The sequence below is a fragment of the Ursus arctos genome, unplaced genomic scaffold (genome assembly GCF_023065955.2).
Source record: "Ursus arctos isolate Adak ecotype North America unplaced genomic scaffold, UrsArc2.0 scaffold_10, whole genome shotgun sequence".
In the NCBI taxonomy this organism is placed as follows: domain Eukaryota; kingdom Metazoa; phylum Chordata; class Mammalia; order Carnivora; family Ursidae; genus Ursus; species Ursus arctos.
This window is the reverse complement of record NW_026622764.1, coordinates 7,349,614-7,493,792: the sequence shown is the minus strand read 5'-3', so window position 1 is coordinate 7,493,792 and position 144,179 is coordinate 7,349,614. Positions and strand designations below refer to the sequence as shown.

The 144,179-nt window shown below is 37.4% G+C and overlaps 2 pseudogenes; both read right to left on the bottom strand.

Annotated features, from left to right (window-relative positions):
• Window positions 1-19,448: 19,448 nt before the first annotated feature.
• On the bottom strand, window positions 19,449-20,040 carry LOC123000738 (gamma-aminobutyric acid receptor-associated protein-like; annotated as a pseudogene).
• A 10,528-nt stretch (window positions 20,041-30,568) lies between these two features.
• LOC113251140 (glycoprotein-N-acetylgalactosamine 3-beta-galactosyltransferase 1-like) lies at window positions 30,569-116,601 on the bottom strand (annotated as a pseudogene).
• Between the last annotated feature and the right edge of the window lie 27,578 nt (window positions 116,602-144,179).

Here is a 144,179-nt window from a genome sequence, read left to right as displayed (position 1 = left end):
GGCAGACAATTAACCAACTGAGCCATCCAGGTGCCCCTAGAATTTACTGCTTATATTTCAAACAAATTAAAATATATTGAAAAACTCCCCCCCCTTTTTTTTAAGAAGGAGAGCACAAGTTGGGGGGTAGGGGCAGACAGAGAGGGAGAGAGAATCTTAAGCAGGTTCCATGCCCAGTGCGGAGGCTGACACAGGGCTGGATCTCACAACCCCGAGATTATGACCTGAGCCAAAATCAGGAGTCAGATGCTTAATTGACTGAGTCACCCAGATGTTCCTGAACAACTTTTTAATTAATAGAAAGTTTCCCCTAAAAAATCTGACGTTACTAGAACTAAAAAAAAAATATTAAAATAAACCGTTTACAGAATCTACCCATAAAAGATACTGCTCTTTTCTTAGAAATTTAAAGTAAAAATTACTTTCTTTTGAGCTTACTTGTATAATAATTAAATTAAGTCAATTCACATGAAAATTATATTTCATTTGCCATTGCCATTAAGTGGGGAGGCATTATTATGTTATCAACATAAATTCTATTTTTAAGGTCAGTGATTTAATGGAAAACATTAGATGCCCATTCCTTTATTCAAGAAAGTAAATTAGCCTTTACTAAGTATTCGTTAGTACAAATTACATAGGACTGAAAACAATGTAGTTAACCATATAAGAGAATAAAAGAATATATTGATTAGATATTTGCTTCTGAGAAAAGGGAAATCATGCCAATTTGAAATGAACAATCTTAATTCAAAAAATATCAGGAAACAAAGGGGCCTCAGAATCAATTTTATTTATCATATGATCCTATGTGAACTACATAAGGACTAAATATTCAATGGGTAAAAATATTCATCCCATCTATTTTTCTTTGCATTATGAAATCATTATATACAAATCAAGATTTATGTTCATGTTTGCAAAACATGCTTTTTCCATTTTCAAGTGAGGTAATCCTTTTGGACAGAATTTGAATTTAAGCTTTTTGAACTTTTTGGATTTTCTACCAAGGATTGATTTTTCTAAGTGGGTACTAACTCTATTTCTGTCAATATGACAAGACAATTGAGATAAGGGAAAATAAGTGGAGGATTAAATTTTAAAATTAATATTTTGGTATTCACATGTGGATTTTAAAATAACTTTAGCCTAATTATTTTCATAAGAATCATAAATGTTCCTGTGTAACCTCTGTACTGAAAATACAGTATTAATGCACACATGTAATAGTTTAGCATATTATTTCAGCTTTCAACCTTACGTGTTTATTACAAGTAGATTGTATCTGGAATATGTAATTTAATATTTTTATCCACTTATGAATAATAAGGGGTAGCATTAATAAAGGTACAAAGAGTTACATTGATGCATAGGCTTTCACAAAATTAAATAAAATTCCTGATTTTTTTTTATTCTGATATTTAGTAATCCATCCATACCTTCTTCCAGTAAGATAATTAGGTAATTATCTTGCTTTAATTAAGCTAAATTTTGGTGGTGGTAGGAATAGAGTATAAACAAGGAATGTGTTTATGGACAAAGTTTAGTCATTTCCTTGTTCTGTGAGTGGGTACATATGATCTGTACATCTCTAGCTTTGTTACCTGGCCTTTACTTGGCACTGTTTCCATAATTAATTATACTATCTATATTCTCTTTGTGTTGATTATCACAATGGTCTTCCTTTTTTTCACAAATATATTTAGTTTTTTTAATGTTTAGATACTGGGCAACCTGTTACGGTCATCTTTTCGGTATTGCTTATTTATTCAAGCAGAATGAAATAATAATTAGATATCTTGGCTACTGTATAAGACAAGCTGCTTCTCAGTTGCTTTTCAGGAAAACATGGAATCATAGCAATTTCTAAACAGCTGTTTTGCCATAAAATATATGCAATATACAGGTGATACCTGATTATTTTTCAGTTTTGTAAAAAGAAAAAAGTCTCTAAAATGTATAGCTAAATTTGAAGTTATAATGGAAAAAGAAGTGGAAATATATACAACTTCTGTGCTTTTTCTCTTAAATCGTGATAAAAAAATCAAGTTTTCATAAAGAGAAATTCCTTAAAAACTAAGATATTCCAAAGCAAGGCATATTAATGTAGTTAATTCGATATCACCTCTCAGGAATGGACAAACTCTTTTGAAAAAGTGACCGGTAATAAATAATTCAGGATTTGAGAGCCATAAGTCTCCATCAAAACAGTCAACAGTGTCACAGAGTGAAAGGAGCCACAGACGAAATGTCAACAAATGGGGGTGGCTGTGTACCAATAAAATCTAATTTACAGACACAGGGATTTGAATTTTGTATGATTTTCAGGTGACAGAAAATATTACTCTTCTCTCAATTTTTCGACTACTTAAGAATGTAAAACACATTTTGAGCTCACCAGTCATATACACAGATGGGGTGAGCCATAGATTGCAGACTACTGAGGTAGACCTGTTGGTACGCCCGGCACTTCTGTACTAAAGTATAACAACACACAGTCTCCTGGTGCTCTGCTTTGCCTTACCTTTCAGCTTTATGACCAAGGGATGGATTTTTCCCCTGGGAGAGAGAAGGCATGGTCCTGAGGTCGCTCTGGGGTGACATGTGGGCATTCAGCACCTTAACTATGAAATAAAGATGTCTATAACATCCATTCCTTGGTACTAATTAACCCAAACAGAACATTTATTTTTATTGGGTTTCAAGGCACCTGCTCCTCAAAGGTGCATTGTCAAAATGGTCTTGTTAAATTGTGGTACGTCCATACACATAAACTCGCTTATTAAGCCACTATGTGGAGGAGTTGAAATGCTATTAAATATACAAATGTAATTCCACTAGGGCTTTAATAGTAGGGCTACAGTTCTCCCAGATAATTCACCAGATACTGACATATTTGTAAATAGTCCACTATGCTGGATGGGCTGCAGTGGTTTGCAAACTGGGGTCTGGGAAACCTTACTGTAGGAGTTGCTGAGAACAGTGAGGGTGACTCTGATCTTCTTTCACATAACAGTTCCACTTTTGTTAGTGGTCCATTTGGTCTTCCACACAAGATTCATTTAAAGAATCGGTCTGCTTTGCTGATATATATTTTTGAGAATCAGTAAACTAGGGCCTTAGTAGCTTTGCTAGAGCGTGTTTCAGTGTTTACTCATCAGCTGAACAGTTCTCTCACCTATATGACGAGATAGTCCAAAATCTCCTATCGTTTTGCGTTCAAGAACTTCCCGATATCCCCCTACACTGTGCTGAACTCCTCGTATTAATCCGAAAACCTGAAATTTATATGACGGTCTCTGTAAATGCCTATGGTAATTCCTGCCTATTTAAAACCCTGTTCTTATTCCTACCGATCTCAAAAGCAAGCTTTTGTTTCTGGCTTAATTTGGTTACATTGCCTAATTGCTACTTGTGTAATTATTTTATTTTCCACAAATAAAATAGAATTTTATTTTTGCGTATAATTTATGCTTCATGTATTATTTTCTAAAATGTATTCTAGAGAGTTTAGAATAAAAGTCTGTATTCGATGGATATTTTCCTTATTGATTAGTAGGTGTTTCTTGAAACATATATGATTATGTATTTATTGTCTTTAGAAAATATTCAATATTATTAAATATAAGTAAAATAATCTTCTAGAAAATTTCACCATCCTTAGTGATGTTTATATATGCTGTTATATAACATCTCATAATTTAGGAACACCTTATTACTATTAATATTTGTTTATATCTAGTCTTTTAAAACTATCAAAAACAAACTAATCAAAATATTTATTTTTTCTTTGAGTTGCACAACTCTCTGAAGTGTATTATTGAAATGAGCTATTAAAATTGTTAGACTACCAAACACAATTCTTGATTTCTTCTTCTTTTCTTTCTTTCTTTTTTTTTTTTAAGACAAATAGGGGGGCAGAGAGACAGAATCTTAAGCAAAGTCCCCGCTGATCACTGAGCCTGATGCAGGGCTCCATCTCACGACCCTGAGATCATGACCTGAGCCAAAATCAAGAGTCAGACACTTAACTGAGTGAGCCACCCAGGCGCCCCTCTTGATTTCTTTATTAAGTACTTTTTAGGGTATTGAGTTCTCAATTTCTGAGTAAAAAGCATGACGTCTCTGTCTTGCTTTCTTATACTTGATATCGAGTAGTGAAAGCTTCAAGGAAGAAATAATGCCAAGCACCTTTTCAGTGACAGCAATAAAATTAAAATCTTGAGAACAGTGACTTTCTGAGTATCAGCTAGTGATACCAGTTACCCTTGAGTCCTTTCAAAGGGCACAATTAATTCTTGAATTATGCTTACTGTTTACATTACTTATTGAATAACATCAGGCCTGAGACTTAGGCAATTAGTTTACATCTGTTTCATCAATACAAGTTGCTCAGTATGCGGCAAAGGGTCTGCTGTCTGAAGCAGAGGGTCACTTTGCCAGAGCAGATCTGGAGGGGCAGAATCGGAGGAAGAGAGAGGCCCCTCCTTGTAACATAAGATGAAGCTGATGGCAATCCTGTATCACATTTCTCCCGAACAAAAAACAAACAAAAAACAAAAAACAAAAAAACATTTCTCCTGAACTACATGTGCTGAACAAGCTCCCTGCACTCTTTTGGGTAGAACACTGGACTTTTTGCTTCTACCACAATCCCTGTAACTGCACGTAGCCACTCCATGTCTGGGATCAGGCAGTTGGCTGATGTTTTCTCGACTCCGAGCTGAAAAAGAGTAATTCCCTCCTTCAAAGAGCCCTGAACCAACTCCTGTGTCCACTCCCACTGAAACTCAAAGCCCCAATAAAGCTGGGCACAGTTAATTGCAAAAATCCAATGGAAAAATTAACCTTACCTTAATTACTGTGTTAGTAGGTTCGTTCACCTTTACCATATTCTACTGGCTAAAAGCAAGTCACAGGGTCCTCACATACTGAAGAGGAGATTGTAGCGTGTGAATAGCAAAGCAGTGAAACTCCTGGGGCCACTCTTGATAAATATCACATGTTAATATCAGCATATTTACAATATCTGCATTTTGTACTAATATTAGTGTATTAATATTTCTCTATTTGTGGCAATCAATGCCAAATGTTATTAACAAGTCAATACATATTTGTATGATATTTTATTCTATGTTGCTCCTTTGTTTTTGTCTTTTAAATAAAATATCATATACAAAATAAGATCATAGTAATTTTAACAATTTCATTATTGGCTCAGTTTTAACTGCTTCTCTACTGTGAAGAATAAATTCCTTTAACACAGTATAGCAGGATAAAGATTTTAGAAAAACTAATGACACAGCAGAAGTGAGAAGCATTCATGAATTTCAAGCACTATGAGAATTAAAAAAAATATCAGAAAGAGAACAGCAGTGTTTTTTTAAAATCATAAACTAATGTCATCAATTGTGCATTAACTAATTTTTACTCAGGGCAGCATCCATTGATAACACATTTGAAAAATATAAGTCAAAATGGAGAAATGATCACTGTAAGAAATTACTTCTACATTGTAAATGTCTGCAACAAACTGTCTATAAAGGATGGAAAACATCCAAATCATTGTCCTCATTGTACATTAACTATATTTATGTGTATGTGATTATGATTACCATTGACCTCATTGTGTATTTTACTCTGTGTGTGCGTGTGTGTGTGCGTGACAGACAGAATGATCACCAAAGACAGATGAGAGTCCAGTGGAGGGGATGGACCTTTTGAAGACAGATGAGTGTGGAACCAGCTGACTTTCACAAGGTCATTATTCAACTTACATCTCTGACTTCTAATCAGAAGCAGTGATATGTTTGTTTAGAGTATTTATTGGTCTGACATTATGCAAAGCAACTCATCTACATTCTGGTTTATTGACCACCAAAATCTCATGAAGTCACTACTGAGGTAACAGCCATTTTTCCGACAAGGAATCTTAGACTTGTTAATGTCATACTACTAGTAAGTAGAGAATCCAGAATTAGAATAAGCTACCTAACTCCAGAATCATCACCTGGGTTAGTAATTCAGATTTTTTAATCTCAAAGTTATAATTGAGGCTAAGAAGCAGCAAATAAGAGACTCTTGGAAACAAATTAACTGCATTTATTCATTCCCACCACGGCATACTTACTGCCCAAATAGCCAGTAGCCTGTCTTTTTCTCCCTCCCTCCCTCCCTCCCTCCCTCCCTCCCTCCCTCCCTCCTTTCTTTCTTTCTTTCTTTCTTTCTTTCTTTCTTTCTTTCTTTCTTTCTTTCTTTCTTTCTTTAGAGAAGCTACATTGTTTATCTATGACAGTTTCTAATAAACGGTCACAATATTGATTTGGATACAAATGAGCCCTACTTAAATATACCTTACCTCTAAATAAGTTTATTTTCACTATTTGATAACTTCTATCTTATTCCCCTGTTTTTTTTTTCCCCTTGTGTCTATGCATACTCAAACCTTTTATTTATCTATATTCATTCTGACAACATGAGACTAAACTGTTATGGGAAACAACATTAAAACAAAATTTATCCATGTATGAGAGGCAGATACCAACAATCTCCTGAAGTTTTGAAGTGTGGAGTTGTTCCTGACTTTGCATGTGGAGCTCCTTAGAGAACCAACTAGTAAGGCTAGTCCACAATGTGTGAGCTGCAGGACAAAGCACCCTCCCAACTGATCCAGCTCCTGACAAGCTGATATGATGTGTCCTAACACTAACACTAAGTTAGGCTGCAAGCTGTGTGCTTGTACCTACCTTCTCTCTTTTCTGATCTTTTTTTTTCTTTCTATATTCATAGCCCTGGAATTGATCATCTTTGAGGTTTTGATAATCAGGGAATAGATTTGAAGGAATCCAGCAACAGTCAATAATCCTTTGAAGGACATGTGCTTCGTAGATGGTTCTCTTGGAGACCAATTTATTTACCTAAGTAAAACTACCCATAAAAGCTAATTTACTTAACAGAAACCTGCATGTTTGGGCTGATTCCATGAGATAAGTGGGCTGCATTCCCACCCTGGGGCAAACACCTTGGCTGTTTTTTTTATTGTATTATATTGTATTGTTTGTATTTATTTATGCATGCATGCATTCATTCATTTATTCATTTTAATTTTACTATTTATCTTGCGAAATGTTCTAGTCTGGTTATGACCTGAGCAGAGCTACCCTCGGTCTGTCAACCCAAATGATGCATGCTGACAGGGCTGGGAAGGTAAGTTACTGAGTTAGCTGGAAGGTAAATGGGTGATGGTTATTTTTTCCTGGTTGCTGAAACCACCTCTGGTGACTTAACAAGAAGGTTTTTATTTTTTTTTCCCAATATACCCATTACCAACATATGGTAGTTAAGTAAACCCATGGCTAACTGCATTGTGTCAATCAAACACTAGACTCACTAACCTTTTAATAACTGGTTGGCAAGGACTACTTGGAAAGAAAACAAAACAAAACAAAATAAACACAGACCTCTTGAGTCTTCTTACCACATCTCCATTTTCCTTTGCTGTTGAAAGCCAACATCAAACATCAAGCTAGGAATGAGCCTTAGGCAGGTGGGAACCAGGAGCCAGACTTGCGGAGGGTTTGTTGGGGGCTAGTCTCGGAAGTAAAGTGATGAATAAGAAATAAACTCCATTTTGGCAACTCAGAGTCTAGGAGGGTTGACAGAAATAAAAAAGGAAGTTAATTACAATGAAATGAAGCAAGAAAATAACAAAAGCGAGTGCCAGCTATGATGGTGGTGGGAACCAGAGCGTGCTTGACTAGCTGGTGGGCTCTATGAGGAGCCTTGAAAGAAAAGGAGGCGCTTGACATGAATCCTTTAATAAAGTTGGGAGTTCGAAGCTATCACTGATGAGGTCTTCCTGCCTTTATGAATAATGGAGGACAAGAACTAAGAAGAACTACATCTTTGAGTCTATGTTTCTCTTCTGGAGTCACATGAGTTTAATATCCAAATTACAAAACGTTTCCAGGGATAGAGGCAGGCTTGGCTAACGGTCCCTGCCTCAGTAGACACAAGAGCTGCTCAGCCTCATGACTGCGGCAGCAAAATGCAGACAGACATCAACTACGCAGATCTCATTTAGACTGAAGGGGAGAACGCGGCAAAACTCTGACATTGTGCACAACTAAATGAACACTCGATGGGTTCTGTTGTTTTTAAATGAGCTTCTTGTGCTTGTCCATGAGACCATAAAATGTGGAACAGTGCTGGAGGCCTCTGCTATTTTTATCTGAGGTGCACAGAAAGTATGACTTTTTTTTAAAGGAAATGTCATTCCGGTGATGGGTTGCTAGCTCCTACCGCATGCACCAAGGTGACTTTGAGAGCAGTGTTCTGCAGTGCCCAAAGTCAGAAGCTCCGAAATTTTAGCATCCTGCAAAAGGCTTACTGATTGGGACAATATTTCTTCTGATGATAGACCCCACAGCACTGTGCTTCTCTTGCAGTTTTCAGTTCTCTTAAGTGATACCTGCCCAGCAAAGCTAGCTGAGTTCTCTCTGGATGTGTATCAATGAGACCCTGTGTGTAAATTCTGAATAAGGCATTAAACAGCTAACCGGAACCTAAACACAGGAGCATAGCTGGTACCAGTGTTGGCATGAGATTAATTGCTTCAGGGTAGTACAGATTCAGCTCTGTCTGTGCTAGAAAATCATACTCAGATTATTACGAGGTTTGGAAATAAATGGCATACTTCAGCATGAGAATTATATGTGTAGGTGTTGAAATATTGGTGAACAGGCCTTTACCAAATGGTAAATGTTTTTGTTTTTGTTTGTTTTATTCTAAATTCAGTCTTACCTACAATGTTTGAAGGTCAGAAACCTTCAAATGCAGGCATTCAGGTGGGGTTTTGCAATGAAAAGATTAGAATGTATCTGTTCAGATAAAGTGTTATGTATGGATTTTGAAATCATCGTTCGTGTAAGTAAGGAGCCTTCTTGCAAAACAGAGGTATCCAAACTGTGACTCATATACTGAACTTGAAGAAAAAGCAATAACAGCAAAACCCCCCGAAAACACATGATTCCTCAGATAAACATAAGTCAAGCATTTCTAGGTGAATTTAAAGAAAAATAACACAGGTATTTAACACCCTATTATACAGAAGTGTACATTACTTTGCAATCTCCTGCTTATTATCTGTGACTTTAAGAATGCCACCTAAGGGGTGTCTGGGTGACTCAGTCAGTTAAGCGTCTGCCTTTGGCTCAGGTCGTGATCTCAGGGTCCTGGAATCGAGCCCCAGGTTGGGCTCCCTGCTCAGCACGGTGTCTGCTTCTCCCCATCTCTGCCGACCTGTCAGTTCTTCCCTAGTTACCTGAAATTCCAACAATGGTAATTCTTTTTCTTTTTTTTTAAGTTTTTATTTATCTATTTGACAGAGAGAGTGACAGCCAGCGAGAGAGGGAACACAAGCAGGGGGAGTAGGAGAGGAAGAAGTAGGCTTCCAGCAGAGGAGCCTGATGTGGGGCTCAATCCCAGGACTCTGGGATCACGCCCTGAGCCAAAGGCAGACGCTTAACAACTGAGCCACCCAGGCGCCCCCAACAATGGTAATTCTTAATCTCCTTGTCAGAGGTCACATAAATAACACCAGTGCTTGTCTATGCTGGAAGTGCCCTCTGGGGTCAAAGAAGAAATTTTTGTGTGTGAAAACTTGAATTTTCTCTTGAATAAGGGCTTGTTATTTTCATAATTCACCCACAATTATGTCATCAGAGCATTCTTTCCAGGACTGCCAGGCATAGAGTAATTGATAACAGAACAGCTATACTGTAGAGTGACTTACCTTTATGAAAATAAACCACAGTTATCATTTGAAACTTACATGAAAGAGAGATTAATGGGTCAGAGGAAGAAGACATTCTATAAATCACCACAATTCACTTGTCCATGTCCAGTTGCAGTGATTGGTGAATGATGCTAGACATTTTACACTTTCAGTGATCAATAAGGGACAGTAGATTAGACATACTGGACAAGTTCGTTAGTTGTCCTGGTCAGTTTATTTAAGGTTCGGTATGTCTTATTTCATACTAGGAGGCAAAATGAAGAGTGCCCCAGCATCCCTGCTCCTGTTGACTTGCTTTCTGTGCCCAAATCTCTTTATCTTTCAGTTCAACCATTTCAGTAAAACGTGGGAATTACGTCCTCGGGGGACGATGTAAGATTACTTGAAAGGTGCATTGTGCTGTTCAGATGCACGCTGCTCCGTCAGTAGAAAATATTTTAATTAATAACATGTAAATCACTCCAAATTTCTTGACAAAAAATATTTTGAAGATGAGTTTGAGAATTAAGCACTTAATGAGGAGTCACCTTATGAATATAAATGGGTTCATGGGATATGTTCGTCAGTTTGAAGCTTAACACAACTGAAAAGCTGTAACAGGAGTTTATTGTTAAGAAGTAACTTGAACAACTCTTTTAATTCAATGTGTCGTTTGAGTTGTTGTTAAATAGCCATAGCTTATTTTGAAATACAAATTAATTATCTATTACAAGCATGCTATTGCTTATCTCCTTCAAAGTCTCATCAGTATGCAAATGACTCTAATTAGGTCACTGTCAGACAATATTAGCGCAGAGTCACTTTCCACGGTTTAGAATGAAAGGTTTTGGTTCCTAAATATTTATAGAACTGTTTCTGAAATCAGCTTTACTTAATTGGGTTTATTCTGGAAGTCTTATTGGTTCAGAGGAAATAATCTCTGACAACAAAGAAAAAAATTATTCTTTATAAAGCACTGATGTTTAATTGACACACAATTGGAATATTAGAGAAGGCTATTCCTATTTGTCATATAAATTTTACTTTATGTTCTTAAATCACTAAAATATCTTTCTGTATATTTTAATCATCTGGTTTTTTAATTTATCACCATGAGAACAAAGGCTTAACATGATTGCAAAAGAACTTTAAAGAAAGTTTAGTTCATTAAGAATAATATTCTTCTATACAATAATAGAATTACTATCAATAGATATTAATTAATAAAGCAGGGCATCCCATGGCTGCGTTTCTATGTCCCATACAGTAGATTTGGATTAAAAGGATGTCTTTTCATATGCCTGATCTTTTGATCTGCTTAGATCACAGACATTTTCTTTTGAACAGCTTTCTTGTATCATTCAAACTCTCTGATAGTCTCTTTACTGTTGAATATAGTAAAAGTCCAAAGCAAGTCTCTTTACTATTGAATATGGTATAAGTCTAAGGCAATCATTGGAATGAATTGCAATATACACGCTGATGTAGTTTGATGCCTACCCTCTGGGTGATTGTGAATAAATAGAAAAGTTCTTTGAACGAGTCGATGGGCAAGGGGACAACAGCATAATCAGAGACCAAAATGCAGGGGACAAAGAAGTTGAGAAGTATGAGAAGATAATGGTTTAGAAAATTAAAGATGTGAGGAAGAACAGGAGAGATTTAATAGAAAGGACAAGTAGAGGTGAGCAAATACAAAACGGGGAAACTGGGAGAAGGCTGAGAAGCAGAAGCATGTAGACATTCGAAGAAAACGAGGGATACAGAAATGAGGCTCGCTGAGATGTTTCCACGACAGGAGGCAAATGGACTTGTATGCCAGACACTGAGCGGCATGGCCAGAACTGTTAGCTCTCCAGCATCCTTCCGACCAGATACCGTGTCTCCTTCCCAAATGAGGAGACCAGAAAGGAAAGATTACAGCAGTTTCCTCTGGTCGGTGCAGAGCTCGAAGCCAGTTTTTTCTCTTTAGAAACACATGTCCTTGTTTTTATAGACCTCTCTGGGAGGCATTACAGCATCAGGATGAAGAGCTTATGCCCTGGAGCTAAACATGAGGCAGCTAGCCCTCGGTCAGAAGTGGGATAATGAGTATGTCACATTATTTCTTTAAGACTCAGTTTCCTCTTCTGGGGTTTGTGCCGATTTAAGGAATTAAACATGTATAGGGGTAGCCATAATTCCTGGACATAGGACACACTAAAAAAAAATGGTATCTATTTTTGTTATTATGTGTCTAAACAACATGGTCCAATTATGTTTATATTATATATAACTTGCAAACATAGTTCATTCCTGAGTTTCTCTGACTTGCTTATGAAGCAAAGCTGCATCAGCTACCAGGAAGGGCTCTCCAACCTCTTACAATATAATATTCCTCCAACTAAATGTTGAACTAATTTTTAAAGGATTCTATTTGAAGGCTGTTTTCCAGAATTCCAAATTGTTTCCATTTGACATTTTACTAATATCCTGCTGATAGTGGAGGAATTTGGTACTCTGGGTGGGTGGATAGGTGATGGTTAAGGGTACTTTTACAAATTATTTTTAACATTACCAACATATAGTAAAACACAATATTATATACAAACTCTTTCCATTTGGAAATCATATGAAATATACGTTAAATATAACTTAGTTATTTTTTTAAAGATTTTATTTATTTATTAATTTGAGAGAGAGCGAGGACAAGTAGGGTGGAGAGGTAGAAGGAGAGGGAGAAGCAGACCCCCGCTGAGTAGGGAGCCCGATGCAGGGCTCGATCCCAGGACCCTGGGATCACAACCTGACCTGAAGGCAGACGCTTAACCGACTGAGCCACCCAGGCACCCCAAAATACAATTTTTAGTAAAGTTATAAACTCAGTAAGGTTCATAAAACAAAAGCAAGTTAATGTGGTGATTTTTTTTTCTTTACTAACTTGGCACTCATGATGTGAAATGTGCTCTTGGCTGTCAAGGTGCAACGTTGCTGGGATTGAGTGTGTTCACCCTACCGCAGGCCATGTCATGTCTCAATTTGCCTACCATCTTTCTTGATTTGACTTACTGCGTTGCACATGTCACTTAATCTTCCCTTGATGTGAATAAATCATTCGTACAGTCAACATTATTTATGTTATTAGCCCATAACGTTAAAAAGACCATTATGTATTACAATGTTGGACAATGAAATTTTGAGATAGTATTTGATAAGAATGATCATTCACATTATCAGAATATGCTTATATGCTGTTTTTCATAGTTTATCCTCATGGGGCACCTGGGTGGCTCAGTCGGTTAAGTGTCCAACTCTTGATTTTGGCTTAGGTATTGATCTCAGGGTTCTGAGATCAGCCCTGCGTCAGACTCTGCACTGAGTGTGGAGCCTGTTTAAGATTTTCTCTCTCCTTCTCCCTCTGCCCCTCCCTGCTCATGCTCTCTCTCTACAAAAGAAAGAAAGAAAGAAGTACAAAGCACATATTTAAATATTATATTTCTACACTGTGGCCTACTAGATATCCTAACAACCGTATGCTGAAAATCTCTAGAACGTCCTGTAAATTCTTTTTGAGCTTCTGAGAGAATAAGGGAGGTCAGAGAGCCTAAAATACCACGGGGGACCGGAAACCAGCATCCAAACAGCAGTGACGCCACCTGCTCTGAGTGTGTGTGCCACTGTGCCGACCTCAAGGCTTGCATGTTAATATTAGTGTGGGAGGCAGGAAATGACACTTTAGGCTCCCGTGATTGAATCCCCCGCAAAAATCTCAGACCCTCACAGAACCATAGCTTTGCTGAAAAGAATCAGGAGAACAAAATAGGTTTTCTTTTAAAAGGGAAATTTTTATCTGTATCAGCCTATGGTCTCAGAAGGGAAAAGATCTTTTCACAGATAATTTATAGTGATTAATTTTCTCACACATAGATTTAGGATTTGGATTTGGAATAGTTATGTTATTGTCATGGTTCAGGAAATGCTGGAGTTGAGAAATTAAGATAACATGATTCCAAATTGATAGCTCCCAGGGGGGCCTGGCAGGAGCAAAAGTAAGTCTCTTCTGGAGAGGTATGGCCTCTGCCAGACAGCTCAGCGGTGTCATTCCATATCCTGTGTCTTTTGATCACTCTTTCATCTTGTTTTATTTCACCATCTATTTTACTATGTTATGTGGAATTTCCAGGTCACTACTTTTCTCAAGCTGTGCCTAACCTGCTGTTTAATCCATCTGTTGACTTTTAAAGTTACAATAATTTTATTTTTTTTTATTCTTAAAAGTTCTTTCGTGTTCTCCCTGAAAAATTTTTGCTAATCTTCCCACTCTACCCTTATCTGGGACTCAGAATGAGTGGAAGAGAGGGTATGGGAAAAAACCAACAATAATTTGTCAACATTGGGTAGATAATTGTTTTGTATTTTATCGGATTGCTACAATCTGAGTTTCTTGCCCATCCTAATTAGTTGTGTTTTATTGTCACTACTTCTCACTCATGGTGAATTGTTTCCTTGTGTGAGTACTGAAGTATTAATTTATGAGTGCTGTGTTCTTAGAAGGATTTGTATTTGCCTTTCTAAGGTGCCAGTGCAAAGTAGTAGCCTCGAAAATGCATTTAATCCCTTGCCTTGGGTTTCCATAACCAGCAAGTATTAATTTCAACTCAAGAAAAGTGAGAATAATCTTATTATAAATTCTCAGGTGTTCAGTGTTTCTTCAAAGAAATTTGCCAGGTGAACAACTTCCTAGCACATTCAAATTTATTCACTTGCATGAGGAAAAGTAGACACATTGCAGAGCCGGGTTTTGCCACATTTCCTCCCAGTCCTGCACACATGTCTGTTCATGCATTTTGACTGAGGAAAATGTTGTTCTTCATTGACTTTGAGCTTCAGAAGAAATGGGCTTCAGTTGTTCAATTTTAACATCCTGCTACATATATTTGATAAAATTCAATTCCTGGTTTTGAAACAAGAATGGCAGAAAGCAAAAAACAGTGAAAAAACAATTTTTTTTACTTTACATAGTGAATGTAGAGGAGTTCCTCTGTCCACATTGTTCGGTGATCTGTTCCAGGAGTCCGAAACAGTATCTGGAACAAAGTAGATTCATTTGTTGATGTTGAATCTATGATCTCATTTCTTTCTTTTTTTTTTTTTTTAAGATTTTTTATTTATTTATTTGACAGAGAGAGACAGCCAGCGAGAGAGGGAACACAAGCAGGGGGAGTGCGAGAGGAAGAAGCGGGCTCATAGCAGAAGAGCCTGATGTGGGGCTCGATCCCAGAACGCTGGGATCATGCCCTGAGCCGAAGGCAGACGCTTAACCACTGTGCCACCCAGGCGCTCCCAAATCTATTATCTCATTTCTATGTGGATTCTAAAACAAAACAAAACAAACGAACAAAAATTCATAGAAAAATGATCAGATTTGTGGTTACCAGAGGGAGGTGTGTGGCGGGGGGGGGGGGAGTGGAGGAAGGTGGTCAAAGGTGTAAATTCCCAGTTATAAGGTGAGTAAGTACTAGGGATGCTATGCACAACGTGGTGACTACCGGTAACTGCTGTGTGATATCTAGAACTGTTAAGAGAGTACATCCTAAAAGTTCTCATCTGAGGAGAAATGTTTTTCTTTTTTTCCCCATTTTTTAAGTTCTGTATCTACGAGATGATGGATGTTAAGTAAATAAGTCAAAAGTCGATCAGAGAAGGATAAATACCATATGATTTCTCTTATATGTGGAATCTAAAAAAAAAGAAGTGAATAAACAAACGAAAAGCAGAATCTGACCTATAAATGCTGAGAACAAACTGATGGTTACCAGGGGGTAGGGGGTGGGGGATGGGTAAAATGGATGAAGGGGAGTGGGAGGTACAGGCTTCCAGGTATGGAATGAATAAGTCACGGAAATAAAAAGTACATCCCAGATATAAGACACACATTTTGAAAACCAGTTGTGCTCCTCTATGCTCGTCACAAATTAGCCTTTTACAGTAATTAAAAGAAGGATACTACTTATAGTAACAACAGCAAAAAATAATCAGGAATAATATAACAAAAGATAAAGTCTTGTGTGTGGAAAAACATCGAACTTTATGAAGAGAGATTAAGGATATGATACCACATTCATAATGATATGATACCAATCAGTAACATAAATATATAATGTCAAAATTATTCTGTGAATTTAAGGCAATTAATAATTTCCCACAGAATTTATTAGAAAAGTCCGCAATCTTAAATTGTATTTGAAAGAGATAGTTGCCAAGAATAACTAAGAATATATTAAAAAAGATTAATGTGGAGAAACGTTTCCTGCCTGATCTAAGGCCCATAAGCTATCATTACTGGTACGGAGATAATTAAATATATTTATTTATGCAATAGAAAACAGAGCCCTGAAAAAGAACTTAATAAATGGGTAAGCATAAAATATGATAAAATTGGTATTGTTTTTTTGGGAGCCTGTGGTATAAATATCAATTATTAGTAGTATATTAAGAAAAAGTAAAGTTGAACCTCTACACCAAGACAGAAATTAATTCTGGGAAATTTTAAAGATCTACCTAATGGGATAAAAAACAAATCCTTTAAAAATTAAGATTATATTGAAGTGTACTGGCTATTTGTTGAATTTTTCCGCACTCTATTCCAACCTGTCGTGTTTTTTCTATATATGGCAGAGAGCTGAAAGTCTGAAAACTACTTTTCCTAGATTTCATTACCAGCTAGTTTCCATTTTCTCTTTATCACCTTTCTTTCTTCCATGGTTGTAGCTGGGCCTTGGTGGCCTTACAGCGGCAGGTGTCTCTGGCCTCTGTGTGGAGGAGGGAAGCCCCTGCCTCAGGGACTTCGGTCTCCTGAGCTTCTCCAGGACACAGGCAGGGATACAGGCTCCTGGCTTTGCACCTTTTGTTGGTAGAATCATCCTGGTGGCAGCAGCTTCAGGGTTAAAGTATCCAAGCTCTTGCGGACTCTGGGTTGTCTTCTTATCTGTTTTTACTTCCTCATCTTTCCAACATTTTGTAAACAATTCACTGCATTACCTTCACTCTGTTTGAAACACTTGAAGGATTTCTCTTTCCCCGACACACTATTAATGGATGAAAAGGAAATACACTTACAATCATAGATGTCCTTTAAAAAAATGTGAAGTATGAATCATAGCATCATAACCATTACATTCATGGTAGCGATTATCTCTGGGATGAGGAAGAAGAAGGCGTCATCTCGAGGCAGGGCAATCTTCACAGGCTGTGGGTGGTTATTTTTGATTGCTTAACCTAAGTGGTACGTACATGTGTAACTTTTATATAATATCTTACATATATTAATGTCTGAAATCTTAAAAATGATATATATTACTGTTATATGTGATATATAAGAATATATAATGTAGACTTATTAAGGATACATCTTCAAGCCACAGAAGTCAATATTTTCTTGTTTAAGAAATAGGTGGAAAACAATTTGACTATGTCCCTTTCTGGCCTTGCTCCCTATAACGTCTTTTTACCAGGACAGTCGGAGAGATCATGTTAATATTTCAGATGAATGATGTCAGTCCTCTACTCAAAACTTTCCAATGACTCCCATCTCATTCATAGCTAAGCCAAATCCCTATGACGCCTTCTAAGACTCTCCATAGCTGGCTTCTCATTACTGTTCTGACAACTCTGTTCATCTCTTTGTTCTCTCAGCTCTGGCCACAAAGGTCTCTGGTTTCTTTCTCTCTTTCTCCCTTTCTTTCTTTCTTTCTTTCTTTCTTTCTTTCTTTCTTTCTTTCTTTCTTTCTTCTTTCAAGATTTTATTTATTTATTTGTCAGAGAGAGACAGAGGAGCAGCAGGCAGAGGGAGAAGCAAGTTCCTTGCCCAGCAAGGAGCCTGATGTGGGACTCAATCCCAGGACCCTGGGATCATGACCTGAGCTGAAGACAGACGCCCAACCAACTGAGCCATCCAGGTGTCCCATCTGACCTGTTTCTTGAACATATCAGGCAAGCCCTTACCCCAGCAGAAGGATATTCCTCCATCTAATATCTGCATGGCTAATTTGTTAGCTTTTCAAACCCATTTTTACTCAAAGCCCATCTTCTCTGAGAAGCTTTCCATGGATACTCTTCCCTCAGGCATTTCTAATCTCACTAAGCATCATTTTTTTTCCCTTTTCGTAATTATTTTTTTAACATGCTATCTATTTCACTTACTTTCGTTATTAATTGCTTCTCCACTAGATCACAAGGGAAGAATTTTTTTCAGGGAACATGACTCGGCAAGAGTAGGCATTTAATAAGCGTTTGTTGAGTGAATAAATGAATGAATGAGTATCACATATTCCAAGGCAGTCAGGATATATTGCAGTTGAATTTTTGCTACATCCTTTGTCAATAGCCTTTAAAATTATGGAGTATTTAAAAGAAGATTGGAGGAGGACTCGAAAAAACATCTTTAGAAAAAAAGTCTATGAAACATGAAACTATTTCATTAAAGGTTGGAAATTGAATCCCAATTTCCTTTGTACTTAGCACTGATTTGAATGATTCTTTTTATTTTTAAAACCATTTTCAACTGGTAGTGTTAGCTTTGTTGTGCATTCATAGTCTTAATTTCCATTAAACTAATTTTTTGGTGAGATTTTTATTCTTGTAGCTCAATAGCATATACAAAAATTAGGACAAAATCTACCTCTTGTAACTAGCATGACTGTTTTATAGCTATTGAAATAGATTTTCATGTAAATGAATATTTCTAGGATGCTTTATTTAAAAAAATTCAGGAAAATTGCATTTCTGAGATAGTATTTTTAACTGAAGGTTTGATGGAAAAATTTACACATATTTCAAAAAAAATAACATCTCATCACCAAATGCTTCCAGTGAAGATCATTTGCAGCCAAGCAGCTTCCTGATGACAAAAATATTAAAATATCATTATGTCATCTATTAATAAAGTGCTACTTTTGCAATTTTTTGACACATTGAAGTAGGCTATCCATGTGCATTATGCTGGTAATCACTCATGTGTTCAGTATTTATAATCTGAACATTCATCCTAAATGGGTTTCTTTACAGTCTCTTACTATTTATTTTTATTTAGCTTTTTCATAAGAAATATTATAAACTGAAACTACCATAACTGGAAAATGTTACAGCAATAAATACAAAGATGTTATCCTGTTTCTCTCAGCTGAATACACAGGCATTTTAACACTACCTTTCTGACCAGAGAGGAATTTTCCTCACACTTCTATCATGGAGGTATTTATTTAGTTGTTACTGGTGATGATAGAGGTAATGACTGTTGGTATTGCATATTTGGAATCCCCCACTAAAGTTTTATACTCTATGGAAGGCATGTTCTGGGTTATAAACAAATATTATTAAGGAAACTATGTACAGTAATTTTGCCTTTTTTTACCTTTCAATCATTATCACGGGTCATGGCTCTCCCTGGATGTGACAGAGACTGACAATCAAGAAGTCTAAGCAGAGTCAGAAATGTGGTAAGAGAAAGGGAGGAAAGGAGAGGTATGAGAAGCCACCCCCCCCCCATTAACCCTGCTGCTAAGAGGGGCTGGAGGAAAGCCTCAAACATTTGGAAGTACAGGTCCTGAAGAAAGGACGTGCTGGGTGAACCTGAAGGAGGAGTAGGTCAAGGATGGGTGGCCACCTCTCTCTCTGTAGATTGGGACCCACCATCTCAGGGGCAGCAGCTTCTTAGACCAGAGACACTTTCGTCATTGTAGGCGATGTATAGAAAGAAGTCTTCATGGTGTCCCTGGTATAGTTGACCCATTGTGGCACTGGTGGGTGGAATGGCATTGTTGACAAAGAAAAACAAGACATCCTCAGCTCAGAGATGAATTTGCTTCCAGATCAAGAAGTAGACCTGACCAACCGTAGGGGGGCTTGGGTGGCTCATGAAACTCATGATTTCAGCTCAGGTTATGATCTCAGGGTCATGAGATTGAACCCCACATTTGGCTCTGTGTTCGGCAGGGAGCCTGCTGGAGATTCTCTCTCCCTCTGTCTCTGTGCCTCCCCGCCCCCGCTCGCATGAACTCTCTCTCTCTCATATAAATAAATAAAGCAAGCTTAGGAAAAAAACAAAAAGTGGAACTGACCAACTGTGAGATGAAAAGGCACCAGTTAGTTCTCTTTGTCCAGGTCTTCTATCCGAGCTTTGGGAGCCTTTTCTACTATTGCCAGAATCCAGTCCAGGTATTTCAGATCTTCTCACCCTCAGGGCAGCACTTCTTGAACAGATGCTCCTCTTTATACACAAACTTCATCCTCCCAGGACCTGGGCTGGACCAGCCTGAGCTGAGGGAACCGGGGGGATGGGGTGTGGGTGGGAGTGGAGGAGCCCAAGACAATATGTTTCTAAGTTCACTGCAAATTACTCCTCATAACGCCCCAAAGGAAAATTCTTCCATGTTAAAAAAAAAAAAATGTGTAGCAAGGTATGATTGAGAGACACCCTTTTGAGTACCATCCCAAAAGACAGAGTTATTGATGGAAAAGCTCTGTGTAGACACAAGAAGACAGAGCTAGTAAAATAACAATAATAACTCATTTTTTTCATTTATGAGACACTTAACAGTAAATTGCTTACTTTTAAAGTATCTTGAAAATATATAAAAGGGAAAGTAGCTGAAAAAGTATCATCATTTCTACCATACTGGAAAAAAAATCCAACTGAATTTAAAATGTTTAGCGGACACTTATGTGTGAGTGCTACGGGAGAGGCTTACAAAGAGTAGAAAATATGATGTTCATTTTTCTGTTGTTTATAGTGTAGCCATCAATGAAATAAGGAATAAAAGTGAATCAGAAGAAAGAACATGCTGTTTCATTCATTCATTCATTCATTCATTCATTCATTCATATTTATTGGTGTTGCTTAATGTAACTTGTATCAATTTGGAAGTTTTATTGCTTTGATTTGATTTTGTTTTGTCTTAGTACTTCAGAGAAAAGTGTTTTGAGATTTCGTCTTCCTTCTTTTCTTTCTCCTTCCTTCCTTCCTTCCTTCCATCCTTGCTCTTTTAGTCCTTTCTCTTCTTTCTGGAAATGTCTTCTTGTTGATATCTTCCTTATACTAATATATTTTTTAACTAAAAGCAAAGAACAAGGAGACAAGAATATGAAATGGGAAAAAAGACAGTCTTGTCAACAAATGGAGTTGGGAAAAGGGACAGCCACATGCAAAGAATGAAACTGGACCAAAAATAAACTCAAAATGGATTAAAGACCTAAATCTGAGACTTGAACCATAAAATTCCTAGAAGAAAACATAAGCAGTAATTTCTTTGACATCATCCATGGGAATATTTTTCTAAGTATGTCTCCTCCAGCAAAGGAAACAAAAGCAAAAATAAACTATTGGGACTGCATCAAAATAAAAAGCTTTTGTCCAACAAAGGAAGACATCAACAAAACCATAAGGCAACCTACCAAAAAAGAGAAGATATTTGCAAATGATATATCCCATAAGAAGTGAATATCCAAAATACATAAAGAATTTATACAACTCAACACTCAAAAAATAGTCCAATTAAAAATGGGCAGAAAACATGCATAGACATTTTTCAAAGAAGACATACATATGGCCAACAGACACATGAAAAGATGCTCAACATCACTCATCATCAGGAAAACGCAAATTAAAACTACAAGAAATATCACTTTATACCTGTCAGAATGGCTAAAATCAAAAGCACAAGAAATAAGAAATTTTGGCAAGGATGTGGAGAAAAAGGAACCCTCTGGCACTATTAGTAGGAATGCAAATTGGTGCAGCCATTGTGGAAAACAGTATAGAGGTTCCTCAAAAAATTAAAATTAGTATTGCCATAAGATCCAGTATTCCATTACTAGGTATTTACCCAAAGACTATGAAAAATACTAATTTGAAAAGATACATGCCTCTCTATGTTTATTGCAACATTATTTACAATAGGCAATATATAGAAGCAACCCAAGCATCCATCCATAGATGAATGGATAAAGAAGATCTGGGATATATATAATGGAATATATAGATATGCATATATGTAATGGAATATTGCTCAGCCATCAAAACGAAAGGAATCTTGCCATTTGCAACAACACAGATGGATCTAGAAGGTATAATGCTAAGTGAAATAAGTCAGTCTGAGAAAGACAAATACCATATGACATCACACCTATGTGAAATTTATGAAAACAAAGCAAACAAACAAACAAAGGGGGAAAAAAAGAGACAAACAAAAAAGCCAGTTTCTAAATACAGAAAACAAACCAGTGGTTGCCAGAGGGGAGGTGGAGGGGGGTGAGTGAAATAGATAGAGGATCAAGATTAAAAAAAAAAAAAGTAAGTAACATTAAAAACAATATCTTCGGCATTTTATTTTTATTTGGAAAATCATTTCCATTGCACTGCTCACTGTGATACTTTCTTAAACACGTAAAAAAATAATTTATATTTTTGTTTATTTTTATCCCTTCTCCATTTATAAGAAGTAATGCTTCTTGTCTATCTTAATGCGTGGCATACGTATGCATGTGTATTTGCATGCGTGTGTGTGTGTGTGTGTGTGTGTGTAGGTGTCTGTGGGTGTGCAATTGCTTTGGAAGCAGAGGTCACAGAACCAACTGGATTTTGGTTTCTTAAATTCAATATCTATTAAAATTCTCCAAAAAAATTTAATTCTCAATGATATCAATTAGATCATTGGACACTACATTTTAAGTCATTCTTACATGCTTAAAAACACTATTTATGATAATCATGAGATTTTGTAGTTCTTATACAAAACGAATAAAATAATTTTTATTATTTTTACTACCACAAATTAAAACCTGTCAACATGTATGGGTTTTTTTTTTTTTTTTTGCATTTTCGCACCCAAGTCTACATACAATTTTATATTCTGAATTTTGTTTTAATATTTCAATAGGTTTTTTTTTAAGAGCAGTTTTAGTTTCACAGCAAAATTGAGCAGAAGGTATAGAGATTTCCTATATTTCCCCAATCCAACTCATAGCATAGCCTCTTCCATTATCAATATTCCTCAGAATTTTAAAATTTAAGTGGTGCCTGCATGGCTCAGTTGGTTAAGCATCTGACTCTTGATTTCATCTCAGGTCATGATCTCAGGGACATGAGATTGAACCCCAAAGCAGCCTCGGCACTGGGCATGGAGCCTGCTTAAGATTCTCTCTCTCCCTTTGGCCCTTCCCCTCTCTAAAAAAATGAAAATAAAAAATAAGTAAAATTTAATGTTCTATCATAAATATTCAAGTACCTTTCTGTTATATTTTAATTATTTTAATAGAGGTGTGCTCTTATACTAACTTTTGTGTCATAAACTATTAAATCAATCCCTTATTTTTACATAAGGATTCTGCTATCATAAATAACAGTAAATAAACATTTTGACATTTAATAACCTATTATTAAATTCCTTCCTAAGAATAAACTCTTACGAGTTTATGTAAGATTCAGTCTGTGGTGAGCATCTATTTGGCCCAACATGTATGCAATTTTCACAGAAGGATTCTATGACTATACACACATGTAGCATTTTGTATATAGCCATAAATTAATTTTAATTTTGGCTAATTCAGTAGATAATGTGGTCTTTTTAAGTGCATTTCAATTTTTGTATCTCTAATAACTCATTCAGAGAAACTATTTTCCAAATATTACCTTATTTAATTAAAAAAAAAACAACAAAACAAGCAGACCAACTTACACCTTCAGAGGTTTTAAAAGTTATTAAATTCTGTGTATATATAAATGAATCTGTTATACTCTTAAATAATACGTATTATTTGTACAAGATGTGGGTTTAAATATCAGATAAAAGCCAATGTGGAAATTGGAGGGAAGATAAAAGAACCAAAAATGCAGTACACGGTTAGCCATGGTCTATTGAAGAGAGAAAGCAACTGTGATCTCAGTAAAAGATTCGTATTTACTAAGAGATTCAATGACGTTTCTAAAATATTCATAATTAATTCAATTTAGCATACCATTTCCTTGACTTTTCCTTCATATTTGCCTGCTCTCCCAAGAACCTCTGGGTCACTGTATGTTTATTCTATCGCTGTGAATGTCCTGCTTTACCCACGTGGCTTTTCATTGGATGACCCCGGAATTAACACAAAACTAGTGCCATCAAGATTAAGAACAAAGAATGGGATGCCTTATCTTGAACTATGTAAGAAATGCTTCAGACTGTCAATGACACAGAAAAAACAGCTGCAGGACAATCCAGTTTCTGAAAGCAATATTTATAAATTATGCAGTGATAATTATAGTGGTAATTGAAGGGGGAAAAAAAAGAGTATAGCACCAGTCATAAAAGTGACAAGGGTAACATCAGAAGAATGTAATTGATAATTCTTTATAATTTAAGGAAAGAAAACTATTGAATTTATTTATTCGCACATGTTATAAGCGGAAGGAGATTTTAAAGTATTTCAGGGAAAGTTGGTTTTCTGCTTAAAAGAATATTGATTCTAGAAGTTTGATTTTCCAGAATTTACATGATAAGAAATAACCAACTTACATTTAAATTGTCAAAGTATATGTTTTCTTGACTTTTAACAATAAAAAATACTGATTGATTTTAATTGCCAGGGTGCTACAAAAGTATCAAAAGAAATCTAAAACAAATGGCTAGTTTTACAGACCTTCTGACAACAGGACTCAACACCAATTAGGACAAAGCCAAACTAAACATGATTCTCTTGAACCTGCTCCGAGGTTCATTAAATTATTTTGGTGGAGTCGGGGAAGGAGAGAATCATGAGGCCCAGGGATCTGGGGGGTTAATGTATTCTTTTTACTATCCCGGGCTTTATACTTAGCCTCATTATCCAAAGTGATTCAGTTAATGTCAAGAGTTATGAAGGAGCAAGAAAGAACATTCATGGATGGGCGGTTTAATATGGGGCTATGTGCCTATGTTATTTGTCAAACTCTTACATGGGTAAATAGAAAGCATATGCATGAATAATGTCTAATACTTGCTGTTATCGCTTTATTCTAAAATATAGGATATGTTTGTTTATTCTTATAATTATATGTTCAAGCTTGATAAATTATAACGTAACTCTGTTTTGGATGTTTAAAGAGACACCCAGGCTAACTGTTTCAAGTTTAGACCTAATTGGTGCGTCAAATTTTACCTTTTTCAGAGAGCCCTGTCACCCACCTTGGGCATTACACAATGACAGAGAGGCTAGTTTAAGACAAGACAAAGCACATCAAGGGAAGAGATAGGGAAGAGAAGCAGATGACCAAGGACCATTTCTTGGGGAACGCACGTAGTTAAGAGGCAGAAAGCATAAAGATAATGTAAGATATAAGAGTTAGGAGGCGCTATAGATAAGGGAAAGGAATAGGATTCCTTCTTCCAGTGAAGATAGGGTAAAAGGGCAGCAAAATAAGTGTATGATGGTCTTTAAGAATGGGAAGGCTTATCTAACAGAGAATGATGACAATAAGCAGGAATACAAGGGCTTTTAGCATCAAGGCACTACTGACAGACCGATGAGGTCAGGGCCATAGAGTAAGTAAGAGTGGTGTGTCGCAAGGTGAAGATCAGAAAGATGCAAGGAAATAAGCAAGTACAGATGGCTGATCTACAGTCTCTATGGCTAAAGGCCACCAGGAACAAGATTGAATGCAAAAATTTGGAGAAAATTCAAGTGGGCGTAAATGAAGATGACCTGCTCAGTTTATTATTCTTGGTCCTCTGCCCTGTTATAAATACTCATTGCAAACCCATCTTTCCAGAAGATAAATTAATTACATGACTGTTTCATATTTGAACATATCGGGGAAAATAAAGATTATCTCTAAAAAGCTTTCCTAACATACTGAGAGAGTATGAAATAAAAATCAAAAGAAAGTCGGGGCACCTGGGTGGCACAGCGGTTAAGCGTCTGCCTTCGGCTCAGGGCGTGATCCCGGCGTTCTGGGATCGAGCCCCACATCAGGCTCCTCTGCTATGAGCCTGCTTCTTCCTCTCCCACTCCCCCTGCTTGTGTTCCCTCTCTCGCTGGCTGTCTCTATCTCTGTCAAATAAATAAATAAAATCTTAAAAAAAAAAAATCAAAAGAAAGTCAACATTTTTTTTCTATTCCTTTGATGGAGAGACGGGGAAAAAAACAGAAGGCTTTGACAAAGAAATGCTTTTACTGTTCCAAGGGGACTTGTTTAGGAAACTGAACACACTAGCATCTGATGCTTGAGCTTTCCTTTTAAAGTGAAATTAAGCTGAGTAATAATCATCTCCTCCCCTCTGACTTCTTTAAATAAATACATTGGAACACAGAACCTTGCATTGTGGCATGAGGCTTACAGCTGCTTTTACCTTTAATGAGAGCAGTGCAAACCAAGGGGTAAGAATGATATGTTAATGAGAGGAGGAAGCCCTGGCAGTCCCAGGATGTAGAGAACTTTTATTCTAGAGAGTTTCCGTCACTTGTTAACCTCCCTGCATTTCTGTAGCACATAAAAGAGCATATGGACTTCCAATTGTAAAGGCACTTTGACTTGGGTATTTATACCGCTTTGCCAGGAATTTACTTTTCCTTGCAGTGGAGTCAGGCCTCTGGGACTGCCTCCTCTGTCTCTCAGAATGCAAGGCCAAGACATTCTTTGATCAGCCTCTCACCCTCCGAAACCTACGTTCCCTGTACCCCCCTCATTCCTGATGCCTCCAGACTTGTTTACTCCCCTCCTTTCATTGAGAAATTTACCACCTAGACTTGAGTCTCCCTCTCCAACCCACTTCTGCTTGCTTTATTCCAACCACTCGAACTAGACAGCTAGTGAACAACTAATGTTCACTTATATTTACCCATGTAGTTAAATAAATAATAAAAAAAAATCACCGGTGTCTTTTGTGTCAAATCTACATTCTGAAACCATTCCCCCCGTTTCTGAAATATGTCTTTTCACAAATTTCCTTTAGCAAAAAGTGTGTTGGTGATAGACATTTTTGGGTTTCAGATATCAAAACTTTAAATTTCGTTCCTGATTGGAATTTCGAAGTTTCGGTTGATGACTATTTTCTCTTAGAACGTTAAAACGATTATTTTACTGTTTCTCTGCTTTTGTTGATGGTGTCAGTGGGTCAGCTGTCAGCCTTATTGTTCTTTGTAGGTGATCTGTCTTCTCTCCATAAGTATTTTTAATTTATTTTCTTTTTCCTTGAGGTTCTTTCATTTCAACGTGAAATGTCTAAGTGTGGATTTCATTTTACTTGCATGTCCCATGCTTCCTGAATGTGAAGTTTGTGGTCTTCCTCTCAGTAAAACTCTCAGACGCTCTTTCTTTGAGTAGTGCCTCTTTTTGAATTTGTTTCCCTTCTTTCCTTGTGGAAGGTTAATGAAGTATGTATTAGAATGTTTCTATTTTCCATATAATTTTTAGCCTTTCTCTCACAGTCCCGTATCCTTTTCTGTAATCTGATGGCTTCTCTTATGTCTGACCTTGGGTTTCAATTTTTCAATTACAGTTCTCATTTAGAAGTATTCTTTTCATTATTGTCACAACCTGTTGATTTATGTCTTAAATGTTGCTCCAATTTTCATGCCTGTCTTCTCAAAAACATATCAAACATGCTTCTTTTGTGTTCTGTGACTGGCAACTCCCAGACCAGAAGTCCGTGTGGGTGCACGCCTCGCTCCGGGGTGGGTACCGGCTCTCACTTGTGACACCCACTCACTGCCCCGGGTGTGGGGGTGTTTGCTAATCTTCGTGTGTGAGCCCAGATCTTCCCACCATATCTGTGAAATTTCTTGGAGGCCTAGATTGAAGTTGTTTGTTCATTTGTTTTTGAAAAAGGAGTGCCTTTCCTCCTGAAAATGCCGGAGGAAGCTAACAACCCCAGGCAACTATAAATGAAGTGGTTTTCTTAGAATTTTTGGAATATACAGGTGAGGTGAATGTACACATCTCAAAACCACATGAGGGATGAATTTTCGGGGGGATATTTTTCCCTCTTCTAGCTAAAACTAATGCTTAAAATAATCACGGTGAATTTTACCTTCTTTCTTGATGGTGTATTTGTCCCCTTTTCACCTGTAAATGTAATCTTTATGACCCATAATCTTTATGACCTCAGTTTCATGCAACCAAATCCATCATCTTCCCCCCATCCTATGTATAGACCCCTCTACCACTCCCCTGAGCTAGAAAACTCGTCCATCCTTGACCTCTGTAACTCCCCCACTTTCCCACATCCAATGACCTTGATATGGTTTGCATCGTAGACACAGGGTTGAATCTCAGTTTACCAAATGCCAACAAGTCCACAACACAGGGCTAATTTGCTTCTGTATATATATTTCTTCTACAAATCATATTATGAGCAAAAGGTTTTGAAATGAATAGTGAAGTCCAATAAACCAGAAGTTTTCAACGTCTACCACAGATCTCAGTGGTTTGCTCATGATGAAATGCAGTATTGTACCCTCAGCCAAAGATATAATAGAAATATCTACTTATATGGTTCATTGAAGGCATAAGTGCCCCATCATTTCTGAAACTTTTATTATTGCTATGGTACACTTGTCATTAGGATAAAAGTTATGTTGCAATCATGCAACCGTGATGCTATTAATTTATTTCCTGTCCCTCATAGCGTTTGCCATCTCCAGCCGTAAAACCAGTTGGGAATCTATTCTGGCACAAAACATACATTTATGAAACTGGTGGTATTTTGTTTTTCGCTCATAAGCCATATATTTTCTATTCAGAGCATCTCCTGCATATCTCCATAGTTATATTTTAACCTGAAAAAGAAAATCTGAAATATTAAAAATAATTTCATTATTGTTCTTATACAATGAAGTAGTAACTGAACGTTTCCTTTACAATGAAAGTCACTACAATATCCCTGTTTTTCGGGTCAGGTTCAGATACACTGCAAAATAATTTGTCCATATTAGTAATGAGCATTTGGTTATTGTTAAGCCGTGGAGCCCACCAGCCTTACTGCTCTCAAGGTGGAGCGCCTCTGTCTCTGTTTTTTGAATCTTAAGTCATCCTAAGAGCACCTACCTCTAGGAACATGGGCTTTAGGATCACATTGCCTGGAACTACCACCCATTAATTTTGCCCAGTTATTATCCATCACTTGTAAAACGGACAGTACAAGAACTATAGAGTAGTCATAAATTTTAACTGAGTCCATAAATATAAGGTGCTTAGAAGTTGTCAAGCACTGAAAAAAAAATTTTCAATAAATGACCAGCAGCAGGAATAGCAATATCTTAATTCCCATGGACTCCAATAGAGCAAGGCACTTAACATTTCAGGTCTAAATAATTCGACAAGTTTCTAAGTGTATGATTTTCCTCAGCATCCTTTTAGTGTTCTCTAATATGCCTACTTGTGCAATATTGTCCTCTGGTGAACCCTGTACTATCATCTCTTGCCTCTCAGCTCACATCAATGTCACCCTTTTTTAGTTATCTGTTGCTGCGGAACAAATGACCACAAAATTTGTGGCCTAACTTTATTATCTCACAATTTCAATAGGTCAGAGATTCATCTGCAGCTTAGCTGGGTCCTCTGCCCCAGGATCTTTCACAAGATTGCAAACAAGGTGTTGCCCAAGACTGGAGTCTTATTTGAAAGCTTGCCTGGGGAAGGAGCCTCTTCTCGATGTCCAGCGACATAAAACATTTGTTGCAATCAGACATCTCATAGCCCACTCAAAAATGCATTCTCGTTTTAACATTTCTTCATGAAGTAATGGAGTCCCAAATATCTACTGTGTTCTTGTGTGAGCTGTTATGAAGTTATGATGTCAGCCTGGCGTGGAAGGCTTCTTCCCAGTTCTGGCCCCAGCTTCCACCCTCCAGGTTGTACCCATTTCCTGTAAGTTTGAGTCAATTTTCATCTCCATGGAAATTCTTTTCTCCATTCTCCAGACAATCATTATTATAACTTTGTCTCATATCTCCTTTTACTTTCGGAACTACACACTCTGCCAGGTTGATGTTCTCTGATTTGTTCATATTTGCTCATGGAGAAAAAGATATTAAACAAATAATACGTAACTTGAGTGTACCCAAAAAATAAGCCATGCCTTATTTGTATTTTCCACAACCCCTAACACAGCATTTAGAAATTTGATGCAAATAACAACAACAATAATAACTATTACTATTATTACATTAAACGATTTTCTAACTGATTTTCATCAGGGAGATCTTGTAATTTAGTGTTAGAAAAATAAGGCTATGTTCTGGAAGATGCTTGGAAAGCACTGATGGGGCTTTTTCTTTTTAATATCAAATTGTGTTTTCATTAATGCACATTTAGAACAAGGGCCATTTTTATTCTTTTTCTGAAGGAAACAGTGCCAATGATGAGTAATCATGGCAAGTACAAATTCGTGGGTTGAGTTTACAAATAACACCGGAAAAAATTTCTTCTAAAAATTTTTTAAGGAAGATTTATTTAGCACTGTGTAAGTATTACAAAGTGGTGTGATATAGTTCTAGCAAAGTTGTTTGGGTTTCTTAGTGACAGTAATGAGTGTGGTCAAGAACAGCCAACAAAATCTCTACACCATCTCTATTCCTCTACCTGGACAACGATTTTAAAAACATTCATATACACATATTATGTGTGTGTGTGTGTGTGTGCGTGTATTTATATATTTCATGCTTACATATGTGTATGTTTCTGTATCGAAACACATTTTAACAGACTGCACAGCTTATTGAAAGCTTCAACTGACAGTCATACATATGCAAGATTTCTAATATGGGATGTTTGTTCACTTAGAAGTCCTCACTGGGATTCTAGTTTTCTATAATAGAATCGTAGAAGCCTTTCTTCAGTGCGAGGTTAGATATTTTATCTGTTTGCTCATCTTTTTCCACTAAGGCTTTCCTAATTTTTACCTTTAGCTCTTCATTTTTGTATGCTTCACTTGTGTCCATTAGGCTAGTCTCAGGTAGGGCAGGTTGATATCTATATGCGTACCCACATGGCTGAAGATGATAAATGCGATAAAGGGTCAACATAGTAGAAAGAAACCACAAGTTCAGAACAATAACTAGGACCTTCTATTGGTGGATACTAGTTATAATGCTAGCCCCAAAAAGTTTTGGTTTGATTACCTTTGTTTAAGTTGTGTTGCTGCCCAGAGGGATGGAAAATTTCTTTTCCCGTGGGATCTCTGGAATCTCCTGCATCTATGTTTATGATTTCCATGCATCGCCCCAGCACTATTTCAGTGGAAGAACTGCTTGTGCATTTGTCCATCTTGGGTGCATCAACAAATCCCCAAAGCTTCTTTGCTCTGCATATATCCTGCTCCTCCACTCGTGTGGCTGTGCTGTAGGTAGGGCTTGCATCTTCTCCGGAAGGATATGGGTTTGTATATTGCCAGAAGCCACCTTAGATTCTCTGGTAAGATGTCGGTATTGTCATGGCTTTCTTCTTCTAGATGATGGTCATGAACACACTGAAAAACTTGAATTGTTTTCCAGGAACATTGGTTTCTGCCTTCTTTGGTGTTTAATCCCGTAGCCGGGAAGTCTTTCTTTCCTTCTGAACTCATAAATCACATTTTATTATAATGCCGAGCCCAAGTAGCTTTGCTTCCTTAGGTTTCCAACTGAGATTACATGAGATAAAGGTAACGCATGCATGGTGCATTTCCATGGTTCCTCCACTTTCCTAGCAGATTTTAGGAAGCCCACTCTAGGGAAATGGCCTTTAAGGTTTGGCTGTGTTTTATCCTTCCTCTGCTGTCAGCAATCGGATTTTTATGTTCTCAGCTATTTCATATTCTGCAGAGAGAGCAGCATGACATGCGGCCTAATACTCTTCATAGTGAGCTTCAGGCCAGGCATTCGGGTCATAAGGCCCAGGCTCAGCTAGAAGGACAGAAGGACTTTAACACAGACGCCAGACATCATAAAGATGAGAACACAGGAAAGTGGATATACTTGGAAAATACACTGTGGTTATCCTTTGTCTGGTGTCTGATGTCTTGGGTCTTCTCCTCAAGAGTGATTCCAGCTGGAAAAGGACAGCCTTCATCAGTTCCTCCCACCCAGAGTTCCCCACTGTATGCCCTGTCCAGGCCCTGCCAACCCAAAGCACAGCCACCCCAGGTAGGGACTTGTTAATAAGACATTTAGATACTGATTCTGATAACATGGTGCATTTGGAACAAAAGTTGAATGTGCACATCTCCTTATGCTCCCTTTTGAAACTGTTCTAATGCTACAGTGAAGAGATATTTAAAATAAATAAACTGAAATTATTAGGAAATACTATTTTGAGTAGAGATATGGCATAATATGCCATTTTAACTTGATCAATCTGCTTTCCGTGTTGGGAACAGACAGAAAAGAAGGTAAAGGCAGAGCAGGTCTATCAGTTGATAGCATCTGTGATCGTATAGATGAGGGAGGATCAGGCCTTGCCTAGGGTGGGAGTAGTAAAGATGGAGAGGGTGGGATCCTAAATCCGAATACAATTTGGAGGCAGAACTGATAGGATTTGCTGCTGGATTGGGTGAACAGCAACAGTCTATGACAAAGCCAAACAAGATCTTTACTAGTGGTAGAAGCAGATTCTTCCTCAGTCCTCCCTCCCTTCCTCCCTCCCTCTCTTCCTCCCTCCCTCCCTCCCTCCCTCCCTCCCTCCCTCCCTTCCTTTCTCCCTTCTTTCATCTTTCTTTCTTTCTTTCTTTCTTTCTTTCTTTCTTTCTTTCTTTCTTTCTTTCAGCGGGAGGGGGATGTGATTTTGTACATGGTAAGCTGGAAACATCCACTAGACATCTGAGTAGAAATGTTGACTAAGCAGTTGAATGCAACACTCTGGAATTCAGAGGAAGGGCTCAGGCTAGAGATGGAAATCTGAAGCCATGAGATTAGGTAATGTCATGAGGGGTTTGAGTGTGAATAGAAGACAGTCCTGGGGCTTACCAGCATTTGGAGGTCAGAGCATGAGAGGTGAGATCAGAAAAGCAGACTAAGAAACAAAGGCTAGAACACCAGGTGTTTCCTGGAATCCAAAGGAAAAAACTGTTTCAGAGCTAGATTACACCAAATGTTGATGTTCGAGTCACATGGCAACTGGGAATTAGTCTTCCTATTAATGCCTTTGCAAGCATGGTGAGAATGAAGTCATGATTGAGGAGGATTCAAGAGAAAATGTGAAGAGTTCAGTTGAAGAGAGCAAGTCTGTCCAGACAACATTTTATAGAGATTTGCCTTAATGGGAGTTGGGGGTAGGAGGAAGAGAAGCAGAGAAATATGGGAACTGACTTTAAATGTATTGAGAGGGTTTCCTCTTTCTAAAAATGGAAGAAAAGTGTTTGATAATCATAATGATCCAGTAGAAGTGTAGAAAATTCAGAAAATGGAGAAGTGCTATAGCAGTGCCTCGTGTGGCCAAAGGGAGTGGGTCTGTTGGGCAGGAGGAGAGGCAAACATACGGGTGCAGGGGATTCACCTGTCCTTACAGGAGGCAGGGCAGAGTGTGGAGGATGCGGGGTCAATGTGTCCTATCTGAAAGTTTCTGGAAGACGTCTCTGCTACCTACATTTGTTTTCTCAGGAAAATAGGAAGCAAGGTCTGCTGTGAGTGATGACTAGAAGGAAGATGTTAGAGGTTTGAAGAGAGAGAAGTGAAATGGTAGTTTTAGGGATGTGGAAAGTGAATGGGCCAAGTAAATGGAAGATGAGGTCTGGATAGGATGTAGAATAACATAAACTCTAACACTGAACACTGATCAGAACCAAGGTGGGATATGAGCTTATCAAGAAAAAAGGTAGATGAAGGTATATATGTGTAAGAGAAGGCAAGGGAAGAAAGAGCCATAGCAGAAGGGCAATAGATACCAACAGATGTAATTTGTATAAAAACAAGTGAATACTTAATCAGATACAAGAGCCAAAGGGTTGCCTCATATAGGGACACTGGATTTTAAAATCTGGTAGAACAGTTGATTCTTTATACGCATGAATAGACTCGATAAAAACAAACTTTGAAACTATTTAATATTTGAAATAGTAAAAAATAGGATGGGAGAGAAGAAAGTATGCTCATTTATGGTAGATAGATAGATAGATAGATAGATAGATAGAGTTATATGTTTAGCTGTTTGAATAAATATTGTACAAATTTATTTGTTTATACTTCATGGTCTTCTTAACACCAAAAAGGATCTGAGATATAAGCAGAATTGTCAACTTTGTAATGAAACATCATCACAATAATGTGTAGTCATACATTTCAGGGAACAGAAGTATCAGCTAGACTAACCCACCTAATTATTAAAACATGGTAATAAAAAATAAGATCTTTTCTTTGTAAAAGACATCCACATTCCATGAACCCAAAAGTTAGAACTGAAAAATAACAGCAGTAAATGCAGATACAAATAGTTTCGTCATCTATCACTTATGAAAACCAGCATTTTGTCAGCCAAATCCTCCTAATTAACATATCAAGACCATTGTTACTATCATCTTTTAACAAGAACGTTATACACACGAAGTTCTGTGGATTACCCCACCATCAAACCATAGCCAATTTCCAAGAAATTAAAATTTAAAAATCAGTAAATTTGTTGGGAAATGCTCATGGAGGGTGCTGTGATTTTTGAAAGAACAGAGGTCTTCTGCTCTTAGGAGTCTCGCTTTGGCGCTGACTTCTGGTGCCCTGGTGGGCTCCAGTCTTGGATGGTAGATTCACCACGTTCCTACAGACCTAGGATCCGGTGCCTGTCATGCTTAGACCTGGAGGGAATATTCAGGAATTCTCCTCAGACCTTTCTCATAGACCATGATGAAGAGTAGGTTGCTGAACAGTGACGTGGACCACAATTGTTTTTACTCTGCAGGCGTTCTGAAAAAAGAGCTGATTTAATCTCCGCAACATTCACTATGGTTTATTGTATACCCGGAGCCTTAGTTATAATTTCAAACCAAGAACAAGGTCCTCCTGCGTGTGACATCCAATGAGCCATGAAAGGAACTAAGTACATTCACTGCCCTGGAGAGATTCCAGCAGCTTCTCTGCATGAGATCAGTATATAACAGATGGGACCAGGGTGACTGATTTAATTAGAATATTTTAATAGCAGAATGGAGAACATTGTACAGCTCTATCAGTTAGGAGGAAGGCCATTAAATGCACCAAAGTAATTGTTTCATTGGGAGGATATGTCAAATGAAATATATCTACATGCAATATATATATTTAATTTGAAGGGAATTTCAGATGATGATTATGAAAATGAAGTCATTATATAACGTATGATGGTTATCTAAATCTTTATGAGAAATGAACCTTTAAAGCTCCTCAAATATTTATCTTGTCTTATTAAGTATCCTGCTGCTTTAAGCTCCCTTTGACCTAGTCACTGTTGTCCTCTAGACTTTAGCATGATACATTAGAAGAGGAAGTGGTTTTTTCAGTCTGTTCAGAAAAATAGACATTTTCAAAATATAAAAGGCAGTTTATAAAATATACAGCATTTATCTAGACTTAGTGAACTCTCTAGAGGAAATAATAATACAAAAATGCAGTTCTTAAGGGAAGATAGCATCCTGCATATGCTCTTGAATGAATTTTACAAAAGCAGAAAGCAAATTAATCTCTTTTAATAATTATTATTTAACCGTAAAATACTTGAAGGTTTTTATTGAAAAATTTGCTATTAGCCTCAAATTTATACTAAGGATTAGTGTCTCAAAAAAATGTTATTTGCTAATCCCGAGGGATATTGTATTATATTATCTCCCAAATAGTATCCATAATTTTATTTTGAACAAATCCTATATCTAGTATAATAGAGCAAGTCTCCCTATGATAATGAATGATTGCCATAACACAAGGCTTAGCAATAAGGCGCTTAATGGAAATTGAATTAATTCAATAGTAGAATTTATGTCAATTAGCCTTAGAATCTGTTGTTCAGTTTCTCATCAAGTAACAATAATAGAAAAAAAAAAATGTCTTTTTTTTTTACTGAAACAGGCTCAGTCTTATTCATGTATAGCTGATAGATTTTTTTAAATTTCCTTCACAGATCAACATAATCAAGTAGGTTTAAGGGGAAGATAAAATGAGATTATCTATCTATCTATCTATCTATCTATCATCTATCATCTATCTATCATCTATCATCTATCATCTATCTATACGTATCTAAAAGCCATTTTCTTTTGAAATAAAAAAGGAATGGTACATATTTTACATAGTAAAAAATTTCATGCATTATCTTCTGAAATAATAAATTTAATTAATACATTTCTTTTTTAAGTAACTAGTATACACATTCATCACCTATCACTGAAGGTATAATGGTAAATGCTTAGTATTAAATTCTAGAGAGAAGTGAGAATAACAGAGGTAAGGAGAAAACTGTAGACTCTGACTGTAGTAGCTTGGAGAGATCTTTGCTACGAGAATCCAGAAAGTATCATAGAGTCAAAGATGCTATGGGGAGCTTGATCAGAAAGTTACTAAGCTGGCAATAGTTTTTCTTCAGACCCAAAACTCAAATGAACTACAAAACCTCTCTTACTGCCCCAGCACAAATTAAATTCCAAATGAGACGAAACTCAGTAAGCTATGCCAGTGGCACACTTCTCAGTTAAAGAAACTGGCAGCTGGTCCATTGTTCCACAGAGAGCTTGTTGAAGGAGCATGTATGCTCCCACGTTATTGTTGTGCACAAATTGTCTCAGTAGCTAGGAGTAACAGGCTTAGCTAGCATTATATGAATCAGCTAGAATTATATAAATATATACTAATCTTTTTTTTTTTTTAAAGATTTTATTTATTTATTTGACAGAGATAGGGACAGCCAGCGAGAGAGGGAACACAGGCAGGGAGAGTGGGAGAGGAAGAAGCAGGCTCATAGCAGAGGAGCCTGATGCGGGGCTCGATCCCAGAATGCCGGGATCACGCCCTGAGCCGAAGGCAGACGCTTAACCGCTGTGCCACCCAGGCGCCCCTATACTAATCTTTTTTGAACCTTGAACATTAGCAGATGGTAAAAGTCAAGAGTTCTCTGCAGTTTGTACTGATGTCAATTTTTTCACAGCTAACAATTTAGGACAAGAACAGTGTCCATGCAATTGAGTATCAGAAAATAAACCAAAGCGAGATGTGGTGAGGAGGGAATTGAATATCACCTGGGCGTGATGCCCTAAGATTTGCATCAATTTTTACACGAGCAGGACCAAAGATTAATCAGAATCACTTTATCTGTTACCTGTGTTTTGATGTATAAATATTTTATTCAGTTATTCATTTAATAAACCACATGTGATTCCAAAAGTATGTTTTAGCCATTTTCAAGGTAAGATTTTGCTTTTTTTTTTAAAAAAAATAGTCCTGGTTTAAAAAGCCCTGTCCAGTATTATTAAAGAGCCATTGACAATTACAGTCTAATACTCTGGTTATCAAGAATGGTCAGGGGTGCCTGGGCGGCTCAGTCAGTTAAGCATCTGCCTCCAGCTCAGGTCATGATCCTGGAGTCTCAGGATCGAGCCCCACGTTGGGCTCCCTGCTCAGTGGAGAGTCTGCTTCTCCCTCTTCCCCTGCTCCTTCTCTCTCTCTCTCTCTCAAATAAATAAAATCTTTTTTTTTTTTTTAAAGAATGATCAGAAAAGACAGGTGCATCTTATGACATGTGACTTTATTCTCACCCAGTCCAAAACGAGTCTACTCTGCTTCACACCCACAGGGTGCCAAGGTATGGGTCTTCACTTTCCACTTCTGTCTCACCCAGTGCTTTCCTTACCTCTGAAAAGTTCTTCCCCAAGATGTACGTACATGTAGCAATCCTAAGTCTAAAGGGTACAATATAAAAAGCCTTGTCTTTATTTTTTCCCCTCATCACAAATGCAAAGATTTAGAGTCAAACTTTATAAGGCATGCCAAAGATATAAAAACAATTGGGTCATTTCTTAATGCCCTTCTTAGGACTGATTCTGTGCTAATGCAATAATAAACTACTAAAACAGAAGTCTCTCCGTATTAAAATCACTTTTCCATTTTCCCTCTATAAAGTATAACAAATGGAATAGTTATTTATATTACCAATAACTGAATTAGTTCCAGCCTTCTGAGATTATCTGTAAATATTTACAGAGTTAGTGAAGGAATGAAGCCAACCAACTATTCTGCACCTATGTGAAAATGATGCTAATATCTGGTCAAGAAAGCCGAAGCTTCAGGCTATGATTATTGAGGAACAGGTATTAGTTTCATCCTGATATATCTTGTCTCTCCTTCTGCCTCTTTTGGAATTAATATGTTGTGTTCTGACCTGTCCTAGGTGAAATTAACTAGAATGTATTAAACTTAGGCCTGTTAACATACACTCGTTAATATATTAATCTTATAAAAAAATGTCTGGAGACTTAATACCATATGTGCAGAGTGTTTTTTAAAATGAATGAGCCCTTTTAACTATATACTGAGACAAGATGTAAATTTAAAAAAAAAGTAAATTGAAAAGTGTCATTAGATGTTAAAATAATTAATATTCAAATGAGAAGATATATTTAATTAAAAGCTCTAAATCTGGAAAAATGAGAGATTATAGCAGTTTATAGCTATGTTCAAAGACTTCAAAGAAAGTAAGTTCTTGAGTGCATTACATTTGGCTACTAAATCATTTAACTAATTGTATATTTGCAGCACACATTGTAATTACTAGGTAATATCTTATTGGTTCTATGTCAGTAATGAGGGCATTTAGGCCAATAGTTCAAGAAGTTGTCAATTGCCAATTCTGATGAAATTGTAAGTGGTCTCTTAATGAGTACTCCAGATATATTGATTCATATCCTAGCAATTGGTGTCTAGTGTCCTGGTTACTGGAGATTTAACAATACAATTCAGAAATTGCAAAATTATCATATTGAGATTCTCCTTTCTGAGAGGGAAAATATCTCTTCAACATGGTTATGACGTGATTAATGTTTGATTCAGGTAAGTGAATTTCTTATTAAATTGAATATAGTTCAATGCATGCAACCAGGTATAAAGGATTTTCTCCATTTGTTGGTTAAAAATTCTGGCTCTCCAATTAAGAAGATTAAACATGATCCTCATTTAGCCAGTGTGAATGTGAATGCTAAAAGTATCTAAATAACTCAATATTCTGAAAGTATATTTTTAATGATCCTACATTGTTGAATCCTACCATTGAATGAGAAGAAGAGTAATTTGCAAGAGTGGGCAGTGAGTGGCAATGGTAAAATCAATGGTATTGTAAATAGCCAGTTGGTGAAGTCATGCAGGCCATTGATGAGATACAGTAGGGTAACTGACCACTAATGGTCACAGGGGTGTTTCCTCCATCATTGGATAGTGGAAGAGCTTTGAGGTTACTTACTCATGTACTTTGTTAGTACTAGTAATGATGATACTAGTAATACTATTATTACTATTACTATTAATACCACTATTACTAGAGGTAATACATACTAGTGATGATGATAATAATACCACTAATAGCTAATGTTTTAGAGTGATTACTATGTGCAAGGTAGCATTCCTATCATTTTACATATGTTTTCTCTATGATTATCTCCACTAATCTTATGAGGTAGTATTTTGAGGAAACTGAGGTACAGAGGAAGTAGTTGGTTTTCAAGATCCCAGATTTAAAGAATGATAAAGCTAAGGGAGTTGATGTAGACAATGTGATGTCTTTTTATATACACACATGTACACACACACACACACACACACACACACACAATCATACACATTGCCAAATTATCTCTCTTTAAATGTCTGTTATCTCTGTGACATTTTAAAATCTAGATGTAATGTTAACCAGAAAAGATCAGACACCAACTATTAAGAAATCATTGATATTCCACTGCAAATGTGATAAATGATGCATTTTATTAAAGGCAAAGTGTCAAAAATAAAGGCAAAGTATCAACATTGCATAGAAAGAATTTTAAACATGAAATATTTAATTAATGATTTTTAAGATACTTCTGATAATTCATAACATTTTAATGTAAATGAGTAATTAAATGCTGAAAAGAGTACAAATCCTCAACTATCTTCTCTTGACTCTTCTGAGAGGTGAGGGATTGGAGCTCTGTGTTGGAACCGTACTTTCACAAGTGACAATTCAATATGTATTTCTGTTTTGTTTTTTTTTTTAAAGGTTTTATTTATTTATTCGACAGAGATAGAGACAGCCAGTGAGAGAGGGAACACAAGCAGGGGGAGTGGGAGAGGAAGAAGCAGGCCCCTAGCGGAGGAGCCTGATGTGGGGCTTGATCCCAGAATGCTGGGATCATGCCCTGAGCCAAAGCCAGACGCTTAACGACTGCGCCACCCAGGCCCCCCTGTTTGTTTCAATACTGTGTGTTATGTCTTAAGCTGGGAGGAAAAAAACATAAAATCGTATTACACAGACACATGCTATATTAGTAAAAAAATATGTTGAATTTAGTGGATTAAACAATATATATTTATTCTCTCATAATCTGTAGGTGGAAATCCAAAAATCAAGGTGTCAGCAGAGCTGTGCTCCTTCTGGGGGCTCTAGGGGAGACTTCATTTTCTTGCCTTTCCAGCATCTATATGCTACGTGTAAGCCTGGTCTCTTGACCCCTCTTCCATCTTCAAAGATGGTAGCATAGAATCTTAAATCTCTGTCTCTCTGTGTCACCTCTGCTTCCTCTGTCACAGAAGGACATATGACAGGACACTTATGATTGCATTGGGTTCTCTTGGATAATCCAGGACCATCTCCCCCCACTCAGGATCCATTTCGAATTTAATGACATCTGCAAAGTCCCTTTTGTCGTGTAAGATAACATAGTCACAGGTTCTGGGGATTACTAGGTGGATATTTGGGGGGCATCATTCTGTTGACCACATATAGGTAGAAAGATAATAACAAGTGTAAATTAGCCTAGACCTTAAAGCCCATGAACATGTCCTTTCATCGCTAAGTGCACTAAATTTTAGCAGTTAGCCTAGAATGTCTCTTTGCCTTATCACTGTGAAGTAGATGGGAATTTGGAGAAGTTCTCTCATTTAGGATCCCATTGTGAATGTTTTCAAATAATACCTTTAAGTGGTGAGAACCTATTTTAAAAAGCAGAATACGACGTGCTCCGTCCTGCTTGTTTGACAAGTCATCATCAAACTACTCTGTATATGCGAGACCAAAGGGCCAACCACTGTTCTCTGGAAGGGGCCACCGAGGGCCTGAAGGTGTGTTGAGCTGAAGGTTTCTACTGGGTGGGCCTGGGCGCTGGGTGGGGCTTGGAGGCTATGGGAGTAGCCCCCCCGCCCTGCAAGCTGGCACCTACCCCGAGGAGCCTTGTCTGTTTACACTAGCATTTATCATTTCTTTTTTTTTTTTAAAGATTTTATTTTATTTATTCTATGTGCTTCTGGCTTACAAAAATATGGGAAAGCCCTCACTCAAACTAACAATCTAACCGTGTTAGTCTTAGTGCTTCAGTCTTAGTTCTCTGCCTCACATTTTAAAGTATTTGTCAACTATGTGTCTTAACACGGTGTACGATGTCTTTCAGGATCCACTGCTTCCCGAATCTGCTACTCATCTCTCTTCCACAGCCTTTCTCTTCCATACTCTGGCATTTCTGATGTAAGTGAGTTTGAGAAATGCTGTTACAGAAAAGTTTTCTTCTCTCAAAACAAAACAAAACAAAACAAAACACATAAGCATGTTGTAGCCTGACGTTCATAGTATTTTCAAAAACGAGCATTTATTTAAAAGTAACCATTGGGATTCCATATGCATAGAGCAGGCATTTCTAGCTCAAGCTGATCAGAGTCTGAGTACGAAGTCCCATATTTAAGACTTACTGTGTGCCTTTTAGAAACATTATGTTATCTTATTTGATCCTCTTAACAACTCTGTAATGAACTAGGTCTCAACTTTCTTAAATCTTATTTAATAGTATTGCAGTGGGTAAATACCCACTAATACTAATTATTAATACTAACTAATGCTTAACTTCAAAATTAATTATCTTTCCACTACAGTCCACCCTAGGATCATTTAGCTTAACCCATTTATTTTACACAAGAGAGACCTGAGGAGCTGAGTCTTTAAGTAACTTGCCCTTTCCTACGTAATTGACATGCTAAATTTACACAGAATATTAACCCAAGGAGAAATTTCACTTGAAGGACCAGTAGAAAAAGAACATATGATTAAGCACAGATGGTACCTGGCTCACCTAATATGTCTATGACTTTTCTTCAGTTGTTTTTAACTCTTCAAATATGGAAGTATTCTAAGCTGAAAGTGGCAAATTTTCCAAAATCCTTTCTGAAGACATGTAGCCCTCCATTTCCTGAGCCTAGACCAGCCCAGGGTTACTGGTTTCCTGCTTGTGGATACAGGTGGATTTTTTTTTTTTCTTTTTGTTGTTGTTCTTTTGTTTTGGGACTGTAGCTAGAATTTTATGATAAACAGCTCTTCTTGACATTAGTGAGAAACATGAAGCAGTTCATTCTACAATAGCGTAAAGCTCTAGCCTGTTATTATTTCAGGGGTTCTTAACCTGGGCCCCCCTAAACACTAAGAGAGTTGTGGATAGACTTTTGGGGATTTATAAACTTGGATGAGAAAAAAGCACAGCTTTATTTTTACTGTCCTTTAACTGAAATTTAGCATTTCATTTGATGTTAAATGTAAGCAATAAAACACAGTAGTCCAAGCAATTCTAGGTGACTTTATCTACAATAGAAATTAGACATTTTCATGTTATATTCAAGTTATTGATGATATCAAAAAACATTGTGTATACTCACCACTACTTTGAAATTACAAAAGTTAATAAATTGTTAATATGTTAGCTTCATTTCAATAAATTGCTTTTCTTCATACTCTCATGCTTATTATGTTATATATTTTAAAATGTTAGCGATCCTTGGGCTCTTTTCATAATTTGGCTATTGTGGATAATGCTGCTATAAACATTGGGGTTCATGTATCCATTTTGAATCAGTATTTTTGTATCCTTTGGTTAAATACCCAGTAGTGCAATTGCTGGATCATAGGGTAGTTCTATTTTTAACTTTTGGGGGAAACTCCATACTCTTTTCTAGAGTGGCTGCACCAGTTTGTATTCCTACCAACAGTGTAAGACGGTTCCTCTTTCTCCGCATCCTGGCCAACACCTGTTTCCTGTGTTGTTATTTTTAGCCATTCTGACTAGTATAAGGTGACATCTCATTGAGGGTTTGATTTGTATTTCCCTGATGATGAGTGATTTGAGCATCTTTTCATGTGTCTGTTGGTGATCTGTATGTCTTCTTTGGAAAAAAGTCTATTCATGTCTTCTGCCCATTTTTTAACTGGATTATTTGTTTTTTGGGTGTTCAGTTTTATAAGTTCTTTATATATTTTGGATTCTAACACTTTTTTTTTAAACAGGAGAAAACAAATATAATTTCTTTTTTTATTTTTCTTTTTAAATTTAAATTCAATTAATTAACATATAATGTGTTATTGGTTTCAGAGGTAGAAGTCATCAGTCTTATATAATACTCAGTGCTTATTACATCACGTGCCCTCCTTAATGTCCATCACCCAGTTACCCATTCCTCCACTCCTCTTCCCTCCCCTCCAGCAAACCTCAGTTTGTTTCCAATGATTAAGGGTCTCTTATGGTTCGTCTTCCTCTCTGATTTTGTCTTGTTTTATTTTTTCTTCTCTTCCCTATTATCCTCTGTTTTGTTTCTTAAATTTCCACATATGGGGGAGATCATATGATAATTATCTTTCTCTGATTGAATTATTTCACTTAGCATAATACCCTCTAGTTCCATCCACATCATTGAAAACGGCAAGATTTCATTTTTGGATGGGTAATATTCTTTTGTATATATATATATATGACTTCTTCTTAATCCATTCATCTGCCAATGGACATCTGGGTTCTTTCTATAGTTTATCTATTGTGGACATTGTTGCTATAAACATTGGGGTGAGGGTGCCCCTTCAAATCACTATGTTTGTATATTTCGGGCAAATACCCAGTACTGCAATCCTGATCCACTGGCTGGGTAGCTCTATTTTCAACTTTTTGAGGAACCTCCATACTGTTTTCCAGAGTGGCTGTACCAGATTGCATTCCCACCAGCAGTGTAAGAGGGTTCCCCTTTCTCTGCATCCTTGCCAGCATCTGTTGTTTCCTGACTTGTTCATTTTAGCCATTCTCACTGGTGTGAAATGGTATCTCATTGTGGTTTTGATTTGTATTTCCCTGATGCTGAGTGATGTTGAGCATTTTTTCATGTGTCTGCTGGCCATTTGTATGTCTTCTTTGGAGAAATGTCTGTTAATGTCTTCTGTCCATTTCTTGATTGGATTATTCTTTGGGTGTTGAGTTTGATAAGTTCTTTATAGATTTTGGATACTAGCCCTTCTGATAAGACATTTGCAAATATCTTCTCCCATTCTGTTGGTTATCTTTTGGTTTTGTTGACTGGAAGAGTACATATTGTTAAAATGTCTATGCTACCTAGACCTATCTATACATTCAATGCAATCCCTATCAAAATACCAACATCAACGTTTTTCACAGAGCTGAAACAAATAATCCTAAAATTTGTATGGAACCAGAAAAGACCCCGAATAGCCAAAGGAATGTTGAAAAAGAAAACCAAAGCTGGTAGCATCACAATTCTAGACTTCAAGCTCTATTACAAATCTGTAATCATCAAGACAGTGGGGTACTGGCACAAAAACAGACACATAGATCAATGGAACAGAATAGAGAACACAGAAATGGACCCTAAACGCTATAGTTAACTAATCTTCAACAAAGCAGGAAAGAATATCCAGTGGAAAAAAAAGATAGTCTCTTCAACAAATGGAGTTGGTAAAATTGGACAACCACATGCAGAAGAATGAAATTGGACCATTTCCTTGCACCATACACAAAAATAGACTCAAATGAATGAAAGCCCTAAAAGTGAGATAAGAATCCAACAAAATCCTGGAGGAGAACACAGGCAGCAATCTCTTCAAACTTGGCTGCAGCAACTTCTTGCTAGACATGTCTCCAAAGGCAAAAGAAACAAAGGCAAATATGAAGTATTAAGACTTTATCAAGGCTTCTAACCATTTAACAGATATTTCATTTGCAAATATCTTCGCCCATTCCATAGATTGCATTTTAGTTCTGTTGATTGTTTCCTTCAGTGTACAGAAGGTTTTTATTTTGATGGAGTCCCAATAATTTATTTTTGTTTTTGTTTCCCTTGCTTAGTAAGACTATATATATATATATATATATATATATATATATATATATATAATAAGATCTACATATATAAGATGGAATATTATGCAGCCATCAAGACAAATGAAATCTTGCCATTTGCAATGACATAGATGGAGCTAGAAAGTATTATGCTAAGTAAAATAGGTCAGTCAGAGAGAGACAAATACTATATGATTTCACTCATATGTAGAATTTAAGAAACAAAACAAATGAACATGGGGGGGAAAGAGAGGCAAGTCAAGAAATGGACTCTTAATTATAGAGAACAAACTGATGGTTACTGAAGGGGAGATGGCAGGGGGCTGGGCTAAATGCGTGATGAGTATTAGGGAGTGGACTTGTTGTGAGGAGCACTGGGTGTTGTATGTAAGTGATGAATCGCTAAACTCTACACTTGAAACTAATATTGCACTGTATGTTAACTAGCTAGAATTTAAATAAAAACCTGGGGGGAAAAATGTTAGAGATCCTTGAACTTCACTGGATTTCCAAAGGGATCTATGGCTCAAAAATTACTAAAATAAAATGCTAGGAATTATCCATACATATTTCTCTTTTCCGGACTTTGTAAGAATGAACCTAAAATGTGATCAGTGCCTTTGAATTGCCCAACATCTCCCTTAACAGTTGGATAGAAAACTGAAATATGACTTGTTATCTCTTCCTCTTCCTTTTCTCAATGAGAACTGAGCTCAAGCAACCATTAGCAATTCATTCATCACAATATAGGGGAGGCGTATAGTTAAGTATTTGTATGTGTGACGTCTTTATTTATTTATTTATTTATTTATTTATTTAGAAGCCACAGAACTCAACTTCCATTTTATTGTCTACAAGACAATAAATATTATAATCCATCTGCTCACAATGTGCATAATTTCTCCAAATGTCTAGGTTTTCTAGCATTCCGCACAGCTAATGGTTTTGTGCACTACAACGTCCTAAATCTCGCAGTTTTCTTTCCCTGGTAGCATTACTTTGGTTCAAGAAACACTGGTGCCATAGAACTAAAGCCCCAAATCCCAGAACAGAATGGAGATGAACTTTGTAGTCAGAAAGAGTCAAGTTAGGGAGCTCAGTGTTAAAGACAGGATGACAGCCCATGGATGCAGCATCCTCCGGGATCACGCAGGACTGGGGAAGGAATCTCCAGAGCTTTACCTAAACTGGAGGTTTCAAATAAAATAATTAACTGATACTTCATTTTTTTTCTTAAATTGAACATAAGAGTTCCATGAACTAGGCTGATGTCAAATAAGTAGAATTTGGCTGCAAATGAGATTTGTTATAAAATCAGCATTTTTTATTACATCATATTGACAATTACAAATTTTAGTCCAGCAAGTATCCCTAGTGGTATTTTATTATCTGGTTTTATCAGATATATTGAGCTTCTTGGATTTAACTCCCATTCAGGCCCATTAACTCTATTTTGGATTAGGGTCACAGATGCACCCCAATCAAGGCTATTTATCTCATTAATTTTACCACAAGTCCCAAAGAATATTTAGTAGAGGAGTCTGATTAGATAGGTATGGCTCCATTATCACTATCAGAAACTTAACTTGTCATTTATGAGTAAAATTAATATTCTTTTCTTAAGACCCCTCTCTGAGAGTTTATATGAGATCTCTCGAGAGGTCTAAAGTACAGAATGAATCATTAAAAGTGGAAACAGAAACGAATGAGTTGTACACTTAAAATAAATTCAGGTGATAAAGTGTATCTTATTTGTATTTTACTATAATTAACAATAATAAGTAAAAATAAAATAAAATAAATAAAATAAAATAAAATAAAATAAAATAAAATAAAATAGTGGAAGCAGAAAGAGCTGTTCGTTTCTATTCAAATTTGCTCCATTGAAGACATGAAACTTTGGTCTGAATTTGCCAATCTAAACACTATTTCCCAATTAAAATTTGAAACTTTGTGAAGGCGCATGTGATACTATATATCATCTGCTCCGAGCAATGCCTATTTCTGTAAGCATGTCCAAAAAATATTTAGCTGGCGCTTGGGACATTTTATAAAATTAAAATTTAAAATAGGTAAAATGGGACTTTATTTTCATTGACTAAATTTAAAATAATCCAAAAATGGCAAAGAAAACCTAAATCATCCCAACTCAAATACATGATTTAAATGTGGATATTTCAAGATGAAACTTGGTCAATTTATGATTCTTTCCATTTCAGATTTTCTTCCATTCTTCCTTAGCTTCTCTAAGTATCTACAAATAATGGTATTGTCAGGGCATCAGAATATGTGTCTGTCCCAGTATCATCTTCTGTCCATGACAACACTTGCTAAGTAACTCAATTAGCCAGGTGTTGGATGCCTACCATGGAATCTGGTCCTGATGCTAAGGACCCTGCCATGACTTCTGGGCATAAGTCCAGGCACTTAGATATTTTGCTTACTTCATCCAAGACCAGGTTCTTCCCCTCTATAATCACTCTCAGCTCTCTCCTTTTCCCCACCTGATAGTTCCAGTTATTGATTCTTCATGACAAAATACTCCAAATTTAATGGCATAAAACAACTATTTTATTATATTTTTGGATTCTGAGAACAAGGAATTCAGAAAAAGGCCCAGCAGGGACAGCTTGTTTCTATTCTGAGCTATTTTGGGCTTCATCTGGAATATATGAAGTCTGGAGACTTGAATCATCTAAAGACTTTTCTTTTACTCACATGTCTGAAAGTCGATGCTGGCTGTTGGTTGCAACCTCAGCTGGGCCTGTTGGCCTGACACCTACATGTAGCTTCTCTTGGCTGCTTGGTCTTCCTCACAGCATAGATGGCTGGGTTCCAAGAACAAAAACATTGAAGAGAAACAGGCAGAAGTTGTTTGCCTTTTATTACTTAGCATTGGAATCCCATCATGTCACTTCTACTGTTTGTAAGCCCACCAGCTTCAAGAAGAAACACAGACCCTTCTTCTTGATGGTAGGCCTGTCAGAGTCACATAGCAAAAACAGCATGTGGAAAGAGAGTACTTGTTGCAGTCATATTTGGAAAACAGCATCTGCCACACCCCCCTCTTAGGGGACTTGATTCCTTCTCTATGCAGGTCAAGATTATCAGAATTTTCTGAAGCTACCTTCAAGTCCATAGCCTTATCTATTCTACTGGTTTGGCACCATAATGTGGAGCTCCTCTACAAGGTTTTCATACCCATGGGCTACAGGTGAAGCATATGGAAGACTTCTCCTCTACTCTCAGATTTCCCTTAAACATATATAGGCCCAGCCATTCCCACTGGACAGATCCAACGGATGGCAGTGTTGGGCTTCTTCTCAGGTACCATCAGGCTGTAAAGACTAGTCACTTCTACAGCTTTCTTCTCCCTTCTAATCTATTGAGATCTTCATCTATCTGCCTGGGAAGAGGACTTACTGTATCTGCATATTGTCTTTCCTACTCTAATACCCATTATTTACATTTCTCTGTGTTGTACATGTTTAAATTATTTTTTGAAATATCCAAATCATTTTTCTTTCTTCCAATTCCACATTTATATAAATCAAAAGTATATTCAAGTTATGCCTCAGCTTTGGATTTTAAAAGCTGTTTTGGAAGTCAAAATCAATTATCCGATTATTAGTTTATATTCTGTTCTTTGTGTCTTTCCTCTCAAGGCAATAACTCAGTATTATTTTAATGGTGGAGGAACAACAAGGTAAAACAGAACTAGGAAAGAGAAAAACAGTCAATTGAATAATATTTCAAAATGCTATCCTGCTACATTTGCAGAAAAACCATTAACTATTATATTTTCAATTGTATTTGGTAATGAATAAACTTCCTAATATAAATATAAATAATATTTATTATGACTAAATCATTCTAAAATATATTAATCTAATCCAAGAGATATGAAAAATATATTTATATTTATATATTAAATATAAATAACATCCTTTATTTTTTTTAATTGTTCAAGATGTAATGAAATGATTTCTGTTTTCTGTAAATATTCAGTTTATGCCAGATTCCAGGGAAACCCAAAAATAGGGCTCTTTGCTCTATCTCATCTTTTTAAAAAAAATTTTATTTATTGAATTATTTGAGAGAGAGAGTGAGAAAGAACATGAGTGGCAACAGGGGTCGGGGGAGGGCAGAGACAAGGATTTCAAGCAGACTCTGCACTGGGTATAGGGCCCAACACTGGGCACGATCTCTTTACACATAAGATCATGACCTGAGCCAAAGCAAGACTTGGATACTCAACTGACTGAGCCACCCAGGTGCCCCACTCCCTCATCCTTTTATATTCTAATTTGATGCAACTTCTATCTGTTGTGTTAATATATGTCCCATTTTTAAGTTCAACTAATACATATAATTCATGGTTTGCTAATCAGATGGATTTATACAAAAAAATAAATGTCAATTAGTTATCAAGTCCTCATGGTCAAAAATTATGAGAGTTACTGTGGTCTTGCTGTTGATCCTTCTGCCTTCCTCTAAAATACTGGCATATGTAAGATTAGATGATGTGCTCCGGTGAAGTATCTATGATTATTTTACTTAAATAGGCTATTAAATATGGAGAAGGTAGTTATAGATACAGACTCAGAAACATTCTTAGTCTAACTAGAAACTGAAGACTTCTCAGAAGATCAGTCTTCAAAACAGAGGAGATATATTCTCAAACATGCTCCATTATGACTTGTGGTTTCTGCTTCTGCATGTAAGGAGCTTGGAAGTAACTACTCCATCCTAACAACAAATAAAAAGCTGAACAGACTGGAAAACCAACAACTCTTCTTGAATCCATAAAAAAGGAAGAATACAGGACAAACCACTACTCCTAAGACTAGAAAGACAGATGAAAAAGGGGGTCAGAGCTTCTGTGAGCCTCAAAATAAGCCTGTCATATAAACTATGGAATTTGGGTGACTAGTGTATTAATGTAGGTTGATTGTAACAAATGTATCACTCTGGTGGGGATGTTGAGAATGAGGCCCTGTGCATGTGTGGGGGAAATCTCTGTACCTTCACCTGGGTTTTGCTTAACTAGAACTAAAACTAGAACCTAAAACTACTCTAAAGATAAAGTCTTAATAAAAATTTTAAAAAGTCTACTCTATTAATATAAAGTAAAAAAAAAATACTATCAAGGAAGACAAATATAGCTAAAAATTTTCTGCAATAAAATTAGGTATTTCTTTAATTTTTAATTAGACTCTGAGTAACTCCAACATGCTCACACCACGTATGAAGAGAGAGAAGATGAGAACAGAGAAATTAAAATAAGTACAAAAACAAACAACAATAGCAACAAAACTAAATTAGTAATTGAGGGAAGGGAAGATATATACTCACCTTTTCACTTTTCTAAAATAACAGTTCTCAAAGTTTTCATACCCTTGGGATCCCCTAGATATATTCATTGTAATAGTCAAACTATTTTCATAATAATACCAAGATGTTAGTTGTCTTTCTTATGGTGTTTGTACTGATGTTGCAAAAGCAATTTGGGTAAAACTGCTGGTTTCTTAGCATGAATCATGGGAATAGCACCAAAATACTAGTAGTCATTGTATTGATTGCCAGGAACTTGTAAGGAAGACAAAACAAAACAAAAAACCAATTATTTGAGAATGTCCAAGATGAAACATAAAAGTTATTCCTTTCATTTAATTCTAACTCCCTAGTAATGACATGTAATGAGATGGAAACTCTCATGAAGCGCTATTGCTACATAACAGGGGTCAATGACTGTATCCGGGCTCCTATACTTTTGAGTTGCAAGCTAAACTAACTGTTTTGTTTTGTTTTTTTCCCCATAAAGCAGCATTTTTACTTGGAAGGAAGACTGACAGAACAACTATGTTATTCAGAACTGAGTATTTGGTGGACATTTTCTTGATAGTGAACAAAGAAATCAAAGCTGTTGCTTTAAGAAAAACATCTGATAATACTTGTTGCCAATGATGAAATTTGAGATTTCAAATGAAAATTAAACATTTGGAAAGCTTGTATCCACCACTATGAGACTGGTGTATCTAATTCTTAAGTACTTTTCTGATGATTGCGGGTGAAATTAATTAACGTGATATTTAATACTGTATATTGGAATGTCAACATTTGAAAGATCAGCATTACTCAATAAAACAATACTTTCCAAATGATCTATGCATGATGTTACATAATCATTTGTGGTTAAAAGATTCATTCAAAGTGGAAAATAGACCAATGAATTTGAATGTAACAGTGCAAAAAATGATTTTTTCTGTTTCCACATTTCAACTTCTATTTAAATGTGGCCCCTTTGCAAATTCTGGTATAGTGTTTAAGAAGAATACCCCCACTTATCTGAAAAAGGCTATTTATATCATCCCCACTGTTTCCAGCCACATATCTCTGTGAGGCTGGATTTTGTTCATATACTCTAATCTAAATAGTTTATGGTAACACAAAGAATATAGAGGCAGGTATAATAATCAAGATATCTTAGGAGAGACATTTAATAGATTTCCAAAAGTGAAAAGTAATGTTCTCATTAATTTTTAGTTTTAGTAAATATATTTTTTGTAAAACCAACTAATTGCTTTTTAAAAAGATTTAATTAATAAATATTTGAAATTTTTCTCACACTCAACTTTTAACTATCAGTGGATATAACCCACATAAACAAAAGCTCTCAGCTCCTCAAAAGTTTTTAACCATACAAAGGGATATTGAGACAAAATTTTTAAAAAATTGCAAACTACTTCTCCAAATAATTTCCAAAGAGTTCAGTATTGTGTATTTGCTGGGCAGATTGCTGTCATATCTGATCAATACGTCACTGCTACCTCCTGAATATTGTTTTCATCCTTATCTCTCTTTTTACAATTCTGATTTTTCTCCTGTTCCCCTATTACTCCTTTCTCATCTGTTCCAAATATTTTTAAATGTTGGTGTTTCCTAAGTCTTACTCCTAGTCACATACCATTTCTCCTCTAACTTCTCCCTGGGCAATGGTTGGGTGGACCACCCATCTGCCATGGATCTTCCTGTACATTCTTAACAGGCATATCAAGAGTGTAAAGCTTTGACCACTCTTTCCTTGGGCAATTTCTTTGGGTTGTGTTTTCAGTGAATGACTCTAAGGGCTGAGGTGAAATCTCCCTTGAAACAAAGAGCAAACCCACTTCTCTTCCTGTAGAAACAATAGATTTCTCAAGCTATGTGTTCCTCTTCTGCAATGCAACCTACTGCATGTGCAACTGTCCATCATGGACCGCTTGTGTCATCCTGTGGGATCTGAATGGCATAGAAAGCTGACAGAAATGGATGTGAAGCTGGCTACTGCTGCTTGTTTCTTATCAGGGAGCCCTGTGTCTTCTGCTAGCACCTATGAAACTGTGGCAAGCAAACTTGTTGACTTGCAACTAGAATAAAACCCTAGACCTTGCACAGTTCTTAAGACTGACCTCTTTCTCACCTATGGTTTCCTCTTAAAATTCAGAAATAACAATTACTACAAAATGTATGACTTTAGCCTGGATTACTGTCCCAGTTACAGACTGCCTACTAGGACAATATGAAAAAGACACAGTTCATGCTCTATGGGCCCAAAGTCTAATTATTTAGGGTAATTAATTTATTTAGTGGTTATAAGTTCCCTGAATTTGTATCCCTGAGATCTTGCCATATAGATCTTCTGTATTCTTTGCAGACCTAAGTTTGGTATCAGGTTATAGCTACACTTCAGTAGGTCCTCACTAAGAGTTAGTTATCAGTGATAATATTTCTTTCTTTGGTGCCCTAGTATCACCTAAGAATTCCCCAGCAATAATTCAAAAATAAATTACTTCCCCAGATCCCACACTTTCTTGATTTGTTTTCTTTTCTTCCACCATTTCCAGAAGTATAATTAATTTAGCCTGAGAGGTTTTTTACAAGTTGCTGCCCTAGCCCATGGCCTTTCCAACAATGCACCTCTTAGAGCATCTGGAAACTTAGTTGAGCAGAGAACTATAGCCAGGCCTTCTGTTCAAACGCACCAACTGCGACACATTGGCTCCCAGAGTGCACTCTCTCCTCACTGTTGGTGTGACCATGGCCCTAAGCCAAACCTTGCTGTGGACACATTACCCCTTAGTGAGGAAGGAAAAATATCCCTCATAATTCCTTTCTAGCTTCAGTTTCAGGATCCCAATTATTAACAATATTTTTCCATAGCAAAAAATAAAATGATGTAAGCTTTAATATCATAATTCAGACTTTGGTATTGCCTCAGGAGGGCTTCAACAGGGCATTTGTATAGGTCACAGGAAACTCCCAGGGCAGCTACACAAAGCTAAAGGTTGGTTTGAAGTGATGACAAAATACTATCAATGAGGAGTCCTTCCAGATCAATGAGGTCACTTGTTTTCTTACTGTATATTCCTACGGAACCAAGTTTAGGTCCTGCAAACCAGGATTCTCATAGCCCATATGACATCTATACATTGTTTGCATAGTTTCTATGAATTCATCCTCTGTTTTCTACCTCTGCCAATTGTGATTAGTCAATAATAATCTTCAGGATGAGACATAGCCCAGAATTTGAAAGCAGTCCTTGATTTTGATATGACATTGACTGAGTCCTTTGTAATTACTCATCAGAAAAACATAGATCCAGCTATTATTCTAACTTTAACCTTTGTTTGAAATAAGATAGAGAGAAAAACACATATAAAACATACATACATAAAATAGAAATGTGTTCATAAAGTACATATAATCCCATGTCATTGAAACAAAATTTATCATTTTCTTATTCCTTCAGAACATTTTACATGATTTCTATGTTATTCTTAAAATTGTTATTCGGCATTTCATTTGGATGTCGATTTTTCTCATGTTGTTAATAAATTTTTGTAAAAATGAGAATTTACAAGAAATATAAATAACATTCACCTGTTACATTTTAGAAGGTGTCAAAGTGTAAATAATGTGAGGTTTGCATTATACTTCAATCTCTTAGACATTTAATTCCTGTCTCTGGGAGAAAGCATTTCTGAGATCCGCCACAGAACTGTCTTAATGTGCATCACTCGTTGGGCTCTGGAACTCTTCTTTGCTGGTGGGAATACAAAATGGTGCAGCCACTTGGGAAAATAGTTCAGTGGTTTCTTAATATATTCCTATCATGCAATCCAGCAATCATACTCCTTGGTACTTATCTAAAGGAGTTGAAAACTTATGTCTAGAGAAAAACCTGGAATGAACATTGATAGTAGTTTTATTTATAATGGCCAAAACTTGGAAGCAATCAAGATGTCCATCAGTAGATGAATGAATAAACAGTGGTCCAACTAGACAATGGAATATTATTCAGCATTAAAAAGAAATGAGCTGTCATGCCATGAAAAGGCATGTAGAGAACTTTAAATGAATACTACTAAGGGAAAGAAGCCAATATGAAAAGGCTACATATGGTATGATTCTAACTATATGACATTCTGGAAAAGGCAAAATTATGGAGACAGTAAAAAGATCAGTGGTTGCCAGGGGTCGGATTGGGGGAATCAATAGGCAGAGTACAGAGGATTTTTAGGGCGATGAAAATACTCTATATTTAGATACCATAATGATGGCGACACGTCATTACACATTGCCAAAACCCATAGATGTACAACACCGAGAGTGAACCCTAATGTAAACTATGGACTTTGAGTAATTATGAGGTGTCAATATTGGCTCATCAATGGTTCTCAGTGCACCATTCTGGTGAGGGATGTTGAGGATGGGGGAAGTTATGCAATTGTGGAGCAGACAGGATGTGGGAAATCTCTGTAAGTTGTAATTTTGCTGTGGATCTTAAACTGCTCTAAAAAAACAAAGTCTTAAACAATTTACTTTTCCATTTGTATAGAGAATAAGATAGATAGAAAAGCACATATAAAACATACATACATAAAGTACATAAAATAGAAATGTGTACATAAAAATACAGGTGTCTGTCTTAAGCCTGAAGAAGCCAAAAACAGAAAGCCGACTGGATGAGCCACAAAGTTAAGGCGGTAAGAAAGGTAGCAGCAGAAGAAACAAGCACTTCATGGGACAAGGACTTTTCTATTTTTATTTGGGACAGGTGGCCTCTACGGCAGGTAATTTTGCTATCACTATCTTGACAAAAACCTGACGAAGAGTAGCTACCTCCCGGGGCAAGGTGATCCCAAATGTCTTACCCTGGACAGGGCTGAGGGAAGGTAGGAAGCGAAGGGGCCCTCAGCAAGCACACAGTGTCAGCAAGGAAAGAGCACTGAGAAAGGCATGCAGGGGCCTGCAGAAACAAAGGGCAGCGGTGAACGGGGATGCCCTCAAGGTCCAAAGTAGATCTTTCTCTCTTCCTTTGAATTCCCTCCCCCACTACTCTAGCCTTGAGGTAGAGGCAGTGGAAATGGGGGTAAAAAAGGAAAAGGAAAGGAAAGATGGCGGCTGCTCCCTTTCCTCATCGCTTGTCCAGCTCCAGGGTGGTCTCAGAAGGGATAGGACAGAGGTATTTGATGGATGACAAGTTACAATTTTAATTGAGACCAGATTGGAATTAAAATGACCAGAAAGCTACTGGATTTTCCCACGATCCTCCTAAAGGTCAGGGAAGGGCAAATTGATAAAATACATTTTAGGGCAACAATGGTGGTAGAAAATAAAACTTTATAGTCTGAGTTCAGCCCATCCTAAAAGCTAGTTGCTCTTTTTTGTTCAGGGTTTTTTTAAAACTTCCACAAGAAATTCTAGCAAAATCAAAGCACTCTCCAGACCCTCTCCTTTTTGCATGAAGAATTACATTAATTCAATAAATCCCCACTGCTGCTTTTAATAACTATTGCTCTTGAAGGTTTAAAGAAAAGGTGCAAGTGGGAGAAAGTATAGCACTTCCTCTTAATGTACACTAGACCTTCTGATTAGTTTGCAGTGATTTTCTGTCAGTGTTTTAAATACTTGGGAAGGTAGTTCATGATTTTCATACTTGGATACATTATGATACTCCCCTACTCAAACTTGTTCTGATGGGTTTTTGAGGCAAATTTCATGAGTGTCAAATAAAGCAAATCATGGGGAGCACTAGTTAAATCATGATACCCATGATACCATAAAATTCTTTGGCCACACAAAATAGCATATTTAGACATGTGCTTTCCTGTCTCTATTGATTTCTTGGACACAGCTGGGTTCTAACCTTACAGAAATGTACTGTGGGACAGCCCATATGGGGTAGCATTTGATAAACAAAAGGAACAAAAAGTGTTGGGAAGGGAGAGCTCTTTCGGAGCTCCGTGCACCTGCAGGCATGGACCAGCTCTCCTGTGCCCAGGGCCCGCTTGAGAAGCCTGCTGCTTGCCACGAACCTGCTTCCGACCCTCTGAGCCTTGTTGTCTTGCCAACCATGGAAGCTGACATTTTTCCTCTTATTTGCTTTTGCATTTAGAAAAGGTTCTGGAAGGAACACCTGAGGGACAGGCAGCAGAGCAGATCTAGTGGAAAGAAGGGAAAAGAAAAGCCACAAAAAACAAAGACTGCTCTCCCAACCAAAAACACAAAGTAAACAAACAAAAAAAATACCAAATAAAAAGAGGAAGGAATCTTTTGGGAACAATGGGAATGTCTCTCTCATGTTGATTTAAGAGAATTATTTTAAATAGATTGTCTCTAACGGAGAGAAAATTGGGGCTGGAGAAGGGTATTGAATGTCTCTCTTTATCCAGTTCTTAAAATAAAATAGACTAGCAGTCTCTATAATTTTTGAAATAGGCACTAAATAATTTTATTACATCTATATTTACAAAGCGCTGTAATATAAGACACATGAATGGCTTTAATAAGTAGGTGACTATAAAATAAATACGTATGATACATATAGAACCTACATGCCTATATAAATAATACAATATATATGTGTATATATAGATAGACATGTGTGTGTATATAATAACCTTTATATACGTGTGTGCATATATACTGCCTAGACACCATCCACATATAGAGATGCATATATTTAACCTCCTTCAACTGAACATTTGCATTCCATTTGTATTAATTTTTATCAAATTATATTTTAAATGTGTGTTGTTACTTTAAAAACACTAAAAACGTTCTATTTTTATAATACACATAACTCGTACTAGAGGACCGACCTTGAAAATTTTGAATTCCTCTTATATAAAACGTATTCAGCATTTGGAAGTTAGGAAATCCTGTGATTTTTCAATGAGTTCCAGTTGTGCTCTAGTGAAAGTCCTGCCTTCAGGGGGATCCCTACTCTCTTTTCCCAGAGATGTTATCAGGCTTATGTAACCACCTTGCAGATTACTGCTCTAGGTAAAGCAATTCTTTTCAAAGAGATGCAATTCAAAGACACATTTCTGTCCTGCTTAGGATAACCGCGTGAAGTCAACGTGGGATAAATTGTTCCAGTTTACAAGTACCTGTCTTTGTGTTGGGGAGAAGGCATGCTGGGCGCGCTAGCTGTAAATGCAGTTCTTAGCACTGCAGACTCAGAAGAAGGCAGCAATCCTCCAGACTGGCCCAGGAGCCTGGAATCATTCAAGTGGGGCTGATAACAGGTGGAAGAAAAAAACAGATGTGGGATCAGATTTAAAAAACTGGTGGAGAGAAAACACACGCATTGAGAAGAAAATTGAGCAGATACAATAAAAAGCAGAAGTAATAGCTCATTATCAGACCACCGAGGAAGAGGGACAATGGCTTCAGATTCCCAGGGCTGGCTGTCATCTCTCATAGTCTTGCCAAAGAGTGTTCCGTCTGCCGCAAGAGATGACAGGGCACAAAGGCCGTCACCGTCTTTTAGGGAGACCACAGCATTCAGTGCCAGATGAAGGAGATCACCACCGGGGAGACAGTCCAAACTGGGTGTGTCCCCTGCAAGGGTTATTCCAAGCTCTGGGTCTGATCACAGCTTAGCCAACAAGGGTAATAACGCAGCTAAGGCTGTGATGGGAAGTTGTTTCAACGGGCTTGAAGACACAATGTCCCTTAACAACCTTCAGCCTCTGTTTCCTCATTTGTTGAATGAATACCCTAACAGTCATACTCACAGTGTCCAGAGTAACATGCAATTGTCACCTATTTTTAATATTTCTTCTGCTCTTCTCATTGATAGAGACATCCACATACTGCAGCCTTCTGCGCTGGGCATGTGGGAGTTGTTCTTGTGGCCTCGCTGCATAAGGAGGGTTTTGAAGGGAACTGTATCGCCAAGATCTTGGTTTTAAGAAGCAACATCTGTATCTTTGAGAAGTGGCAGCAAATGCCATCCTAGGAGGATAAAGTGGAACTTTTGCATTAGGAGGACACTGATGCTTTATCTTATTATTTCTTTGCATAGTATTAGTTTGTTTAAAAGAAGTTAGTAAAGGGTCCTCAAGGGGCTCCTGGATGGCTCAGTCGGTGAAGCGTCTGACTGGATTATTTCTGCTCTGGTCATGATCTCAGGGTTGTGAGGTAGAGCCCCGGGTCGGGGGGATCCTCTCTTTCCCTCTGCCCCTCCCCACCCTCTCTGTCTCCCTCTCTAAGAAAAAGAAATGTCCTCAAGAAGAGGAAAACATCTCAGGTAAGTATTAATATGGTAAACAGGAAAAATGTGAGAATAAGGAGGTATAAAAAATACGGAATCCCGTGAAGAGGGCCAGGGCAAACTTGGGACAGTGGAGGGAGGGCACTGTATCCGCCAGCTTAGGGGACAGTGTTAATTTCAAGTACTTGTAGCACAGAGTAAATATTTGAAGGGAGGCAGTCTTAAAGCACCAAATGCACACTGAATGATTTTTTTCAAAGGCTGGCAGTTTATGCGGATGTAAGAAACATCTGTTATGTTCAAAGTTTACAAATAGCTTTAATTCAGTGATACAACAGGCTGATACAACAATGTACTTGAGCCTGGAATGCTTGTGTTTTGGAGAAAGAATGAAAAAATGAACAACACGGATCAGAACTGCCCTTGGCTGTGTGTGTTTTGGAGAATGTGTCGAAAGCGTAAGTTTAAGATTTTCTATAGTTTTAAAATATTATGCTAAATGCCACGTGGTATCCTAAACTGGATCCTGAAACACAGAAACAAACACATTAGTGGAAAAACCAGTGAACTCTAAATGGTCAGGAGTTTAGTTAGTAATATTGTACCAATATTACTTTCTTAGTTTTGACAAGTGCACCACGTTTATTCAAGGTGTTGACTTTAGGGGAAACTGGGTGAACCATATTCAAGAACTCTCAGTGATATGTTCCAACTTTTTTCATGTATCTACAGTTATTCCACAATACAAATGTATTTTTTAAAACTGGGAGTTTTGAAGATGTCCCTGAAAACTGAACAAAAACATAAAAACCTGTTTCATTCTAAGTGCCAAACATAATGCCATATTTTTAATGCTTTGTTTGTTTTTGCCGTTCTATATTCAATAAGAGAATGAGATGAAGATTAGAAAAATATTCCTTAAAATTTATATGAATGTCCACTTTTGAGTACAGCCTACTTTGGGGCTTTTGAGTAACTGGGAAGGAATCTTACATAGAACTTATAAATCCACTCTTCGTTAAATCTCTCTGAATCTAATTTTTCGGAAAGACACTTTATGGTGAAAAGTTGTAACTGATACATGCAAATAATTTTAAACTTTTGAGGGGTTGAACCTTAGTCAGAGAAATTAAGCCGAAGGGAATCAGTTTGTACAAATGCTAACGAATCTGAGCACTCAACGCCAGAAAGCAGGCAGACTTTTCTAAGCAGTGGAAAAGGTGGTGCCCCTTATCTTCCACCACACTGTCCCAGGTGAAGGTATTCGTATGGATCTTGGCAATATTTTTCTTGCAAGACATCTTGTCTAGCTTGACATTAAGAATGATTGTGCAGGTGTCAAAGATGTCGTTTTGGAAGTATGATACATATCTCTGTAATTGTTTAAAGATTCTTTGCAAATTCTCAATTTTCTTTAATAGTCTTCATGTTTTAATTTATCTGAATCCATAGGTTATACAGTTGACCCTTGAATAACATGGCTTTCAACTGTATGGGTCCACTTATATGTGGATTTTTGTTTTCAATAAATATAGTACAGCATTGTAAATGTAGTTTCCTTAAATTATGATTCTCTTACTTTGTTGTAAGAATACAGTGTATGACACATATGATATATAAAATATGTGTTAATTGACCATCAGTAGGGCTTCTGGTCAATGGTAGACTGTTAGTAAAGTTTTGGAGGCGTCAAAAGGTATAAACAGATTTTCAGCTGTGTGGGAATTCGAGCCCCTATCTCCTGCATGGTTTGAGGGTCACCTGCAATTGTTAAAATTGTAAACCAATTTACCATTTAGTGATTTCATGTCAAAATGTCTTATTTAATCTTTACAAACACCAAGGATTTAAACCCAACTTATATTAGATGTTAGATGGTTTATTCAACTAGGAATCAGCTAACTCATAGCTGGTTCGACTTCATATTTTGATTTCAAATCTAGTGATTTAGCTTCTTTCTGTTTTACTATTTATGATAGCTAAAAATTTGGTTTAGTGATATGTTTATTTTGTTTGCTGGAAGGTGGGGAGTTTGGCTTATTAAGAGTTGTGTATTTGTATATTCCTTTCATTTGCCAAAACATTTCAGGTTCAAATTGTATATAAATTTGAAAGGGATATTTTGGAAAATGGTAGGATTTTTCCTGAATTTTGAAATTTGCTCCATAAGAAAGATGTAGAAACTGTAACAGGGAAAGAAAATCATGTATGTGTTTTACTTGATGCTTTTTGGCTGTTGATATTCTATTTTTAAAACATATTTTCATTTTGGTGCCTTTACTGTGGAAACTCATACAACTTTCAACAAAATAATTAAACCATAAGTAAATAAGTTATGCCAGAAGTATGGGACAAAGTGGTTTGTGGTCTTGACATTTGCCTAGAGTAAGAGAGAGATTATGTAAATTCAAACTTAAATTTGTATAAATTTTAACTCTTTGTAGACAAATGTAAACATGAATTCTTTTAATACATTTAATATGTTAACACACCATAGAGTATGTATAATTTTATTTGTTATTTTTCCTTACAACTGTTTCCCACAGCCACGGCCTTTTCTCTGATGTTCTGTTAGCAACTCTAGGTACTTGCCACATTTTGTCTGGTGCACACTTTATGTATTTTTCTACAACCAACTAAGGGATTTGCATTTCAGTTTTGTTTTCTTTCTTCTCCTTCCTCCCCCTCCTCCTCCTCCCCCCCCTTCTTCTTCTCCTTCTCCTTCCTGTTCCCGTCCCTCTTCCTCTTCCTCTTCCTCTTCCTCTTCCTCTTCCTCTTCCTCTTCCTCATCCTCTTCCTTTTCTTCTTCACTTATTTTCTCCTCTGATTGATTGGTTGATTTTTGAGGTAAGAACACTACAATATTGTTATTTACAGCCACAGTATCGTATAGCAGATCTCTAGAACTTAATCATTTTGATGACTGAAGCTTTAATACCCCTTGAACAAAATCTCCCCTTGCACCCCTCCCCCAAGCCCCTGGTAACCACTGCCCTACTCTGTGCTTTTATGTGTTTGACTATTTTAGGTCCCTCTTAGAAGTGGAATCATGAAGTAATTGTCCTTCTGCAACAAGGATAAACCTTGAGAATAGCACTAATTTCTCTTTAACCAAGTTAGTGCAGTAAATATTTTCATTTTGTTACAGATATAAACAGCAACACTGCCGATGTGTTTGCCTCTCCCCACAATCCCTGCCGCCCCCCATGCTCTTCCTGAAACATCCAGGAACTGTCATAATATTTCATCATCTACTAGTTTTCTCTTGCTGCTGCAAAAACCTGATCACAAACTTAGGTGCTTAAAACAACAAAAATACATTCTCTTAGCATGCTGGGGGTAAGAAGTATAAACTGGGTTGGCAAGGCTGCTTTCCTGGAGGTTCCAGAGGAGAAGGCATTTCCCTGTCTTCTCCATATTCTAGGGGCAGCTCACTTTGTGACCATGCATGACTCCCACCTCTACTTTCATCATCACATCTCATTCCCTGACCTGACTCTCCTGTTCCCCCTTGTAAGGGGCCTTGTGAGTACATTGGCCTCATCCAGGAAATCCAAGAAATTCTGGTTCAGGATCCTTAGCTCAATCACATGTGAAAAAAAGCTTTTTGCTACGGAATATCCTATGTTCACAGGTTCCGGGACTATGGACAACTTTGGGGAAACACCGTTCTGTACACCACACTGGCCTATAGGATGAAGTTCTATTTGATAGAATAATGCCCAAGACCCTTTTATGGTCAAACTCTGATCCACTTTATTCAGCCCTATTCTCTCCTACTTCTTCTCCAGTATTTTCTACCAAAGTCACGCCATAGTATGTGTAGTTCTCTGAAGCCATCTTGTTCTTTTAAAATTTACTAATTCTTTTGCTTCCTTCTGTCGGAAATGCATTTTCAGTTTTTCTTTTTTCTACCAGACTAATTCTTACTCATCCATGTTTTATTTTAATTACAAACCACTTTAAACATATGGAAGCATACAGAAAATAACAGAACAGACCCCTATACTCCAACCCCCAAGATTAAACAGATGTTAACTTTGTGCTGTGTTTGTTTCAAGTTTCTTTTTTCCGTTTTTTAGAGAAATTAAACATTACAAACATCTCTAAAGCCCCATTATCTCCTGTCCCCACCCACCTCCCCAGATGGACACTTGAATTGGTATTTATCATTCACAAACTGTATATATTATAGTTTTGACTGCTATCAGCATAAAATAAAATTAATGCATGTGTTAGTTTACAATTTAATTTTTTTTCACTTAACATTAGATTGTTTTTAGATCTTATGCATGTTAGCACACACTGACTTTCTAATTTAACTCCTCTGGAATATTCCACTGCATAAATGAAACACAATTCATTTAACAAAAATCTATTTAGAATTCATTTTGCAAATTAGAAATTTCTACTTTTTTTGCTCTTATAAAGGGTGCTGAACTGAACACTAATCTGAAAAACTCCCTTGGCTGATATGTAGTTCCCCAGGGTAGATACCTAGAAGTGGGATTTTCTGTTCTACTTAATATTGTCAAACTGTTTTCTAATGCAGTTGGACAAAGTAATATTCCTGCATCCTACCAAAATTTGGTGTCATATGATTACATAAAAATTAATCTAATTATTGTTTAAAAATATGCTTTGTTATTTATTGATCATAATGGCCTCTTAGTGAGATTAAAAATATTTCGTATGTCTATTTGACACTCAGTTTTTTTGTTCTGTAAATTGAAATCAATGTGGGTAGTTTTTCTTTTTGTGTTGTTTTTGCATGTTTGAGCCTTATTTAAAAAATCCTTTGAACTTGGGTCACCTGGGTGGCTCAGTCAGTTAAGCATCTGACTCTTGGTTTCAGTTCAGGTCATGATCTCAGGATCGTGAGATCAAGCCTTGTGTTGGGTTCCACATTGGATGCGGAGCCTGCTTAAGACTCTATCTCTCCCTCTGCCCCTCCCCATCCCCCCCCAAAAAAGAAAAAAGAAATACTTCAAACTTGAAGTAGTAAAGTTACTCTTATCTTTTCCTCTAAATATTATAGATTTATTATTCAAATATTTTACTTAAAATACATAGAATTCATATTTAATATGAAGCAAGAGTCTAAATAGTTAAAATATATGCAATTATATATGTTTGCCTATTTCTGGGCTCCCTAGTCTTATGCATCGTCTATGTCTTTTTTCTTATGTTAATACTACACAATGTTATTTACATGATATTTTCATTTTGCCCTGATAACTGAGAATAACTCTCTTTCTCTTCTTCATCCCCCTCCCCTCCCTTCTCTTCATCCTTCATTTTTAAAAAATTAACTTTATTTTTAGAGCAGTTTTAGAGGAGCAGCAAAATTGAATTGAAAGTCTAGACAGTTCTCATACATCCCTTGCCATCCCTCTCACAACCTCCTTCACTACCTACATCCCCACCAGACTGAGGCATTCGTTACAATTGGTGAAGCTACAGTGACACATCGGTATCACCCAAAATGATAATACGCACTGAGTAACCTACATAATACTATATGTCTTTTTGTGGCTTGACAAATCATTTCTTTTTAGTGCTGAATAAAATTTGATTGTCTGGATTATATCAGTTTATTTATTTATTCACCCATTGAAGGAAATTTTGGTTGCTTACAAGTTTGGCAATAAGGAATAAAGTTGCCATAAACATCCACGTGGAAAGTTCTTTTATGGACATAAGTTCCCCACTCAATTTGAAGTGAGATTGCTGAATGATATGGTAGAATATGTTTAGTTTTGAAAGAAACAACCAAACCATCTTCCGAAGTGCCTGTGCCGTTTTGCACGTCAACACTGAATGAGAGCTCCTGTTGCTCCTTGTCCTTGTCAGCATTTGATGTTGTCAGTGTTTTGGATTTTGGCCATTGGAATAATAGTTGTATTTCCTTGTTTTAGTCTGCCATTACCTAATAATATATGATGTGGGTATCTTTTCAATTTACTCTGTTTTATTCTTTTTTAGAACTGTCTCTGCAAACTATTTTAGTTTTTTTTTTTTTTTTCAGATTGTCTATTCTCTGAAGAACTTAGATTCCCATCCTTATGTTCGTTGTATCATTGAATTTTTCTCATGGTGAATTGCTATTTATGGGAGCTCTTCTACCTCATGGCTTTGTGATATGTGTGTTCCAACTTAAGGATGTCTTCCTTGAGAATGACTTTGCTAAATTCTAACTATCATTCTTTATTTGAGAGTTCTTGAATCGTGTAGGTAGTATAACTTCGAACTCCATAACCAAAAGATAATAGGAACCCAAATTTATATTACCATGTAAGATTTATTTTTCCCCATCTGGGCTTCAATCAACAGCAACTAGTCCTTGTTTTTGTTTTGTTTTGTTTATTTCTTTTTCTTACTTGTGAGATAGATTTTTTTCTGGGCTATTATTTCTAGAAACATAACATTTAAGGGCCAAGATTTAATTTCAACTTTCTCCAACTCACCATCTCACGTACTTTCAGTGCTTAACTTCTGTCCATTCATTGCTACTAAAATCCACACCCTTTGATTGTTGAAACTTAACTATATCACTAACTAAATACACAGACACATATCTGGGGCAACCACAACAGCAACCTGCACACTAACCACTCTATTTTTTCACTCTAAGATACTTTTGCTTTCCCGGATTTCCCTTCCTTAAGCATGCTGTCATTCTCAGCCAGTATCTTGTGTTAAACGCACAACAACTTCAGCTTATATATTTTATCATATTGTCAGAACAAAGAGGGATCTCATTTATAGTTATGATTTATTTCAAACATTTTATTTTTGAACCTATCTTTATTTTTAAAGCTATTTATGACCTCTTGGCACAAACCCCTCCTTAGACATCATATTGGATCATGAAACTGGTTCATTTTAGACAATATAAGGCACAGTCTTATCAAATTGCCCATGTGATGTGGTTGGGACTCTGTCTTTCCCTCTACTCTCCTGGCCCTGCTTTCCTTTCAGTTGGAGTCCTTTAACATGGCTTTTCCAGTATCCCATTTTCACAAGCGACTCTACACATCTACTTTCTTTATACAGAATGATTAATTAATTAATTTATTTATTCTCAATTAAAAATCATGTGACTCTTTCTTTCTGTTCTTGGCAATTGTTCCAGGTTAGGTTCTGATGGCTAAATGCACATTCTTTTTTTTTTTTTTTTAATTTTATTTATTTATTTAACAGAGATAGAGACAGCCAGCGAGAGAGGGAACACAAGCAGGGGGAGTGGGAGAGGAAGAAGCAGGCTCATAGCAGAGGAGCCGGTTGTGGGGCTCGATCCCATAACGCCGGGATCACGCCCTGAGCTGAAGGCAGACGCTTAACGCCTTCACCACCCAGGCGCCCCCTAAATGCACATTCTTGAGCAAATTTTTGAATAAGATGACAGAGCTGAAGATTGGCTGGGCCTGGATTATGTGCTCCACTGTGGAGGGGGAGAGGCAGTCCATTCCATTTGACTAAATAAGATGGGAACTGAACATCTCACTTGATTTTCATCAAGAAAGTTGTATTTGTACAATCAGAGGAAAGGAAGTGGAACAGTTGCAATTCTTATCCGACAGAGACTCTGACTTCTACGGACAGTCAGGCAGTGGCTCTCCATGCCCCAACAGCAGCTGGCAAGACTGCAGGCTCTGGAGTCCTGACCCCATGGCCTCACTGAGTTGTTGGGGTGCTCCTTCTCTTCTTCCATAGGTCCCTCAAGATCAGAAAGTGGTTTTTGTTTCATAATGGAAGTCCTAGTCCCAAGCCTTTCATAATAGCATCAGAAATGGTTATGGAAGAAAGGAAGAATAGAAGAAAGGGAAAGATAGGGAGAAGAGAAACCTATGCAAGGAAAGGTTAAAACATTTTCCAGAATCACAGCAAGTTAATGCGAGAGCTGACAGTAGAACCCAATTTCCACAAACCCAGTCAACTGAACATTTTTCTTATACGTATATTCCTATGTGACAACATAAAATATGTATCATGCTGGTGAGAAAGAAAAAAAAAATGAATGAAACCGAAAAATGAAAAAAAAAGGAATTTATTTTCTCTTTTTTGAATAGTTCATGGAGAGCATTCGTTTTAAGTATGTTTAGTTTTAAAATGTCCCCTTTTATTATTTGGTCTTTAAGCTCCATTTCTTTGCAATTCTCTGGTTTTCCATTTCTTTTGTTTTGTTTGCCTTTATCTAGTTCAAGGTCATCTTCAGGTTCTTCTCAAAGTACTGACATGGACGTGAATATCCTGGATCTCAGGTCTTCACATCATAATGTCAGGGTAAGAGTGAATGTCTCCTGCAGGGGTTGCCATGGAAGACCGAGTCAGATTAACTTTCAGAGTCATGGATGAGTGTCCCACAGTGTTCTGCACTGACCAGCTCTCCTGGCTAATGGATGGGCCTTGCTGATTGACTCCCTTCAGTAATGGCCACCTTGAGCTGTGGATTGGGCCAACTCCCAAAGAACCGCATGATGAAAAATATAAATGTTTTGCTTCTGAAAGGAAATCTGGAGAGCTGTAAACAGGAAGGAGAATAAATGACTGCTGGGTAGTGAAACCATCACCACTGAGCACTGTCTCTCCTGAAATAGACCAAAATCTGTGTGCGAATGTTGACAGTGGCTTATTTGGGTTGTGCCCAGGAGTTATTTGCATTTGCCAATGGATAATTGTTTGCTGCTGCTGCTATTAATTTTCTCATGACAAGTCAAAACTGCTTTCTTATTAGCCTTTTTCCTCTGAAAGTGTATTTTCCTCACAGACTTGGTAAGACCACCTGTGTGGCATTGGAATCCCATATGATAAACAAACTCTTACACTTTAGCTGCTAGATCTAGTGGCATATTTACTTTGTATAAGGGAATATCCAGTTAATATCCAGTTAATATTAAATCAATTGCTAAAACTTCACTCATATATCCTGTTTTATAAATCTGAATGTCCCCTTGTAGCTTCCCATTGGTGACTTCCTTCCATAGGGCTCTTCTGTGCTCTTGAATTCTTCTCATTTGCCTTTTGACTAATGCAATGATCTGTCTGAATTAGAAGAGGTCTGGCTCAGAATAATTAATACTCCACTCCTTCTCTGAAAAAGGAAGTAATTAATAAACTTAAAAGTTCTTTCTTCCCCCTTGCTTGTTTCTTCTAGGCCAGTGTAAACTACGACACTGTTTATGTCAACAAAGTGTAATCAGCAAAGGGATAATCCACATGCTATTATTCAGACTTAACTGCAAGGAATTCATTTCTATTTGATAGTTTTGAAAACTTGTCAATATACTACAGCCATGAGAGCCACTGAGCTTAAGCAGATGTGAGAGTCTGGCTGGCCCTGTCAGTCCCTGAGGGGGCCTTGGCCAGGATTTTAAAATCTTTGACCTTCTGCTCACCCTCTAACAACAGAAGCAATAATCCAAAGTGCTTTATCTTTCTTGGATTTTGGCTCTTTTTTCTACAGATGTGCAACTTCTATTTTTAAGTTTTTCTTTCTTCACTTTTTCTGTTATAATCTTTCTCTCAGGGACCCTGGTGAAAGAAGGTAAATGATTTTCCTTTAATTCTTGAGGGAAAGTAAGATAGGAAGATACGATGTCATCTTGGCAGGTTGAAGTAAGTCAGAAGTGTGTTTTAATACCTTTCAGATGTACAAAACTTTGGTTTACAAATCTCTTTTGTGTGCCTCAGCTAAAATCTCAGAAAGACCTTGTGGGATAGGAAGCACAGAAGGTTGAAATAACACATCCAATATCACATTCCCATGGTGCCATGGAGATGACCCGAAGAATCTAGTCCCAATGCCAATGTTCTTCTCATCAGTGTCGCTCTCCAGCCCTTTGCATTGGCCAGATCTTGTAGAATAGTGTGAAACATACATCTATTCACGTATTTTTACTTACTCTTTACTTTTCTATGGTTTGCTTTCATGTCTTCTGTATCATTGAACATTGTTATGTGTCCTAATAGTTTGGCTTCACAATTGTAGTTTGCATTCCTTCATAGCCAAATAATTAGGCAATGCCAGTAATATTCCAAACACATACGCTGAATCGGCTTGGCATACAGCTCTGAGTTACCAGTGTTAGCAGAGAGTTGAATGGTGATTACCAGTGGAGAAAATGGGGAGATGTTGGTCAAAGGGTAGACATTTTCAGTTATGCAGGATAAATAGTTTCTAGAGATCCTGTTTGTAGCATGGTAACTATATTTAATATTACGGTATTAAAAACTTGAAATTTACTTAGCAAATCTTAATTGTTCTCACTGAAAAAAGGGGGGTTGTGTAAGGTGATGGATGTCTTAACTTGATGGTGACAAACATTTCAAAATATCTGCATATATCAAAACATTATGTTGCATTTCTTAAATATATACACTTGTCTATTATATCTCAATAAAGCTGTAGAATGAGAGATCAAAGTTAGCGATTGCCCATGGGTCAAGCCCAGAAGAAGCCACATTAAGGTAAAATGAAACAATCAAGTTAGTGATTCTGTGAACACCTCAGATCCTGGAATTAGAACAAATAGAGAGAGCCAGTGGTATTTTCTACCTTTATTTCTAAAATTTTAAGTATTCAAAGTGAAGCCAGAGCTGTTAGGGAGAGACTAACGCGGACATTGGAATATAACAGAGGTCAATGTGTCCCCATGTATCAGTAATCCATTCTCAACTCAATGACAACACCCTTTATAAATTGCAAGGGCTCAGACAGGATGACTTCCTGGTGTACCAGGTGAGGATGGGTCCTAAACATGGGCTCCCACGATTCCCATTAATCCGATCACTTAACAAAGCATAGACACCAGAGAGACACTCATCTGTGGGTGCCGAAGGGATCATATGGTTTTGGGCCATGAACATCTAAGATATCTCCGACATTGGTCCATCATAGAGAAGAGATTGGTAGTATTCTAGAATATGCATGACTGTGGAGAAATTAGGCCAACTCCTTACCTAACCTTTTCACAATATTGCTTGGTAGAGAGATGCTATGTCATGTGATGATATACAACTTCAACTTTTGCTGAATAACATTTAGTATCTTCATACTCCAGCTATAAAAGGCAGAGATGGGATATCACAGGAAGTGTATATAGATCCATGACCCAAGTTAAACATGGCAGAATGAACATCTGAGTTTATCTCTATTCCCTCCAGAAACCAAGTTAAAGTGTCAATGCTGTACAAAAGGTGAGCAGTGACAACAGTCTACATCCCTGATTACTTACTCCCTTCTGCAATAGAGGATAATAAATTGAATATATATTTCCCATACTTTCGTGTTGGTAGATTTGGCTGCATGACCCAGGTTGGCTTCACAGAAAGCTGGAGTAAACTGCACCTGCAGAGTACATTCTAGGAAATATTTATCTCTTTGAGAAATGATAGATGTTATTCTAACTTGAAAGGGAGTATAAAGAAGGTATGTGTTTTTATGGTCAAGTCATAAATATCTGGATATCTATCAATACGTTCATCGTTCTTCTGCATACAGGTTCAGTTTCCTAGTGAGTGTCTTCTGGAACAGCTATGGTTTCCCAATCACACCTTTTACACATATATTTTAGGAGAGCTTCATTTTTGTCATTACAAAGTAGCTTTCTTCTGGTTATCACAAAAATACTTGGAACAATTTCTACAATGTCACAGGGTATGGGTTAAGAGACCGGCTTCATTAGAAAAACTTACAAGACAAAAGTCAGCAAGAAAAGAGAAGGCATAAATCCCCCCACCCCATCTCTCATTTCATCCATAGAGAGCCAAACCCAGACCATGACACACTGCTGGATACATATGACCCCCTGTTGCTCTCCATAATTTCAAGGAGAGCATAGGAGCAAACTGCCAATCAAAATCGGAGAGGACCACTTGGCCCCTTGGCAATCTGGTTATGCATAGCAGCTGTTCACATGTATTTCCTCGGAACACAGGCTTCCAGAACTTGGGAAACATGGAGCTCAGAGGAGCAGGCCCTCAGCAGAGGATTGTAACCACTATCTTATAGTGAGTTGGCTTTGGATGCTGGTTCTCATGCCAGGAGAAGGAGGAAGTCCCAGTTCTTGTTGGTTCAGGGTCCAGGCAAACCAGAGTGATTTTTACACAATCCTGCCCCTTTCCCCATGATCCAGCATGGTCTACATCAGTGTATAAGCCTAGGATATTTGTTTGGGATATAAAAATAATAGATTTTGTTCGGTACTCAGAAATTAACTGTTCTAAGAATAAATATTTTCATTATTTATTTATTTTTTAGATTCTTTGAAGCAATTGATAGAAATTAGACAATAATTTAATGTTAGCTCAACGGCAATTTTGCTCAGATTTAGTTTCAACCTTCATCCCTTGGAGTAAAAATGACATTCCGTGTTTTCCACCCATGGAGCTAAATTAACCCAGAAGGATTCCAGGATCATTGAGAAAGCACAATGCTCTGCACATAATCTAACATAAATCAAGTTTTGATTGGACATTATGGAAGTATTAACTTGAAGAAAGTGATGGTGATACTTCAAAAGTATACCCTTAATTGTAGAGAGATGATTTTTCTGTAATACAGTTGGAAAATGTGTCCAGGGAAATGCAAGAAGTGAGATCAGATGGCCTGGTAATATTATGAATATGTTAAATACCCAATTTAATGTATCCAAATTAGTGAAATGTCTATAGTTCATGAGAAAAATGAATTTCTACAGGTCTTCATTTACATTTACAAATTCTTCTAGTTCTTGTCCTTTCCTATTTCCAAATGCACTCATAAGTTTTCATTTTGCCATTATATATACTCTTTTTGTATTCTACGTATTTAATTTATATACTCATCTACAGAAAAACAATACATATAATTTTATAATTACATAAGTACACTCATGTTTCCTATAACCATCATGAGCACTCGAAAGATCAGTAATATATTTTCTATGATAATGTAACAACTCAGAACCTAAATTATAATCTATTTTATATAAAATTGCAATGATTCTTTTTATCTATGCACAGTTTTCCTGAAGGAATGCTTTTGCTCATTACACAAAGCACTTCATCTACTTTAAATTCTCTTACAAATCATATGGACAAATACACTTCCATTCTCTGTGTCTATTTTGAAAAGTAATAAATTTTCAGTTAGGAGAAAATAATCTCAAAGGTGCTCAGATTTCAAACTATAGTGTGTGTGTGTGTGTGTGTGTGTTGCATATGTGCATGTGTTTCTTAATGCCTCAATTTCCCTGATCAACTAATAGATAAGCTGCATATATATGGACCTAGGGGCACAAGAAATCTTAGTTTTATTTAGTTCAAATGGAAGTTTCTACAGCAAGTCAAGGGTAAATTATTAAAGAACATGTTGCAAATGAGTGATACACTTATAAATACCATTCAGATATTTTTTAAATCACCCACTTAAAAGCCAATCTACACCAAAAAGTACTTTGTGTTTTATGTCTGTTGCTGCCTTAGCTTGTACACGTTTCATTCTACTTTTTCTTTTTCTTTTTTAAGATTTATTTATTTATTTGAGAGAGAGAGAGAAAGAGCAGGAACAGGGGCAGAGGGAGAGGGAGAGAAATCCTAAAGCAGACTCCCCGCTAAGCACAGAGCCTGATGTGGGTCTCATTTTCAGACCCTGAGATCATGACCTGAGCCGAAATCAAGAGTTAGAAGCTTAACCTCCTGAGCCACCCAGGAGCCTCCTACTTTTTCTTAAATAAGAACAAAACTTGTGAAGGATGGAGAATGCAGACTCCAATTCATTTATTTCCTACAAAACTTAACAGAGTGGGAACCATGAGAAAGAAAAACAAGTGGGCTACCATGCTTGTTTTATAAAGAAATATACAGAAATAAGTAAAATGACATTTTTTTGTACCAGAGTTAGAAAGGCAGAAGATAAATAGAGGCACAGACAGATATAGATATGATCGCCGAGATGTATACAAAGGATTTCTAGCAATGTTATAGGATTACTGCTTATTAAATTAGTTTGATTTGGAATGATGATTAGAATTATTTTTATATTCAAATCACATCATACAACATATTTTTGTGAGTTATTTCAATAACATAATGCACTTATCAATACTTTTTTTATACAGTAAGCATTTAACATATATAATGAATTGCTGTGAATTTCTTATTTCTACTAATTTTAAACATGTGTTGGCACATTAATAACACTAATAATCTTATATTAATCACATGTTTATAAGAATAAACATGATAATACACTATTCTATTTTAATTTAGACATGAATTTTTAAATCATGATTTATTTGGGTTAAAGTTTTAAAAACAAAAGTAGAAATTACTTTGCATTTTTTTAAAAGATCATAATGTCTGTCTACCTATATTGTGTTCATCTGTTTTGTTAGAATTTGAACTTAATGAAGCACCTCTCTAAATATCGTAGTTCATTTGAACAGGATAGAAAGCTGTCTCCATATACACAATGATGAAATGTCTGTCCTTCCCAAATATCGCTGGTGATGAATGTGCACCAACCATAGACTCACAAAGGCTATGTCACATTTAAATATCCCAAAGAAATTGTTTTTCCATTTTCCCCCAGCGATGATTCCTGCTGAAAGGACTTAAGTATCACCAAATTTTGGATGGTAGTCAACTAAATTTTCTCTTTATTAACTTGGAGTGATTCAGGCTTTCTGATCTCAGCCTGAACATCTCTGCTCCAGCCTTGATATTTACATCCTGTAAGTACTTGTAAACAATTACCATATCCCCTACTTAGTTGTCTGTTAGCCAAGCTAAACAGATTGAGCTCTTTTAATCTTTTCTCATAAATCAATCTCTCCATTCCCTTAATTACTCCTGATGTTCAGTTTTGAACTTACTCCAATATGCTCATCATATTTCTAATACTCAGTTTCCCAGAACCAAAGTAGTTTTTTAATAGCCTCATGTTAAAATTGTGCTTATTCAATTGAAATAACTGCAGCAAAAGATGTTTTCTACAGTGCTCGGTTCTCTGTGGCTACGCAGGATGGAAACATCCCCATCAGGGTACTCATCACGGAATGTATTCCTTTTGCGCTCTCAATGGCCTTGTGCCAAAGCACAGGGCTAACATATGAGATGTGAAGGGTAATGGCTTTAAGATTGTCTGGGCTGAGTGTGAAGACTGTTCCTCTTTAAAAAAAGGAGAGAGAGAGAGATACTGTTTCACGATGTAAATAGGAGAGTGAGTTCATTTTTACACATTAGCTTGGCAGGATTTCTCTGTAGATATTGTGGCCAAAACTTAGGTATCCCCCCACCAAGTCAGTTCTGATGTAAACCAAGGCTCTGCTATTGTTTTTGTTGTTGTTGTTGTTGTCGCTATTATTTAAATAAATTCCGTCTTAGAAACTGGAAGCTATGACTTAGTATTCACACAAATACTTAGTGTCAATAAGGGGAAGGTGAAGAAGAAAATTTGAACTTGGCGGTGGGGTTGGAACACAGTGGCCAGTGTATTAGGAGCAACTATGATCTCACTTAGCTTTCTGGTGACCCCAGGAGGGTGCAGCTGACCCACACAAAGACCACAAGGAGGTTAAAGAACAAGAAAGTCACTGGTTTGTGATGGCAGGTTGCTGCCAAGTGTATAAAGTGATTAAAACAGTTTCTAGAATTATCTTACAAGTATAACCATTTCATAAACTTTTTATTCTTTATCATTAAACACTACCTTTAAAAATGTTTAAAGAGGATTAAATACACGTAAATAATTTAGTAGCCTAACTAGCCAAGCACATGATAAATGAAAAGTGGATATGTGGCAACAATATACACAAAAATTCACAAAACATAGGAGTCATACAGATGTATCAGTAGCTCTACTGATTATTTCTAGAAGCTACATCCAAACTGGGTGTGTGGATCCAGGCAAGTGAAGACAGGACATCCCGGGGGTAGTTGCTATTCTGACTACTGCTCTGTGGAATCTGGAGTAATTCACTGGCCTCTGATGTCTTCCATCTGGGGTCACCGGGGGCCAGACTGGTGACTTAAGCAGAAGCGTGATGGGGGTCACCCGAGCCCTGTAACTCTTTGAAGGGCTGCAAGTCTCTGCCCTGCCTTGAGGATTTGGTATTGATTCGGATTTACTATCTTGGCCAGCAAGTGAATCTCTAGTTTTAGGGGCTTGATTTGGTTTTTCCTATCATTATGACTCTCATTTGTCTGAGAAATGAAAAATCCATGTGAATGAGGACTTTCCCAGATGCTGAGTATATCCATTTTAATCAGCAGCAAGGGTTCAGGATTATATCTCACAGGGTGGGTTCTGGAGACTCAGTGGACGAGCTGATCCGTGGATGTGGGTACAACTCTGTGATTACCTGCTTCCACAGCCCCACTCTAACCAGGGCTGTGACGGAATTGTCAGGGTCACCTGAGACCTGTGTCCAATAGTATCGATAGCCCCCTCTCGGCAGTGTACTTACTTTGGTAACAGCTGCAGGAGGAAACGGAGGATCTCCACCGCGCACACTTGGAGAGCTGTGGCTGCTTCTTCTTTCCACTGATAGGCTCTGAGTCTGAGAATTGGCTCAGGTCTGAAACTGGAGGAAGAGTCAGAATTTTTTTTTCCCACTGTGGTGAGTGTGCTATTAGCCTTCAGCCCATCTGTTCTTTATTATTTTGGGGTGCATAGATCAAGGAACATCTTATTTGTCCCTGATCCTTGCTTCTATGCTCCCCGTGATCCGTGAGCTATCACCACAGATCATGCTGGGCCTGGGGGCCCTGTTGCCATTCTGGCTTTACTGCTCATTGGATGGTTATGCCTACCTTGTCTTTGATGATTAAGTGCAGCCCCTGGTTCGGCATCATCTGCATCCCTGGGGAGGTCAGTTCCTCTACTTTCCAGCCCAGCCCACAAAGGAGAGACACCAAGACACTTCTCAATGGTGCCAGGACCCTCCTCTCTACACATTCCTTTTATTGCTTTAGTAAAGGAACTGTTCTAAGGGTCCTTCTAGGGAATATGTTCATCTAATGGTCCCATATTTACCTCATAAATCTATTCTAAAATGTCTACCTGCTATGGACTGAATGTCTGTGTTACCTCCAAATTCATATGTTGAAACTCTAACCCCCAATGTGATGGTATTAGGAGGAGGGGCCTTTGGGACCAGTTTGGGTTTCCATGAGATCATGAGGGTGGAGCCCTCCTGACTGGGATTAGTGATTTTATAAGTTGTGAGAGGGCTGGCTTCGTCTCTCTGCTCTCAGCTATGTATGGATATAATATGTCGGCCATCTGCAGCCTGCAAAAGGGTTCTCACCAGAATTTGATCCTGATCTCAGACTTTCCACCTTCAGAACTATAAGGCATAACTTTCTGTTTATAAACTACCAGGTCCATGTTATTTCTGTTACTGCAGCCCCAAAGGACTGAGACCCTTCACATCCCTCCTGCAGCACTCTTCCCAGATAGTTTGATCACCCGCTCTCTCTTTCTCAAGCTTCAAGGAGTAGTCCCTGCTGTGTATTAGGGTCAGTTCCTTAAAGAGAAGGTGTAAGAGAGAGCCCACAGATAGATGCACTTTCCTTTATCAGCTTTCGCTTCACTCCCTATCCATCTGGACCCTAAAAATCCACCCCAGGCATGTTTTCCCAAGGCTTGACTACATGTATTAACTACATCTGACATTCTTTTGCTGAAAAATCTCTTTCTTCCTGAAGCTGTGATAATGTTTCCCTCTTGGGCCTGCTGAGAGTTCACTCTAGTTATTGGTCCCAAGACAACAGGGAAGGTGGGGCAGATGCTGGGCATGGAAAACACTGTCTCCCCCAAGGCAGCTCTGTCCCACCAGGCCTTTAACAAGACCTCTATCCCAGAGAAGTTCCTCTTCTCTCACAAGTGGTGGTGGACCACCTCTCAATCAGAGAGTTGATGGGAATCTGGGGTTCAAGGTCCTCAAGCACATGCACTCAGATGCCTCACTCAGTGTCCGGGCTGGGAGGATGGCTGGCCTGAGGGTTCAGCCTTCTCCTTCAACTCGGTTACTTTCCGTTCGCCTTGGAGCCCAGAGCTGTGTCTTCAGCACCATCCACCCTCTGGCTGCAGGACAGAAAGTTCTCTTTAAATGTTGCCAGGGAAATGTCTGGCTTTCACCCTGTGCTCTGAGGTGATAGCTCACTAGACTGGGTCTGTAATGTAATTCCCTCAGTGTACTGATTGCACTTAACTGCAGCCAAATTACTCCACAGCCCTTGGAAACGGGCATTGGCTCCATGGTCTTCAATGCCAAAAATACTACACAACCCAGTCAATCCCCTCCTGATGCACCACCACTGAGTTGTTAGTGACTGGGCTTGTTGAGCATGCTGGTGAGATCACAACCTCCTCTCAATACCAGCGAAGGGGGCCTTGTTGTCATCCCTGGTGGGTAAGCATTCTAACTCTTAAATCTCATTCTGAGGATCCACTTCCTGGGGCTTTTTCTGGCACCAGCTTTCTGAGATTAATTATCCCTGAGCAGAACCTGAGACAGAGATTTCGGTGCAGGGAATTTATTTTGAGGGTAATTCCAAGAAACAAGCAGTAGGAGAATGGGAAAGTGAGAGAGTTGCAGGGGGAGGGGCTGGGCAGTTTAAAAGAAATTTATTATCAAACACTTTGCAATTGAGGGTAACAAGAGCTTTAACTCACTGGGGAGCTCTTGGATGACAGAGTATACCCGCAACCCAGAAGTATCCCACTGCACGGGTAAAGGGGATGAAGAATATATGTGGCAATTTCTACTGGTCTTTTGTTAAAGGCCACATGTTTGTTCCCTGGTCCATCAGGCATCAGATCAGAGAAAGCTCTTCAGCAAAGTTGCTGTGCTGGCCTCTGGAAGCCGGACCAAGGTGCACAGAGCAGTATGGACAAAAGGATCTGGTGGACACTGACAGTGTTGACTACCTTTGAGTAAAGGACCACCTAAAAAGAAAAAAGTGGCATTTTCTGAAATTATCACCTCAAAACCTTTGTCTTCAAACATATTAACCTAAGACGTATCTCTATCCTTATCTGGTTGCTGTTAAAGTTTCCTTTCAGATAAACTTTCATAAATAGTCACCAAGGAGGTTCACATGCTATGTTTTCATTTTCCTTGTACCTGTTACGAAAAGAACTTTGATTTAGAAAATTTCTGCCATTTGTTGGGAAGGCTGAAATGAGGTATAAATATAATTTCAAAAATAATAAAATGGCTTATTGGTGGATAGAGAGATGCTTGAAAAGGTTTATGAAACCACATGCACAAGAAGGTGAAAACTGGAGAAGGCCAGTGATTTGCACAGACCAGTTGGTGTCTGATGGGTTAGAACACACACACACACACACACACACACACACACACTCACGCACCCCCCACACATCACACATACCCTCTCACAGACACACACATACATCCTCACATACATCCTGGCATGTGTGAACACACATATACACACACACACCCCCTGGTGGAAATGTTTTTCCATATATATATATGAATGTATATACAATGTTTTGTGAAAAGATTGCAATTTATCATTGTTGGAAAAGAGTTACTTTAAGTTGGTTGTAATAGTGGAGGAAATTGATATTATATAATGATCACACACACACACACACACACACACACACACACAATTTCCTCAGAAACTGTTGAATATTTAGTCCAAAACTAAAAACAATTCAGTTAAGATATATTCCTGAAAATATATTTGTATATCTTTGTATGTAAAATTGGATAGATTATATGGGAGAAATGGTAAGAATATGTGTTTCTGAAAATTTTATCTGTCTACTTATTCACTTATACAAATCAAATGTAAATATATATAATCATTTACAAAGTTTCCTTCAAGTGTGACCTTGTAGCCTTGGAAACTTATTGGGAAAGTAAAACATTCCTTAGGACTTAGAGATCCTGGGGCTGTGTGTGGTTGATAGGACACGGCCTATTTCTGGAATTACTGGTCCTACTGTCCCAAAGACTCACATGTTCACATTCGGCCTCCCCATTTCCCATCTCCAAAACTGTCCCCCTAGGTAATCCAGTTAACAACATTGGGGTGAGTCTTTCCCCAAGTAGGATGATTATTAATAAGTCAGTATTCACTTTTAATAGCTTGAAATCATCATTGAGAGGTTTACATTTTAAAAGGGCTAAATCAGATATGAAAAGTCATTAGGATGGTCAATATATAATATGTGCTCATTTGAACAAATACAGAGTAAGTATGGACAAATTCAGCATCTGTTCATGATAAAAATTCTCTGAAAACTAGGAACAGTAGAAGTGGTGGGAAACTTCTTCAAAACTGTTAAAGGACATTAAAAAAATAAATAAAACACCAAAACCTAGAGTTAGCATCATTCTTCCCTAGGATGATGACATGGCCAGGACATGTTTTCCTGCCCCTTCTAGAAGAAGAAAAAGACCTACCAGAACTAAATAGTTTCTTCAGCAATATAAGAGGATACAAATCCCATTTACAAAATTTGATTGTATTACCATGCTGATAATGCACTATAGTGAAATTAAACCATAAAACCCTGTGGGATAAATTTAACAAATAAATTGTAAGATCTGCGTTCTAAAAACTACCAAATATTCCTGAGAGAAAATAAATGAAACCTCATTTAATGGGTAGACATAACATACTCACGGATGGAAAGATGTTAAGATATCAACTTTCCCTTAGTTGATTAATGTGTTCAACACAAATGAAATGAAAGCCTCAATTTGCCCACCAAAAATTATAGATAGTTTTGCTACAAAGTCAGACAAATCAATCGATTGACCAGAATGGAGAGTTAAGAGATATACCCATGTGTTTTTGGTCAAAGTTTTTTGTTTTTTTCTTTTTCCAGCTTTATTGAAATGTAATTGACAAATATAATTGTAAGATACAGATATTTAAAGGGGCAACATGATGACTTGATACATGTTTAGGTTATGAAAGAATTCCTCCCATCAAGTTTAAATTAACACATCCATCTGTTCCTTATTTACCTAATTTTGTTTTTTGTTTTGTTTTGTTTGTTTTGTTTTGGTGGTCAAATGATTTTTGGCAAGTATGACTGTGAAGTGCAATGAAGAAAGGATATTTTTTTTCAACAAATATTGTTGGAACAGTTGGATAATTATCTGAAGAAAGGAAGCATAATCCACACCGCCCCCATATCAAATTTATGTTGAGATAGATCATTAAGATAAAGTCAAAAGCTGAAACTACGAAGTGTCTAAATGGAAAAAAAAAAAGAATGTCTTCATAAAGTAGAGTAATCAGAGGGGACACGTGGAACTAACTATAAAAGAGAATAAAGATCTGTTGTATTTCATCAAATCAGAAAATTACACTCATCAAAGATCGTTGATAAGGAACTGAATAGGCAAGCCAGGCACATTAATAAATTTTTATATTTTGCATTTTCCCAAGAGATAGGAAAATATGTGAAGTTATCCAGTCCAATGAATGAAAGAAGAACTCATACTACCAAACCTAACAAAATACAATAAGAACAAATTGTTATTCAATCATACCAAGAAATAGACAAATAAAACATTAAATATTATTTTCTTTACTGCTTTTAAAATACAGCACAATTTAATACATCTCATTGCAGTAATGACAAAAAGTGAAACATTAGACAATCTATCACTATAATCATTACATTCAAGGAAAGCTCTTTAACCATGCTTGACATAGAGTAAGTGCTTCATAAATATTTGTTGATTATATTGAAAATAAAGATTAAATGTATTACTCCTTCATGATAATCCTCTGAGAATGGAATAAAACGGATGTAATTTCATAACAGTTAACTGCCAGAAACAAACAGTAAATAGTTTATCTAGGTGGCCTTCTGATTAAAATTTGATATATAACAAGCAAGAATGTTCACTACTACTACTGCTGGTCTTCATTTTACCAGAACCATTTTAATATATCAAGTAAGAGAAAAGAAGAAAACATGTAAGTATTGTATAAGAATTATAAGGCATAGACACTAATTTTAAATTCCCTAAATCCAATATTCTTAGAAGAAAAATTGAAATACAAATATTATTTTGTTCAAGACTACCACATAAACTACCTATTCCTTCCAACTACAACCAAATAGGAAATGAAATAAACAAAGCACTGATCTGCAACAGCAAGAAAAATATAAAGAAACTGGGAATAATCCTAACAAGAAAGTTTCAAGGATGATAGTACAAAAATCTATAAAATGTTAGTAAAGGAATTTAAGGAAGGTCTGATAGCATCAAAAACTCTACAGTATTAATTGATGGTAAGACAAAATATTGTAGAGCTGAAGATTGTCCTTAAGTCAAACTATGAATTCAGTTTGAAACCAAACTAAAAACTGGTTATTTTTCATAAATCTGAGATGCTGCTTTTATATAATAGTAATATGCAAACAAAGGATGAATTTTAAAAATAACAAAAAGGTTTATAGGCAATATCAATACATATCACAATGTGAGTCATTAAAGAAGATTATTTTGTGTACTAATAGGTTAATGGAAAATAATATAGATTCTATGGAAGACTCACAAAAATACCAGATTTTTTTGTATGATAATGTTCCATTTCCAAATAAGTCAGTGGTTCCTAAAGCCATCAACCGTCTGCATACATTGGATTTACTAAGAAATGTTAGTAATTGACTTTTAAAGAATATTTATTTTTGATATACTCCATACATTATAAAAATATTTAAATTTGATAGTGATTTTTCTTTAATTTTATTTAGCTAAAATTCTCTCTTTTTCTTTAGCTTTGAGCACAGATTCCTCACACTGAATTTTCTTCAATTCTCTACTTATCTCAGGATTTTAAAATTTAAAATAATTGTCAAATGGTTCTGCCTGTACCAGGCTACTACCGAGGCACCCACCTATTTTCCACAAACATGGAGTTTGGTTTCTTTCTTTCTTTCTTTCTTTCTTTCTTTCTTTCTTTCTTTCTTTCTTTCTTTCTTTTTTAATTCTACTACTATTCTCTCTAAATTTCTTAACTGCTTAGAAAGTGTCTATCCTTGTTGGATGCCGTATTGTCTGTATTTCGCTGCATGGATTTTAACATCACTTTTTTCTTAGTATTACCGAGGATAACGAGGTGTGGTTTTGTTCCACTTGGTTTTTCATTTGAAGCTTTAGTTTTTATCTTCTGTGAATTTTTAAGGCCTTTACTTAGCTCAATCTTTGTGAATTAAAAAATAAATAAATGAAAAGATTTATTTTATTTAAAACATTGACATTTTTATTTAGAATGGAGACTGAGTCTAGGATAAAAATCTAGGTAAAAAGTGTCACCTTCTTACCATCCATTCGTTCTATCTCACTGTCAAATAAAACTATAATTGCTACCTTTTAAGAAGGTTTTGTTGTCGTTATGCTTTTTAAGTGTCACTTTCTCCCACAATGTATAAGGCTACTTCATTTTGTAAATAAGAGACATGGTCAACATAAGATTTGCACACATGTATAAGACTAATTAAGACCGATCTTATAAAATAGCAATAACATTCATTGCCTTGCTGAAAATACCTTAGTGTTGTTTAATATACAATGAAGAATTTGAAATGCAAAGATGAATGTATTAATGTGATCAAATTCACATCCATATGAAGGCAGGTGTTTCCAAGTATGAAGGATCAAGATACATTGATCTAGGTTTGCTGTATGAGAAAACCTTGTTATTTCTTCCTATGGTTACTTTTTCAATTTCTACCTAAGGTTTAAACCCTCCGCTATGCCATGCTGGAATTAAATATTATTCAGACAGATTCCACGGGACTGGCATGTTGTTAACATAAAGTCACCCAAAGGACAATAAAAAATCCATTTATTATTGTGGAGTAAGACTTCATCTGAGATATTACCACCATAATGAGAATGATTTGAGTGTGTATGTGTGTGTGTGCACGTGTAACTAGCTGGTGGTTGACTTTAAAGAGAATTTGAAGAGTTTCAAAGAATTTTCAACATCAAGAAGGTTAGTTATTGGATAAGTTTGAAATATTCCAAGGTCATGACTTTGAGCCTAGTAATCCCTAGTAGAAAGAGTACAAACTTTAGTGACTTACTTGTGGAATCTAATTCCTACAGAGCAACACACCTGTTGTCTGACTTTATACCTATGACCAAATGCACTCGTGCCTCTGATTCCACAGGTATACAATGTGGAAAATGCTAGGTACAGCATGACGCATGGCATAATGAAGAAGGCTCTTGGTAAATGTATCATTTCCCTACTTACTCCCCAACCTTGACTCTAAACAGACCAGGCAAGTGTTCATTGGTTGAATACTTAGTTTCACTCATTCTTTTCACTTTATATAAATACTCAGATTCTCCCTGATGCCTAAATTAGCCAGGGACTAAAAATAAAATGTCATTAAACTGACATTTTTTAGATCCTCTAAGCATACAAACATTACAGTTACAATATTATTTACAAAATATTAATATCTGTTGTAAATCAAGCTTGTAATGTGTCACTCTCAACTGTACAATATAAGGATAATGGAAGGCATTATGAGCTCTCTTCTTACATTGGGAGGGAAAGCTCATTTGGTTTGCTTGAGAGCTTGGATGATATTGATGGATGTTGAAGTAGAACCCAGCCTCTCTGATCTGAGGCCACCATAGCTGTGGTGCCAGCTACACATAAGCTTTGTTTTATCAATGAATATTAGAACCTTAGCTTTAGAGAGGCGAGAGGAAACTTGGAGAATAATATAGCTCTGAATTTATACATAAAGGTCTGGGGTGGTAGATAAGTTAAATGATTTGCCAAGAACCACCACACAGCAGAATCAGGCAGAAAACTCCTACACTTGAATTTCTTTCTTTCTTTCTTTCTTTCTTTCTTTCTTTCTTTCTTTCTTTCTTTCTTTCTTTCTTTCTTTCTTTTTCTTTCTTTCTTTTCTTTCTTTCTTTCTTTTCTTTCTTTCTTTCTTTCTTTCTTTCTTTCTTTCTTTCTTTCTTTCTTTCTTTCTTTCTTTCTTTCTTTCTTTCTTTCTTTCTTCCAAATCACATCAAATAGTTTCCATCATTCTTTTTATGCTTTTCTGCTCTGTGCTCTGGGACATATATCAGCACTAATGGGTCTTCTGAGAGTATAGAAAATTTGAACTGTCTTAACTTTAATCTGTGGTTTAGTTATACCAGTTGAAATCATCATGGGCACTAGAATTCTCTCTCTTGCTCTATAAGATTCATTTTACGTGATGTATGTTTTATACAGAAACACAAAGTAAATGCTCAAGAAAAATGGGCGGTTGCTCAATTTTGAAAGGAACTGCAAGTCATATCCTTATGTAATGACCAAATACTTCCCAAAATTCCCCCAAATATTTCCATGTACTGGAAGTTAGTTGTATTGACTACAGCTCATACCAAAAGTGCCATTGGCAAGAATTTGGAAATCTTTGTTATATAGGGAGTGTTTTAATATTTGTTGTAATGGTATTTACACACAGCAATGCACTTGTAGAATATTACTAGCTTTAGGCTTTCTCTAAGACTGAACAAACTCAATTCCCAAACTCCCAAAGCAATTTTTAAGCAGAAGAGGAGAAGGTAGACCTGGAGCCAAATGTAGTAGTGATCCCATAGTAGGTGGAAATCAGAATTGAATATGGTAGGGGTCAAACACAATTTAATCATTGTGGCACCATATGCCGGCCGCTATTGCCTTGACATGCTGGGGTGGAGGGCAAGCAAGACCATGGTTGTGGAAAAGAGGACTGTCATTGTGATGTTCTCTAGACTCAGAGGAAGAAAATCACATCATAGCAATCTAATAAGAAGAAGATAAAATATTTATTAATCGCTTACTACATGCCTGTTACTGAGATAAGTGTTTTACATTTATATTTTATTTACTCTTTGGAAGAGGTCCATTAGTTAAATCTATTAATTGCTCTACTTTTGCCCAAGAAAATAATTAACAGGCAGACCTGGGACTAAAATATAATTATTGTTAACTTCACTGTCATTAGCTAATATGATATGGCATCTTTCATATAAAGTCCTAATAAACAGTTGCTGATGATTTAAATACAGAAGAAATAATTAAAAATATAAACAATAAAATCCATAAAGAACTTATTAGCAACTGAGACTTGCCTACATTTGTAGACTCAAAGTTCCATAATCTGTCACAATTGCACTGTTTTCTTTCACCTTGGGGTGGATCTTAGGAAACTCATTAACACATTTGTTTTATGGAAATACTCTGCGTATGAGGAAAAAGTGTAACTTATTACTGAGTATTTATATAACGGAGCAGGAGTGTTTAAAATAATTCTATCTAAAATTACTCTGTATTTTCTGATTTTGTTAACGCAATTTTATTACATTTTTAAAAGCTTATAAATGGTCAACTTGAAGCAATAGAAATCAAGCTGAGTATTTAACTTCTGGAAATATGTACTCTATTAGGGAGATGGATGCTGGTTCCACTGAGGTTCTAGAAGTCCTTGTGGGACCTCAGTCACATCACCCTTTTAGATATACATTGAAGAGTTTTCACAGATTTGGCAGACTCATACCATTTGTTTCTCTCTAACTCTTGTAACCTTTCACGTTTTATTGTGTGGTGCAGCACACACTCTTTTCACATAGAGGGCAGCTTTATCCCTCTGAATTGCAGCTTCTCTGCAACTGGTACAGCCTTTCCCCAGACAGACAAAACTGAGCAGAGTCCAAAACATTATAATAACATTTGTCTCCGATGTTGATGAGGGCCAACACATATTAATTTGTCATTTGCTGCATATTTATCAACCAGATTGCAGACTATTTCCAGACTGAGGCAGTTAAAAGCCTTTATTAAAAATGATGCTTTTGAAATCTAATTTATTTCAGCATGCATATATTTTTATTTAATATTTTGTTTATGTCTTGCAAGCTAACAATGTTTCAGAAGTGTCAAGCGGGAATGTTAGGCTTTACAAATCTATTATTTTTTATTAATTTGTTTGGGTACAATGTTATTTCATATCCTCATTTCGCTGTTTTTTAAAGGAAAGTACTAGTGGTACTGGTACAGGGCTGCTGGTTGTTACCATGACAATCATAATTTAAGGAATTAAGCCTAAGACCTTTATAGTGGGATATTATCAGGCAAATAGAATTCACAAATGAATCAAGGTAAGCAGTCAAATAAATATTTGAACAGAGCTTTTTGTAACTACACAAAGAAGCAAAAGGGTAAGTGCAAAGTTTGTTTACATATGTGGCTAGGCTAATATCTAGAGTAATGTCAATTCCCGGATTATCAAAAAGGTATATTTTTATAAAGTTCCATGTGAGTTGTAAAACACAGTGCTGATTTCATCTATGCGTGCACCTTAAAGTTCTTTTGAAGGAAAATGATTGTTGAAACAAAGAATACATATATGTAAAGAAATCACATATTAAAAAATTCAGAGAGATGTATGTTTAACTTTTTTTAACAAACTAAATTAAAGCATCTTTATAGGTTGCCCAACTATGCTACCCAAGTACTTTTACTGTGACATGAATAACATTTAGCACTGATTTTTGATTCCCTCAACAAAATTTTTTAACCCCAAATGCTGTTTTCAGCATAATGTTTACTGAACCCTTCTTGACTTTAAGGCACTGCTCCAGATTCTATAAGGAATATAACGATTTAGAGATTCAGTCTTTGCCTATCATGAGCTTAAAATATAGTGAGGAAATAAGCCAGAAATAAATGGGGTGACATAAACATTCCGAATGAATGGCACAAATCATAACCATTACAGGAATTCGGATGAATTTATCACGCTATTACCTAGGAGTAGGTAAAAGTTGGGAAGAATAGAAAGAACTGTGTTTGGTTCCTGACTCTGCTACTTATTATCATTTTCTCATTGACAGAGTTCTTGTGTTTTTCCTCTAAGGTTCATTTACTTTTTTGGAGAGCAGCAGCGTTAGTCTGCTAGGATTGCCATAACAAAATACCAGCGACTAGGTATAACACCAACAGAAATTCATTTTCTAACAGATCTGGTAACTAAAATTTCGAGATCAAAGTATCAGCAGCGTTGGTTTTTTTCTGGGACTTCTCTCCTTGTGTTGGAGATGGACAGCCTCTCCTCCCTGTGCTTTCGTAGGGTCTTTGTGTGTGTGTATGTCCAAATTTCCTCTTCTTCTAAGGACACCAGTCATATCGGAGTAGAGCCCCTCCCTCTCCCATCCCCCAGTGACCTCATTTTAACCTAATTACCTCTCTAAAGAGCCTATGTGGTCACATTTTGATTTACTAAGGATTAGGGCATCAATATATGGATTTGAAGGACACCATTCAGCCCATTACAGAAACAAATACATCATGCGACTGTTATAATATTAAAAGATGGTATTGTCTGTGAAAGTACATTGTAAACTGAAAATGATTAACACAGGTTAAATGGTGCATTAGTAAGGTCTATAAAACCAACTGCTAGAACAAATAAATCTGAAGGGCTTAAGACAATAAACATGTACAAAAACTCATGAAAAAACTAGTGCAGGTGTTTACAGTCAGGACATGGTATATTAAAGACCTTATCATTTTCTAGTGTCTTGATGCCCATCATTGAATCTGTGCCCCAGCTGGGAAAAGAAGAGAGTGGGAAAGGCCTGCAAACAAATTTCTGGGGTCGCACTAATAAAGCTGCACCTGCCACTTCCACCTCCTTTCTGTTGGTAAGGGCTGTGCAAACAGTCCTAACAAGATTCAAGGAAGCTTAGTAATGTAGTTTAATGGTGAACTGAGAAAGGGAGAACATAAATATTCCATATGTTGGTGAAAAATTAGCAAAAATATCTTCACAGACTGATGAAAATTCAGTTAGTTTCTGCCACAGAAGTTATCAGTATATGTATTTTAACTGGACTTTGAAACATAAAGAGGAGTCCAATAGATGAATATGGGACAAGAATTGCATTTCAAGAGACTGGTGTGATAAATGAGTAGAAAATACGACACTTTAAATGGAAGAAATCCAACGCAGAGGTGAGAAGTATGGAGCCAGTGGCCCTGAGTTTCTAACTTGGCTTTACATCCTGAGTTTATATCCCATCATATGTTAGCTGTGAAATAGTTTCTGCTAAGTTATCTAACCTCCTTGAACCTCACTTCCTTTCACGGTGAATTCTTCATGACGGCACCTTACAGGTATTATTGTATAAGACCTTGTAGGTGTTTTTTTGTGAGAATTAAAATAGAAAATATGGAGACACTTGGGTGGCTTAGTTGGTTAAGCATGTGACTTTTAATTTCTGCTCAGGTCATGATCTCAGCGTCCTGGGATCGAGCCCTGGGTTGGGGTCAGTGCAGAGTCTGCTTGAAATTCTCTCTTTCCCTCTTCCTCTGAGCGTCCCCTGACTCCCTCTCAAAATACGGTTGTGTACTCTACGTATTGTTTGCTGCATCATAAGCATCTAATCAAGATTCAATAATGTTAAGGGTGTTAAATAGCATCAATGGGCATAGGTCTACCACCCAAACAATTGTATTATTTTTTTTCATGTTTTCTTATTTCCTGATTTGGCCCAACTTAACATAGTATAAACCAAATAAGTTACAACAAAGACTACAAAGTGAAGGTGGGGCAAGTAGCTTGGAATGTCTTATTAGCTATCCAGAAAACCAGCAGGTTTGGCAATAGTTAGGTTTTCTGTTTTTGATAGTTGTGGTATACAGTTTGGATGCACCAGGGCAATTTTCAGAGCAGGTTACACAAAATGGTTTCCCAGGGCGTATGCGGTCATTCTGAGAGAAAACTGTCTTGGCCACACTTTCCTGCCTCATCTCACTTGGAACACTCACAAAGACTGACTGCTTGGTTAGACTAGAGAGAGAAAGAGTGAGAGAGAGAGAGGTTCTCTCAACTCTAGGCTAACCTGCAAATTCAGTAGACTCGCTGACAAAAATTCAAGCTCAAGATTGGTCTCTTTGCCTGAGGAAAGTTTAGAATTTCACTCTAACCACTTTTTAGCATTAGAGATAATGTTGAGGACTAGATCTGTAACCAAAAGACCTGGTAAAGAACAACCAGCACAGCAGAGTATCATTCACCTGAGCACCTCCCAGAGAAGCATCCAGGACGTCCACCCCATTCTAAATCAAATGTCAACACTGCAAATTAAATTCGGAAGTGGAGAGGCAGCCGGGGCGGCTCTAGAGCACAGCTGGTATGTGCTTCCCAAATCCCATGCCTTCGAGAATATTACCACTGCTGTTGCGTACCAGCTGGGGTTTCTGGGTGTCACTCAACATTAACATCCCAAAGCAGATTGTTATAGTTAGTTCTGAATCGTTTAGGGTCCAAACTTCAGAAAATCTGAATAAGCAAATGATGGTAGATCTAGAGGTCATATAATTTAATAAGACACCATTTATTATGTATAGACATATGTGAAAACAAATCTACATAAATTTCCCAGAATTCGTATTGTCATATGCAATATTGTAATTTAGATAATTTCTACTTCCTCAATTGAAAGCATCCAAATTGTCAACTAATTTTGATGACTTTTGTAGATCCTAAGTGTAACTGTGAATTTTAAAATTAGAATTCTTGGGGAATTCTTCCTGTGCTAACAATACTAGGGAACAGTTAAATCAATTAACTCAAGTTGAAAAATTTAAAAGACCATAATAAAAATGTGCTTCGTTTCTCCTGGATAGAAAGTGTTGACTTAATTTTACTCAGAATTAGATGTCAAAGAGGTATGTATACATTTAGTAATATTTACATTGTAAAAAATATCAAAAGGCGAAAAAATACTTCAAGCACGTTGAACCACATCAAATGAAGTTTTTTTTTTTACATTGCATTCATCCATCATAACAGTCAAAACATATATTTTTTTAAAGTCTGTTTTTTTCATGTGTTATGGGAAATAGTGGAAAATATATTATGAAATTGACACTTATTAAGCAAAAGCTAGTGAAATTGGCAGATGGATACTTTATCCTGAATGCCGAGATAGCTTCCTTTTCTGGCTCAAGGGAAACTATCTTTAGGCCAAGTAAGTGTATGTGCTTCGAACTGATTCATTTAGGAAATACTTATTAAGTGGCTGGTTACATGCCTGACCTTCGTCAAGGCATTAGGAATATAATAGTAAACAAAATTCCTTCATGAAGCTTACTAGTCATTGCAGAGTGGAAATAATCATATACGTTCATAATATGTCAGGTCATGGTAAGCAAGCTTCCACCAAATCTGTTCTTTTCTTTCAAATGTACCTGGGATGTGATCCCTTTTACTGGTTATTTCTCACCATTGGCAGGTGAAGAGATGTTACGTGTGGCCACTTCTTCTCCAGCCTTACGTGGTGGTTCTCTCTTCTCTTCTCACCTCATCGATGCTGCGTGTAGCCATGACCATACATAAAGTGAACTAATTCTGTGTCCCCATGAAAAAAGCATCCATCCAGGGACCAGGAGGAACACCCATTTTGGATTAATGTGTGGAAGTGAAATACCCTTATGCTTGGGCTATTACTTATTGAGTGGTCTGTTTTTGTTTTTGCTTTTTAAGATTTATTTATCTGTTTGACAGAGAGAGAGAGTGAGAGGGCCAGGGGGAGAAGGAGAGAAAGAGTCCTCAAGCAGACTCCCCATTGAGCGGAGCCCGACTGGGGGCTCAATCCCAGGACACTGAGATCTTGACCTGAGCTGAAATCAAAAGTCGGAGGCTTAACTGACTGAGCCCCCCAGGCACCCTTGAGTGGTGTGTTTTTAACTGAAGTTTAACTCGGTAACTATTACACATGGGGAAATAAAATAGCATAAGGGAAGAGGGGGTGCCTAGAAGGTTGGGGTGTGGAGGGATTTAAGGTGGTCAGATAAGCCCTTGTCCTAAGTGACAGTGATGAGTAAAAGAACGTGCCCACAGGCTATCACCCTCCACCTATGTCCGGAAACCACTTGCTCCCCATCGCCCCCTTCAGGCCAGTCTTCTCTCACTCTCCTGGTTCAGCACCTTCTTTTTTTTTTTTAGATTTTATTTATTTATTTCACAGAGAGAGAGACAGCCAGTGAGAGAGGGAACACAAGCAGGGGGAGTGGGAGAGGAAGAAGCAGTCTCCCAGTGGACGAGGCTGATGTGGGGCTCGATCCCATAATGCCAGGATCACGCCCTGAGCCGAAGGCAGACGCTTAACTGCTGTGCCACCCAGGCGCCCCGGTTCAGCACCTTCTTATGGCCTCTCAAAGGTATCCTTCTCCTTGGCATACACTCATGCTATTTCTTCACTCACTTTAGAACTCCATCTGTGCCCTCACCCTTTTCCTCCAGGTACTCCTTGTTACTCTCCTTGTATTTATAACAGAACTCCCTGAAAATGCTATCCATATTCCTTCTCTGCTTTCCTGTCCTTCTAGGGATGCTCTCTAAACAAAGTTTTGCCCACTGTGTTGAACTTGCCTATTTCAGGTTCACCAAAGATCATTTCTTGATCCTCACTCCATAGGATCTGTCAAAGGCATTTGACATGTGTCTCCTTGAAACGGTTCCTTCATGTGGTTTTCAGGATGCAATACTCACCTGGCATTACTTCTCTTTTTCTTCCTATATCTTCTCTTTTGTTGTGCTTGTTCCTTCTTATCTCCTGTCCTTTTAATGTGGCATTGCCCGGTGCTCAGTCCTAGAGAGTCTCCTCGTCCTATGTATCTCCACTCCCTTACTTACGTCATTCATATCAGTAATAAACATGTCATCTACATGCTGATGATTCCCCAACTGATATAGCCTACCCAGATCTTTCCCCTGAACTCCAGATTGGCATATCCATGTCCACTAGGGAGTCCCTGGGTTTCCACAGGTCTGCTCCTCCCATATTCTCTTCTTAGTCGTATGCACCCACATTCTTGAAAGTGTTGATGTCAGCCCAGACTTCTTCATTTTATCATCCCCAGGCTTTTATTCCAACTCATCAGTAAATTCTGAAAGCTAAATATGTAGGATTCAAGCATGTTCCGCCATCTTATCTCACCATCATCTATCACCAAAACACTACATTACTTCAACAGCCTCCAATCCAGGTTCCTGGCTTCTGCTATTGCCCCTGCAATCTCTTCTCAAAAAAGCAGCCGGAGGGATTGAATTAAAATGCCATTCCCCTGCTCAAATGTCTTAATGCCTCCCCAATTCACCAAGAGTAAAATGGAAAATCTTGTGCCTGCAAATCCTGCATGATCAGGTGCCTCCTTCCCTTTCCCATTCTTCTTTCCCCTATTATCCACATTGGCCACCATACACTGACTGGCCTCTTTGGTGAGCCTCCATTGTGAGAATAGCCAGGATTTACTTCTCTTGGAAACCACATGTGTCAAAATGGCGAGTGCCCTCATATTCTGTAGATTTTGATTTAGAAATCATCTTCCCAGTGGTGCCATTCTTGGGCAACCTATCTAAGGCTGTAACTCGCAACTCTGACATTCTGTGTCCCTTCCTTCCCTGATTTATTTATTCTTAAGCATTATTACTAACATATGAAACCTGTGTGTACATAGCCCCCCCCCACCCACAAATGTTTATTGTCTGTGTGAAGGCAGGTCTTGTGCTTGTTCTTTCCACTCTTATATCCCCAGTGCCCAGAATGTAGTACATAGAAGATACATCGTAAATATTGATAGAGTGACCGCGATTGACTGTAGTAAGTAGATGATGCTATAAATTTTACATATAGAGAGTGTGAATGCTAGGTTTCTATAAGAACAACGAAACCCTCCACTATGTTTCCTTCTACACTGCTGTGTTACTACATACTAAAATACCTTTTTAAATGTAAACATGTATAGTTTCAGTCCACTGTGTTGAATTTAGTTTATCAGAATACCCCGAACATTGTAAACGTTTTAAATTAACTCTTGTATTTTCTGTAAGCCATTTCCAACTGAAAAATAGTAATGGTTATCAGTGCTAAAATGGGAAATTGCAAACTTAAAAAAAGAAAATTTAACAAGATAAGTGATTGAAAGAGAGTATCCCTTTTCATAAGCTTTACTTCAAAACAGAATTTAATCAAAATCGGCCCGCAGATGTCCTTACATAATTTTATGGTAATTCCTTTCCAATCCAATATCATACAGGATTTCAAATCATTCCAGGATGGAACAATTCACTTTTCTATTCATCAGCTAGGATTTCTGATTATAGTGGTCCTGCCTTTCTCCATTTCAATGACTCTTCATGGAAGAATCAAAGAGTAACTTTCTGCAATAGTGGAGTTGCCTTCTGCAGTTATGTTTTTTTGTTTTGTTTTGTTTTTTGGGTTTTTTTTTTTTTGGTTTTGGTTTTCTTAAGTGGGCACTAAACATTCTGTTACACATAGTATTTTCTTTACATGTATTAAGAGATGAAAGCAGTCTCTTTGCTCTATGCATCATTTTATTTTTATGTCTTAAAATGATAACCCACAATTAAAATGCTCCAAAGGAAATTAGTTGGTGCCAAACTGAACAGTTAAACTACTACATCTAGGGAGGTGTTGTGAAAAAATCTTCTAGGTTATTACACAGTACTCATTATTAGGTGTAAATGCCAGGCATTCAACGAGCTTCTATTTGTGTTTATTTCTTTTTGATGTAGAGGCCCAAATAGAGATGAGAAAACCAATCTAAATGGATTTCACTCTAAAACCAAAATGAGTTGTGTCTGAAATTTTGTTGCTACACTTTTGAGGTAGCCTGAAATTTTGTAGTCTGAAATTTTGAAGCTACACCTCTCGGGTTTCATCTAAAAGAAAGATGGGAAAAAGGTTAGAGCATTTTCACTCAATCAGATGGTGGTAGTAGAAAGAGCAAGAAGCCTGCATCCGTGAGGGGCTGTGTTTTATTGCTCAGTGGGCCCTGCAGCCATTTTGTAATGGCTGAGGGAGGGCGTCTGTGAGCACAGGTGGCCACCAGTTCGCCTTCAGTAGCAGCCCAAGCATTTAGTCTGGAAAGGAGGCCAGGTGGCCCCTAAGGAATTATAGAAGGAAACCATGTAAAAGCTGAAATGAGAAAAACCTGGGGAATAAATACAAAAGCATGTGTTCGCAAGGGTGAGTGCTCCCAGGAATGCCACCTCAGCAGAAATCTGGTAACTAGGCCACGCGGAGAACAGTCTTTCTAGTTTAAATGATTCTTGCAAAAATCTTCCCTATCTCTTCCTTAACCTTCAATTCTGCTGTATATTCAAATGTGCAGGAAAAAAAAATTAAGTATAAATTTGGGAAACACACTCAAATTCAGCAAGTTTTGTATTCCATATTTATAGAGCCTTTAGCTTACAAGTCCCTCAACTGGTAAATATATAATCCTCGAGCTGATGTTGACAGCTGACTGAGGTTTTTATGTTCAGTTCAATAATTCATTTTCAGGGTAATTTGGACGATGCAATGATATAATTGTGTTAACGGACAGTTTTGAAATTAATATTTTAATGTTTCCTATTCAGATATTGCAAGAAACACTGGTTAAATGTTCTATTTTAACTCGCTTAGGTTTCTGAACATGATATTCTGTGTCATTTGATGGCAAACAACTCACCAAGCTTGACTCATGCTTAAAGCTCTGTGCTAATTAATCAAGAATAGACTACTGATTCTCCTGCTGATGACCTCGTCAGCAGTGGGTATATTTTCAAGATGAAAAAAACAAAAAGGGCATCCTAATTATAATTTTTTCACTGTGGTTTTCTCCTTAAGCCGGCATGCTGAGACCGTGGAGACAGACTGCCTGGGTTCTTAACCCGGCGAGAATAACTCACATTCACGGAGCAACTGTTAATGCCAGTACTCTGTAAAATGTTTCATAAATGAATCATGTAACTGAATTATCACAATGCTAAGAGGCTACCCCTGTCCTTATTTTACAGTTAAACAGACGAAATCTTAGGAAAGCTACTAACTTGTTCATAGCAATATACCTAATGAATTGGCAGAGCCAGGATTCAAACCTGAATCAGAAAACTGGCACATAGTTAGCCATTGATAAATGTTGGTTTCTTTCCCCTTACACAAATTTTAAAATGCTATTTTAAAATTAAAAAAAATAGTTTTTTAAAGATTTTATTTATTTGAGAGAGAGAGAGAGAACACGAGTCGAGGGGAGGGGCAGAGGGACAAGCAGACTCCCCACTGAGCAGGGACCCCCCCCCCCTCCCCATATGGGGCTCCATCCCAGGATTCTGGGATCATGACCTGAGCCAAAGTCAGATGCTTAACGTATTAAGCCACCCAGGTGCCCCTATTTTAAAATGCATTTTAAAGAAAGTTTTTTTTTCCCCCCCGTTCAAAGCTTCCTTCATGAAAAAAAATGTTACAGATACAGTTGGAATTCTATTTGCTGTCTACCTGGAGCTATTTCTCTCTTTCATTCCAAAAGTCACATTATGTTAAATATGCTGCATTTCTTTCCAGGCTAATTTATTAATAGGCCGTAGGTTTGTAAGACCATCCATAGAGCATTAATGTGAATATTCTTCAACTTCTTTTGTTCACTTGCCATTACGTTCTTGGAGTTACTCCAGTTGTTCTGCGTTTCATTGTATAACTATATCCACGTTTATCTCTTCCACTATGAATATAAAATTAGATTGTTTCTCTATTTTACAATAGCAGCTGATTCTGTCGTGAGCCTACTTGTCACTTTAGGGACACATACGAGTTGAGTGAGTTCTAGAATTCTGCTGAAGAACAGAACGACTCTGTTTAACAATACTCCACTGTGCACTTGGTTTGATAAGAAGGTCGATCTCATGTTGAGTGTTTTTACCACAGAAAAGGGGGAGCGGGCGGGAGGGAACTTCTGGAGGGGACAGATATGTTTATTAGCCTTGATTGTAGAGATGGTTTCACAAGTGTTTGCACATATCCAAGCTCATCAAATCATAGTTATTAAATAAGTGTTTTCTGTGTATCACTTATACTTCAACCAAGCTAATCAAAGGAAAAGACATGCAAGGTTTAGACACAAAGTATAGGTAGTCACTCAAGATAAGCTTCTTGCTGGAACATTCCTTTAAAGAGATGAAGGACGTCTGATGTGTCAAACGGTATGTGCATTTTCCAGCTTAGCGGGCGTCTGTCACCTGATTGCTCTCCTGTGTGTTAAGAATAAAGGGCCACGTTGGACTTCCTTTTCTTTACATCATCACCACCTTATATGCCATGCCAGTTTGCTTGCTAGATTGTTATTTTTTTGTAATTACTATAGAGGTTGTGATATTGTATATAATCAATGATTTAATTTATACCTTCCTGATTACTATGAAAGTTGAGAATCTTTCCTATTAGCTATTTAAGATTTCTTTTCCATGAACTTATTCATTTATTTATTTGAGTTAAGATCTGAATGGGGTCAAGAGGAAATGATGAGTAAGTAGTTCAGTATATGGGAAATGAGTTAAAGGGTGGGTTGAAACCAGAGAAATTAATATAGGCATCATCAGCATAGAAATGGAATTTACTGCAATTTTGATAATATTACACAAAGAATGAGTAGTGAGAGAAAGAGAAGGGGCCCAGGCATGATTGAGTCTTGATACTTAAACATTTAGAAATCTCAGAAAAGAAGACGTAGCCACCAGAGAGAATGAGGGGAAAAAACAAAACAAAACAAAAACAAAAACAGGTAACAGAGAAATGAGGAGTAAGTTCTTCAAGAGGGCAAGAAGGTGATTTGAGACTGAAGGAGCAATCCTGCTGAAAGGATAAGAAAAGTGACGAGCAACCATTGGGGTTTGAGTTGTAAAAATCACGATTGAGTGCAGACAGTTGCATGAGTACAGACAATGTTCTTTTTAATCAGGCACAATTTATACATACTCTGCTCTAATTTGTCTTATCTGTTTCGTGGGCTCTTGGCATCTTAGTCTTAAATAACACACAGCTGCCCCCACAAGTGGTCGCAGTATCCTGGCTCGCTCACCAGAAGTTTCTACCAGGGCAAGTGTCATGTGTAGGAAAGTTTCTCTTCACTCCTTGTGCAGAGGGAGCCAAAGTGTTGCTGTCACCCCGACCCTACCTGAGAGAGGCCCCTAAGGGAATGACCTGGGCCCTTGCCATTACTTGGGGATTCAGATGAAGTCCCACACTTTAGGACATGATATCTGATCCCCAGTAGCTCCCCAAAGGTCCAGGTGACACAATACAACATGTGGAATTAATGATCTGCTAACACAGTCTTGCCCGTGAGAAAGAGGAGGCGTAAAGGAACCCACAGGTAAATCCCTCCCCCATTCTTCTACTTATGGGTGGTTCCCAGATAAGGTGTTTCTTTTTGGCCTACTGGAGTTATACTTTACTATATTATACTGTGAGCCTGAGCAAACAGCTATGTCTCATTAAGCTGCTTCATAATATATAATCTTATATCTGTTTCCCCTTCTTTTTTTTTTTTTAAGATTTTATTTATTTATTCGACAGAGTTAGAGACAGCCAGGGAGAGAGGGAACACAAGCAGGGGGAGTGGAAGAGGAAGAAGCAGGCTCCTAGCGGAGGAGCCTGATGTGGGGCTCGATCCTGTAACACCGGGATCACGCCCTGAGCTGAAGGCAGATGCTTAACCGCTGTGCCACCCAGGCGCCCCTGTTTCCCCTTCTTCATTTCATTTGTTTACCCTCCATATCTTTGCCTGAGATTTCACCCTCCCTGAAAGACTAGTTCTTAAACTTTGCCTCAGTTTCCATTTCCTGGCAGATTTTGACATCTTTTGAAGAGAGCATAGAAATGGACATTAGATTAGGGACATGGGCTCCAGGTCTTCTGTTTTGTTTACTTGCATGTTGTGCTGGCAAAGGATATCGAGCCGTCTGTGTTAGCTCATGTAATGATCCAATAAATACGTGAGAAAATTCATTTGCAGAAGCAACGTTCTTGAGGAGGTGTGAGCACAGGGGCCCCAAACAAATTGGGCGCTTGGCCTGAGACAGGAGCAGAGAGTTTCACCTTCAGAGGCTAAAGTGAAGTCAGGATTTGTGAGAATACAACTGGGAGTGCTGGGAGGGGGCTGTGGAAGTTCTTTCCTGATTCGGCCATAACCACATTAGAGAGTTTGAATCTTCACAAATGAAATTATTTTGATCAGATTCCTATTACTCACGTTAGGTCTGAAAGTCATTCTCTTTCCAAGAGAAAGTTCATGGATGAGGTTCTAAACATTCTCCAGGTATAAGATGCAAAAACTGAAAAATTCTCTTAGATAAGAATTGGCCTCATTCCGAATACTTTTTGTGGGTTATGCAGATATTTCCCTTATCTACAGGAACCTGCCACTGTTTCACTGGTAAAAATAAAGAATCAAATATGGACATTATCGCAAAAGAATATGTTCTGATATATACTGATCATGGCTTAACATTGGGAACAAGGGTTTTTTTCTTCATTTTAAGTGTCTTCCCCCAAACCCCCTAAAAACATAACTCTTGTTTCCTAAGCTAATAGGACACCTTTAGACTTTCATGATTATTCAGGGTTAACAATCAGATATTTTTTTTCTGAGGCATAGTCAATATTATAATGTGGAGTGAGTCGTTATTTTCCAATCATGAATTATTAAAGTACTGAAAGTGACTATTTTCCAAATATTTTTCTGGCATGTCTATTTTTGCAAAGGAATATACCAGTGCCGACGAGTAGGCTGAGGGAGGGACACAGAAGTCCAGAGGTACCGATAATTATGTTCAGTTGCTCCTAGGTATATTGGAGTCTTCATTTCTCTCTGCCGACAGCACTGACATAACCTTGCCTAATGAATGGCTACAGATACAAAGACACTATATTCTTGCAACATCAGCCCTCTGCTGACATACCTTATCATTGCAATTTGTCCCACCTTTCCTTGTGTGTACTATCTTTCTGAAGTTTTATCTAGTCGACTGCCATAAGCTGCTGTTCTCAAACACATTTTTCAAATCTAATGAGAAAGGTGATTTTGGAAAAGAAAGTTAATGGCCTCTGGTGCTATCAGCTTCTCGCCCTCAAATCTGCACAGCTGAGGCATCAATTGTCTTGAGATCGATGCAGCTGATCATAAGTTTGCTTGGGAAACTCCGAGGCTAGTTCAAAGTGCGACACAGCCCTGGAGAGGAAGACAAAGAAATATAATCATCCTTTGGAATTCTGGAGAGAATGGAAGATGAAACTCAGCACTGAAAGTATATGTAATATGCACTTGGGTAGTGGAGGGTGGTGGAGGGTAGGGGAAGGTAGGGGAGGGTAGTGATCTTTAATGCTATTTGATGGAAGGGAGAATATGTAGGGGAGAATCACGTAGGAGGAAATCACAGATCCCCTTGCCTTGAACGCGGAGTGTGCATGGACAGACCAAAGGACAAGCACCTGTGTTACGGCTGACTCATCTCTGTCTCCTCCCTTCCTTACCAGCAGGCGAGGGCAGAGGGTTTAAAAACAGAGACCCGTTTTGGCAGCATTCAGTTCCTAGACCTGATAATAAATGCGGTCACTCCTCAGAATTCTTTGCATCCCTGCCTTTCTTCTTGTCGTGGCTACTGAAGCCAACTCGCTTGTATGCTCAGCACCAAGACGCCCTGGGAAGACATGGGCACCCCGGCAGGGAGGCGGCCCTGCTCACCCCCCTCAGCGAAGACTCAGCGGTGCACTCCCCCTTCTTGGCCTGCCGGCCATGCTGAGGCCCAGCCCTGTGTCCGGACTTAGATACTCTTCACGCTGAGAATTCCTCAGTGAGATATCATATTGGAGCCTTCATCTCAGATGTCTTATCTCCACGCCTTTATCCTGTCTCTGTCACTTATCTTTAATATTCTGACTAAACTCAAGAAAAAAATTAATGGCTTTGTTTGGCCTGCAGAGTGCCCCAAGGGTCCTGTAAACAGTGAATGAGCCATCTCACAAAGTAGCAAAGTAGATACTGGAGTGTGGTTTATTTCCTTGAAGCACCAGATTTTCCAGAGAACCCAGGATCCCTGTGATTCGTGGCTTAAGTGTCTGTCCACCAGGTCTGGTCTTGTTATTCTTCTTCCGGAGACGTACCCATGACCTGGGTTGTGATGCGAAGTTTGGGGCGTGGTTCTTGTTTGTGTGTTTGTCTTTTAGATTTAATTAAATGATTTGATGTTTAACTGCATCCCTGCGTGAGTCCAGTGGTACAATTTAAGGAGTGTTTTTAATGCTTGACAAATGGTAATCGGCTCTATAAGACAACCTGGCCAATTACGGTATAGATGAGCTGCTTCTGAAGACTCCGTGGGAGACGTCCTTGTCTCCGGCTCGGCAGCGTCCCCAGCTACGTGGGTTGTCATCCGTTCTGCCGTCGCCGGGCGGCAGTTATTTCACTGTAGGACATAGGGGTCACCCACTGAGCCAGAAGAATATGTAAGGATGACAAACATGCATTACATAAAATTTTGCAAGATATTTAGGAATACCTGCAGTAAAGGTAGACGTAGCAAAATATAGACTCTAACGTTTTGAAAATAGTTGTAACTACAAACACATAATGTAATAAAATAGAGTATTTTACCTTGAAGTAAGTTTCCTCCCTTCCTTCCTTCCTCCCTCCCTCCCTCCCTTCCTTCCTTCCTTCCTTCCTTCCTTCCTTCCTTCCTTCCTTCCTTCCTTCCTTCTTTTCTTCCTTTCTTTCTTTAGCATCTAAAGATAAAAGCTGCACAAACAGTAAGGTCGCTGTTGACTCCGCTGGGGTAGTTCCTACTCTTGTTTAACCTGATTTCCTAATCTGTCAACCATGTTCTTTCAACGTAAGCTTCTTAACTCTCTGAATTTGGTGAATTTGCTATGATTCCAAGCATAGTCATTGACATAATAATGCCTTTTCTTGGTAATTCGATGGCTCTCCATAGAAGTTCAAAGAGTAATCAATCAGAAATTGCTTACTTCCTCTTGGGAAACTACATCTTGCTTTCCAAATGCCTACTACATTTTTCATTTGGGTACCAGGCAAATGCCCCAAGCTCACTATGTCTCAGATTAAAAAAAAAAAAAAAAAAAAAAAATATATATATATATATGTATGCACACACACATATACGTGTGTGTGTGTGTGTGTGTGTGTGTGTGTGTGTGTGTGTATTCTGAGGGAAAAAAAAATGTGTGTGAGATAGGAGCAAAAGTTTGAAGTGAAATGACCCTGAGTTCAAGTTTGGTTCCAGCACTTTCTTACGTCAAGTTCCCCAGAAGTAGGCCCTGTGTTGATAACTCATGAGGAAGTGACTTACTGAGGAATTTCTCCTAAGCAAACTAGCAAGGGAATGAGGGGGAAAGGAAGGGCAGAAGGGAGAAAGAGAAGGAGACCACCATGGCTCTGAGCTCAGGTAAAATATTGGTCCATGTATTGCATTAAATTTTATCTACAATTTCAAATTAAACAAGATAAATGCCCTTAGCACCATGCCTGGCACACAGTAAATGATAGCTTTTGTTGATAACTGTTACCAAAGAGAGTCTTATTTCTGTCTTTTCCCTCCCCTTCCTTGCTATACTCTTTCCCTAGTTAATTCCTTGGGAGTCTTTCTTTATAATGTTATATCATTATCAGCATCTCAGGCTGTGGTACATTCTCCACCTCCCACTTCGATGGACTCAAGAACTGCCGACCTCATCTGTGTATCCAGTACCTGCTTCGCTAATGCATCGTGCAAGCACCACGTGGCCAGCCTGTATCCTGGTAACCATCCATCCTGGTCATTAATTCCCACATTATTTTCCCAGGTCACAGAGTCCCTTACAGCCCTTGCTGTTGAAGATCAATCTTTCCCCTCGTCTGGATGGATGAACAGTGACCTGAGTATTTCAAGTTTTTGGCCCCAATTTTCCTCTGTGCTAAATCTATTTTCATCTTTTGACTTGGCCCAAGATTTTTGTTGTCCAGGACTCTATTTGTTTTCTTTGGCATATGGCTCTGTATTCCATTAATCTCAGCCCTCCAATTTTGGTCTAGAGATCTTGGAACCCCTGCTTTGTATAGGGAGGTCTGCTCTCTGCATGATAGCTTTACTGAGTTACCTCTGCAGTGAGACCATAAAGTTGAAATTTACATAGAATATCTCGTGTATGTCAGTGATTCTCAGATGTAGTTCATGAACTGCCCTGCTTCACCCATCAACGCTATTCCTTGCTCCCCTTTCTTTGCCAACCTCATTGCTCCTTCTTCTGTAGTCTGCTTTTCTTGCTAATTTGGCTTAAGTTATGTTTTCTCTTGACTTTCTTAGTTCAGTACGTTTTCCGACTGTTCTGCCTATCATGCATATGTAATTGATGTGGGAGAATCTACAACTGGTCTGTGAAGACCCTAACAGGCAAAGCAAGAAATAAAATGATTACCATATCCTGATTGCCTTTGTATTTCTAGGATCCACGGTTGTCCCCGTGCTTAGAAGACAATGAAGAAATGGGCTTTGAAAACTCAACTTCCATTCAGTGTGAAAGAATGATTATAGCTCTACCATAACTCTAGCTTCTCACCAATCCACAGTCCTGCTTGCCTTCTGGTGTTCAGTCCCTAGTTCTGAGCACAGAGGATCTCAGTAAATAGTCATCCTTGAGCTGATCACTTTCTCTGTACTGCGTGTCCCACAATCCTAATAGCTTTAATTCATGGAACGCTCCGGCATCTCCCTTTTAACTTTTTGAAACTCACTTAGCTCCCACACCAGCTCCCTGGACTGCTCTGTTGTGTTTATTACAGTATTTTCAAAATATCAATCTGGCATGTTTGAGCAAGGCGTCTTCTTTAACTTAAACCTAAGCCAGGGTCAGCTTTTAGGGCTTCAGGCCCTTATGAACTCGTGAACTTATGAAGATTCTGGAAATTGACCTCTATTGGTGTATTCTGTAGATACCAACCAGTGCTTCGAACCTAATACTCCATCTTGGCTTTGGTTTTCGGTGTGTTTTTTGCTTTATTGGTCACTTTTCTCCAGAATGAAACTTCTCTCTAGCCAACTTTGCTTTGTCACAACTATCTCCTCCTGTCCCATGCATCCATCTCCACAATTTTGGATCTCGTACTATAGCAGCATAAAGGTTTTTATGCTCTTTGTGCAGTTAAATCACATTAAGTTCTTTTTTTAAGGGTCATATAAAAATCTGCTTCCTCCGTGACAAGGTCTCTCACCCCTGAATCATACAATGGTCTTTCCTGCCTCCTTCTTTGCAATTTTGTTTTGTAGCATTAAAATTTAACCTTGGACATTTCTTCTTTATTCACTGGTTTATACTTTCTTTGAGAGCAGGGCCTGTGGAGTTATTTATTTATTTATTTATTTATTTATTTATTTATTTTTCAATCGCTCATTTACTTGTTCAGTGCGTGCTGGTAGGCCCTCAATTAATATCACTATGGTAATGAATAAATTCATGAATTATCTCCAAATAGACTAGATATGCAAATATGAGAGGGATATTAAATCCTTGAGATTAAAGTAAATTTCTTGACTGAAAGGTAACATAGTTTTGAGACAAAACGTGGAATCTAGCCAAATAGATCAAGATCCACTTTGCTTTTAGCTTGTATTGTGGTTTTTTAAAATTTTGGCAGAATCACCAAGAATTATGAGGTTTGTCAAGATAGTGGGCGGCTCGGCTGGTAAAGCAGATTCAGGGTCTGGGAAGAGGATTGCTATTTGCGTAGGAGAAGCAGATCTATGTTCTTCAATTAAGAATCCTCCTCTCTTAAGACTTTGCCATCTTCCTGCTTCTTTATAGGATTTAGCCTAGTTAGGATGGACTATTCAGTTTCATTCTATGCTCTGCCTAACATAGCTAACAGCCATTTTGCTAGTCTTGGGAAAAACTTAAATGGTCAATTTATAAGTAGTAGCAGGGATATAGGCATTAATATCAATATAAATATAGGGAAGCAGGCAACTCTGCTGGTGGTGTTCTTACCACACAGATGAAGCATTAGTCAATTATTTGTGTGTTTTAAAGAGTTACAGTTTCTTGACACATGAAACAGCTCAACGGACTGACTGGAGGTTTTTCTCAGTCTAATTTTGTTACTTTCACCAATCCTTTATTTAGTCATGGTATTCTAATTTTCTTTTCTTTTTCTTGTATTAGTATTTGCATAGTCTAATTATTTAAACAACTTTGTAAATTCTATTCTCATTTCAGATTTACCAAATTTTTCTTTACTCATTGATTCAAATATCAATTATTGCCACAGTACTTCTAAGTAACAGGCATCACAAATCTGAATGATTTAAAGACGATGAACATTTATCTCATAATCATGAGATCTGCAAGTGGGCTGTGGTTTAGCTGGGGTCTGTTTGTTGGCTCTGCTACAGGTTATAGGTCACCTGAGCTTGCCCAGAAGCTTCACCTGGGCTCAAATTTATCTATCTATCTATCTATCTATCTATCTATCTATCTATCTATCTATTTATTTATAATTGGGGGGTGCTCAAATTTTATGTGTGTATAGCTATACATATCTATATCTATATATCTATGACACCTATACCTATAATATATATAGACCTCATCAGAAGTCTCATGTATCCCCAAATCTCTCTTTATCCTATGGGCCTCAGATGAACATGACACATGGCTTTATTATCTTTACATATATTAAAAGAGTACATGAAATAGGTAAGGCTTCAATACCTACTAGGTATTAAAGGGGGAAAGAGCCACAACAGCATTATGTTTGCTTCCAGTGTCAAGAACGGATGCATCAACATCAATTTAAATATTTAAAGTACTGATCCTGCAGCGAATGTTGCCACAAGAAATTTGATCCCAATATTTCACTTTTGAATGGGACCGTCCTTAACATTTAGTTTAAGACAACACTGGACAGAGTTTTATATATATTTTATATATATATTTTAATATATTATATGTATTTACATATTATATATATATATTTTATACACGCACACACACACATATATATATATATATATATATATATTTTTTTTTTTTTGAGAATGTGAGAGAGAGAGACAGGAAGGGGAGGGAAGAAGGAGAAAGAATCTCAGGTAGACTCCATGAGGAGCACAGAGCCAGACGTGGGGCTGGATCTAATGATCCCAAGATCATGACCTGAGCCGAAATCAAGAGTCAATGCTCAACTAAGCCATGCAGGCACTCCCTTAGTTTCCAAGATATTATCAGCAGAATATTTCATACAAAGTAATTTTGAGATATTTGCTAATTTATGCTAATGATTAAAATTTATTAAAGAAATAAACGCATTGTTTCTTTTAGAGGCAAACCTACATGCCCTATTCCTATACAGCCCAGAGATACATTGCTTTCTGTTACTAAGTTCTACTTTCTTCCAGACCATTTACCCAATACAGCATTGGCTTTCATGACCCTTGTGAGAAATTTATGCTTCTAAATCCCACAATTCCAACACTGGAGTCAGTTAGATAGATGCCAACTGAATTGGCCCCTTCGGTATCGATCAGATGTAGCAACTTCTCAGTATTTTCCTCCTTTTGGAAATGTCTTATATAGACGTTAGCTACCTAATATTATGTTCAAGCCAATGTCAGTTTAAAACAAATATTTTGATAAGGGTCACAATCACTGACCCATATAGTATTGTTTCAAGCAAATATAACTGGTATTTACCTGTGGATCTTTTCCAATTATTTATATGTCATACAGAAGAAAATTCTTGTTTAGAGAGAGAGTAAATAAGACAGCAGGCTACAGCTGGGTTCTTCCCAAGTCCACACATTCTGAGCTAAGAAACGGGGCTCTGAAATCTCTGTCATCCTTCATCTACTTCTTTCGCATAATTTCTCTTGAGAAAGTTCTCCTAACTTTAAATTTTTCACAATTTCTCCCAAACCATATCTATTTCCTCTTAGCATTATAACGTCACTACGGCCTCCTGGGATATCCTTTTCTTGCTTTTTAGGTGTTCCAGTTTCTATGACTAGGTAAATATTTTCTCTCTTCAAATTCAGGTGAAATTCAGCCTAATCCTTAAGGTTTTCTCTGTTCATTTGAGTCCTCCATGACCCCTGCTCCTTTGATGTTCCCTGGCAATACATCTCTCTCTGATCCTTTCTGTGGATTTAGTGTATTTTGTCATCATGGTTGTTTTGTTTTGTTTCTGTTACTCCTAGGACAAAGCTTCATTTAGTGTGTGTGTATTCATTGTTTCATGTAATGTATTTGTTGATTTTGATTATCAACCAAACTATTCCAAAAAGAACGTTTTTATCCAGACTCTAAAAGTGATAATGACACAATTTCTAGAAAACATTTTTCTCTGGTAGGATGAGAAAATGATATACAAATTTTTTCTTGAAATATTCTTCTAAATATACATGAGTAACCACAGCTCTATATTTATAGCAGACTCTCTTCTCAAATTACAAGCTCCATTGACAAATTCTTACTGGATATTACTAGTCCTTACTGGACATCTCTATTTGATGGTCCCTTGAGACTTCAACTGAAGGATCAATGCTGAAATAACCTCTTGCAATTTCCTCTCCCCTGTCGTAGTTAAGGAAATTTTCCTTAATCTACTTGGTCTCCACCCCCTTAGGTGTAGAATATGTCCCAGTGACCATCACAGGTTTTTTTAATGTAAATTTAATCTAATTGTGTGTATCACCAGCTTTAATTTTAATTTTAATTAATTTATTTTTAAAGATTATTTATTTATTTATTTATTTGGCAGAGAGAGAGAGAGCACAAGCAGGGGGAGCGGCAGGCAGAGGGAGAGGGAGAACAGGCTCCCCGCTGAGTAGAGAGCCCAATGCATGCTTGATCCCAAGACCCCTGGATCATGACCTGAACTGACGGCAAACACTTAACTGACTGAGACACCCAGGCGCCCCAACCAACTTTAATTTTTAAAATCAGTATTTAGGGCAAACCTTGTTTTACTTGTTAGTTTGCTTAACAAAAGCCCCCAGGCTGGGTGACTTAAAAAACAGGATTTGTTTTCTCATACTATTAGAGGCTAGAAAATCAAGATGCTGATAGGGTTGGCTTCTCCCCTCTCCCCCGGCCACATCCTCTCCATGGCTAGCAGATGGTGGACCACCTTCTTGCTGTGTCTTCACCTGAGCCTTCTTCAGTTTCTCAGATGACCACACATTTAATCTCCAAGGGCTCTGCATTTGCTCTTTGCTTTCTGTGGAGCTTTCTTCCAACCATCCTTTGCTTAACTAGATTTTATCTCATATATAAGAAGCCTTCTTCAATAGAATCTTCCCTCATGGTCCCAATATAAATTAATTTCCTTATTCTATTATCTTATAGCAACCTAACCTTTTCTACCATAATGCTTAGGGTATTTCATATTTACAAAAGTAGTTGTGTCATTGTGTGTATAAAGTTCATTTTTTCCACTAGATTGATAGATCTAGAGGGAAAGCACATCCTTCATTCTTCCACTCTGTATCACAGCACCAAGCATGTACAAAGGACTCAATGGATACTGTGGACTAAAAGAAAACATGGTATCCCTCCATCACGTCTTGGTGAATTAACAAATAATCTCTGAGACTCAGGCTACATGACTCCTGCACGATGCATTTCCTGATTTGTTAAGGCAAATTAGATCCTTCCTCCCCTACTCTTCGACCACTTGCACCCAGGCCCTCCTTATACACCAGTTGTGTGGGAAAGAAAAGCCTTTCGAAGAGATGGGAGAACCACATTCAGGCAAACTGGACCTTTAACCACCGCACTTTGTGGAATAACTGCCTATTTCTTAGCTCTGGTATTTGGTCATTTTCTTGCCCTTAACCCTGGGGCAAGAATCCTAATGCCTGTCTCAAGAAGAAGAGAGGGGGCCACAATCTCGCTGGGCCTTTAGGAGTAACCAAACTGCCTCTTGGGGTCCATGGTAGGGAATGTCCTTGGACTATACTTTCCCTTCCCATCTCATTCCATACATTCTCTGGAGCTGTTTGGGAAGATTCTTTGGGACAAGGAATCCTGTAATTTGGAGAATATGGAATGAGAAAATCTCTGTTTTGGAGGCTTTATGATCATCTTATTCTTACCACTAATATGAAATGGCCTAGAAAACATGCGTCATAAAGGAATTTCTTTGTTGTAAGTACTATAAAGGTGACACCCATTCATCTGCTTACTGTTCTTTAGAATTACTGCAAAATAAGGGCTTCCATTTTTGTTTAATATCAGAAGGAAAGTCACTAAACCCTGCATTCCAAATATTGTGGAAGCCTGGCTCCACTTCTGAAAAAAAAATCTGAAAATTTTGAGAAATCTCACAAATTTCCTGGTCACTCTTGGCTCTGATGTTTTTCTGGTGGTGAATTATTGATCTCTGTTAATGAAGGATTTACCTTTCCCCCCTAACATCAATCTGCACAGAATGTCTTCCCAATATCTTTGCTCTATAAAGCATTACGTATGACAGCTAGAGGGAGATTGGATAGAGGTGTGATTGCATTGTAACACCGTGTTCAATTTCAGAACTAGGTATGCTTGCTCTGAAAACCCCTCAATTATTTCTTTTACTAGGAACTTCCCACAGGTGTTCTCTCTCTCTCTCTACCTCCCTCTCTCCTTCTCTCCATCTATTTCTTTCTTTCCCCCACCATGAGTCCCAGGAGCAATCATAAACTCTTACTGCAATTCCCCCAAGCATATGTCTTTCTCTTTTTCTTACCCCTAATGGAAATATGTGCTTCCCTTGGTGCAAAATTTCATTAACACATATTGTTAAAAAAAACTCAATTGTTTGGTACCACAAAAGATGTGGTCACTAAATCCACATTTAGAGTTTTTGTTCATTTTAAAACAATGATATTATCAGTCATGGCCTCAATTTTAGCCAGACCTCTTAGTTGTGAACAATAAAACATAGTTCAGGCTGATTTCAGAAAATGACATTTGGATAGCACTTTTATCACAAGAATAGCTGGAGAAGCAGGTTCAAAAACAAGCAGGAGCCTAGGGAAGGTTTGCAGGCAGAGGCACAGCCCAAGTCAAGTCTCAGAATCAGTTCAGTGAGAAAACTTGCTTCTTCTGTTCAACTCCAGGTTTCATAGCTTAACCACCATTGTCACTGCCACAGGGCACTGGACCTAATCTCCACATGGGTTTCATGATGTCATTTCCACTGACTGCATCCCCACTTCTGTTATCACTACCCTGCAGGGTACCAGTAGGTTCTGGTTTGACACCCTGGGCAGAAGTGCCTATGTGGCTGACCTGAGGTCATCTCCTAGTGACTTTTCTAGTGGGGAGTAGGCTCTGCACCCACAAATACTCAAAGTGTGGCAGTTCTCAGATGTGGGAAAATGACTCCAAGTCCAGGGAGAGAATAATAACAATAACAATAATAATAATAATGGTAATAATACTAAACCCCTGCATCTTTGTTCAAACATTCTCTGTAAGCAGAGATAAGCCACATGGAAGTTTCTTCTCTAACATTTATGCAACATGTCAAGCCCCTTAAAGGGAAGGAGGGGATGCTACAATGAAACTTTTGTGTCTTTGTTCGCTTTCAATGGCAGATAACCTTCATTTTCCCTACTGCTGACATTATTAGACATTTGGAGTAAAACAAATTGTTTCTTGGCAATGACTTTTTTAAATGATCCTCACGCATCATTGTTTGTTTAGCTTCTGTTTTGTTTTCTCTTTTCTCTGATTTTTTTTTGCATTAAATAGACAAAAAAAGGCTACTAATTAATAATGATTTTATTAAAAGTATCTTGATTCTTTTAGATCTTCAGAGAGAGAATGATGGAGGGTCGGTGAAAGAAAATACATATTTATCTCCATGTATATTGTTGCTTTTAAAACAATCAAAAATTTTTAAATGATCCAATTTCCAATTTATATTATGATTCATCTTGTTATATTTTGTATTTGTATTTAAATTATGTGTAAGTAGGTTTGGAGACATTTTCTCACTCAGGAAATAAACAATAAATATGTTATTTTGGTTGTCATTAGAAAGCTTGGTAAATTACTATTTGGTTGACATTTTCTGAGGGATTATGAAATAGAAATTTTTTTCTAATAATACTAGACTAAATTACTTATGGTGTTATATTATCAGTCCTGAAGAAACCAACAATATATAAATAGTATACTCTATATCTAAGAAATAATTTATTATTTTATTTTTCAAAATAATGAAAAACATTTTATTATCAACTCTTCTTTACATTTAAATTTGAATTCAACCACCTCAATCCTGAAAATGTTCACAAGTATAGTTTTATAAAATTCAAATACATAAATTTGCAATGGACCCAATGAAAGTCATCCAGAAGAAATTATGTCACTAAAATTCAAATTGAATTACCTAAAAAAAAGATGAAAAAATATACTTTAGAGTTTCAGCTCTGACATGGAGCTTGACCTGACCTTGTAACAAGGAAAAGAAACTGAACAAACTGAAAATTGACTTTTCTCGATCCATCAAAGAGGTGAGTTCGGAGGGCGAGCCGCCACCCTGGACTCTGGAGAAATGGTGAATCTAGGGTCCCAGCTGGAGTCGAAGCTGCCCCTGGAGTAATTAACTGATAGGAACATTTAAATGGCACTTCTGGCACATTTCTGGAGGCTAACTATGGTCTGACAGGAGTGAGAAACTCTTTGAGGGACACCTTACACGGGTTTTACATCCTGGAATCCTACCAGATTCTTGTGGCTAAGAGCCAAGAAAGATCCTGTCAGTGTTCTGGCTTTAAAGGAGAAACTAACCAGTGGGAAATATACCCGGAGTATTCTCCATGATAAAGAACATTCCTCTAGGAGAAAGAACTTTGGCGGAGCCTCATGTCCTCAGGGAAGGGTGTTTCTTCTCCTAGCCCTTCTCTGAACACCAGTAGCCCCTACCCTTCTTGGCTCACCTAAACAGGGAAGGAAGTACAGGCAATGACCCCAGAAAAGAGAAAATGTGTCCATCTCTCAAAACTGGATCCCATTGAGAGCGTGATCCGTAATGATACTTAGACCTAGGTTTATAGTAATTAATATTTTCCTGATTGAAATAATCACTACGTTTGATGTTAACGTCTCCAAGAGATATAATTATAGTGAGAATGTAAAATATCCAAACAAATCCTCATTATTTTTCCAAAAATTCCACTTGTACAGCCGTTTGAGAGAGAGAGAGCGGTGTGTCTTGCGGAGGTCCCAAAACGCGTGGAGGTGTTGGCAGTGAAGGTTTTTTTGTGGAGCAAAAGATGTCCGTCCTTGGGATAGTCAAGATATTCTAATTCTAGGCTTTGTGGGGGCTTTAGTATCCATAGAGTGAGCACTCTGTACTTGCTGTTGTGGATGCTGGCCCACCTCGCTAGAATCATCAACGTTGAAATGCATAATCTCTTTCTATGAGGCTTTGGAAAAGAATTCAAACATTAATTTCATCATGAAAATAACAGCTTCCTTTTATGGGAGCTTGCTCTGTGCTGGTCCCTGTGCTGAGTACTGAGCTCATTCCATGCACAATTTCATTAAAATGTCACAAATTTACACTGATTGTACAGGGATATTCTGCTTTTAGGAGGAAAAGCCCAGACTCAACCCTGGTCTTTGGATTCAATCAAACACACTCAAAATTTATGTAAGTAAAATAACATACACAGAAAAGAGTTTAGAAAAGTCTATGTATTGATTTGAGCTTAGTAGAAACACTGTACGTGTAGGTTTGAATTGGCCTGCTAAGTAGAATTTGGACAATTTTACAAGTAAGAGAGACGTTTTTAGGTCCAGGATTCTCATCGTGAATTGCTTACAATTCACATCCCAGTGATTTTATATGCAAATAGAAGCTGTCTGTTGACCAAATGAAAAGAACCAAGAGATGCATTTTAATTACAAAAACTGATTGTTAATATTGGAATTTTAATGGACTTCTCGACTGATGAAGAAATAACCAGAAAGATTTGCACTCTTTTATTTTAATCTAACTGAATATGGCGAGGGAAAAATAACCCTTCCTAGATTGCAGGGGTATTAAACCATAGTGTTTTGCAATTGATAAGAAGGTTACAGAAACTACAAAATTGAATAACATCCATTCCAGGAGAAAAATGTCAGTGTGTGTGCACGTGTTTAGACATTCCTAATTCTGATTTATAGTATTAATGATAGTAAAGAAGGAAGGAAGTTAATCTACCCCTCAGTATCTAATATCAATGTTTCAATATCTTAAGAATCACACTAAAATATAATTTAAACTTGTCTCATATTTCCAATGACTGGAATAAATTGGCCTGTGGTAGTTTCAAGAAGAGCTGGCTAGATTTCTAGATGTGTGTATTAGAAAAGAGAGGGACTTTACACTTACTGTTATATTGGCAAAATCTATATATATTACTGCCCATTTTGTATGAGTTTGTAAAATATTGTATTAAAATAAAATTCCTGTCCTATAGCTAAAGACATTTTTAAATATACTTTAAACATTTACTGTTATCCTCCAGAAGATCACAGGCATATAAAGAAATTTTAATAAAAAAATTTACAAGTCCTCTCCCGTCTTCCATTCTGTTTTACTCACTGCCTTCAGCAAGGCTGTGCTCTCTTTCAAACCCCCCACCCCGGCATTGCTTCTCTAAAACACAGAATTGCTGGCTTTTATGTTTATCACCAGTTCCCCTTTCTATACGTTTTATTTTCTAGGGGTAATTCTATGCCTTTTCCAACAAAATCAATCAATTTGTGTTTGGTTTCTTTAGTTTCCACCCTTCCAACCCCCTTTCACCCCCCATTTGGCCAACACACACATAACACCCTGAATAAAACTGGCAAAAACTAGAATTATCTTTAATGGGAAATGAAGGGGAGAGGCTGTGAAACTCATATGTGAATGTTTTTCCTGTCACACTAGATTTCATTTTTTAAACCTTTGTAACGCTGCCCTCTTAAATGGCTACGTTGGTATCTGTCTGCCTTCTGTGCCAAAACACGGAGCCCTGATAAGTCACGACCTTACATCATGTGCGAACACGGCAGGGCTGTCCCTGTCCAGAGTGAGAAGGAAGCCTTCCTCTGAAGAATAAACTGAGCTCAGGCTCTTTCTGAAGTCTTTATTTGGGCTTGATTCAGTACACCATAGAGAACTGCCCTTAGAACCTCGGGAAATAGGGACCCTCTTGCAGCCCTGTAAATATCCCACAGTGTGCATCAGGTATTAGGAATTCCTTGGCAGTGGTTGCTCTGCTTGTCACTCAAAGGCTCAGAGGGGCTGTGGGAATGCGAGTAGAAAGCAAAAATCATACAACTCCCATCCTCCCGAGTGTTGCTGATACGACTTCCTGTCTACCCGCCTACTTTCTCTATGGCATATGGCTTAGAGTACGGGTAAATATTTGTCGTAGAGTGGTAAGTGAATAATTAGTACAATACTGTGGGAATCAATAACCATTTGCTTGACTTTTCTCGATGCGTCACAACAGCCCATGACATCTGTTCGATGATTTACATTAAATCACTCTTCAGACGCAATGTTAATCCAGCCCTGTGTATTTTAGAACACAATCTAGAGGCTAAAGTTTGCTCTTTCGAAAGTTATCTTTTTTCATTTGTTTCCACTGACTTCGCTATTTATATAAATATAGGAAAAATAGGGTGTGGATTTCTTTTAAAGTCAAGCACATTGGGCCTAACACTGATGGTTCTACTCTTAATTGCTCTTTTTTTACGCTATGTGCGCTCTCTGAGTGATGGGGACTCTCAGAGAAGTTTAAGCACAGGCATATGGACCCACTTACAAGGCTTCATGCTAAATTCGTTCAGTACTTGATCTTCCATCTCGCTAATGACACTTTTTTTTTTTGTCACCAGCACAATCACGGCCTACAGTTGACTGCTTTTATTGCTTTTAATTAAAGCCTAAAATAGAAAGTGTCTATTAATCAGTGTGTGAAGCCAGTCAGGAGTGAGAGCTTTATGCACTCCTTACAAGATGGATAGTAGTTACGTAAAGTGTCCCACCTTTGTCATCGTGGCAGGAAGACAGCCATTTAAGTTAATTATATCACAGGGAAACACCTGTAATCTGGAAATTTGGAAGGCAGCACCTATTTTGACAGGCCAGCTATTTTTTTTTTTTAAGGAGCAAAAGATATATTTAAAAAATTCATCATTTTATGATCATTGTATTCATTTCACCGTACAGTTGGAGAGAGAATAGGGAATGATTTTTGTGTGTGTGCTTCTTAAATCAGAATAAAGTCAGCTAATCACTGACAATGAATTGAACACGTTGACTGTTCTCTCCTCCTCGTTCTCCGAATATATTTTAAAATGGCTTGATTTTTTTCCACATTTCCCAGTTCAGATTTACAGAATAGGAACTTCTGATGATAAAACTCTCGGCAACCTGCTCCCTTCAGTTTCTAAGATGGAAAGAAACGAGGCATTTTCCCTGGTCTTTCTTTTTATGTGCTGGAAAGTCTTTTCAAATTCAATTTAAATGTAATTCAGAGAAGATACATCACAGTTCGTTGGGATGATGAGAGTGCCCAATCTCACCAATATACATAGTTGTGCGGATTGAAGTAAAAATATTGAATTACAATTCAGTGAAATTTATCCGAAGCCCTTGAGGGGCTTCACAGAGCTCAACTCATTTTCGGTTGTTCAAGTGAAATAGTGGGATTTGGGCAGGTGGTGGATTAGTTTTCCAAGTTGTATACTTCCAATAACAGCAGACACAACCACATCTCAGAGACAGAAGCGTGTGTCATCCTCTAGTGAAAATCACTACTGTTTAAAAATGTGGAAAGTAAGAATCTGGTCATATTCTGTGTGTGTGGGGGGGTGCGTGGGTGGGTTGTTCGTTGGTCAAAAGAATACAAGAGTCCAAAGACCTGTCATCGAAAAGTGAAACTACCATTGTCTGTAAAACCTAGCAGTGTCTGTGATTTTCATCCTTGTTTTGTTTTGATTTGCCCATTTTACAGATGAAAGGGTTGAAATACATTACCCCAAATTCCATTCTGTCTCTAAAATGCACTAAATAACTGTGATTACTGTTTTCACTAATTCTTTCTTCTTCTTCTCACTTCTCTCTCTTACTGCACCCCATCTCCAGCATCCCTATGCCGTCAAGAGTTGCAGGAAGGAGGCACCCCACGGTAAAGAAGTAGGAAGACTGGGTATGAGACAGGATGTTTAGGAATACCCTTCGGGTTCACAGTGAGAGCCTGGGTATCGGCTCCCAGATCACTTGTCAGCACTTTACGCTCCCCTCCCTCTGTAGTCACAGCACATCCTTCTGTGTCCAGCCACCCCCGGGGTTCCCCCTGCAGTTAGAATGTGCTCCCTGTCCCTTGTTGGCCACAGTCAGTCCCACCATTTGTTTTGCTCAGCAGAACAGGATGATATCACATCTATGCGAGGATTTTAACGTAGTTTGTTGGTTTTGGGTTTGTCATCTGCCATTTGTGTCAAGGCCCAGCATGAGGCTCCTCTTTTAATCTGGGCCAATGAAAGAGAAGACACAAGGAAGAGATTCACAGCTTGGAGCATCAAAGCCAACCCCCAACTACACATAGGGTAAGACAGAGAGGAAGGCTGCTTTTCATAAAACTCTGCGATTGGGGGAGAGGGGTGTTGTTCATTATCACCTAAGTTTACTATTACGAGTCCATGCTTTCCACAGGGTTTTCCTTATTAAATTTGTCATGTCTTTATTCCTTGGCCCTGATAGTAGCCAAAGGATATCAATGATCCAGGAAATCGTCAGGAGATGTGATCTTTTTTGCCCATTGCTCAAGCCATCTAAATCCGCCCATAGTCACGGGAAATGTGTAGTCAAAATATGAAGTCATCAGTCTCACAGCAACTTATGACAGTAGTGCCGGTCATAGCACACAGTGCCCTAGAGCTGGGACTTGTGTGATTAGTTCTCATTTCAAGGAAATGGGTCATTAGGCAATGGGCTCCTTTTTGAAATTGTGCTGAACTCCTATTTGCTCTCATTTTTGTTACTTCTTACTCATAAAATTTTGAAACATTTGAGAGAAAGGGGTCACCTTATCTAGTACCTAAACAGCCAAGCATTTACCCATCCCAACTCTCAGCTCCTTGGTTATCAGACAAGGAAACTGTCAGGGAAGTTACAGTGGACCGAGTTATACGCGGAATTGATAGCAGAGGCAAGATTAAGATCATGTTTTACTATCTCCTATATAGCTCCAACTTTTTTTCCACTGTAATTCTTGCGCTTTAAAACAGTTTAAACATCAACATCACCTTCAAAGTTCTTTTAAAAATATGCCTGAGAATCATCGTATTCATTTTGTCCACTGGTATACAATGATGCATTACTGAATGAACCAGAAAGTTTGGGTTATTCATTATTCACATAACCACTGACCAGGCTCTAGATCTATACCAACTTGGATTCTGCTGCTTCCTACCTGATGTAATTTCAGGAAAAATAGTCCACAAAATAGTTTAATGATGGCATTAAACCATCATGCCCCCAAACTTGTCATTATATGTGAAATTTCTAGTATCCGATTCATGTTTCTTGCCTAAAACATGTTAAATGTCTTGCTTCAATTGCTTATGTGCACTCTATTAGTCAATTAATTCAATTCAGTAAAATATTAAAGACCTATCACATGCCAGTTTCTTTTCTAGATACTGCCTATGTGTGGATATAGATGAGTAAGTCCGCTGCCTTCCCTCAAGGAGCAGGGAAACACAAAAACTAGTTTGTAAGTGGTGTTGACTCCATTCCCTGTGCCCCAGAGGGTCTTTCCATACAGAAGTCACGGCAGACAGGAAAGATGCTGATAAGAAAGCCTACGGAATATTTACCTCCTCCACAGTCACTCAACCAGTGTTAGTAGGTTCAATTGAGCACAGCTCAGTTTATCAAACCTGAGATGTTTCCAAACTCGCATCCTCAGTGTACATGTAAGCCATGTCCGGCAATGCACGCCCTTTCTCCTTCTCTTCATCTCCATTTTTACTTCTATGCAAACCTCTGCTTAACCAATTCTTATTACTCCAAGAGGATCTCTTTAGACAACTAGGTACTTCTTTGATACTCTTTATCTCATCTGTGGGCTTCTCTGCCTTGAATACCATCCTCATGAGGACAAAGACTCTATCTACCAGGAGCAGGACATTTGCATTTCATTTTAACTGTAGCCACTGCTATATTTGAGCAAACAAGCCATATGCTTGTTCACTTGGAGTTGTTAGTAACAGGAGTTTAGATATTTTGTGGTCTCTGTTATTCTTTACTTTTTCTGATGTCTCACATCTTGATGACTGGTATAAGCTTTTATGAATTTCCTCATTTCACGTATTCTAGTTTTACTCAAACAGGCAATGGAAGGGAAAGGTAACCCTGATGTATTTTAATTTTTTAAGGTAATCAAATTTTTTTTAATCATTATTACTCACATGCTCCCAAAAACACATCTTTCAAAATCTCTCAATGAGAAAATCCACCAGTGGTGTATGAAATATTCTTCCGGTGCTGATCATGAAGAAGAAAAAGTAATCAGAGGAACCACATCTGATTTTATCAGACAAGACAGGTCAGTCATCACCTAGCAAGACTCCCAGACAATGGAGCACAGTAGAGACCAAGGACTGGGGATAGTGTTAAGAGAATGACACCTTAAGGTGGGAGGGGGTGGGGTGACAACATCATTCTCTTAGTCCCCTCGGTATTAATTGGAATGAACCAGAATGAACAGGCATAGACGTTAGATTTTCACAGAACATTTTTTTTCCTTGTCTAATTGAAACACCATGTAGAATTGTCAACTTTTTATTATGTCCTGATACAGGGATACAGAAATATGGATATAAACATAATGGCATTTTTTCTGTTTTTGCTGAAGAATAGTGAAAATCTGTCATGGGTAATCTGTGGACTAGCATTGGGGAACTGCTTGGGCAGAATACTCAGAATGAGGCAGCAAGAAGGTATTAAATTCAAACATCTAAACATAAATATCTAGGCAAAGATCACAATAACATTTCTGGGTTTGTTAATGAAAATACTTAGCACATTCAAAAAAAAAAAAAACAACTATTTTTAAATTGGATCTTGCCTCCATAAATATCTCTTAAAAGAAGCACTCCAGTCAATCATTTCTAAGGTCTTTAAGGAAGTCTGTTGATTGAGAAATTAAGCCTAATTTAATCACACCAGTATATCCATCTAAAAGGCTTCATTTTCTCTAGCTAAATACAGGTTACGCTCTTCAAATCAAAGCTATTTCCTTCTCAAACAATGGCAGAGAAGAGTTGCTCTTTTTTATTATAACAAACTCACAAAAGGTGTATGAAATCCCTGAGTGGTCATTCATTTGTCAGTAAGACCACAGTCCTCGCAGGGATTTTTTTTCAATGGAAAAACTTGGAAGTATGATGTGTCTATATGTGTTGTGTCTCCCTTTTTTATTTGACAACATGTTCCTCCTATAAATATCTTTCATTTCCTTCAATGTATTTTGGAATATTTCAGAGGAAACATTATTGCCTTAGTAAATACTTGAACCAAGAAATAGAATGACCAGTAGAATCCACTTGGTGAATGAATCATATACACCATTATCTATGGGTGTATTAGTCATGGTTATGCTTGTCATCCAGTTATTCATTAACCAGTCAACAGAAAGTTTGACTAAGCATTAGGTACTGTTCTAGGCACTGGGGATATTCATTTGAACAAAACCCCTGCCTCCGTGTTACTAGTCTAAACTATGACATCCTAAAAGGATCAAGATTTAGGACATCCCCACATTGCTCTAAAGCCCTGGGAGAGCCTGCTTATACATCATAAATAAATAATTTGACATTTATTAAAGAGTCATAATGTGCCAATCCTAGTGCTAAATGCTACAAAAGGATGAACACCTTAAGGTCCTATTCTCAATAGGGCTTATAATCTATTCAGTTTAACAAACTATAATCATAGTCCATTGTGATGAGTGCAATAATTAATGCATGTGTGTGCTGAGTCCAGAGGCAGCATAAAGCGAGGAAGAAACACAAAGGATGTTGGGAGTCGAGTCTGTTTCAGGGAAGGCTTTTCAGAGACTGACTTTTTAAAATTTTAAGGATCATTCTCCTTTTTAAAAAATATTAATTATGTTAAATATCTTCATAGTTGCAACACCAAAAGCAAATAACAAGTACATTCAGAGAAATATCACTTCCATCCTCTCACCTACCTCCATGCCTAGAATTCAGCTTTTAAACCAAATCTGAAGAAAGGAGAATACTCCATCAGACACATTCTGAGGTGTTATTAATATTCAGATTTCTGAGTCCAGCACAGACATGCTGAATTTGAATATCTGGGTGTGGGACCTTGGAGTCTGCATTTCAAACAAGTGTCCTATTCTTAAGTACAGTGGAGTCTAAAACCCCTGGTCTTTAGGTTTTGGGATGGCTATTTGGGCATTACGTAGTTGCACTGGGTTACAGAGTGGTTAAGAAGATAGGCATTCCTTGAGCTCGCTACAAAGCTTGATATGTGGACTATAAGACAGGCTTTGGGGAGGCATGACAGGATAGGGTAAGAAGGAGAATGAGGCAGACTTACATTTTGACATTTTAGAAAAATAAATCTGGACTCTTTATGGAGCATAAATGAAATGAGTCTGTAAGTTTCATTTCAAGAAAGGGGACCAGAAAAAGAGCACATCCAGTAGTCCAGGGAAGAGAAATAAAAGTCCGACCCAGGGCAAAGTAGGTTTCCAGCACATCACCTCCTTGACTTGTTACCAGACCATAAAGCTTTCCTCAACCGGAAATTTGCTACTACACATCCCAACTTAAATAAAAATTTCAGCAGTCATTTAAAATTTTGATATTCAGACTATTCTTGCAAGTCTTCTCTTCATCTACTTTTTAAAAAATGAATTCATTGTTCCAAGTGGTATTTTCAAAAGCTAGAAAATCAATTATCAATCAATGAATGTAAAAAAAACTTTTTCTTGGAAGTATGCAATGAGGAGAGTGTTTCCTTTCACTTGATATTTCTTCAGCCTCGTAGAGAGAAATGCTGTAGTTGTAATTAGGTGTCTAGAGAATGGATTTAATAATTATAACACATGAATATGTATTCTATAATTTGATTTTTGAGAATACTATATTACCTGCCAATATATTTGAGGTCTTTGACCATGGGACCATGTTGAATTCTAATTGGTAAAAACCAGGTCAATATCACTTTCACATACATAAGTATATGAATATGCAGGTTTAACAAAATATATGAATATGGGTAGGCATTGACCAAGATGGCCTTATCTTTCTTCTCAGCCTAACTGAACTTTATACAGATTTCTTTCTGACCCTAGTCCCCTGACTTCCCTTTTCTTCAAGCTTTACTTTAGAAAACTTGCAATTGCACACGCTTCCTCTGTCCCTTAGAGACGTGTATCTCCTACAGCCCAGGGATATCTTTCTCAAGGACTCGGGATATGTCATCATCAAGAATGATAGTGCCCTATCTCCCATCTCTGTGGGAGGGTAGGAGCCTAACTTCCATAAGCACCAGTCAACAAACACAGCCGGCCTCATCACATCAACCAACCTCCCCTGATGTCCTCCAGTACTTTTCCAGGAGCTCAGCCCCGAGCTTAAAACTCTTTTTGTTTCAGTGGAACTGAGTTCAATCTTTTTCTTCTATTTGAATAGTCTTGAATAAATCTTCCTTGCCTATTTAACTGCTCTGGGGGAATTTTTCTCTTACAATTATGCATGAGCATGTAACAACATGTAATGTAGCTAACACATACACACGCATACCTTATAAAAAGAAAAACAGGTCACTAGTTCATCTGTTTTAGAAAGGAGAAGAAATGGCGCCTAACGATCATATTATTCATGCCCTTTTGAATTGCAGCTCATTCATTCATTCATTCATTCATTCATCATCCATTCGATAAGCATTTATAGGAAATGCAATCAGGGGAAGCTCAGTATATCACACACAAATGGAAATCAGTAATAAGAACATTTGTTCCATCTACAACATCCTTAGCCTTCATTCCACCATCCTGAGCTGGGAAAAGAGAAGCTGCTGTGTTATTACCCTTTTACCAGTCTTGTTCTGGATGGCAAGGTAAAAGAGGAATCAATCCCTTTCAATAGTTTCTTCTCTTTATGTACAGATATCTGGGACACATTTTTATTTTTATTACATGTGATCTTATTTCTATGATTTGAGGTCCTCAAATATCATCTTCAACTAGTAAAAGAACAACAATGAAAAGTTTCCAAGACATTTTAGTGAGGCTTTATTATTATTTTTTTTGAGTTGCATTTATGGATTTTTTCCCCCAAAAAACGAATTGGGGATACTTTTTTTTTTCTAAGCAATTTAGGGCCTGTTTGAAACTGAGTACAAAATTGTGCAGAGGCACTGACACCCTCTCCTTGAAGATGTTGACCCTATGGTAATCTAACCCCTGATAAAAGTGAGAACTTTTATTTTAGTTTCTAATTCTTCGTGGTTTAAAAACAAGTCCAAGGTAGGTAGTTAAGCTGTAATGGCTTCTAATGACTGTGACTTTTACGAACAATGACCCTCTGAGATGAAACTATTTGGCCATTCATAGGTTAGTTAACCTTTTGGAATCTCAAAGCCTCAATTACTTCTAGCAGAGAAACACGTCTATCAGAGACACACATCTGCGCCTTTAGTGATAAATGGCACAGGATAATTTAACCAGTGACTTTCTGAAGGGGGAATATTTACTCAGGTGTGGAGTGAATATTGTATCAATAAACAATGGAAATGAGGATTGTTAATTAATTAAAGATATTGGGACCTAGCTAATTTTTTATCAAAAAATTTTAAGAATGAAAATATCAAGGGGATTTATTTAAATGGGTAAATAGATCAGTCTACCAAAAGTCCAACAATTATTTACTTAAGGAAATAATTTTGTTTTCTCTGTGTTCTTTAGTAAAAGAAAAAATATCTGCTTTCAGATAAATGTCCAGCGAGTTTGACCTGGTCATTCAATTTGCTTGCATTTTGTAGACGGATGCCTAGACTTCAGTGCTCCATGTAGGAGAATTTATATTTAAGCATCTCATGTGTGTGTTGTTTTTCTTAGATGTGTATGGCCCTAGAATGTAATCATTTAAGTATTTCTAGCTACTGAATATTTTTACTGTTCATTGCTTTTAATTTTTCATGGACTACCCATCATGAAGAAAAAATGCACTGGATCGTATTATTCTTAATATTGAAGGTAGATAGGCCAAGAAAGGCCTGTGAATTACAACATCAGGGAAGAGACTTCCCTCTCTCCACTGATCATTAGTATAGTCTATGTCTTAAATCCACATCAAAGATTTGTTGATTTTAAAATTGGATGCTATCCCGGCGACCTGGGTGGCCCAGTCAGTTAAGGCCATTATCTCAGGGTCCTGGGATACAACCCGGCCCCACATTGGGTTCTGTGCTCAACATTCAGCAGGGACTCAGCTTGTCTCTCTCCCTCTGCCCCTCACCCTGCTTGTGCTCTCTCTCTCTTTCAAATAAATAAATAAATAAATAAATAAATAAATAAATAAATAAAATCTTTTAAAAAATTATGCTATCGGTATATGTTAATTCCCTAATATTATATGGAGCACAGCACTTGCCACAATAGAGGGGAAAATAAGCCTTCACGCCACTTAAGTGCTTTTTCTTTTCTATCAGATGCTGCCTTCTAAGTGACTATGGCTATCACTGATTTCATGAAAAACTCAGTCATGCTAACTAAATTATGACACTCCTTTGTCTAAAGTACATTTGATATTTACTATTTTTTATATCTGCATTTCCTCTTCAACTGTCATTATTTTAAGCTGTTACACGGGTAGGTCAAGCCTTGCTTCTTTATGCCATCGCAGTGTTGTGTCTTTGCTGCTTTGTTAAAATCATTCATCAGACAGCAATTGTTTTATATAAGCAGTGAGGTATGTGTAGGATGAAGAGCGGTACCACCGGGAGTAGTCTCTATATAATTGCTTGGAATACGCTGCTTAAATTCCATTTGTCTTCCCCGCCGGTGATAAGAGAGACGGTTGTTTACGCATCACTCACCTAGATCATATTGCGAGAACTAGGAATTATATTTGCAAGTACAATTTCAAAGTGCCTGGCAAGATTCACCATAGACCTAGAATGACAAGGATGTTTTCAGGATGCATGGATAATGTGCGTTACACACCTTGTTATAAAATGTTGGCGAGTGTGTTGTATTATCTTTGATGTAGAAAATCGCTCCTCCTCTCCTTTGCCTCCTCTCTGTCTGCCTTTGTCAGAGCTTTGCTGGATTGTCTGTGAAGCCCACCTAAGGTGCACCTGGCAGAAATCGGGAGACACAGCAAACTTCCTTGGGGACCTCTGAGAGAGAAGAGCTGCAAATAAAGGATATAAAAAAGTTCACGAAGAGGGAATGTCCCCCAGATGGAATTCACATTAGCATCTCAATGCACGATATTTTCACTATGTTACTGAAATCATATTAACCTTTTGCAAATTACAATATGATACACAGAACTGTAAAAGATGATTCAGGTTTCATCTAACAAACACATTGGCCATCAAGGTTAACAGTGCCATGTGGTATAGAAGACAAAGGACCTAGACAATTCTAGTGTTATTTTTGGACATTTAGCTAGACATACAGGCAATAATGACTTAAGATGTCCAGAGTTAATTTTAAGATAGAAAACATGTGACTTAGAAACCTAGCAATGCAGCACAACTTAAGAGAAAGCTCAGTTTTAGACCTAGGCTCAAACAAACAGCAATCTACATGAGTGTGTCTGAAAGGACAAGGAGATAGGTAAAGAGAAAAAGTGAAAATAAAGTATGTTGTCTAGAGAAACAAGATTATAGATTTAATCAATCACGTTGCCATAAGTTATTCAATCAATAGCACATAATAGAAATGGAGATGTTGGTAAAATCATATAAATAGATAAAAGGGGACAAAGTAAGTTGATGTTGCTAGAAACATGTAAGGTAGCTCATTAATGGTGCCAGGTAGAGAATATCTACTGTCCATTTTAGACTATTAGAAATAAGCATAGAGACAAATTAATGGACAGAACTGTATTATGAATGAAAACAACGTTTGCCATTGTGTATATGGACTTCCCATGGACCATTACCAACAAGTGTCATTTTGAAAAGTATTCATAATAAGCATTTTTTAGCATTATGGTAGAAGTTTTTTCATTTTAAAATGTCTTTTGAGATATACTATATTTTGAATCTAAAATACATGATATTTTTAATATGTTCATATTACAAAAAAATTGAAACCGAGTCGCTGAGAGATAACATGACTTGCCTTCGTCTTGTTTACACATCACTTCCTTAGCTCATCTTGTAGGAACGAGGGCTGGTGTTTGTAAATATACAATCCTGTTAATGGCAAAACAAGAAAAAAAGGCCAGGTGAACACCTTGGAAAACGGACTGAGGGTTTCCTTAGCTGTTTAGGTAGAAATGATGTTTCCACCACAATTTTGAAATGAAAAATAAGATTTTTAAAAATGGGCATCTGGAGGAGTGGCCTAAGTACCACGTATCCTTACCCAAGTACCCATAAACAGAACCAAGGAAAGAACTTCAAAGCTGGTTGGAAGTGGTTTGCTTGAATTTCCCAAAGCAGATGCTGTAGGAGCATCTGAAAAGCAGGAGGAGGTCATGGACACGTTTGCAGATTTACTTACTATCACTCCCCCTCTCTTGCCCCCGGCCTCTTCATCCCTCCCTCTCTCCCTTTCTTTCCTCAAGTATGGGCACAGCTACTTATTTGCTAGGTAATGTTGGCAAGTTAAGTAACCACTTTCTGCATCAGTTGCTATGAAAAATAGACACAAAAATCCTACCCCTTGGGAAGGTTGCCTCCAGGATTAAATAGATTGACACGCTTGCAGCAGAAGCGGCTGGCTCACATCCAGGTGCTCTGGATCCTTCTGGCTTGGTTGGTCCGCCTTTCCTCTCCATGCAGCTGGGGCTTCTGCATTTCCCTGTCATTTATTCCCTCTCTGCAGCTTTCCCTTTGGGTCGTGGAAGCCTCCTTCTAAGGGGAGACCTAGAAGTTTCCTCCAGCCCTACAAAACCCAAGTGCCTTGTGTTTTTTTTAAAGATTTTATTTATTTATTTGAGAGAGAGAGAGAGCGCGCACAAGCAGGGGAAGGGACAGAGAGTGAGGGAGACATGGGCACCCTGCTCAGCATGGATGGGGTTCCATCCCAGGACCCCGGGATCATGAACTGAGCCCAAGGCAGATGCTTAACTGACCGAGCCACCCAGACTCCCCCATCCCCCCAAGTGCCTTGTATTAAGGGAAGACAGCTCTGAGGAGCCTCTGCTGGGGTCTGGCTACATACTGGACCCCACCTGACACCACATTTTTGAATAGCTGCTTTCCCTTCCCTAGCTTGCTTCTGTCAGTCATCATGGGTCCTTCCCGAGACTTCCTTCAGGGTGCATCATGAATGCTCTGCTTCTAGGGAACCCAACCAATGGCTGCATGCACTTGACCCCTGAACAACATGGGGGTTGGGTCGCCAGCTCCCCTCATCGTTGAAAAATCTGTGTATAATTTTTAACTGCCCCCAAACTTAACAACTGATAGCCTACTGTTGACCAGAAGCCTTACTGATAACATAGTTGATTAACACATAGTTTGTATGTTATATCTATTATATACTGTATTCTTAAATTAAGTAGGCTAGAGAAAAGAAGTTATTAAGAAAATCAAAAGGAAGAGAAAATACATTCACAGCACTGTACTGTATTTATCAATAAAAATCCGCCTATAAGTGGACTCATGCAGTTCAAACTCATATTATTCAAGGGTCACCTGTACGTGGAAACACTCTGAACGTTCTGGGACATTGTAAGTGCTCAGTAAAAAAGTGCCTAATGTTATTATTGCCTTCTTCAAGTATGCATTAAACACTACTATTTAATAGGCATTGTGCTGGCGTGAGTCTCTTCCCCAGAGAGTTGTAACAAAGCCCAGTACATTGATAGGAAGCCTGCAGAGGCTACATAGCAGGTGGGACTGGAAATTCAGTGGGGAATCGACTAAATCAGTAGCCTGAGGAAGCACATCAATCAGGAGAATTGCTGTTCATTGAGTTTTCCTTTTATTTTGTAAAATACCTGGTGGGATATTCAGTGATCTTTTGCAAGTCATTTTAATATTACATTTGATAATAAATGCACTTCTCGCGGTTTGTGTCTTTTGCTTCCCTATCAAAATACGGGTATTTGTATTTACTCCAGTTATGCTTTATTTAAATGACATTTTCAAGTTAGCTTCTTATCACAATTTGTGGCCTCCCTAAATGTCTTACCCAATTAACCATTTGGCAGGATTAGTTCTTTGCTCCAATGGTTATGGCTTTTGGTTATGGCTTTGTCAACATGTTATCTTTTCCAAAAAGTACCACAATACACTGAATGAAATGCGAAGCATCCCAATTCAAGGCTCGCTACTAGCTTTCTTCTCAAAGACACACTCAGAACAACTCCAGAAGAATCATGCATTCTCTGGAATCTAGATATTTGCATTATCAAGTTTTCAAAGATAGGAATGAAGTCTATTTAAACGCCGTGCACTGCGGTTCGTTTTAGTAGAGACGTTTGCATAATACATGTAGTGTTCCCACAAGCAGAGGGCAGGATGAAAGTGTGTATTGAGTGGCGCTCCAGGAAAGTGCACAAGGATTTAGCTAAAAGTCAGTGAATGTTACAAGAAATGCCGTTCCTAACTAAAAGGAGTGACTATAATGAACTTAAAAGTTTATACCGAAAAACTCAGATTTGAAAAATACATTGTTTCTCTATGATATCTTCTTTTCTTCCTCACTTCCTCCTCCTCTACCCGAAAGCATGAGGGGGGTGAGCACAGGTGGGAAGGTTTTGAAACTTCAATGCACCTACGCATAGATGTCTTTGTTTCTTTTACCTCCGAACTGTCCACATGCTCTCCTTTTCGTAGGTACCTAGAGACTCAAATTGACCTAGGAGTGAACTGGATGGGTCGTTCATTGTATGATAAAGGTTTTTAGAATTGGCGGAACTGGTTTTCAAAGTGTTTGTACCATGTGCGGCCCCCCAGGAGTTGTACGTGAGTGATCAGATCGAGCACATCCCCATCAGTATTTCCTACGACCTGACTTTTTATTTCTAACGGATGTGACGTGGTATCCCATTTTGGTTCTAATTTGCATGTCCCTAATGACAAATAATATTGAGCATCTTTTTTATATGCTTATATATTATCTTGTCCATCTATTTTGGTGAAGTATTCCAATCATTCTTAAACGAAGCCATTTGTTTTCTGATCAGTGAGGCTTGAGAGTTCTTTACGTATCCTGGACCCAAGTTCTTTATCAGATATATGATCTGCAAATATTTTTTCCCAGTCTTTTGTTTTTCATTTTCTTAACAGTATTTTTCAAAAAGCAGACATTTTTTAGCTGCGATAAAGAACAATTTGTTGATTTGTTATTTTATAGATAGTACTTTTGGTGTCATATCTAGAAATATCTCTGCCTAACTAAACAACACACAAAAATACGCCTCTATGCATTCTTCTGGAAGATGTATAGTTTTAGATTTTAAATTTCTGTCTGTCATCCATTTTGTGTACATTTTTATATACGGTCCAAGGTGTGCATTGAAGTTCAGGTTTTCTGTGTATGGATATTCAATTGTTTCAGTGGTTTGTGAACAGTTCCCTTTCTCCACTCCATTGTCTTTGCATCTTTGTTGAAAATCGTTATGTATGTGGTCGGTGTAGATATGTGTCCGTTTCTGAACTGTATTCTGTTCCAGTGCTCTATTTGCTTGCCTTTGCCCCGACCCTACACTGCCTTGATCACATTTTCCTGCAGTTGTTGACTCAGGCAGTGGCTGGTGGCATCGCCAGGACACCAAGATAGTGCCGCGCGGCGCCCCACCCTGTGCTGCTGCTTTCTGATCTTCCTCCTCGGCCCCACCCACACAAGGCCAGGACTGCGGCAGGGTTACGCGCCAAGTAGCACAGGGCATCCCAGAGCTGCCACAGTCTAAGCGGGTTAAGTTGGTTTCTGCAGAGGGAGGTCTCTCCAGCTCCAGGTCTCCAAGACCCGCTGTGGAGTAATGACGCCTTCTGAGTCCTCGCCTACCCACAGCGGCTCGCCGGGGTTCCAGACTTGTGGCCGCTTGCCTGGCAACTCAGCAGAAGCCCTGGACCAGGCAACCCAGCGAAATTCCATTCAACTGGCTGCAATTCCACCGTCCACGCGGCGGGGTGACTTCTTCTAAGTGTGCCCTTCGTGACTGCTCTCTCATGGCCCTGGGGGACCTTTAGAGTTCTTGCTCCATGTTTTCACTTGCTGTCCTGAGGCTGCTTTATATTAAAATTATTTATATTATATAAATTGTATATTTTATTATATAGGCAATTACTTCTATTAAAGTCCTCTTTACTTTGTGATTTCTGTCTCCAGATTGGATACAGACTGATCCAATCTTTTTCCATCTTTCTGCTTTTAACCTATTCTTGTCCTTATATTTAAAGTCTATTACATCCTATCGGCAGGTCTGGCTTTTTTATACAATTGACAAGCTTTGGGGTGTTTAAACCACTTACATTTAATATGACTATTGACATAATTAGGTTTAAATCTACCATTTTGTTATTTATTTAATATCAATTTTTGTTGTTCTTTGTTCCCCTTTTTTTTCTTTCTGACTACTTTTTAATGAACTGAATGTCTTTACAAATTATCTCACATTGGGGCACCTGCGTGGCTCAGTTGGTTGAACCTCTGACTCTTGGTTTTGGCTCAGGCCATGATCTCAAGGTTGTGAGGTTGAGCTTCTTGTCTAGCCCGTGCTGTGTGGAGCCTGCTTGAGATTCTTTCTGTCCTACTCCCTCGGTCCCTCCCTCCTCCATTTGACTCACTGTCTCTAAAAATAAAATATCCCACATTATGTCGTTTCCTGCAGACAAAATGTTGGTTGGTTGATTAACTAGCTATAGCTTTTTTTTTTTTTTTTTTTTTAGTTTTTAGTTTTATTTCAGTGGTTGCTCTAGGTTTTAGAGTTACACATTTACCCCATGAGAGCCTATCATTAAGTGACATTATATGGTTTCATGCATAGGACAATAGCTTAAACAGCCTATTTCCATTCCTCCCTTATCCAACTTTGTGCTATTTTGTGATATATTTTACTACTTTTACATATATTACAAACCTTACTCTACGTTGGTAGTATGTTTGCTTACATAGTAAATCACCTTTCAGAAGTTTAAGCCTAAGGAATATTTCATACCTTTCTATATGTAGTTACACTTCATTCCTCCATGTAGATCCAGATTTCCATGTGGTATGATTTTTCTTCTTCCTGAAGACCCAGCTTTTTCTTTTCTTATAGTGCAGAGCTATTGGAAGTGAAGTCTCCTGGATTTTATCTGTCTGAATATTTGCTTTTGCTCTTTGAGAGATTTTTCACTGAGTATGGTATTCTGTACTATTGAATTCATTGAGTATAGAAATTAAAGAGATGATTTCACTGTCTCCTCGTTCACTTTCTCTCTGATAAAATATCTGCTGTCAACCTTATTTTGTTCCTGGTGGGTTTTTTTGTTTTTTTGTTTTATACTGTTTCCTTGTAAGATTTTTACTTAATCTTTGGTTTTAGACAATTCATTGATGTGGATGTATATAGTATTCCTCATGTTTATGAAATTTAGCTCCACTGAGCTGCTAGGATTTGTGGATTTATAATTTTAATCAAATTTGGAAAAATTGAGCCATTTTTTCCAAATATATTTTTTGAAATATATTTGGCCCCCTTTCTTCCTTTGAGGACTCCAATTACAAGTGTATTAGGCTTCTCGAAGTTGACCTCACAATTAACTGATACTCTGTTCATATAGTCTTCCCTCCCTCTGTTATTCATTTTAGATAATATGTATTGCTATATCTTGAAATTCCTTAACCTTCTTCTGCAATATCTAGTCTGCCATTAACCTTATCCAGTGTATTGTTCATCTCAGGCGCTACAGTTTTCATCCCTGGAAACTCAGTTTGGGTCTCTTTCATATTTTCTATGTCTGTATATTTTTTGAGCATGTGGGATACACAATGTCCTTGCATTGTGATGTTAACAGATGTCAGTTCTGGGGTGGTTTTCATTGATTGATTACTCCTCTTTTCAAGTCATGTTTTCTTGCTTCTTTATGTATATATTTCACCTGTTTGCATGCAAGGCTGTGAACTTAACCACTTAGGGACTAGCTATCTTTGAATTCCTCTAAATATTATTAAGTGTAGTTCTGGGGTGCCATTTAACCAGAAATAGTTTGATACTTTCATGTTTTCCTTTAAGATTTGTTATGAGGACCAGAGCGGTGTTTGGCTTAGAGCTGATTGTTTCCCACTAATGTGTCAGGACTCTTCTGTATGGATGCCCTGTGAATATGAGTTTTCTGCTCTGTCTGGTAGGAGCGGGGACTATTGTCAGCCTTGTGTGAGCTTCTAATCCTGTCTCTCTAATTGTTTTGAAAGATCCTTTCCGTGGTCTTGGGGAGTTTCTTCACACGCAGATGCCAATCACAATTCTGCTGACTGCTTGAAGGGAAGCCTCTTGCAGATCAGCTGTGCTATCTCTGCACATCTTTCTCCACTGTCCCGTGAATTCTCTCTGCTTTCATCTCCCTCGACTCTCGGTTCTGTCTGCCCAAATAAGGAAGTATGCATGGCTCTGCTTGGGTTTTCCCTCCCAGAACCATGGTCTTGTCATTCCTTCAAGGCAGTAAAATGGGACAATTGTAGGCTCACCTTGTTTATTTCCTGTCCTTCAGTGTGTTCATTTTCAACGTGACCATAACAAATTAATACCAACTTAGAGCCTTAAAACAATACTCATTTATTTTCTACAGTCCTGTAGGTCAGAAGTCCAGACGTAGTGTGGCTCAGCTGATTCTCCCTACAGTCTCACAAGGCTGAAATAAAGATTCTGCCAACACTGCATTCCCTTCCAGAAACTCTGGAACATAATCTGTTACTCAGCCTATTCTGGTTGTCGGCAGAGTTCGTTTCTGTGTGGCTGTAGGACATGGGTTGTTCTCAGTTTCTAGAGCCTGCTGGTATCTCCTGGCCAGTAGCCAACTTCAAAGTCAAGTTTGGTGGTCAAGTCCTTCCAGGATTCTATTCTCTGTGACCCCTCATACTGCCTCATCTCCTGCCTCTTCTTCTCTTCTTCTGCAGCATTGCTCTTACTGACTCTTCTGCCTCTTTTTCCATGATTACTTGGGGATCCCCTTGATGGTCCAGGATGACCTCTCTATCTCAAAGTTAGCTGATTAGTAATCATAATGCTACCCACAGAGTTCCTTCATGACACCTCTTGCTTATATTGTCTGCATGGGTAACCAGAGGATGGTAATCTCAGAGTTTCATCTTTGGGATTCTGGCTAGTACATTCACCAATCACTTACTTTTTTCGGTCTGATGCTCAGTGCCTTTAAAATCATTGTTTCTTATAATTGATCTGGTGTTCTGTTTGTTGAAGATGAGATTGTAAATTTTTTCCTGCTACTCCATTTTGGATATGAGGTGATGTCAATGTTCAAGTTTTTAGTGTTGCTCTTCCCTCTACCTCTCTAAGATGCTGTCCATGTGTTGCCGTAGAAGTGGAGAGGGGGCTGTTGGCATGCCAGAGGGACCTTGTTTTACTCATGAACTTGTACTTTTCTCTAACATGCAGTGCCTGAGTGAGTCTGATCCCTGCCACCTTGGTGCCTGTGAACACAGAGCTGGTCTTATCTATTGTGTTGTCACCATAACATCCACTGTGGAAATCCGTGGTCTTGGACCTTCAACTGTAATGCAGAATTAGCCACACACTCTGTTTTCTTTGTCCTAACTGGGTTTTCTGCTGGAAAACTGAAACTCAGAGTGGACACAAGCTCTCTTCCCCTTCCCAACCCCAGCATTCTATGTCTCCACTTGGAACTTCTGACTATTCTGAAAGCCACACAATGGCTGTGGGTAATCAGGATTGCCATCTTAAATAAGTCTATACTTTGATTTCACTTTCCCGGTGCTGGGGTTGGCTCCTATATCATTTTTCTAGAACATCAGATTATAGGGTTTCTCTTGGATGCTCACAACCTGCCCCAGGAAACATCTGCAGAAGACAGACACACCAAGGTCTTGGTTTTGTGGTGTCATGTTCCTTGTCTGTGCGTGCTGTCTTCTGAATTCTTCACCTTCTTCCCACCAGTCCTAAAATCTGCCCTTGCTCCTTTCTAAAATCTGCCCTTGGGGCACCTGGGTGGCTTAGTTGTTAAGCGTCTGCCTTCGGCTCAGGGCCTGATCCCAGAGTCCTGGGATCGAGCCCCACATCAGGGTCCTCCGCTGGGAACCTGCTTCTTCCTCTCCCACTCCCCCTGCTTATGTTCCCTCTCTCTCTGGCTGTCTCTCTTTCTGTCAAATAAATAAATACAGTCTTTAAAAAAATAAAATAAAATAAAATAAAATAAAATAAAATAAAATAAAATAAAAAAATAAAATCTCCCCTTGCTCCTTTTCCTGGAAACAAATCTTTTTATTCTTATACCTCCTAATGATAATTTAGGCTTTCTAGGCTTTTCTTTTGATATGAAAAAAGAAACAACAATAACAAGAAAGTATGTTGATTAATATAAAATGCATTTAATAGAATATCACAAAATAAAATCTATAAACTCATAAAGTGACATGTCAGCAGATTAATGGCTTTCTGTTCTCTCAAAAAATATCTAAGGCATTTCTGCACATAGATCAAGGTTTTGTAAAATAAATATAGACAATGGGTAAAATGTCAGAAAGTTCATGGAAAAGAAAGGGCACAGGGAATAAGTTGACCTGTTCAATACTGAACTACTGAATTGAGACAGCAATGGAGAGGAGAGAAAATAAGGAGCCACTGGGGGCAGGTTTCTGGCAGAGAATTTTCAGAGGAAAGGATAGAGATCAGAGAAGGAGACTCCAAAGTAGCCGTTACAGTCATTCAGAAGACAAATGAATGAATACACTTATTTTCTTTATGTCAATGTTTGCTATCATTGTATCATGGAAAAATCTATTAAATGTTCCTATACTTTTCAGCGCTTCTTGGGAATGTAAACTTGCCACGGATGAGCCACAACACAGAAGCAGGAACACAATGTTTTTCTGGTTCCAGATTTATACCTACACTAGTTGATAGTATTAACATAAGGTCAGGTATCTTCCCTCAAAAGAGACTTCAGCAGAACTCATATGAATTTTTAAAATTCATTTATTCAAAATAATTAATATGAATTTAGCAAAAGCTATCCACACAAATGTGTATGTGTATATATATATATATATATATATATATATATATATATGAGATTTCAGGTCACATATACAAAGACAAATGGACAATAGCAGTAAGTTATTGGGGAAAAATTCCAAGCACACAGCAATAGCATGGTGCTTTATTCCCAGTGAATGGAGCAAGGTGAACAATCTGAAGAATGGTGTCGTGACCAAATTGATCCACATCAAAGAAAAGAGAAATTTATTAGTGCTCAGGGAGGTAGATACTAGACCTTATATTCTTCTCTATTTTAAAATACTAAAGCCAGAAAAGGGGGATTTAGAAGTAAGCACCTTGAAGACTTCTTCTCCTCCCTATTGTCATTGGAGTATGGTTAATCCCTTGGAACAACAAAAATAAGTTTGAAAGAGCTACTTGTTTTTCTAACTCTTTCTATGAAAGTAGTTTCCCTACTTCTATTGTCTATTGGCAAAAGTCTTTAATAACATTTATCTTTTGACCTTTTATCCATTTGCCCTTTGAGTTTATTTGCACCAGCCTTGTGAATCCACGTGAGACAGAACAATCTAGTAGGTATTTGCCCTGTAAATCAAAACCACCTCAAAGCAGCTTACAACTCTACAGGACTGCAGTCTTTCTCTGTCTACAGACAACAGGCAAGCACGATGAAAAGATGCAAGTGGAAATTATAGATTCAGGTGATTTGCTCTTCATTATTTCCTTTTTTCCACTATCTCAAAACACAGAGATGAGTATCAAATCACTGAGAGAGATATATATGCAATTTACATTTATGGTCAAGAAGGTGGGAGAAATTTACTTTTTCACTTGACTGACAAGCAGATTTGAAGGAGACTGTGTTAAGTGGAATAATCATAAACTGTTAATATGTTCCTCTTTTTCTTTTTATTATTCTGTCAAAAGGACAGAAAAAACCCAGATGCAGTACTGGCTCATTTCCAGACTCTGTCATCAGATTAGTATTCAACTTAATGTTCAGGGGTTTAGCCATTATAATTAATCATCTCCTAAGTGTAGAAAGATACTTAATACTCTGTCCCTACTCATTATTTAGATTTTTAGTTCTGTAGTGAAGGGCCTCAGAAAAAGATTAATTAAGTCAAACACTTTGGGGTTATTCTCCCATCATCGTGCAGAGGATTTACATACATAACTGGCATTAGTGTTAGTGAATACTCCTCCCATAATTCCTAGAATATCAATGAAACCAATGACTGCCGACGTGAGTTCGTCTAGCAACAAAATACAGACCAGGAGTATCCTAATGAGTGCTTCTGATATTTGCTTTTATTAGTAACTTTTTTCATACTGCAGTAATCACCAGTTTTCACAATTAAGGCAGAATATACCCTGTTTTAGGAAAACGGTGAGCTTATTTTACTTTGGAAAATTAGTAACTGTATAACCAAACTACTTCTATATATCACTGAATCTCAATTTGCTCAGCTAAAAAAAATGATGTGTTAAACAGACAATCTCCAAAATTGCTTGTAATTTTAAAATACTGTATTTTGTTATGTAATGTATTTAGATCTAAAATGAACCTTATATATTAGAAATTCAAAAATCTGAAATTTGCTACTTGGGGTGAAACAAAGAGATTACTGATTTTAGTTTTGCAAGTGCTGGTTTAAAGTGCTTAAAATTTGTCCTTCCACATGAAAAGATAAATCTTTTTGTCAATATTTCACTTTCCATTTATGAAATACACAGTATTATGTTGAAATGACACAGAGACTATCTCCTCAAGTAGGGAAGAATCCATGCTATGATTTGAGACCCCAAATAGCCAAAGCAAACTTGAGAAAGAAGAACAAAGTTGGGAATATCACACTTTCTGATTTCATATATATATATATATATATATGCTATTGAATGAAAAAAATATCATACTGAGACATAAAAACAGATATACAGAGCAGAATGAACCATGAGAGACTATGGACTCTGGGAAACAAACTGAGGGCTTTGGCTGGGGGGGAATGGAATAGGCTGGTGATGGATATTAAGGAGGGCACATATTGCATGGTGCACTGGGTGTTATACGCAAGTAATGAATCATGGAACTTTACATCAAAAACTAGGGATGTACTGTATGATAACTAACATAACATAATAAAAAATTATTATAAAAAAAGAAAGAGAGATCCCACAAATTAACTTCACATATATGTGACTGATTATTCTCAACTAAAGTGCCAAGAATACACAATGAGTAAAGGATAGTCTCTTCAACAAATGATTTTGGTAAAACTGGACATCTATACGCAAAAGAATGAAACCAGACCTTTATCTTAGACCATACACAATAGTAAACTTGAAAAGGATTAAAGACTTCAACATAAGGCCTTAAACTACAAAACTATTAGAAGAAAACATAGGGAAAAAGCTTCACAATTGTAGTCTTGGCAAGGATTTCTTGGACATGGCACCAAAGGAAAAGCAAAAATAGACAAGTGGCACTACATCAAATGAAAAAACAAGCAAACAAAAACTTCTGCACAACAAAGGAAATAATCAACAAGCGGAAAAAAAAAAAACCCTATGGGATTGGAAAAATATTTGTAAACCATATATCTGACAAGGAGTTAATTTCCAAACTATGTAAGGAACTCCTACAACTCAATAGCAAATAAACACCCCGATTAAAATGGGAGGAAGGCTTGACTAGACATCTCTAACAAAAACCTACACATGGCCAATGGGCATATGAAAAGATGCTTAACATCGCTAACCCACAGGAAAATGCCCAACAAGATATCACTTCACAGCTATTGGATGGCATTTTCCAAAAACAAAACAAAACAAAATATATCAGGTATGGAGGTGAATATGGAGAAATGGGAACACATGTGCACTGTTGGTGGGAGTGCAAAATGGTGCAGCCACCATGGAACACAGTGTAGAGATCACTCAAAAACTAAAAATAGAACTAACATCTGATCCAGCAATCCCACTTTTGGGTATACATAAAAAATAATTGAAATCAATTTCAAAGAGATACCTGTGTTCCCATGTTTATTACTCCGTGTGAATAATGCTGTAATAAACATGGAAATGCAGATAAATCTTTGAGATTCTTATTTCAGTTCTTATATATGTGTGTGTGTGTGTATATATATATATATATACACATATATGTATATAATCACATTTGTACACACACACAAATATATACACACATACTATAATATTATTCAGCCTTAAAAAAAAGAAGTATCTTGTCATATGCAACAGTATGGATGGATCTGGAGGATGTTATGGCAAGTGAAATAAACCAATTACAAAAAGATAAGTACTGCAAAATTCCACTTACATGAGGTACCTAAAACAATCCAAATCATAGAGAGTAAAATGGTATTATCAGGGGAGGGGAAATGGGAAATTATTCAATGTATATAAAGTTTCCATTATGCAAGATGAATAAATTCTGTTGATCTGCTCAATGACAATGTGCTTATAGTTAACAACATTGTATTGTGCACTGAAAGATGTGTTAGTAGGGTAGATCTCAAGTTAACTATTCTTACCGCAATAGAAAACATAAATTAGAGAGGCACAAACAGCTTAACTAACATTCTAACATTCTAGTTCTATGTTCCCTAATATTTCCCCATTATCATATGAATTTTTTCAATGTAATTCTTCATCCAGAATATTAATTCTCTATGTACCCCAGGACTTAAGTCAGTTAATTAAACAAATTCGTCTGCAAAATCTGTACCACAAGAGAATCTTGCATTCTCAAAAATGTTTCCCCGTATGGCTTTATTTACCTCTGTGGAGGTCATTTATCAAAGCATACAACATACATGGGATTGAAAATGTTTAGATTTTATAACTGTGTCTACATTTTCAACCAGATGCATGCCCTTTCTTAACTCCTTATTTTTTTTTTTTTAAGATTTTATCTATTTAATTGAAAGAGAGAGATCGCGAGAGAAAGCACTGAGTTGGGAGGAGAAGGAGAAGCAGGCTCCCCAGGAGCAGGGAGCCCAATGCAGTTCTCAGTCCCAGGACCCTGGGATCATGAACTGAGCTGAAGGCAGACACTTAATTGACTAAGCCACCCAGATACCCCCCTTTTTTAACTTCTAAAAATCTAAATAGATGGAATAAAATATGTCATTTTTATTTGCTTTCAACTCAAATTTTTAAACTGTTGGTTCTTAATTCACCCTAGTCTATCCAGAAAAGTCACTTCGCCCATATCACCAAAGATCATGAATGATGATCTCAAATTGATTCTTTCCCAAGTAGAAAACCACTGTTGGGGAACTTAGTAGACCAACTGCAGCTCTTGGTGGTTACATATTTAATGTGTGTATTTTCTTTCTGCCTAAATAGGTTGTAAGCTTTTGGGTGCCATGACCAAATGTTGTATTTCTTTGGTATCCTACCGCAGGAATTGGCAAATGTTTTTCAGTACAGGGGTGAATAATAAATATTTCCAGCTTGCTGGGCCATACCATCTCCACTGCAATTGCTAAATTCTGCCGTTTTGGTGCAAAAGCACTATAGACACTATGTTAACAAATGAATGTGCCCATGTTCCAATAAAGTTTTATCTATGAAAAAAGGAAGTCAGTTTGGCCTGTGGACAATAATTTACTGATTCTTTCATATGGGCAGGCAGTAATTCATGATAAAAATGGACTTAACTGCAAAATCAGCACAAAGTTTTACTTGCATTTTAACATTCTTTTTCTGCAACATTGTTTTTCCAATTTGTATAATTGATAATATAAGTTGTACCATTGACATTCAAGTCCATGCAGAAACTAACTGTTGACAAAATTTTATATATAAGCTAATGTCTGCCATAGAAAAATACAAACGTAGGGAAAAAACCTTAGAAGGCCTATGGTAGTAATGGAATCTTCTAGTGTAATATTGCAATTTTGTTTGTTTCTGTTCTGCCAAACTACTTCAATCTGTATTACATTTAATTTTGTAACAAAACCAATCATTTTAATAACACAATAGATGAGATTGTACTACATGGATCAGCTATGCATGAAAATTAATACAGACATTCATGGTTCATTAGTTGGAAAACAAAATTTAAAAATACACAAAAGACATCCTATGCTAAGAAAAATACTGGTTGTGATAAAAAAAAAAAAAATGATGCACCATGCAATTATTTTAGCTGATCTCATTCTAGTCTGTGATATCATATCGCAATAATTCTAGGACTTTAATCATTTTTATCAGTTGAAAACTTGTTCCGATTTTCAGCACTCTTGCAACGCTATTTGAAGATATTTGTAAGATCATACAGGGTAAAGTTACCCCTTTCTTGTTACTGTAAGCCAGAAGCACAGGCTACTGGGTCCTGACTTCCATGACTTGAAAGGTATTTTTATTGTTTTTATTGTGCAAAGGAGTCAGTATGGAATGCTGAATTAGTCTTGATTTATGAATTATTTGGTTAGATCAAGTAGAATTCAAAAATTTACATCAGAAAATATTACTGGAAAATAATAAACAGAAGCTAAAATAGATTTTAAAATGTTCTTCTAAAATTAACAACACAAGAAACAACAGGTGTCGGTGAGGATGCGGAGAAAGGGGAAAACTTGTGTACTATTAGTGGGAATGCAAACTGGTGCAGCCACCCTGGAGAACAGTTTGGAGTGCCTCAAAATGTTAAAAAAATAGGACTACCCTATGACCCAGCAATTGCACTACTAGGTTTTTACCCAAAGGATACAAAAATACTGATTTGAAGGGATATATGCACCCTGATATTGATAGCAGCATTATCAACAATAGCCAAACTATGGAGCAAGCCCAAGTGTCCATTGCTTGATGAATGGATAAAGAAGATGTGGGATATATAGACAATGGAATATTACTCAGCCATCAAAAATGAAATCTTGCCATTTACAACTATGTGGATGGAGCTAGAGTGTATCATGGTAAGTGAAATAAGTCAGAGAAAGTCAAATGCAATATGATTTCAGTCATATGTGGAATTTAAGAAAGAAAACAGATGAACAACGGGAACGGGGATAAGAAAAAAAGGAGAGAAGGAAACAAGCCATAAGTGACTCTTAATGACAGAGATCAAACTGAGGGTTGATGGAGAGAGGTGTGGGATGGGCTAGATGGGTGATGGGTATTAAGGAGGGCACTTGTTTTGATGAACACTGGGTGATGTATGTAAGTGATGAATCACCGAATTTTACTTCAGAAACCAATAATGCATTTCATGGTAACTAACAATATTTAAGTTTAAAAAATGTTCTTCTTCACCATTATAATTTTCAGTTTATTAGCAATATAATTATGTTGTGAGGAGTCTATGCTTTGAAAATAAATATATCCACAAATTCTTATTTTGTTTTTGGGTATTTAATCTGATCTGTATGCCACCATTTCAAAATATTTGTGCTGGATATTGATTGCTTGTTTGGAGTTAAAATTGTTAGAAAGAATGCTGGAATGAAATTTCTTGATTCTGGGGTGCCTGGGTGGCTCTGTCAGCTAAGTGTCAGACTCTTGGTTTCGGCTCAGGTCATGATCTTAGGGTCCTCAGATGGAGCCACATGCCGGTCTCTGTGCTCAGGGGGTCTGCTTGAGATTCTCTCTCCCCCTCCCTCACCCCTCCCCATGCATGCTCTCTCTCTCTCTCTCTCAAATAAATAAATAAATATTTAAAGAAAAGAAAAGAAACATCTTGATCCTAAGAAAAACATTTTTTTTTTCTTTAATAGAAACAGAATGGTTCTAAGGCTCTCTTTTTCATTTTCTAAGATTTTATGCTCAGGACTCTAGAAAATAAATATGGGAATTAACATATGACCTGTGATCATTTGAGCCTCAAATAATGATTCAACTTGTGTGGATTTCAATAACAAAAGGAATTTGTTTTAAGGGTATAGGTGTTAGAATTTGGCTAGAATAAAAGGATTGACATATTCGTGAGAATCTAGATGTTTCTCTCATTTTATCTCTTGCCTGTGTTTCTTTTTCTTCCTGCATGACTCTTCATCCACTGCATTCTCCTTGTTCACTGGCAAGCTGGTTTTTCTTTGTTTGGTGTTTATATGACAGACAAACGTGGTTACCAAGAGGGACAGTATTTACATGTCCTCAGTTTCATCCACCCAGAAAGATATTGATCCAGAATCCAAGGTACACATTCAGATTATCTCAGCTCAGCTCATATCACTTCTGTCCTGAACAGCTGTAGAGGACTTGGGGTCACGACAAAGGCTACCTGCTTCTGATATAAACATGGATCAAGGAAGATCAGCGGTCACCAGATATGGTGTGTAACAAAGGAATGGTTTGTACAAACAAATTAAAACCAAAAACAAAATAAACAATATGTGTTGCCTCAAATAGCATGCAATCTTAAAAAAAAAAAAAAAAGCCTTTTAAATCTTTGAAAACTCCAAAACAAAAATGTAAGTTAAAAACCATGATTGCCTCCTGTAAGTACATCCATATATATTATTTATTAGGTGAAGAAATAGCCTGTTTTTCCATATAATTTACTGAGGAATTTCATGAATGTCTTTGCAGATTCCTTAAAAATGATGGTCTAGCTTTTGTCACCTGACTTTCTGGTATAATGGATAATGTAATTACATTTCCGGGAGTGCAAACCTTTTTTGCATTTCTGTGCCAAATCTTATTTGTTAATAATATGTATTTATTTTAATACAGTAGATAGATTTGCTACTGTTTTACTCAGGTTTCTGTAATAATGTGTGCAAGTAGGTTTGCTGTTTCTTTATCTCAAACAAGGGAGATGATTGTATTTTCGGAAGTATTTCACTGGAATATTGGACTCCAAGTGAAGTCAGTTTTAGTTGTCACCCTATCTAATAACATTTGTCTTAACTCCTTTTCTGCCACATTTTTTTCACTATGCTTTCAAGGTACCACTTTCACTTATTTTTGCTCCTGTTTAACAGGCCACTAGACCCGAACTCTTGTTAACCCCTGTTTCTTGTTAACCTCCATCTCTTGTTAACTCACGTTAGACATAGGATTTGGTCCCTGGGTTCTCATGTGTCTCTCCACCCTTCTTTGGTAAACTCATCCAGGTCTTTGGTTTCAACTCATTTAGTTGTTGAAAATTTCAGAATTTGTGTGTCCAGCCTGGTCCTTCCTCATGAACTGTCCATTGCATGGAAGATACCCACTAGCGTATAAAGACAGTGTTTTCTATTTTCTTTAAGGCATCTGCATTTCCCTGATGATTAGTGATGCTGAGTATCTTTTCAAATACCTGTTGAACATTTGTGTATCTTTGTGGGGTAAATGTCTATTCAATTAGTTTGCCTATTTTTTTAATTGAGTTATTTTCTTTTTTCCTTGCTCTTGAGTTGTAGGAGTTCTTTACATGATTTGAATATTAACCCCTTATTAGATGTACGGTTGGGACTATTTTCTCTCATTCTGTTGGTTGTCTCTTCACTCTGTTAATTGTTGCCTGTGTTGTGCAGATGCTTTTCAGTTTGACGCAATCCTGTTTATCTATTTTTGCTTTTATTACCTGCACTTTTGGTCTCATAGCCAAAAAAATCATTGTCCTGAGCAATGTCAAGGAGCTTTTTTTCCAGGGGACCTGGGTGGCTCAGTTGGTTAAGCGACTGACTCTTGATCTCAGCACAGGTCTTGATCTTACGGTCATGAGTTCAAGCTTCGTGTAAAAATAAGGAAGTTTTTTTCCTATGTTGTCCTCTAGTAGTTTCACACTTTAATCCAACAGGAATGTCTCACATATCTGTTTCTCGTATTATTCCATTGATTGGAACTCTCAGACAATCATAAGTAACAATGAAAAGTATGGGGAATATTGACATCCTCCTAGCATGTTACAGACAAGGAAATAGAGGTACAGACAAGTGAATTATTTTTTGATGACCACCTGTCTTTTTGTCATCAGCCAAGAATGAACTCTTGCTTCCTTATTTAGCTTCAAACTAAGCTAACTGTAATGCACCTTTTCCCCCTTTTTTATAAAGCATTTCTTGACCATGAAAATCGTGAGAATTCCTGTTTCAGTTTCAAGAAAGAGTAAAGGAGCTTTTAGTAAAATCATATGACAGTTTTGTATTTTCATATGATCATTACCTTCCAGGCAAGTATAATTCCTCTCACAGTTGATTTTTACATTATCTCCACTTATTTGGTTTTAACTCCTGTTTTAAGATGAGATAAATGGTATCAAACATGTATCCTTATGCAAGTAAATATTATAATGCTATTTCAATTCTACCTTTGAAATTTTATTTCAGATAAAAAAATAAATTATTATTTTCAGGGAGCAATTATCCACATGAATGGCTTCTCTATCCCCAGTGAGCCTGCCTTACACCATACGAGGAGGAAAATGAGCAAACTCACCATTTGGGCCAATGAGGCTTATCTACAAATATCACACCTACTGATGATGGAGTTGTGGTTTTGATCTCATTGTTTCTTCACGTGTCCAATAAGACAACAAAGCCTATTTTATTTTTGAGACATTAAAATATTATTAAGACACTAAAATCTATTTTATGTATAAGATAATAAAATATATTTTTCACTATATTTTAAAGTTTAAATAAAAGTGAGTAAATTGAATAGAAGTCAATAAAACTAAGTAAGAGTATCGGCATAGTGGCTGGCAAATATTAGACTTCCAATAAATTGTAACCCCTTTACTTCCTTTCTTTTGAAACTTACCCAAGATTGTTGAAAGAAGAAAATGGGTTTTCAGTCATTCTACATCTTGAACGGTAATAGATATTTAAGATTTCTACTTGCATGGAAATTTCTGAAGATGAACAATTTAACTGACTTATGTTTTCAGTTTGTGTCTGTAGATCTAAGTAGTTTGGGAAGAATTAATTGTTTAAAAAGTTTTTAATCCCTGATTGAGGAATACAGATCAAGATGAATAAGTATAGAGTAACTGGTCTTTACTATACTTCAAATCCCTTAAGCGTAGAATAATTACTGTCTCAGGGGAAAATATGTAATTATTCAAGTGAAAAATATTTGGTAACAATTATATGAGCCCTTTTCTTTTAATAACATAGGAGTCATGTTTGAAAATGTAAGCTATATTATTCAGCTCCAGGAAAAATGTTTATTTGTTTACCTTTTTATTGAAGTATAGATGACATACAATTTTATATTAGTTTCTGGTTTACAACATAGTGATTTGACAATTCTGTGCATTACACATTGCTCACCACCATATGTATAGTTAATGCCACCATACAAAGTTGTTACAATATTACTGGCTTTATTCCCTGTGCAGTACTTTCCATCCCCCATGACTTATTTATTTTATAACTAGAAGTTTATACCTCTTAATCCCCTTTACCTACTTTTGCCTCTGGTGCAGCCACTATAGAAAACAGCATGGACGTTTCTCAAAAAATTAAAAATAGAAATATCATATGATCCAGTAATTTACTGCTAGCTATTTACCCAAAGAAAATAAAAGCACTAATTCAAAAAGATGTATGAACCCTTAGGTTTATTGCAACATTATTTACAATAGTCAAGATATGGAAACAACCTGAGTGTCCATAGATGACTGGATAAAGATGTCTATGTGTGTGTATGTGCGTGTGTGTGTGTGTGTATAATGGAGTTTTACTCAGAAAAATGTTTTAAACAACTCTGTGAAAATATTTAGCTAAAAAGCATGTTAAATTTATTGCTAGAACTCTTGTGTTGAATATTACGTGAATGACTTAGCATAAATTCTGGTAAGAAGATATTAGTAAAGAGAAGCCGTGAAAGAGTTTGTAACTTGCCACACCGTGCTGGAAATTATGGAGTGTACAAATTACTGTAGTAAAACCAAAATTACTTTTCATAAAATTATAAACATTTTATAATAGATTCTGTTAATTAGTTAAACCAAACAAACACTTAGCTAGATATATGGAGCTGTTTTTCAAATTTTAATCATATATTCTATTTGACTAAATTAAATATCAAATTAAGTTAAAAAAGGATAGTTAGGAATTCTGTGGAGATGCTGCAAACCCTTGCTAACTTGTTTTCGAAACCCTGAGCTGTATGGTTGCTTGCCATGGAGTACCCTTGAAAAGGCTTAGATAAAGACCCCAGCAAGGTAATGAATCTCACTAATGGTTTGGCTTCAGTAGATTCCTAGTATAACTCTGTAGAAAATATGGGATTATTTTTACATTGGTATTGAAAAGTTGCTTCCAGCATGTAAAGATTTCCCTGACAGAGTATTTAGCATAGTATTTACTGCCACTCAAAGACGATTAATTGTTTACTTCATAGTTTATCACCAGTCAAGG